Below are 143,337 nucleotides of genomic sequence, written 5' to 3' on the forward strand. Positions count from 1 at the left end.
TTCTCCCCAGACTTCCCCTACCACCCTTTTCCCAGAGCCATAGTCATCAGCCAGCTTTGCTGCTAGGTCACATCTTCCTCAGACGTGCAATTCATTGTGCAGGAAGAGCAAGTAAGCCCCGTGTGTGCAGCCAAATAGTTTGTCATCTCTTTTCAAATCATTTTCTATCTTCTGCTGCCACTGTGTGCTGTATTGGCAAGTGCAAAGCATTCATTCATGTTATGCCAATAAACATGTCAGCAGATTTGAGAAAGTGAGTTTGTTTCTGCTCTGCCAAAGCCAACCAATGCATGCCTGTGTTCTCCTTTCAACACAGAAATGTGGTTTGCTGGGATGTACCAACAGTTACTGAGCAGGATTTTGGTCCCCATTCAGATTCTCTCTATTTTTGGATCTAGAATTTAATGGTAACATTCGGTTAGCTTTGAATGTCTGGCTGATTTTAGCTAAGAAATTTCTTATGTTATCTGTTAGAAATAGACTGTTTATTTCTCATGACTATCCCCCAAACAACATATAAGTGTTTTGCAATACTTATATTGTAGAATTTATTGTGTATCAAAGTCTTTGAGATCTACAGCGTGTCTAGCAGTCAACACAAAACAGCTTTTATATCTGTATCTTACCCTTCATAGCTAATTCAGAATAAAAACTGCAGCTCTCTATATTGCACCACTTAGAAACTGAGTACCCTTCTCCTGCCCTCCCCTGCCAGCACAAACTGCCTGCATGAACCAGAACTGTCATCACTGCAGTGAGAGCAAGGGATGGTCTCTCCCCAGCCATGTACTGGAAATGATCATCTAACAGCCCTACTCCTCCCACCTTGCACCAGCCCAAATCAGATCAGAATCACACACTCCCAATATAATACCCAGACAAAGACATCTTCTGTTTTGTTCTGTAGTAAGATATACCCAAGGGACTAATTAGGAATGATTTGGCAGCCCTGTTTGCCTTCAGATACCTTGTTACAGCAGTTGCATGAGTTTATTTGTTTCGTCTAATCGAAGGAAGGAAGTTGGGTAGCAGCCAGGTCTGCCAGAAGTGATTTCAGTCCCTGTAGCACCCATGGTAGAAAACAATGCACAAGCTGCAGGGCTTTCTGTATTGCCTTGACTCTGATGCAAAGCACCTCTCGTGGCTTGCAAATGGTGTCTGGGACCCATGGAGCTACAGCTTATGGCGTAGGAACTGCTAGGCAGAGCTCAGGCCTTTGCCACAAGGAAGATGAAATCTAATCGATCAGGTGGTGCTCAGAGTCACCCTCAGAGTTCCACAGTCTGCAGTTCCATGAATAGTTAGGCTTGAAAGAAGGTAACGTGGCATGAATGATAAGGAAACTGCATGAGCAGAGATGCACAATATGAAATGCTTCACTAGTGTGGAAGCTTTGTTTAAAGCCAGTAAGTTTTTCCCTAAACAGAAAGACTGGAAAGGTTGAAATGTCAAATTCCTGTGGGAAAGAAACTCTTAACTTTCGTGACTCTGCCCTTTATCTCTGTGCAAACTGCAGCACAGTCTCTCACCACCATGCAGAGCTCTGGTTTCCCAACACACGTGGATCATCATGTTTGAGGTTTCAGGAGGCAGAGTCATTTGGGCCTGCTGCTCTGCCTCGTGATCAACACAGAAGAAAGCAGGCTCAGTGTAGTTCTCCGGACAGCATGTTCTTTCTGAAGTCCATGTCCTGAACAAGCTCATTAAGGACGATTTCACATCAAACGAAGGCAACTAGTCACTTGGAATTAGACAGTGTGCTCCCTTCCCCCATGCTACTTGCTTCTGGGCAAGACCAAATAAATACCATTGCTTTAATTCAGACCAGCAGCTTCTCCAGGGAGGCAGCTCCATCTTTGTACAGCCTCTTGAAGATTTTGGCCATGCCATGTGTATCTCCATTAAATGTACGGTTTTAGATGCTGTATTAACTACACTTACCATTTTTCTGTTGTTGCAAAATACAGAATAATTTTTACCTGACATATTCTACAGAAGCTGAGTACAAAAAGGTTAACCTCCTGTGACAAATACTCCTAACCAGAGAATTATGCCAACATCCTCATCGATTCTCTGATAGAACAGTTTGATGGACTTCAATGATCAGAACTGAGTCGCTCAGAATATTTTCTTTAGAGAAATCAGTGCATCTCACAGCAACACCTACCAACACTAGTGTCCTGAGCTTTCTGACCTCCATCTCCTCCAAGATCTGCATCTGCCATCCAGCAACGCCCAGTTACCTGGTGAGAAAGGTACACCAGGTCAGGCCTTGGAAGCAAAGAGCTGGAATTAAATGGGTTTAAGGAATTCAGGAGAATAAATAAAAAAGCCCAGAGGCTAAATGTTAAGCTGATCGGGGCCAGTTGAAGCTGATTTATAACAACCACTACCAATTTCCAAATAAATAGCAATTCTTAGTGGATTTGTCCCATTACTTGGCTAAACAGTGAATAATTGGATCTAGTCCAAATATTGATCCAGAAAATGACTTGCTTCTATTGAGTAAGCACAAACATGTTTTTCTGGGAGGCCATAACTGAATTATCCTGTTACTTTTCTTACAAAACCCTTTTCCCGAGTCTTGGCTGGCATTTGCTCTTAAAAAGGCAACTAAAGTAATTATTCTAAACAATAGACTTGCTAAACATCATCTTAGCATAGGAGTTTGAGCTTCAAATTTTGTCACTGAACTTTCTTGCCAAGCCAGGCTTACAGTCCTTTGCAAAACTGTCACTTCTAGGTTTTTGTTTTTCTTTATTTCCACTTGTGAATACGAAATCCTTCCATTTATCCGCACAGGAAAGTGCAAGCTTCTCCTTAGCTGGTAAAAATCTCTTTTCTGTGGGTAATGGTAATTTTTAATTCTGACACCAGGAAACATCATTATTAGCTGTAAAGCACTGCTCAATCCAAGCTTTTGCGGAACAGAGGAGCTCTGACATGAGATAACACTTTCCTCTCCAGTAGGCTGTGCCTCAAAGGCCACACAGATGAGCAGCAGAATCCATGATGTCTGAACTGCCTTTTGTACCAATTCCCAGTCCTCTGTCTGCAGCTCTAAAGAAGTCACCAACCAGTGCTGGCATTTCTCCTTGCTTTGCTGCTGACAAGCCTGACCCTGTTGTCCTGGATAACATACCTACACATTGCTGTAAGCTTGTGTCACTTCACCAAACACATGAATATATAAGAATAGCTTCACTTGGGGATTAAAGCCCTGATTGCCATGGGAGAAGTCTTGCTTAGGAGCACATAAGGTCAGGCTTCCTGCTGTGGGTGGGAAAGTGGTGGCAGGTAGACTCTGTTGGATGGGCAGGAATGGAGTAAGGGCAGAGCTGCAAAGACCAAGCCAGCTCAGCTGGCACCTGGGCTCTCAGAGCAGTATAACCAGTTAAGTTTAGACACAACAGCTTTGCTCTGGAATTAGTTTTAGATGTTTCAAAGGCCAAGACAGGTCTCCAGGAGATATTCCTTGTGTTTTATTTGGTTTTATACATATGAGATTTTTTAGAGAACAGAACAGTCTCATCAAAGGGTTTTTAATGAAACCTTTCAGCCATAACATCCCAAAACTGCAGGAAATGCTGGAATGGTAAATAAGAAATATTTTCATAAAAGCAGGCTATATGTTCTGCTCTCCCTCTGTCATTGTCTGCGGCTGGCAGACCTCATCTACAAGGTTTCTTAAATAGTGCACTTCTGTGATACTTTGCTGTTTGACAAGTACTGCCAAAGATCTGTAAGCAGAGACGAAAGCCTAAGAGTATGTGCCCAGGCTATCACAGCCCCAACAGCATGTCCTCACTGGGGCTGGGTGCCTGTGATTCCTAGGACAACACCAGCTTCTACAGGAGCATAACATCACAGAAGGCAATAACACGATAACAGAGCTATCCTCGGAAACTGGAAACACCCGCATCTTTTTCCTGGGATGACCAGACAACACGAAGCTGTGCTAAAGGACTTTTCCTGATGCTTTTCAACAAATTGGGACTTTTTAAGCCCAGAGTCAGAATGGATACAAGTCATCTCCATGCACATACCTCTTTGCTGCTATACAGAGATAGAAAACTGCAACTCTACTCCATGGCATGCTGTTGCTCTGCCCCGAGAGAGCTACACAAGCACACCTACAGCCACACCACTGACCTGGAAAGGAGCAGAGAACTGGGGAAGGAACTAGAAAAGGAGAGTAGCTGGTAGCCTGTTCTGCTTTATAATGAGGTGCTGGGGATGCAAATGAGGAGCAGGTTTTATAAACTGATAGCCACAGGCACTGGTTTAGTAACAACCAGCTCTTTGTAGCTACTCCTGCTTTGTGCTATAGCTGCTTGCAATAAGTAGCTGAGTGGGAAGCTCAGCTAAGGACTGTTGTTAAAGCTCTGGAGTTTTTCTCCCATCTGGACCAAGAGCTAACTGGAAAGCTGGGGGAGGCTGAGGAATGGCTGATGAACAGAGCTGATGGAAGGGCTCTGTCCTGTGTTTCACATGGAAAGCATGGTGGGTAGGTCAGAAATGCTCCTGCAGGTCTCTATGTTGCCTTGGCTTTGATGCAAAATGCCTCTCCTGGCTTGCAAATGGCATCTGGGAGAGGTTCAGCTCTATATAGAAAATAAAAGAACTGCTTTCAAAGAGGAAATGTGCAAATTAAAGCTGTAACTGGATTGGCTGTGAGTATAACTTGCCTTTAGATTATTTACGTCCCCTGTGCTTAGTCTTGATCATACTCATTACAGCAAATACAGCCCGGGACTGTTTAAACTCAGAGCCAGAACACTTGAACGACAGCCTTTGGGCAGCGGGGTCTTGTGGCTGCTGTGAGCAGGTTGGTAGGGAGGTGTCAGGAGAGTGACTGTGGCTTTGGACTTGCTTCTGAATCACACATGCTATTTCAGGATGATCACAGGACAACAAAAATACACAAAGAAGTCACACTTCTGCTTTTGTATTTTTTTATTATTTTTAACACACCCTTGCCTGATGTGTTGTCCTGCCTCTTAATGTCTCTGCCTTCTTGTAAGTGGAGGATCCACAGAGACCTTCTGACCACTGGTGATACTGCCTGACACTGTCACCCAGAGAACAGATGGGATGATGCTCTGATTTGCAGGTGCACAAGATGCCGGGCCCAGCCATAGAGCAGATACCTGCCCCTTCTTCCTCCAGAGCAGCTCCTGTGTGCCCTCATGGGTGTCTCTGCAGCCAAGAACTATGGAGAAGCAGTTGATCTGGTTTGGCGCCTCTCCTTAGGGCTGCTCTAAGCAACAATGGGAAGATAATCCATGTGTCTGACCCATCCTGAGTAAGGTGGACTCCCATTTGGGGAGCTGCAAGTGTTTATGGGCACGTGTCCTTTATTCATCCATTGCAAATGTAAATACTTGGACACATTTTGCATCTTCTTGAGATACTGCAGATCTGCTGGGTTACAGCAAGTAACTGTGTGTGCCTTTAGCCCTCAGCAAACTTGAGTTAAAACTCATTACGGTGCTTTTCCTGACTGCTGATCCTTGAACGTTCATAGCTCACTACTGAGTCATTTCATGGCTACATTGCCATGATCAGCACTTTGGTTTCTGTTTGTTTAGGAGCCTGTTGGGAGGTCAGTGAGCACTGCAGTGTGCTCACCACCTCCCAGGGCAAACTCCTTACCTGCTTTAAATAAAGTGACATTTGGATTGAGTAGCTCATTTCATTTTGTGGGGAAGCAGTTTTCACAGTAAACAAAGAGGAGAGAGAATAGATTCAGACTTCATTTATGTGAAGATATGGAAACTATAGATTACTATTCTGCTATCTCATTGCTTGAAATTACAGACTTCAAGGGTTTTTTACATAACAGATTCAAATGTTGGCTCCTGAGTCCATACTTAGGCACTTGCTCAAGTTTTAAGAGTACCAAATACCCAGAATCTCCAATTGAGGTCAGACAGGATGTTTCTGGTGTGAAGAGAGGACCAAGATGCTCAGTCTTTTTTTATAAACAGACTAACTATAGAAGAGGATTCTGACTTTTCGCTGGTTAATCTTTGTAGCTATAGTCTGGAAGCAGCTTCCTCCTTTGAGCTGACCTTGGAAAATGTGTTAGGAGTATTTTCTGCTTTCCATATGAGGAAATGTTATTTTCATCTTAGACTCCTTTTTCCTTTTTTAAAAAGAACAAAAAAAAAAAAATCATGTAGCAACAAACTGCAAACTACAAACTTTATTTCATATTTTAAAACCAAAATATAAGTCTTTAGATCTTCTTTTTCGGAGTGGAGACATTTTAGTCCCGTATCCAGCTAGTTCTGTGTTTAACTTTTATAATTTGGTTAGTATAAGACTGTGTAATGCATAACAGTAATATTGTCTTTGTGCCTTTACCATCACACATACCAAGACCGTAAGTGTTAAAATACTACTGCATTTTTGCAGGAATAGTCACTCAGTGCTCTGGGAAGATATCTCCAGGATCGATCTAAGCAGTGGAAACAAGCTGGCTTGCAAAGAGGCCAGTGCCATACCTGGCTCTTGGAGCCTGAACTGCCACATCAGCATCACTTACTATGGCAAGTCCTCGAGGAAGCTGATGCTGTGGAGGAAAAACAGTGACATGAGGGTCTTGCTGAGTCTGAGGCTCAGGGCGATGGGTCCCAGGATGCCCATGTCTGTGACACCTAGAAGGATATACTCTGGGCCACATCCAGACCAGTGAGATGAGCCACCTTCAGGCAGGGGAACATGTGGGATCATGGCTAATACTGCCTGGCACTGACCGACAGCTCTGCTTGTGGATATCCCCAAGTGGGGAGGAGGGAGGAACCAAGAGCTCCCCATGCCACATCCCAGCCCAGATGCTCCATGGGCTCCTGTACCCTTCTGTTGGTGCTGGGCTAAAGTGAGACCGTGTACCCTGGCCCCCTCCTCCTGGTCCCACAAATGCCACAGTGAGGCCTGAACTAGCTCCAAGACCAGCCAGATGGCAGATTGCTGTCTTGTTTTCTTTGTAGCACCATCATCCCACATGCTTCTTCAGAAGGTCTTATAGTTACTGCCTGAAGTCAATATAAGACACAGTTTTAAAGAGCTGGATTCAGCAAAGAAGAGTCATATTAACAAGATCTAAGGTAGCCACCAAATGTTTGTCTTAGCCAATTCATTCCTAGCCTGTGCTGTATCTTTGTCAAGACAGAGCAGATCCAGCAAAGAATACCACCACAAACAAGTATGTATTAGCAGAGGGATTTTCCAGAGAATGTGGGTTGGAAAAGAAGCTCAGAGCTGTATAGCAAAAGCGCAGTCCAACGTTACTAGAGATGCTGAATCATTTTGCAATAGGATGTGAACAATTTTCCTTCTGCTTGTATCATTTCATCCCAGAATTGCTGTGTCAGTATCACACAGTTATTTGGCTCCAGGTCTTAGGAACTGTGAATATGAAGAAAAATTCAGCTAACACAACCATCTCGGAAAAGTTTGTGGAATAAACACTCTCTCTAGACTTTTATGACTTGCTCCAATCCCAAATGCTGTCCAGAGTTGCTACAAAAGTTCTGGGATGTTCTGATGAACACAATGAGTTGTTCCTACTTTCAGACTTGGCACATTTTACCTAGGTGTAGTTACTACCTGCATAGACTCATGCTATCAACCTGCCTGTGATGGCCTGGCTCCTGAGAAGTCCTTGCTCACAGTATTTAGAGAAAACTCTATCATCACTGCTGCTGAATCCAGATAAGCCCTGGACTTCTCCCTTGCTCTTTGAGGCATGTGAAGAAAAGTCTCATTGACGTTAATAATAATAATAATAAATCATGCAAGTCTTATTGCTGTTAAAAGGAGGATGCTGAATGGATGAGAATTTCCTGAGCCAAATAGATGGCATCACTCACATCTGGGAATGCTACACATGGATATATTCCAAGCAAAAGGAAAGGATACAGGATGACATCCCCTGGAAGACATTAATGTGGGCTATACTGCCTGTCACTGTTGATTTTGCTGCAGAATATTTGTACAAGGCCAACAGCCACTCTTTCTGCTGCTATTAATGCGATGGAAAAATTTACCTTCTTTCTGAATTGTCTTAATGATTACTTAGCTTCATGACTAGCTATTTGCATCTTAATGTCAATTTTCCCATTTTAGGTCAATTTTAAAAGTGTGTGTTCCTGAAAATTCATTCTCATGTAGGCAGGCTGTGATCAAGTCACCCTTCTTTCTTCTCCTGGGTAAATAGACTCCTGATAAATAAACTCGGCTCCATGCTCTCATGCTGAAGGTATGTTTCTAGATTGCAAGTAATTTTTGTGGCTCTCCCTTGAATGTCTTCCAAGCATTGAGCATCGTGGAATATATTTACATCAGAATGGGAGGTGCTGGATTTTGTTTGCCTGTTTCTCCCGCTTCCGCTCCCTCAGATTTGTAGAGCAAACTTCTGCTTCATATGCACAAGGAACAATCCTGCATGGATCTCAAGTTCAAGTTACCATGAATTAATTTGTGTGAGAAAAGCTGTCTGAGCATGATCTGAGTCACTTATATGCCTAGCAGGGAGCCATTTTGTTTTCTAGGGAGTTTCCACTGAAAAAGGGGAAAAGCATTTTAAAGGAGGACCTGAGGCTGACAATGAGGTTTCAAATTGTACCAGCACAAGGTCTTGGTTTGCAGCAGTCTAGACAGTGGCCACCACATCTTGCAAGGGTGGCTGGAAAGCACTGTGCCCTCAAACCAGAGCAAGCCACCAGCAGTCAACAATCTGACCTTTTTTTTTGTCTTGTTACCCAAGGAAATATTTCGGAACAATGAAATTTATCCAGGTCTAACAAATCACCTGCTTTAAGCACCGTTTGTCATCTCCTCTGTCATTTGCCTGCTTCAGTAATAACCTGTTCTCAATTATGCATGTGATAGAGCTGGTCAGACAGCCACGAAACATCAGTGATGGGGTAAGCTCAGCTGCATGGGACTCATGGCCATGGGCAGGGAGTGACTGCCCCAAGCTGAATGGGGCTGATGACTCAGTGTCCTCTGTTACTTCATTCCCAGATTTCAGAAATTAAAAATGCTGATTAAGTATTTTGTTAGTCTCCTTGTATTGCCTTTTTACATCGCTGCCTATTATAGGGAGACGGAAAGGCTAAACTGAAGGGGAGACACTTCTGGTCATTTCCAGCAGCCCATGTTCATGAGGCGAAGTGAAACTAGTCAAGAGGTTTTCAAGTTTTCAGGAAAAGGCACTGAGGCAAAAAAAATCTTAGCTACTTGACAGGATATTTTAAAGCTTTTCACTCATTACTGAGAAGATGACTATACTGGCATCTGCAGGATTAGTTAATACTGATCTTCCATCACTTTTAAATCTCATTTCATTTTACTTTTTAGCAAAAATCCATAGAAATTACTTGCAGTAGTAGTATGGTACCTTCACTATAGCTTTTCTGTAGTAATTCTCCATTTTTGAGGATACTTCAGCTTGTTTTTAGGATAAATTCCAGTATCATAACATTACTTTCTTTGCACTCTCGGGGTCATGGAGTTAGAACTTCAGGTATTCAGCAGCCCAATTTCAACCCTCATCAGGCTTGTTCACAGAGTAAATGAGAAAAGGAGAATTTTCTTCAGACAAAGTCTGCATGGAGGCAGGAAACTGTTAGTGCGCAGCTGCCCACTGCAGAGCTATGAGTGACTGTAAATTCAAAGCTCACATTTATCTTGCTGCAGAATGGAGTTGCACAGCAATGATTTTTTTCCCTACTTGCATATGTCAAGATGAGATATGCCCATGAAAACTTGATGCTCAAGCCTAATTTGTGCTAGACCTGAGTTTATGGGTAAAACATAATGTCCAGCAGGATTTACATCGGCATAGCAGAATTAGGAAGGTAGCAAGCCCATCAGTAGCACATGCAAGCAATGGTAAGTAATCCCTTGCAGCTCTTCCTCTCTCTCTGCCCTAAACTTTTTTTCCCATGGAAGAAGGGAAGTGTGCAAAGATATTAAAGTCCTTCTGCGAGGTTACAAACAGTGTGATTACAAAAATGTGGTAAGAATAGGAAAAACTGGAACACTGTCATTGCATTAAGCTAAACCAAGATAGAAAGTTTGTATTGCAAAGAGCACTTCTCATAATGCGTCTTTTTTTCCCAATAGCATAACACATTTTGTTCTCAGACTATCAGTTAGAGAAGCATCCTTGATGCTTTCTAGTTGTTTCCAGGGATACAGGTGGATCTAGCAGCCACTGCAGGCTGTATTGTCTTTATCTCCTGGAGCATGGCACCCTCCTTGGTGAGAAATGCTCTTTACAGTATTCCAGCCACTAAGACTTATGGCATCTCCATAAAAGAAATTGATGGATGATGTTGTGATATATACTGGTAATGTTTCCCTGGTGTAAACTGGTGCTGCTTCGTTGCCTCAAGAAAAGTTTTTCTCTTTTACAGCAGATGAATACTTGTACTTTTATACTACAAAGAGCTTCCAGACCCAATGACATGGTTAAGTTTTGCACAACCAGCACTGCATCTCATCTTAAAAATTAAAAAATGTCATAGTAGATGGGTAAGCTGCTAGAAAAATGTGATACTTGAAGAAAATACAGTTGATTTGGTAACAGATTAAGACTATCTAAACTTGTGGTAGGTCTTACTTCTGGCTACAGAGAACTATCATGAATATTACACAAGGAGTCTAGGAAGTTTGGCATTTTCATTTGACTCAAATCTCTCCTACAGCATAAATTGATGGTGTGTGAGCAATTGGCCTGACCTATTGCTGCAAAATTTTCACTTGAGATGATATGTTCATCGAAGTGCGTCACCTTGTCTTGTCCCATTTGTGCAAACATTCATGCATGTGGGGCTTTGCTAGCATTAATGTTCATGGTGGCTGTTGCTCTGACAAATCAGGGCACTTGTGAGACAGAAGGGACAATGGTTATTAGAGGTCTTCCAGTATAAATGGGATCAGACTGCTCCACGTTTACTCCCTGCCTGGCTGCTTCCTTCTCTTCTCTCCCAGAAACCTCTTACCCAGAGACAGCACAGTCCAACCAAACAGCAGCTCACAAACAACTAACCATCTCCAGTATGCACAGGCTTTTTACTGAACAGCTACCAACAACAAATATGTCAATAAAAAAGAACACGTTCATTTGTGGATAACTCACAGGCAGAGAAAAGCTGGCCTTATGTGGCCTGGTAAATTGTTTGCAATGAATAATTCAACCAGTCAAAGTGCATTTGTTAATAAAAGAGAATGGGAAAGGTGATGTGCTAGCGGCAGCAATGTGTTGTCAAGCCAAGGTGAAAATGAAAGCAAGAAGCAGGACACTTTGCTGCCTTCCCCCTCTCTCCTGCAGTAATACACAAGAAAGTATAGACCCTTTGAAAGCCTAAAAGAGCTTTGCACTCTGGCAGGAAACTCCAGAAATAAAAGAGAGGGCACCATGTCATATCGTTCCTTCCTCGGGATCCTGGAGCGTGCATAAATACATCATTTCTGTTATTGCACATTTCCACTGAGATGGTCCCCAAAGGCTTGGTGGGACTGGCTCACATCGCATGAGGGGCTGAGCAGCCCCTGCAGCCGCTGCGGCTAAGGGTGACTAGTGAACACGACAGCTGTGCACACCAGTAACTGGTGAGACCTGCCCTCTCTGCAGCTGTCAAGTTTGAGCCCAGCAGCAGGATTATGCAAACACTCACTGATTTCAAACATGCTCCAGAGAAATTTAGGAGCAGCTGGTGATTAAGAGGGTGGAATTATCACAACAGGTTTCTCACTACCCTGCATGATGTTATCAGCTGGACGCAGCATGCTGCCCACCAGCTGAATCAGCCAAGGCTGTCATTAGCACCAGTGATGCCGTGTGTTTTCAACCCAGTCCTGGTCAAGGTGCTGCGTCCACTTGGAAATGAATATTAGCAAAACTGGCTGCAGGACAGCATGCCTGGGCTGTGAAGAAAGCAGTGTGGAGAGCCAACAGTTTCACAGAAAACCTTCCAGGCTTTTCTTTCTCGTCTTTTCAACTTTCACTTGAGCTGTAATATTTAGGATAATCAGATAATTCAGAGGACGTTTCAGATAAGTCAGACGGGACATTTCTGTGTGCATGTTACATGTAAGTCTCAAAAAATGTGAAAATAATCTTTGTGTATTCAATGTGCTGCACTGTCACCTTCCTTGTGACAATGTGCTTCTGCCGTCATGGCTCTTGGTGCTGAGGGTGGTGGCAGCTGGGCTGGGGGGAATTTTAGGACTATGTAACTGAGGAATGCTGCTATTTTCGTCACACTTTGGGCCATATGCATTGAGAAGGAGGATTTTGCTACACACAACTCTGCAATGGAGAGCGTGATCCAGAGCAGACCTTGGTATGGGACAGGAGTTCAGGCAGAGCTCTCTCCATAGCTGATGGCTACATGTTTTCTCTAGTTGAGCCTCAGTCTTCTTATCTGTTCCTTGAGCACAAGGGATATTAATCTTGCTGGTTATCTGTTCCTTGAGCACAAGGGATATTAATCTTGCTGGTAAAGTGTTTGAGATCCACTGGGGAAATACCCTTGATAAAATGAGAGGTTGTTATTACAACTTTTTAAATTCCTCTGTGGCTGTTTTCAAACCCTGCTTTGCAACGTAGTGGAAAAAATATTTATTAATGCCTTTTCTTCTCTTGGCTGCCCTGCCACAGCCCTGGGTCCTTGCTTTAATACTCTCCCTGTCATGCTTCATTCTCCTTTTGTAACCCACCATCACAGTGCACTGATACTTATATACTCCATGGTCCACCTAACCATGTGGATGTCTTAATTTTTCCTAGATAATTCTTGCTCCAGGGGCCACTAGAACAAAATATCACTTGGGAGAAGACCTGTTCTCCAGTTTTCATTCTGATACCTGGCAATGGCTGGAGTGGTTCTGTTCACCTCCCCCAGGGTAGAAAATCCTTTGCTGTGTTTCTTGCTACCAGCATTCCCAAATGCTACACCCATTCTCATGGCTGATGGTGCATTTCAGCACATGCAATCTCAGCTGGGTGGTAATGTTGACTGCTGACTGTTTTGGGCAGAGGATGCATATATGTCTGTCCGATGAGTAATGCACTGAGTGCATAGTGGGCTGTGTTAATTCCTTATTTTATGAGGGCTGGCAGTACTTGCTGACTTCCTCTGCTGCGGAGATGAGAGTAGAAGCACCATGCCTCCTCATCAGAGCTGGCCTCTGACTATTGCTGCTGTTTGTTATTCACACACCAGAGACCAAGACTAACAGTGGTTATTATATATGTTATTCAAGGGAAGCAGACAGAAACTGCATTAAACAGAGTGTGGTGAAACAGTTCAACAAAGGGCAGCTTTCCTCAAATGCTTCTTAAGCATCTTAGTGCACTGACAGGATGCCTAAAATGCTTCTGAATTTACCGTATGTATTTATTTCTTATGGGAGCCAGTCTTTTTCCTTGGAGGGCACAGGGAATGAAAGCATTTAAAAGCAACAAAAGGAGGCCAGTTCATTTGGTGACGGAACGCAGGTTGCTGTTGTGGGAGCCAGAAATAATAAAACCACTTTTGAAACAGAATCACAGTCAGAGGCAAGGAAAGGGACATCAGCCTTGCGTGCTACATGAGGCTGTCAATTTAACTGCCTCCAGGAGATGGGCAGCAGATCCTGGCTCATGCCTCGCCAGAGTCAGTGTCTCCAGCCCCATTTCAGATCATCCCTGACCTTGCTGCACAGGGGATGGTACTCAGCCTGGAGGACTGTCTTGCTCAGCTCCCTCCACCCGTAGCATCCCATTTCCCTAGCTGCCTTTCTGCACTGCTGGTGCTCCTTGCAGACAGATGGGGGTCAAGGTCATCTGCCAGAGTAAGATTTCAAACCTTGTTATGGTGCACTTGTTCTCAGTCAGGATTTATGTACCTAGCATGCTCATTGCTTGGCCTCTGCTTTCTCTAACACTGTTAAAATTAAGGGACCTGTGAGGATGACAGCAAAGAAGAGAGCATTCAGCATCTATTATACCAGCTAAAGGAGAAAGCTATGGCAGGACAGCATATTCCCTCCAGACCTGCAAAATATCATCTCCCTATTTGCCTTTGAGACAGCCCAGTGAAGCAGACTTCTTCCCAGAGCATCAAAACTCACTGTCCCAAACTTGCAGTTCAGGAGAAACTGCTGGCCTGAGCCTCTTGCCTAAGCTAAGCCTGAGGACAAGGCTAGTGCGAAGACATTGATTTGCATCAGGAATTGGCAGAGACAGCACAGCACTGCGACATCCAGCACCCCAACATCCAGCACTTCCCCCCAGCCTCGTGTCAGTGGGGGGAGAAGGGTGGCACTGGCTCACTGCTGGTGTCCCACCGGTAAGTCTGTCACTGCCTGCAGGGCAAGTACACGGTGTTCTCCTGCTCCCAACAGCACCTCTGCTCTGCTATTTCCTTCAGTTAACCCCAAGGCAATTTCCCAGCTGGAAGCAGCTCCCTCGCATCCAGCCCCACCAACAGTTAGCACCTCATGCTGTTCCTGATTTTTCCTCTGAACTTTCCCAGCTTTGTAACCTATAAAATCTGAAAAGGTTGCTTTTCGCAGAGATGCCTTCCTTCTTGCTGGTCCCCTTCCCACATCCATGAGCCAAGGCAGACAGAGCACGGTTTGTCAGAGCTGCATGGTACTCAAGTGCTTATGAGCTGGGTGGAAAAAATGTTGAGCTGTGGGAAGCAATGATCTTTCAATAACCACTGAAAAGTGTATAGTCAGACATTTAAGGGCAGCCCTGGCAGAAAAACAAAGAGAAATTCTGGGTGAACTAATCCAAAAACAACAAAAGAAATTTTCCTTTGCCCCTCCTGGGTCAGAGCACTGCCTTTCCATAACATCAGCCTGTTTCGTTGTCTCCTCACATGCATCCCGTCTACTCCTGCCCAAAAAGTGTTCAGAAAGGAAAACAGCTCTGCTGGGACAACATTAATTTACAGATTTTTCTGTACTGCAATGTGAGAGGACAAAGAAGGGGGGGAAAAAAGTGATGAAATGGCACACAGCAAGGGGTAGGTCAGCCCACGAAGGCAGCTGAGAAGCAGCAGAAGCAGTGCTGTGTGTGTTGCCTGCAGGCAGCTCTTCACTAGATCTGTTCTGAAAGGAACAACGGGAGCAGCAGTGACAGCGTGCGCAGAGATACACAGCAGGGCTGGGACAGGGATGGTCTCTTCTTCCTCACCTCGAACACCTCTGGGCTGCGGAGGGGGGATCTACAATGCAAAGGGGAAATGGCTGTTCAGGGAATGGGGGAAGGAAAGGCATGTGGGCAACCACTGTCAAGCTTAGTTTAGTTACTCAGTTGAGCTTAGTTTAGTAACTCGTAATCATAACAACATCACAAATAACACAGGGCATCGCTTCATGAACAGCTTGGCTTGTGCTTCTAGCCTAGATTGGACAGGATTTGGTCTCCTAAATATACATGTCTGGCAAGGAAAGAAAGCTCACCTCCTGCCATCCTTTCACAGATGCATGAAAATGAGGTTCCTATTTGCTTTTAGGGTTTAAAAGGTTTTTCAAAGCAATTCCCCAGAGGGCTGTGATGACTCCACCCTCAAGTATGGCTCAACACCTGGGCTCTGAGCCTGCATCTTCAGGCCAGGGCTGTCACCACGTGGTTCCTATTGCACCCCATGAGCATTTCCAGGCAAACTCTGCCTCACTTGGAAAGTTCCTGCCTGCCTGGAGGTTATTATTTGTAACAGTGCTGACTGCTGCAGAGCGCTGGATGTGAAAGGCAATGCCCTGGGGAGTATCTTTCCTCCTGGCCAGACAGCTGCTTTCTGGGCCAGGCTGCACCCAGACATTGCCACATCTCCTACACGCCGAGGGAGCAACCTAGGGAGACACCTGGCCATACCTGCATGGAAATGCCCCATTCCTCCTCCTTTTAGGTGTCTTAGGAAGGCAGCAGGCAGAGCTGCTCTTAGGCAACAGCTCATATAGCGACAGAATTTGGGGGGCAGTGCTGACTCCCCGCTTTAGCAGGTCTTCTTCAGCTCGCCGCCTGTAGTGGGCAGGATAGAAGGACACATTAAGACCTCAGCTCATCCCTCACTCACCCAACAAAGAACAAGAAAAAAAATTTGCTGCTTAAACAGATGAAATTCGTTAGATTTGTAGGATTAGCGACATTCTGGATTTTTATCAAAATCTTTTGATGTTTGGCCAAATGAACATGGTTGTGTTGGAGCAAATATGAAGATTTAGAGAAAATAGACTGACATTTTTAGCATCCTTTGCAATTACCTTTCTGATTTTTGAAAACTATTGACCACTTTAATAATTAAAAAAAAAAAAAAGGCAAAGAATAATTATGTATGAAAAAATAAGTTTCCTGGAATATTTTGAATCACTGTGGAAGACGAGTTTCTAGTTTCAAGAGTTTTGGAAGAGACAAACTCCTTTGCTCTTCACAGCAGCAGGTGCAGCTTGTGGCTGGGGAGATGTAGCTGGAGCAGGATTTGTCCTTCAGGGCAGCCGGCAGCACGGCGGAGCTCCACAGCCTAGCCTGCATGGAGCTGCATGCCTCAACAGCAGATCCACAACCAATTAATAATTGTTTCTGCATTAGTCTATGATGGCTGTTGTAATGATTTCATTGTACATTTCTGCCCTTTTGCAGGCAGCAAAGCTGACGTTTATAAATGCAAACTTCTGTTAGAGAAAGGATGGTGTTGCCCAGTGTCTCTGCATGTTTATCTGCTCCTGCCCCTTCCCCAGCATCTTTCATGGTCGTTATTTCCGCTTGTTATCTCCTTGTGCCATTCGTCAGTAGGGAAGGACGCTGGTTTTCCTTGCTGGGTGGGACCAGACATGGGTATGCGCTCCTGTGAACCCCTTCCCCGAAAGTCTTGGCTTCTCATGACAGCCCTCAGGGCATGTATCTTACTAAATAGTACAAAACCAGTCAGCACACAACTCTAATAACACACTGCTCTTTCTTCAGAAGTATTCAAGACCTGGACTAGTTTGGGAGGAAAAGATCCTCCTGTGAACCACCTCCCAAAAACCTGCTCCTTTGAATAACTTCCCAAAATAGCCACATGGCTCCAGGAAAATCTGCAGAAATCCAAATTAGAGAGCCTTTGCTCCGCAGTCAAGACTTCAAACATTGCCATTTAGCAACCTTCTGAAATACAGTATTTCAGTGTCTATCGCTCTTTGCACAACAGCAGTAATACGAAGAAATCTCACAAGCACAGCTGGTCTAAATAACCATGTGTGTGAAATATAAACAGACTTCTTGGGTCTGGTACATCCATCCTGCTGCTCTGGATGATTTCTAAACACAGAACACAGTGAGCATCAATTGACAACTCATAAACTATTGAAAAGGGATGCTGAGCTATTTCTGTATCCTGAGAGTGTGCACTGTCTGAAGAAAATGGGAAGGAATAGTTTTAGTTTTGAGCTTAGCTTCAGTGAAAGGATGTAGACAGCTAAGTACATTTAAAAATACCTTGGCCTGTAGTTTTTCCTTTTCTGGAATCCGTATTAACTGCAACTTAACCATGTATTAATGTAAACATACAAACAGACCAAGCCCAGAAATGCTTAGTGAATTCTTTCTTAAGGGGTAGAAAAAGGAAACAATCTATAGCTCTGAGTTTGGGAGAGAGTTACCTCTCTGCTGTCTTTTCACCCCTCCGTGGATCCACTTTCCTGTGCAATGGCTGTAGATGGCTGTGGGGCTGGCAGACGGCTGTGGTGCAGCAAGCTGCATGCCTCAGGCTGTGCGTGCTGCAGGCCTTGGACTTCTGCGTGACCCATATGCATAACCAAAAAAAATGAGGGCATTGCACCCAGGGGATCAGCCCTGAGCCATTTCTGACAGGAGTTAATATATGGCACGAGATCTGCTGAAGGACAGGGGATAACAGGCTCATTTGTCAGCCTGTCCAAAGCAGTTGTCTTCTGGATATATTTCAGCATCTCAAATATTTTGCAAGCTGCTATCTCATGCAACTAAATTTTTGCAGACACCACCGTGGTGGCTTCACTCTGGGTAAAGACGCCATAGTATGCTTCATTACTGTCACACTGTAAGCTTGGTACTGCTGCACATGCTGAAATCCTGGGAAGGGCCTCTGTGACTTGTCTTGGTGATGCTGTTGACACCAAAGCCAAAAGCTATACGTGGCTGGTTAAAGAGATGAGCTAAATGAAGTGTTTAGTTCATTTCTTTCTTTCTTGGAACAGAGAGGGAAATACATATATACTATAACCTTATATATTAGTGAACATTTTTCATTATTTATGTCTCTCTTCTCCAAAATGGCTCTTTGCTAGTTCAGATGATAATTATTTGATTCTTAAAAACATGACAGCAGGCAGAGACATGTTCAATATCCATAAAAATAATAATGTTGATCTGTATAATATGCACAAAAATTCTAAGGATTTTGTCCACATAAGTAAAAGCAATATTAGGTATCCATTGATATACTGAAATCACCAGATCTACTGATAAATTGGACACTATAGTTAGGAAATTAGGTATCTTTTTTTAGCAACATAGAATCTATCAAGAAATAAAAGAGGCTGTGGAAGTCCTTGATAAGGGAGAAATCCTTGTTGCAGTGGTGAAGTCCTAGTAACAACATCATCTGCTTCCAGATACCAGATCAGCAAAACCAAGGAGAATATTGGAACAGCACTTAATGATACTTTTCTATGTAAGAATTCAAAAAGACAGCACAGTGGAAAAATACACATTTCCTTGAGACGTGCCAAAAGAGCGCTGTGAAAATTCCTGGTGTGACTGCACATGGTGCCAAGCACACGGTGCGGGTACTTGCCTCCAGTGCAGAGAGTTGTGGGGCACGAGCCAGGGTATCTTTGATGATCAAATTGTCAGGAGGAGATTTCTTCATTCAAAGTGAGATTTCAGTGACTTTTTTTGCAGCTTTTTGCCTCTCACCGGACTATTCCTGCCAGCTAACTTGTCTATTTGGATGTTTGTGGAAGGTGAATCATAACAAATGAATCACAGATGCAGCTGAAACAGGATGCTGCCTAGTCTTCATTCTGGCAGCTCATTTTAGGAAAACGCCACTAATTCCCTGCCATTGACATCCAAAATCCTACAGAGAAATCAGGCCTTTGCTTCTCAGACATATGTGTTTGATTTTTCTGGCTATGCTGGGTAATGGGGGGGTTATTATTTAAATGGTACCAGTAATTACAGTGCAAAAAAAAAAGAAAAAGAGAGAGATCATCATGACTGCTGTGATACCTTCAGCCTCAGCAGCCTGAAAGTCACGTGGTATTTCTGCAGAACATCAGGCAAAGCAGTGCTGCTTGGCCACCAGCTTTCTCTGTAGTGCTGTGGGAGACTTTTGCAGGGTTAAAGAGGAGAAGGCAGTGCTCAGGGGCTCTCATCCCCCTGCCTCTAGCACTGCTTACTCCCAAAACTAAGCCAGAGGGTGTTTATTGGGTATGAGCCAGATGCCAGGCTCAAGGGCTGATGAACTCTGGCACCCACTGCTATTTGCAGTTGGGTGATTATGTGTTCGTAACAAATATGCAATCACTTCAGCACAGTCAGGAACCTGTTTCATCACATGTGCACTAGGGCACAGGTACAGGCTTGAGCTGCCTCGGTCTTCTTAAGTTCTTTAATGATTTTCTTGTCTGCTGGATAGCCCCTGAGCTGCTGCCTGTGAGTAGTTCACACATCTCCCCTTCACAAAATGAATGCACAAAGGCATTCAGGGAGAACACAAATTACTCATGATTTCAACAACAAATCCAGCTGAAAAATATGTTTGTTTCAACACCTTTTATTTTCCCCTTTTTTTCACCTTAGGACCTCTGTAACTATCTGAATTTCCAATGGAAATTTTTTTAATGCATTTTTTTCCATTACAAATGACCTTAAGTATAAGGAGAGTTAAATATAGGGTTAGGAAGCACGGCAATGTTCAGATTGAACTAAGTGCTTTTTATTGCTCAAGATTAAATATTTTTCTCCTCCCCATCCTGCTAACCCAGACCTGTTCTCTTTTTGGTTTGTTTTGACCCCTGAGCTGACAAACATCTTGCTCCTGTGTCTTCCCAAGGGTAGCTGTAACACCAGTGCAGGAGGTGCACCTTATAGTACATTTCATGTTTCTCCCCCCGCATTCTCATTTGCCTTGAACTCTTCAAATTTGAAGCCTTCATCTCTGCTTTCCAGGACATTTTCTCCTCTGCCAGCTGAGAAAAGGCATGTTCAACACTGCGACAAGGCAGCCACGCTGCACCCTGTGGGTGAAGGCTGCAGCAGAGCAGGCTCACGGTGCTGCAGAAAACTCCTGTGCCTCTGAGTGCCACATCAAGGTTTCTCTTATGAGAAAGGAAGGATGCTGACACTTTCCCTTGGTGGATTTTTTTATTTGTGAAAGAGCCGAGCTGACCTCAACAGGTCCTATTGCACATCCCACTTTCATCTGAACCAAAGCCATGGACCAGCATTACCCTTCATACCATTCTTGGGAGTACTCTAGTGGCAGATGGGGACACAATCCTCTTTCAATCGTGAGTTTTATAATGTCTGTTCATCTGCTCTGTCAGAGCAACCTCCACCGTCAGCCTGACTGGGTGGGCACCAGAGAAAGCATCCCCATCCCTATCCCCATCCTCCCACACAGAAGGGCAGCATGGGAGCAGCTCCAGCTCTCACTCCGAGATGAGCAGGTGGCTGCCTTGCCATACCGACAGTGCCTGGCTGCACTGGTGGCTGTCCCTTGCCACACTGCAGGTCAACTGTCACTGCTGAAATCATCCTTGCTTTGCGAGACATGAGGATTCAGAGGATTTTGAGCTTGGAAATACATTTCAGAGATGCATGTGGCACAGTAAGATTTGTGGTTTGTGGTTCCTTTGTTTTCTGCACTTTGTTTCACATGGGTTCCCAATACTGTTCACTGTAGGATGGGTATTTATCACACCCTTAAAGCCTGTCTCCAACTCATCAGGGACCGACACTTTATCTAGACTAGCAGTTTGATGTGTGGAAGTTTCTACATCTGCATCGGTGGCTTGTCTAATTCACCTTCTTGATCCACCAGCATGGAATATAGCCATCCCTGATCCTCCTGCCAACACCTGCTTAGGGTACAGAAATGTCATAGGAGAGAGTCCTCACTGACGAAATCATAAACATGGGCAGTTTTATGGGAAAGCTGTTGTATTATATGTGCTGCAGATAACTGCGCTGCTAGGAGAGAGATAGCACAGACAACAAAATGCAAACAATGAGTGTTTGCCCAGCAGCTTGTGGACTCGCAGCAGGCTGCCAGAGGAAGTGGGGAGAGGCTCATATCAACTACTTCATGGTCAAGGCCAGAGAAGCAGTAAAGGAGAACTCGGGGAAGATCTGATAGCCAGAACCCCATTGGGTACATCTGCATTTGTGGTCCCATAGAGACAATTGCAGCCCTCTGGTTCCAATCACACTGCTAAAACAGGCCATGGATCAATTATGTGTGCCTTCTGCCCCTGCCTGTTTTCTTCCACACTGAGCATTTTAGAAAGAAAAGGGAAGAGAAAGCAGATGCAGGTGCAAGTGGGAGTGTGGAACATCCCCAGCTGAATCATGCTGTTCCTACAGCAAGTGAAGAAATACAACGCTTTGGCATGTTTGCCACTGAATAAATTATACTTTTAATAATAATAATAAGGCTGAAAACCAGTTTTGCACACATGTTGATGAACAAGAGTGCTGAGAGGAGCTGCCTTCCGTGCAACAGGTGATTCCATAAGACGTCCTGGCTGCCCACACCACAGGCAGCTGCCTACACCCAGGGCTTGACCTGCCCAGGCAGTTGTTTTAGCAGTTGTGTCAGCAGTTGTGTCTTCCTAATCCCCCTGCCATGTGTTAGTGCCCCCTTGGCATGCTCAGCGCTACCAGCAATGGCTGCAGCTCTGCTTGGCTGGAGCAGCTGGGAATGCGGGGAAGGATGGCCTCCAAGAAGTCTATTTTCATGCTGATAAAGATCAAAGTTTTTTTCTCCAGGATTTCACGGCAGTTTCCGGCTGGGGAGGAGGGCTTGCTTGGGATCTGAGTGATCTGTCCCAGGGTAAAGGCAGCTGCCACACCGATAAGGCAGGGCTGCATGTGACGTCAAGGGCAAATCACAAAGGGCAGTTTGGGACAGAGGGACTGCTAGCCCCCGGTGAATCTCTGTCCAGAAGGAAAAGCTGTCACTAAAGGTCATTCGGATCACAGCATACGTGTCACCCAAGGGCTTGTCTGTAGAAAACATGGGTTTGCATTGCCATGGGCTTTCCCAACCCATGAGGCTCCTGTATCCCTTGGTGGTATCACTACTGCCTCCTTAATCACCGCTCCGAGAAATCCTGTGTGTAGACCAGCACCCCAACATGTTAGATGGCACATGGGCGCTGGACATGATCTTCTTTATCCCAAAGCTTCTAAATACTCTGAATAAAGAGTGAAAGGTGGCAGACAGATACACAGACCAGTGTATTCAAGGAGGTGTCACTGTGGAGGAGGGTGGAAACTTTTAAAAACCATGCAAAATATTGCAAGCATTAACAAAACAACTTGGACTGTGCCAAGGGGTATATCCAGCTCACAGGCCTGAAGGATTCAGGAACTGGGTGACATTAGCCAGGGTGGGACTTGGCAGGGGAAGCTTTAAGAATCCTGTTTTGCTCACTCAGAGATTATCATCATGATGAGAAGATGCCAGGGTTTCAAGCTGAGATTTAAACCTGAGGAGCTATGCATGCACCAGAAAGAGGGATGTATGAGGAAAAACCTTCCTCCCAGCTGGGGATATAAAACCATTACAGGCCTATTTGCATTGCAGGGCAAAGGGTTTATTTGGTATATGTTACACACAGCTCATCTTCCAGCTTCCAGTTTTGTGAGGCTGGTCCCCAGTGGGGAAATTAGATTATTTTTCCCAGTTACAGGATGGGAAATAAGAGTTTGGCTGGTGAAACAGAACAGGAAAAGAATCAGTTATAGCTGAAGTGAAAATAAATGAATTTTGTGTTGACTTGAGCACCTTCAACACTTGCAGCCTCTTTAAATGTTTAACCTCACATTCAAAATGAAGTGTCAGGTCATGTTGCTTTAAAATATTGCACTTGAATCTGTTAGAAATTGTATTGCCTAAGATTTGGGGGCAATTTGCTGAGTTTGACCTGACTCCACACACTTTCTATCACTCACCAGAGCTGACCTTTTAAGGGAAGTTTACTAGCCACTGCTTACACCCAGCTTTTATGAGAAGGGCTGGTCTGATGCTGTTTGTGGCTAAGCAGGAGCCCAGAGGCAACTGCAGAGCAGTGCAGGAGGGTGCACCAGGACCCATGGGGCTGTGAAACAGAACCACAACTCTACACCTGTATTGGGTTTGCGTGGCACGGTTTTGGTAGTGGGGGGTGGCTACAGGGGTGGCTTCTCTGAGGAGCTGCTAGAAGTATCCCCTATGTCCAATAAGGCCAATGTCAGACAGCTCCAAGATGGACCCACCACTGGCCAAAGCTGAGCCAATCAGCGATGGTGGTAGCACCTCTGTGATAACATATTTGAGAAGGGGGGAAAAAGCCCCTGTGCAAGTGCAGCTGGAGAGAGGAGTGAGAAAAACAACTCTGCAGACACCAAGATCAATGAAGAAGGAGGGGAAAGAGGTGCTTCAGGTGCTGGAGCACAGATTCCCCTATGGCCTGTAGTGAAGATCATAGTGAGGCAGGCTGTGCCCCTGCAGCCTGTGGAGGTTAATGGTGGAGCAGATATCCACCTGCAGTCAGTGGAGGACCCCACAGTGGAGCAGGTGGATGCCCAAAGAAGGCTGTGACACTGTAGGAAGCCCAGGCTAGAGCAGGCTCCTGGCAGTACCTGTGGACCCATGGAGAGAGGATCCCAGGCTGGAGCAGGTTTGCTGGCAGGATTTGTGACCCCGTGGGGAACCCACATTGGAGCAGTCTGTTCCTGAAGGATTGCACACCATGGGACCCACGCTGAAGCAGTTCATGAAGAAGGACTCATATTGGAGCAGTTCGTGCAGGACTGTCTCCTGTGGGAGAGACCCCACTCTGGAGCAGGGGAAGAGTGTGAGGAGTCTTCCCCCTGAGGAGGAAGGCGTGGCAGAGACAGTGTGTGGTGAACTGACCCCAACCCCCATTCCCCACCTCCCTGTGCCGCTCAGAGTGAGAAGGGAGAGAAAATCAGGAGAGAAGTTGAGCCCGGGAAGAAGGGAGGGGTGAGGGGAAAGTGCTTTAAGATTTAGTTTTTATTTCTCATTACTCTATTCTGATTTGATTAGCAATAAACTAATTTCCACAAGTTGAGGCTGTTTTGCCCATAATGGTAAATGCTGAGTGATCTCCCTGCCCTTATCTTGACCCACAAACCTTTCGTTATATTTCCTCTGCCCTGTCCAGCTGAGCAGGAGGAGTGATAGAGTGGCTTTGGTGGGCACCTGACATCCAGTCAGGGTCAACCCACCACAACACCTCAGCTCAGAAGAGTCAGCATCCCTTTTTGCAGCAAGTAAATATGACCAGGACCTCTGGGCTCACAGCAGCTACGCTCAACATGAGGCCTCAGTGGTGGAAAAACAAATCAGGAATGTATAGCTGTGAGCTTGGGGAAGGGGAGCAGGGATACCTCTGCCAGCATGGGATATCACATCCAATACTGGCAGAGTGTGTCCAGATCAGCAGGATGGTGGGGATCCAGTCTCACCAGGGAGCTCATCAGGACCTTTCACACTGTGTGATTTCCAACTCTTTATAAAACAGCTCTTTCAACATAATCTTTAGACAATTGCATTAATAAAGAGATGAAACCCGCAGTGAACACAGATGTAAATAAGGCCAGATTTTCCAAACTGCCTTCATGACTAGCTGGCTTGACAAATCCATCAGATGATATTGTAGTCATCACTATTGCAGAAAGTGTGTTTCAAAAGATAAAGCAAGTATTAGCTACTTAGCAAATATGTGACAGGGAGAGCTACCTCAGATTTTCTTCCAGTACCAATTTGATGGACCATAAGCATATAATGATTGGAAAAGCCTCTTTTCGCAAATCAGGAGGGAATATTTAGTGGCTGAAAGATATTTTTATGTGTTAATGACTTTGGCAGTGCTTCATTCTCGAATTTCTTATGAGATATATGTGTGAACACAAAACTAAGTCAATTGTAAAAATATTTGGGGCAAAATCAAACCTAAGGCCAAATGTTGCTCATCCTATTTCTAGAAGTGTGTTTTATTCATGACTTTCACGGTTGAAGTTGGTCCAGATAGAAACAACAAAAATATGAAAAGTGGACACAGATAATGCTAAACCAGCAGCAAAAAGTATAGGAAGAGATCAAAACTCTTCACACTGCCAAATTTAAACATCAGATGAGATGAGATCTCTGCGGGACTGATATGTGTTACTCTGTCCTTCAGAGGAGCTTCTTATTCCATCTGGGGCATTTGGTACTGGTAGCTCTTAACGCTGTGTTTTGTCTCCATCTGTAGCACAGGAGATGCTGAAGTCAGGAAAGCTGTAACCACAGACACCACCAGGCCAAGCCAGCTCTGGTGCCTGGAGGCAGACAGCTGGGTTGCACGCTGGTGAGCACACGGCCACCTCTTCTGCAAGTGTGGCCCTTGGAAATGTCTTGGACCATCCAACCCTTGTCAAAAAGCTGGTGTCTAAAGAAATGCAGCTTTGGGCACTTCCATTGGAGTGGCTGCAGGGGCAAGAACACAGAAGAGGAGCAGAGACCCAGCCCTTAAACCTTGGAGTGATAAAATGCCAGGGGCAGATAGAATCATACAATCATAGAGTCATAGAATCATTCAGGTCGGAAAAGACCTTTGAGATCGTTGAGTCCAACCACCAACCCTACTCTACCAAGTACACCCCTAAACCATATCTCCAAGCATCACATCTAAATGACCTTTAAACACGTTACGGGATGATGACTCAACCCCCTCCCTGGGCAGCCTGTTCCAATGTCTGACAACTCTTTCAGTAAAATTTTTTTTCCTAATGTCTAGCCTAAACCTACCCTGGTGCAGCTTGAGTCCGTTTCCTCTTGTTCTATCATTAATTACCTGTGAGAAGAGACCAGCACCTGCCTCTCTACAATGTTCTCTCAGGTAGTTGTAGAAAACAATAAGGTCTCCCCTCAGCCTCCTTTTCTTGAGACTAAATAGCCCCAGTTCCCTCAGCTGCTCTTCATAAGACTTATTCTCTAGGCCTTTCACAGGCTTTGTTGCCCTTCTCTGCACTCTCTCCAGCATCTCAATGACTTTCTTGTATTGAGGTGCCAGATACTTTGGGGAATATCCTTGGCCTGGCGAGGTTGAGAGCAGGGGCCCACAGTGCCCTTCTGAGAACCAGTTTGCCCTTTCTGTATAGGTCAGTATGGCCAGGGCCTGGTTATCTCAGGTATCCTCCACAAGCCAGAGCTGAGGACCTCTCGCTGGTATGATCTACCATCCTTAAAAGACCTTAAGTCCTTGCTGCAGAAGCAGGAGGATGTGGAGTGCCCTTGCTTGAGGACAACACAGCCTGTTTTCTAATTCTGCCTCTGCCTAGCCCACTAGAGAACCTTTTTTTTTTTTTTTTTTTTTTTTTTTTCCACAAGAGTATTCTTTTCTTCTGTTTTTAAGCCATGTTGCAGCTATGAATACCCTTCCAACACACACGTCCCTATCAGCTCTAACAAAGAAAGCAAGATAGGCTTCTGGGAGGAATTCCTTTCTGGAGCTGATGCTGAGAAACACTTTTTATGAGCTGTTTACTATCCTTTTCCAGTAAACAACTATTTTAATGGAGCATGTTGGTCAAAACCTGCAGATTGTTGTCGGGCTGGGATGTGAAATGCCAGGACAGCATCCAGTTAAAAGTTGCTGTGATGAAAGTTATGTGAGACGAGGTTTCTTCTCACCCATCTTAATTAACGCAAATGTTTTTCAGTGTCAGTGAAAGCAAATATCCATGCAAAACCCCATTTTTTTGTGAAGTATTGACTGTCCAAATGAATTTTTAACTTTATGCGGCTTCTTCATTACTGAGCACTCTCCTCTCAGCCAGGACAAGGTACAATCCTGCTCTGGCCAAAGAATTGTTTTTGGGAAACAGGAGCTTTCCGTGAACTCCTTGCACAGACTGTCCCAAGGCTACAGAGTCCTTGGGGGCATTGTTGACGTACTGGCTGCAGGACTGGGTTTGCTCTCAGAGCTGGCAACTGCTCTTAGAGAAAGATTTTACTTTTTCTAATGTGGTTGTTATCACAGTAGAGCTGTTAGTTTTTCCTCATCTCCTCCTGCCTAGGAAATGTTAAACATTAGCTACAGACTACTGGCTGAAGAGGAGGCACATGGAAAAGACTTTCTGCACTACTGGAAATAAGTGTGGTAATGATTCCAGAATGCAGACCAGAGGGGAAATGAGCTTGGTTCTTGCCATGTGAAGGCCAATCATTTTACAACAAGTAAATGTGGTTTTGTTGTTCGTTTTGAAGAAAATATTCCTTGTTTTTAAAATGAAGCTTGCAGGAGTGTTGATGCCGATGAGTCATCATTCCAAACGAGGTCTTTGGTGGGTTACCAACCTGCAGCCCAACGCAAATGATTTCAGCAGCTGACAGCTGCATACTGCAAGGACCCAGCTACCTACTAACCTTGCCTAGAGTCAGGCACCAAGAGAAAAATTAATTTTAACACAGGATCCATGCTCCTGTGCCAGGGGGAATGGAGTTGAGCACCACTTATGGGGCTGCAGATGAGGCTAACCCCATTGCACCTACATCCTGTGGCTGTTCCATGCACTGTAGCTGCACCCTGCATGCTGCTTGGGGTCCTGCACAGATGGGAAAGGAGAGAAATCCCAGAGTGGCTGACACTAAGAGGTGCTTTCCTGCAACAAACAGGAACAGCAATGGCAGCAGATAAGGCTGGAAGGGCCCTTGAGAGGGTAGCTAGTCTGTCCCATGCCCCACAGCAGGATGACCTGAATCTGAACCACCCTAAACTGATTTTTGTTTCCCTGTCTCTGCAGTTCCTCATGTTTTTCTTATCCATCACAAGCAGTTTCTCTGCTCTCTGCCCCTTCCCGCACATCAGTTACCACAAAAGTCACATTATTTTCAGCCAGTTCTCTCTTTCCTGCTGTGACCATAGCAATAAAGCTTAGGGAATGCAAAGCACTGATATGTAAATGTTGGCTGCTGTGCCAGCACCAGCTGATGCACCCAACCTGTGCTGGGGAGGCTGGCACCCAGAGCCTCCTGGTTTTGATACAGCAAGATCAGACCTGCCCCAGCAGCACTTGGTTACCTGGAAATGCAATTCAGCCCAGGAGGGCAAGGCAGCTTCCTTAGGTCTGCAGATCTGCCTTGCTGCAATGCCAGCCTGTAAGGTCAGTGTGCCTGGCCTGATCTCTGCTCTGCAGGACACGGGAGGAGGCAACAAAGCCTTGCAGTTACTAGGCCTGTAAGAAAAACTGCTCCACTCAGTTTGTCCCGGCCACTGCACTGGATTTCATGCATGCTGGGCCCAACTGGATCTACACAGAGTATTTAGTTTGGCAGGTGTGGTGCAGCCTGGCCTCAGAGCTGGGAACAGTCACCCCCAACCACAGCCTGGCTGCATAACTGCAAAGCAACTTCTGTACTGGGCATGGTGCAAAGGAGCTGAGTGTGTGTCACAGATATACTTCAGCACATGATCCTGCTGTCTTTTATATATAGTGTAGTGCCTGTGCAATCACACATGTGGTTGGAGAGAGAGATATGCATTTAAGGATAACCCATTTTTCCCCCTTGGTAAATATCCTTATCCAAAAGCAGCTTGTGAGAATTCTATGAGTCTTAGCTTGTTCTGCAATTTTCCTGCTTTACACGGTCACTAATAGTTTCCTTTTTATTAACACTGGCACATATCCACGCTGTCTCCCAAGCCCTGGGCTTGCAGAAATGTAGACACCCCTGCTCTGCTTCCGCTCACCATGGATTTTGGAGACTGTGGGATAGCTGAGTTTTGTAGGAGCCGGGGAAACTTTGTGCTAGCGTGGGTAAAATGGAGGAGGAAGCAAAAGGCAGAGGGGCAAAAAAAAAAAAAGAAAAGCAAGAAGGAAGTTCAAAGAAAATGAGAACAAAATATTCACAAATGTATTAAAGACTAGAAAGACAAAGAAGTCCAAATTAGGTACTAGCAAATGGGGAAATACTAGGAAAATTGGAAATAGCATCCTTGAGCAGCAAGAACACTTCCTCAGTTATCAAGCACAGCCTCCCGCTGTCCTCCTGTAGAAGATGAATATTATTCATTAGCTGCTATACTGTCTCCGCATACTTCATTTTAACTTGATTTGAGCCAAAAGAAGGTGGAGTGGAGAGGAAGAGGAAAGCAAGTCCACCACTAGCAAGCCTGACTGTCATAAAGGCCAGCACTGTGCAGACAAGAGTCCTCCTTGGAGGCCCTGTACTTTTTCCTGTTGATCCCATCCCAAGTTTTCTATACTATGCAGAATTGCCTGCATCAGCAGCTTTATTGTTTCCTGCCTCCAGTCTTGTCCGAACACATATCCATCCAATCCTTGCTTGCCAAACCATCAGGCTTTTCCCCCTTCGAACCCTTCCTAAAAAATCATTCCAGGGTAAAGTTGTCCAGCTCTGAGTGGATTGTCAGGATTTAATAATAAGAAGCTGCATGCAGATTGTCAAGCTGCAGTAATAACCAGGTTACTGTGTGCCAAATTGTCAACTTAGATAAATGACCAAAATGACTGACTGTCAGCTGCATGGACAGTGACTGTACTTTCCACAGTTTCCAGCTAACTCTGCTTGGTTCTTCTGCCTGAAACTACCTATGTCTAACCTTCTGCATCTTGCGCTCTCTGGAAACACAATTTTCTTTGGAGACAGTTGTTTGTACCTTAGCTAGGAGAAAGGGAGTGACGGATTCAGTAGTTTTGAGAGTCTGGTCTTGATGGGTTCATAAATTCAGTAAAGAGAAGAGATAAAAGCACCTTCTCATTGCTGTGCTGCTTTTTTTTTTTGTTGTTGGTCCACAATGATGGAGGGAAGTTCGCCCTGCTGACATGAACTGTAAATAATGTCTCCAGTCACCCACTTTCCTGCATGCTTCAAAGGTCAATGAGTCCTCTGGAAGCTTGTCCCATAAAAAAAACATGGTTACAAGTTGTGCAAAGATATAACATGGGTTGCCACTGATGAGTTGGAAGTGCAGAGCTCTCCTTGTGCTGCATGGGCAATCACTGGAAAACTTCCCTTGAAAGAACACAGCTTTTAAACAGATAAAACATATACAGGCAGCATGAAACCCTGGGCAAAACACAAGCTTGCCTTAGAGCAGAATAAACAGGAGGCACTGGTGGTTTCACAACAAAGTCCAGAGTCCCATGAGGTGATGTGTTATCTGGCAGTCAGGACAGTGAGACGGAAGGCACCTGGCAGGCAGCTTGCCTACAGCCTGGCAGGCTCATAACTTTGGTGGGTAATCTACATTCACGTGAGGAGTCTCACAGACTTCTTTAGAGTTTGAATACGGATTCCTTGCGAGGGCCAACCTTGCTGGATGAACTTACTGATATTTATTTCCCAAAAGTTGTTTTTAAATAAAGAAGTGCGCAGAATTATTTGAACAAATGGTTCTAGCAGGAGGTAGATTTAGTTTTCTGTAGTTCAAAATATTATGCAGATTTCCATCTGCTTTCTTGCAATGGAAAAAAAAAAATAGTTCCAGCTTATTAATCTATTCATAGTGCCACTCAATTGTTCCCCTTGGTTGATGACAAGTGTTTTTGACGTTAATATCCTGATTCTTAGATTCTGTTAATGTTGTGGGTAAGTATTTGCAGAAAGCAAAACAAAAGTCTAGTTGAGAACAGATGCCCTAATTCTGGTGGATGAACTTTACACCCACTCCTTCAAAGCCCATTCCTTTAAAGGCCACTTCCAAACCAGTAAGCTTACCACTCCCCTGATATGTTTTGCAGTTTCTCCGTCTCTTTGGCGTACCACGCATCAGAGACACAAGTTTTTAATTACCCCATCAGGCTTCCTCCCCTTCTTCCTGATTGTTACCACCCCTCACTTACAGTCTATGATGATCTTGATCTTAAAGCAGCTAGCTTATACATGAGTTATTAGGCATACCTTGCAAAGATGCATGCCATACGGTGTTTCACAGCAGCTCTTAGGTCTGTGTTGTTTCTTGTGTACCCTTTCCAAAAGGCATCCCATCCTCTTTAACAGGCAGTTGGCTTTTTTTTTGTTAGTGATGTTGGCAGGAGCTCTCAATCAGAAATTAGCTAGATTTGCCACTGAGAAGACAAGCATTGTTTATCCTCGTAGTCCCTCTTTAACTTTATTTCATCTGAGCATTGCATCAGTAAGACACTTCCACAGGTAAGTGACCGTAATTATATGCTAAAAGCACATACTATTGAATAACTCAGCCAAGAGCAAAGATGTAACTTTTACACAATGGAAAAGGATACAGGAGATGTATCGCTAAACTGCCTGCATTTAAACAGACATAACTAAAATTCATTTTACTTCTGTAAGCACAGAGTCACACTAACATCCATCCAGCAGTGACAAAGTCTGTTAAGGGCTGGTCCAGCTTCCACTGAAGACAGTGCCAAAGTCATACTAGAGGCAGGGTCAGCCCTTTCTCTGTCTGGTGATGATTATTACCATAAACTGCATTTATGGAAGTTTATATCCTTCCAGTTAGAAATGTTCAACACGAAAATCCAGCAGGCAGTCTGTCCATTGTGGATGTATAGCCAGGGCATTTTCTGATACCTGTTAAATTCACCATATTCTGCTGCAGAAGACAATTAATGAAGCACTGTTTAAACTCATCTTCAAAAAGTATGGCCTATTTCCTTCCTCCTAGGTTCCTATACACTAGTAGTTTGTCAGCATCTTATAAGTGCGTATTTTCTACAAAAATATTTCACTACAACTTTATGTGAAAGTCGTATTAAATAAAACTACTCATGTCATAAGCCAGGTTGGGAATACCTGCTGCCTATCTGGCCCTAATCTCTCTGTTCACGCATGCCATTTTGCAGAAAGTCCCTCTGTGTAAACAGTGCTTTTTGTCATTTTCTAAATAACAATCTTTTTGAAAGGGCTTTAAAAATGTCCCAAAAATAATTTCACACATTGGCCAACACTGATGTTCCAGATCCATGCTGTGTATTTAAAATCTCCATGGGATTTTTTATAAGTGCACTGGTTCTCCCCTATGACCTTTGCCAAAATTTCACCTTTCCTCCCCCAGCTACATCACCTGTGGATACAGCGAAATAAGAATCCAACTGCGTGCTGTCAGGTGCTCTTGAAAAAGTTTGCTCGCTGTTTCACAAAGCAGTAATTGCTGAGCCTTGTGTTTATTTTTTGTGAGGAAGAGAAACTAATATATGTGTTAATGAGTGTTTTTAACCATAACTAATCGCCTAAGAATGTGCAGTTGTGTGTCTTTGCAAAGAAGCCATTCGCTAGTTATGTGTAAATGAATCTCCACATTACATTGAGTATGCAATGGAAATCGTAAAACTGAGCTTGATGAGTGTATCAGGGTACTAAGCGGTGGTTGTAGCTGAATTAATGAATTTGTCTACTATAGCTAACTTTCTTTGTGCATGAAGACATGTGGAAATCCTAATAAAGAGGCAACTGGTAAATGTTCAATATATTTAATACGTTGCTCCCTCATTTGGAGAACAAAGAGTTGCCTGTTTCAAACTACTGGTTTGGACAAAAGCAGGGCACAGAAATGTGTAATCTGCATTTTCTGAATAGTCAAAATTTACAAAGATGATTTCATGTCTCCAGCTCTTTTATGTTGGCATACTAGCAAAATCCAACCAAAAAAAACTAAAGTGATTTGTTTTGTTGCTAAAATTTGCAACCAGAATCAGAAATATTCACAGTTCTGTTGTGTTTGTAATGCAATGTGAAACACTGGCCTAATCTGAACACAGGACTACCACTGTAGAGCGTAAAATTGAACTAATTTTCAAATCAGTATAAAATTACTACTCCTACCTGCTGAGAGCTAGTCTAATAAACTGATGAATATGTAAGACTTTCTGAAATCCAATGAGAAATCCAACCGCACAAAAAGAATAAAAGGACGAAGGGAAGAGAGTCTAATTCTTCTCAGGAAGCTGCTCCTGCTAGTGTGATGAGGAAACTCCCACTGTGAACCATGTCACTTCCATCATGTGAGACCACTCTATGAGACCTTGTCATTTGGTAGCTTTGGAAAACTGACTGCAAATTGCTTTTTCCTGACGGTTTTGACAGTGAAATGTGTTTTGGTTTATTCTGTAATGATTGGACTGACAGTCTTTATGTAAATAATTCATACGAAGACTCATAATGTGTGACTGTGCAATTCAGATCCAGAAATGTACACCTGTAACATTGGCAACATAGAGAAATAAATAATTACTGGATTTCACTGGGCAGTTGAGTTAAATATGCCCCACATTTATTTAGTTTTTAAAGAGAAGAGAAAGAATGATCTAGTTATCTATTGACAGTTAGGTAACTGTCACTTTTCTGCAAGTTTAATTTTTCTGACAGTAGTGGAAAATAGTTAAACACACAAAAAAGGGACATGTACTATCACTTTATACAAGAGCTAGCACTTTGCATTAATATTCATGTTTTATGTCTGAATTTATTACTTTGTGCTGCTCTTACCTCCAGGCACGGGAATGGCTCATCTTTCTGACCTGAAAAGGATCTTGTGTGGCTGTATGCATATTTGCTTTTTCTTCTGAAACCAGAAGATGGTATTAATACCTGAACCCATGTTTTCTCCTGGTCTGGGTGGAGGTGGCAGTGTCAGTCTGCTGGGGAGCATGATGTTCCTCATTCGGGGAAATGGCTTCCCCCTTTTCTGTCCCAGCTCTGCAGTGCAGCTCTGGTCTCCTGGCTCCCTCTGTCCATTCATCTCCCTCCTGCCACAGCAGGATTTTTGCTTTTTCTTTCTCAGTTCAAAGCCTCTTTTGAATTAACTTCTGTTCTTCACCACTTCTATGCAAAAGCATCCCTAAGGCCTTTGGTTTCCTGAGCCCTTCTAGCAATTTTCGGTGTGAATGTCTGTGTGTCAAATCTAGAAATTAGGACAGTTATGAGGCCACCTATCCGAAATGGGACAGCTGGAGGCTGGGTGGGGAAAGGCCATGACAGAGCACAGAGTACAAGGTGCAAGGGCCCAGGAACCCGCACCACACCTGCCCCCTTGGGAGCCAGGCTCTGGGCCAGTCCCTGTCTCCTCCGTGTGGGGAGCTCCTTGCCCGGTGTTCCCACTAGCACCAGCTTCCCCCCCCCCCCACCCAGTGGGATTGCTCCTGGAGAGACAAAGGGAGATTGCAAGGGGAGCCCAAAGCTCCTCTGTCTGTGTAGCAGAGCTGAGGGAGCCAGAGGTGCCCATGCATGGGAGAAAGGATGCAGTCTTGCATGGAAGGAGGGATACAAGCACACGAGGAGGCAGGGATGCTTGTAAGGAAGACGGGATGTCTGCTTGGAGCAGAGTTGCATACAGAAGAACGAGGGATGCTTGCAGGACAGGAGAAATGCGTGCCCGGGAGGTGGGATGCACGCAGGGCAGGGGGTGGGATACATGCAGGACACGAGGGATGCAGGCAGGGCAATGCAGGGGCAAGGCAGGGGAAAGGCGGGGCAGGGCAGGGCAGGGCAGCCCGGCGGCGGCGGCGGGGACTGGGGCGCTCCCTGGCTGGGGCCGCAGCTCCTCCCCGCCCTGAGTGACTCTGCGGCCGCCTAATCGCCGCGCCGGGACGCCGTGATGTGCAGGCGCACGGCCCAATCCGGCCGGGGCGGCGGGGCTGGGGCGCGCCGAGCGCGGGCAGCGGGGCTTGGGCACGGCACGGCTCGGCGCGACGGCTCGGCACGGCACACGGGCGGTGAGTGCTCCCGGGAGCTCTTCCAGCGCGGCTCCAGCCTGGGGAAAGTTTCCGGCGCCCTCCCAAAGCGCCCCGGCCCGGGCGGAGCGCCCCGGCGGCGGCGGTGGGGGGAGGCACCGACCGGCCCCAGCGGCTCCGTGGGGCCCGGCCCGGCCCTCGCTGCCTCCCGGCTCCGCTCCCGGCCAGGCGTGTCCCCGCGTCACCGCCCCGAGGGTGTACCGGGACAATGGGGCGGCGGGACCGGCGCGGAGCCGGGGCGGGCGCGGAACCCAGTGCACATCGGTGCCCGCCAAGGACGCGGAGTACGTGTCCGCTGGGCGCGCTCCTGCCGTCCGTTCCAGCCTCCCTGCGGTGATGAAAAGGCACTTGTCTAATTCATTCCTCCGGGAAACTTCACCCCCGGGCTGGGCCGGAGCGTGCCCGGCGCGGGAGGAGCGCTTCGGCGTGGCCGCTGTTAGCGGGTTCGGTGCGGCCGTGCTGTGAGCTCCGGCGCTGGAAGGGAGAGGGGCGCGCAGCGAGAGCCCCGGGCGCTGCAAACTTCAGGCTTTGTGCGAGCTGGTAGAAGCAGAGGCCGACTGCAGGGGAGGGGAGGTTCTGCTTCCCGCTGCGGGCTCCCGCAGAGCAGTACTGAAAAGGGGATTGGGCTTGCATTTAGCTTTTATCTTTTGTGCAGGATAGTGTTCCCAAAAGCAGAAAAAAAAAAAAAAAAGTGAGAAAATTTGAGCCGACCTCTCATCTAATTGAAGCGGGGTGAAATAAAATGAATTAGTGGGAGAACTGTGTGGGTTTATTTTTATACACGTCTAATTTGGACTGGGAGAGGAAGTGTCACCCTGCTCCGCCGAACAATGGCTTCTTGTTGGGAGCCTGCGAAGGGAAGGAGAAGAGCAGGGAATTTTTCAAGAGGTGAAGCTTTAGACTTTCCTTTGCATAGGAAAGGCTGGGGCACGCTGGCACTGGCTGTGAGTGTAATGGACAGCATCAAGTCCCACTGCTCACAGAGGTGACAAACTCTGCAGGCACGACTGTTCTCCAGTTGTAAGTTTTTCTCTAAGTGGAAGTAGCGGTGAGACATGTGGATGGGAATCTAACCTCCAGTTAATGCTTCCTTGGAACAGGCTACATGTGTCTGCTCTGTAATAGCATCCATACCTTCAAGCAAGGCATCACTTGAACTCATTTATTTCTTTTCAGGAGAGCTGTTGGTGTAGCTCCGAGCAAATGCCATTGAATCAGCCTCCGAGGTTGTTATTGCTGTTACACAATCCCAGTGGAATGCGTGTGCACACGAGAGCTGGGCTTCCTGTTTTTGGTCAGTCTGTAGAAGAAACTATAAAAATAATAGATATCTCAGATAAATTGCTTTTGCATGAGAACTTGGAGCCATTGTTCAACCAGTAACACTTGTGACTTCTCCAGTGAGCCTGGTAACCTGAGAAGAAAAACCCCGTAATGCTGGGAGACTTGCTTAGAGTAACTTTAAAGACAACAGCTGGAACCTGGATATAAAGAGGGAGTAGTTAGAGTTCAACACGTGTTAGTGTGTGCATAATGATATATAGAAATCCAATCTGTTTTGAAAAGAAGTCTTGTGCAAAGAGAAGCTGCTGGTAGTTTGTCAGTGGAGAGCAGTGTTTCAGGGAGGGGGGGATTAGTTGACACAAGGCGAATCCCCTGGATGCAATACTCTGCAGCTGATTTCTGCCCCGGGGGTGTTTGATGGCCTTCTGTGGGGTGTGTGCAAGCAGAAAAATTGAATTCCAGACTTGCTGATTTGCATGTGAGTAACCCTTAAAAAAGGAAAAAAAAGAAGTGTGTTATAAAATAATTTGCTAAGAGAAATCTTTTTGAAACACTGCTGTTATCACAGCCTGTTAATCTTGCCGAAAGTTTAACAATTTGAGGATGTTGCTTGGTTGTAACCAAGCTCCTATGAAGGAATTCTCTGCTTGTGAAAGATGAATTACTCATTCTTTGTCTGGGTTAAGAGATCATAATGTGATTATTAAACTCAGTTATTCAGTGCTAGATATAAAGAATTATGCTTAACCAGGGTCTTTGTTCTCTTATCAAAGCTAATCTGACCAAGTTTCCCGTTCTATAAAGTAGGCAAACATCTCCCCAGATTAAAGAATGCCCCAAACTCCCGAAACCTATTTACTAGTTTTGGCTAGATTAGCTTCACACTGGGGAGCGCTTTGGGGACTGATGACTTCATTAGGTATTCGACTGATGGATGGTCGGTTTCGGGATAAATGCAGAGGGACTCGTTCCCCTGGGGCTCTCTTACTGACTTCTCTGCTCTGGGTTTCAATTGTTGTGAGATTAAGGTGGTAAGTGAAGGAATTGCAGCCTTGTTAAATAATTTAGGTTTGCTGCTGAATCCACCCATGCGAGATCTTCTAGTAACTCTTTCCTGTGTTTACTTAGCTCTCTAGTGCAGCAACTTAACGGGCTTTGGAGAAGTGGAAATACAGAAGTTCTGGCTTGAAGGAAGCAGATGATAATGCTACTCAATGATTCATTGAAAAAGATGTTAGGGACAGTACTTCAGTAATTTTGCTCAAGCAGCTGCCAGTGATCTAAGTGATCCAAGTGCCTTGTGAATAGCTTTATAGGTAAACTTCATCTTAGAAGTACTATCTGTGTCTTTTGTGTAAAACTGCAAGTGTTCCTTGGAGCATCAGTGCAGGAGTTGTGTTTTTGCTGATTTGTATGGTGTAGTGCATCGGGAGAAGAGAAATGCTTTTCTTTTTACACAATTGGCAGTGAGTTTAGGGAGGATGTGCTCATCATCTTTCTGTATAGATATTTTAGTCCACTTTCTTATCAAAGTAGATGGTAGTGATCAGTAGTAAGTACCCTTGATTACTTAGGAGAGCTTCATTTAGCACTTGGGGTTGTCTTGGTGGTGATATTTCAGGTGGTAGTAGTTTATTTGATGATGTCCAAGTGTACCGTAACTGTGTTCTTGGTAGCCTGTTTTACATAGCATTAAATGATATGTGGCAAAACACAAAGAGGCTGTGTTTTTGGCAAAACCAAAGACCCAATGAGTTCTGCTATATAGCATATTTTTCAGTTGGTTTTTTTTTTTAATTACATTCTGTTTCCTTCTTAAAATGTTGAGTGCTGTGGACCAACATCCTCTGCAGACATTTGTCCCTCTTTAGATACAGGCCCGTTAACTTGATTTTCTTGCAAGTGAACTGCCTGTCGCAGAGGAAGTCATGGTGAAGCAGTGTCTGGTCTGTTTGCATTATTCCACTGTGGGTTTCGTGTAGATCCAGTCGTGCCTTGCAAAGCACAACCCCAGCTCACTGATGGTGTTTGAGGGGGGCTTTTGACCTGCCATGTTGGGAGGGAGGTTAATACTGCGCAGAGACATGGTGATGCTTCTGATCGAGATGAGAGTCAGAAAGCAAATGTGGGGAAGGAAGGGCATGATGCTACTGGCTACTGTGTAGCATTCCAGTTTGCAGGGAGTTGGACAGGTGACATTTATGCGGCTACAACTTGGTTTGTATGTGTGCCACAGAGTAGCAACAAACAGCAAAAGAAACACGGTTTAAGTTGGTGTTTTGTTCAGGCTTTGAATATTATCTTTGCCTCTGTGTATGTTGTAACAGTAATTCACCATAGAAAAGCAGATTCTCCTCTCTCAGGGCCAGCTGTTTAAACACATGACTGACAAGCTATTAACCTGCATGGTTCAATAACAGATACTGATTTTTAACTTACTGGTTACTACTGCGAAGTTGCTTACCATATTGGGAATAGCCACAATATGATGCGTTAATATTTATTAACTAATTACTGATCTTTGCATACTTAGCACTTTTTGAACTAAGTACTATCATGTATTAAGTATTCTGTGTATCTTTTTGACCATCGAGCTCATGGAGTAACTAAAGTTGCTAATTATATCAAAAAAGCCAAACATGCATCCAGAAACTTCTACCACTAGATCTGTGTGAAAGGTAAAGCTAAATACTGAATTTAAAAAGTTTATCAAATAATGCATACGCAGAGCAAAACATTCCTGAATACCTTTTCATTTCAAGTATGTTGCAAAAGTGAGACAGGCTTTCTTTATGAGGGTGTTGCAAAGTTGTATTAAATCTGTATATGTTGGGTTACTCTAATGAAAGTCACAATATCACCTTTTTCTTCCCTATCCCTGATCCCCAAACCCTTTGATAGGCATCTGTTGACATCTTTTCACATACATTCCTGTTGGGACTTTGGGACTTGGAATATTGCACAAGCAGCAGTGGCTGTGTTTGTGGTGAGTAGGTCTTGGCTGAGCTCTGCCTGCAGCACTACTGATGGCAGAGGTGCATGGAAGAACTGTTTCCCCTCTGACCATCCCAGACCATTGCTCAGGCTCTAACACAGAATCGGCTTCCCTACTTGCACTGTTAAAGCCCTTTTCCAACCCAGAGGTACCTGCTACTCTTCTGCTGTAGATGAGTTAGATGGGAAGGGTGAGAGGTGTGATCTCATGTTTGAAGGCAGTTGAGTGATGGTCTAAGGTCTGGGCTCTGGGTGGTGTTGGCTGGGAGACATGATGCTAACTGGCCATTGTGGAGATCCTCTGAGCAGCAGCAGCTCATCTGACAGTGACTATGGGGCTGTAATCACTTTTAGCTGTGTGACTACTGCCCATGAATGTGCTGCTGTGGTGTACTCTACTCCACACACTCAGATTTGGGTGTTCGTATGGGTGTACTCTCTCTCTCAGATCTAATTGAAGAGCTTGCCTGAGTGGCATTGCTACACTGTGCCATCAGCTCGGAGACAGGAAATCCCAGCTCTCAGAAATCCTCCTGCCCTGTCTCACTGTGTTGCAGCCCCCAGCCCACCCAGTCTCCCTTGGCAATCACACCAGCACACCTCCTGGGGTGGGTGTGCTGCAGCACTGAGTAGATGCTGTCTGTAGGGGATGATGGATGCCCACCCTTTTAATTGATGATTAAAGAGATTATGGGACTCATAAGAGTTTGTGGCAGCAAAGCCCAACCCTGGGCAGCAGGTGCTGTGCTTGAGATTTCAGGTATTTGATGTGACCCTGTGTGATAAGGTGTTGGTGATCTGCCAGCCATGTAAAGAACAACCTGTCTTCTCATACCAGCTGAGCAAGGAAATGTTATTAATCCATGGTGGTGGAAGATAGAAGTCTCCACTTAAAAGGGCTGGACAGTGGGTGGGAGGAGAGGACATGCCCATCTGCCCTCTGCTAATACTGCCCTATTTGATCTGCAGGCAGTGACATTGGAGGTAATTGAGCTCTTCCTAATTGTGAGCATGTCTGTCATCAGTGCTGCTAACAGGCAGCTGCCCTGACAGCAGGACTGCCTTCTTGGCCCGGTCTACCCCCTTCTGGCAGGTCTGTTCCCATCAGGGGGGTGTGGACCTCCCTGGACAGGGTGTTGAGCTGTGGTGGCCAGCACTGTGTATGGCCAGTGCACTCAGTGACTGTGGCATCTGCTGGTGTCCTGGGAATCAGTAATCTGTTGGCTTTTTTGGTAGTAGATTAAAAATGCCAAGAGTGAAAAGCAAGTTCTGTCTGGCCTGCTTGGAAGTATTATGTCGTGTGTCCTCCTCTGACAGCTAGTGTTTCATGTCTGGGTTTTGTGGGTTAATGCTTGGGCTACTCAAAGCTAGTTTTGTCACTGGATTTGTGAGTGGTGTGATGATGAAGAGATAGCCTCCGTGTCCCCAGCAGAGTTGCTATCTGCAGAGACAGAGCTATCAAGGGCCATTTTTCCCCTTTTGCTTGTTTTGCTGGTTGATTCCTGCTAGTTTATCTCCACCTTTCAGCAGCTGTGAGACATGAGTGCAACTGCTGCTTGTGGAAATGCAGCATCCCTGGCAGGTGGGCTGCTTTCCTTGGGTCCCGTTCCTTGTGTCCACCTGTGCTGATTGATCTGTACTCACCCAACACCCTGTGCTGCGTGGTGATGTGCATGTTCTTGGGGGTGAATTGGCTTCTGCAACATCCAGACTGTCCCTGTGGGGCACGGCGGCACTGACATTTGGGAATCGGTATGGAAGAAATAAAATAATTATTGGTTTGACATGAGGATGTGGGTAGCAGGACAACTGTCTGAAATGGGAAGCTCCTGTTAGGACTGCTGCCGATTGCTTATGTCAATCCATATGGGCCATATGCTTCTAACCAGTCTCTTTGTCTCATTTCCTTCTCTGAAATGCTTACAGCTGTTTTTCCTGCCTCTTCAGTAGGTTTTTTGTTCCTGTAAAAAGAGTGACAGCTCACAGATGCTGCTGAGAGTGCCCACTGCCTAGCTGGGAAGTGAGACTATTACTGTGATCTTCAAGAGAAGATAAGGTCTAGTGTCTCTGCAGGAGGTCTAATTTCTCATGTTTTGAAGTAATCTTTTTAGGTTTTTTTTCTTTTTAAAGCCGAGAATAGTTTGCTGTCTCATTCACTGTTTCCCCATCACATACTGCCCTTAGTGATGGAAGTGAGAGCAGGTAGTTGGTGCTGTGACTTATGGGTGGAACAAGGAAGGAAGAAGTGATGTTGGCCGTGAACTTATTATCTAGTGTTCAGAGGCATTCAGCATCCAGTCTTGCTGCTATGCCTATAAAATTTGTGTTGAACTTCATGGTATTGCTTAGGTGTTTGCTTTTTTCCCTAAGAAGTCCATCACCGAAATCATAGCAGTTCATGAAATCATGAGGTTCATCGTTGCTGGTCCTACACTTAGTCCAGTGTGCCATCTCTTCTGTTCTGCCCTTTCTGCATTCTGCCAGGAGAAGTAATTGCAGACTCCTGTAGTGGGGTTAATAATCCAGCCCTGGTCAGGTGAAGAAGGAGCTCTAGAGGTGCTGGTGCCTATGTGGATGTCTTACAGTTTACAGGTAGATGGATGTTAAAGGGGCATCTGAAGACAGATGCTATATGTACCCTTTTTTAGAGAAATGACATGTGTACTGCAAGGAAGATAGGGTTAATATAGAGAAGTAAATGGCTGTATTGAGTTGGCTTGAACGACAAGTTGAGACAGTGCCTGTAACAAATAAAACCTAGTGGTATGTTTATGTAGGAAGTCTGTGGGAACTTGGGTCCATTTAGGTGCTGAGAGCATACAAAACATCTCTGCTCTTAGTGGGTTGGTTGCTTGTTGGCCATAAACCTTAAATAAGCAAAACTTATCTTATTTACCAATGCTCAGGTCACTTTGGTGTCTCTGCTTTGTCTTTTTTGCAGTCCCAATATCACAAAACAAGATGTCCCAACAGCTGTGGTATTGGTGTCTGAAATAGGAAACCTTCTTGTATAGGATCCCAGTGGTATGTCCATAGCTGGTGACCATTTTTCTGCCTCATCCTCCCAAGGGTCTCACTACTGTGCAAGGAGCTACAGGTTGGCTCTTCCTCCTGTACAAAATATACCAGGGCTGTATGCTTAGCCCATGTTATAAATGGTACTTTATAAATTGCTGTAGGAAATGGAAAATAAAATAATTTTGTATTCTTTTAGAGCTCTGTTCTTCAGACCAAAATACACAGGATAAGTCTGGCCCTTCCCTCCATTCACTTTTCATAGCCTCCTTTGTTTTTAATTTATATATCTTTTTATTCTAAATTCCTCCCATCCCCAAAATAGAACAGACATCAGCCTGCAAGCAAAGGTTGCCAGACATTGGTCTTGTGGATTGTAGTGGCTTTTTGGCCTGGTTGGAGACTGAGCCCCACCCTATGTAGGCTTGGATTAAAAATAGCCTTTCTTTTTAGTAGGCTGAAAACTGTACACAACATGTTCACGTCTTGGTTTCTGGGGCGCTGGCAGCCATGGGAAGGCCTTCAGCTACAAAATACCTCAGAAAATCAGTTTGCTGCTAATTCATCCGAAAGTGCTGAGGTGACTGGTGTCAGGGAGGTGTAGAGACAAGTGTCTGACTGCCAGCCATGTAGTTATTGTAGATAATGAGTAAAGTTTTAGCCATGCTTCTTGCAGGACCATTGCAGAACCCAAACCATTCTATGATTCTATGATTTTGGGGCTGCACTAGGCTATTAGGCTGACAGTTTAAGTATGTCCCAGCTCAAGTGCTGTGGGGAAGTACGAGGGCCAGGGGACTGCTTCTGTCCCACAGCCTCCAGCTCAGTCCTGTCTGTCCAGACCTGAGCTACAAACTCCTCCCTCTTCTTATAAAACAGAATAAAACATTAAGGGCAAGAGGTTGACCAGTATCTGGGGTGGTGATCTCATTCTTCCACTGCCTATTGGAAAAGCCAAGCCTCAAAACAGGCTGAATAACATCAGAAGTGCTGCTGTCCTGTGTTCCTAATATCAGGTGCTGAACAAGGCTGTGGTTTGGGGAGATGCTGTGTTTTGCAGGAGGTGTCAGTGACTGCTGGTGCACCTGTAGCGTGCAGTAGGTAATCCTGCCCCTGGCCTGGGTCCTGTTAGTGCAGCTCCTGCCAGAGTTTTGTTTGCTAGAACTGTTTCTGTTGCCTTGGCTCCAGATGATGGGGAGATTGTCTTGCTAGGGAAAAAACCCCAAATTAATTTCAGAACTCTAGGGACATCCGTTTGGATTCCTACTGGAATTGTGTCTCATGAGGTGGCGGGAAATGAAGCTTAAGAAAAATCCCCTTTGTTCTCCCTCACTTTTTTTTTCCCTGAAGATCGACATATGAAAAGTATTTTGAAATTAGAAGGAAAATAGGAAGGCATGTGATTCTCCACTCAATTTATATATATGGGACTGATTTTTTTCCAATATGTTAGGGCTTAAATTAGGGCTCTCCAGAGCTCAATGCACAAGGTGTTTAAAATGCAGGTTGAAGACATGGGGTAACAGAAGCTTATACCCTCTCTGGATTAGATGGAAGGTGATGTGCAGTGGGTTGTTACTGAAACAAGATTGCATTGCCACCTGTGTGCTATTTAAATCATCTTCCCTGCCTGTTGTGTTGGAACCTGAAAACTATAGCTAAAGTCCCATTTTTCTATATGCTCTTTCCCTCAAAGTATCTTTGCAGCTTGGCATTGCAGGGGCTGACTGGGCGAATGAGGTGTGATCCTGCTTCTGCATGCTGGAAGTACCACCTTACACTCTGCATTTTTAGTGCCAGAAGTAGTGGTTATGAGTGATGAAGATGAGTGGATTTGCTTCACAAGAGCATCCCACCTCTGATAGACCCATTAGCTTCCAACAGAAACTGGAGTCTGGCGCACTTTGGGTTACCATATTCATAGCGAAGTGTGTGTCTCTTCCTAAATTTGATCAGGTTTTAGTTTTTTTAGTGTTTGTATTGGTCTTTGCCCCAGCGATGTTGCTAGTGTATGTGGTAATGTCCCAGCCCTGGCCACAGAAGCCCATGGGGTCAGGACTTCTGCTTAATGGGCTGTGCTCAAAATAACAGGGGAGGGGGATGGCTGATCCGCTTCTCCTACTGTCTCTGAGTGTTACGAGGTAGAAGAGTGTCTTGCTCTACTTTCACAAACAGTAGGACTGAACTTGTGCCTTTGACTCTGCCCTGATGGGAAGCACTGGGATGGCGGATGAGGTCCCATGTGTTTTCACAGTCTGTGTCTCTGTTTTTCCAGGAGAGCTCAGTGCAGCTCCTCCCAGCAGGCAAAACTGCTGGGAGAGCACCAAAGTTCTCAGTGTGTCCAGAACAGCACTAACCAAATGGAAACTTAAATTCAATCTATCCATCCCTGTAATGGGCATTCATATTTTGTGAAGCAGTGCTTCAGCTCAGTCGCTTGCTAAACAACATCTGAAAGATCATAAATCCTGGGTCCTTGTTTACGCTGCCATTGCAATCTTCTGCTCCTTCCTGCTAATCAGCTGGGAAGGGTCTGTGGAGTGTTGTTTGGGTTTGGAGCAGGGCTGTGGTTTTCAGATTCCAGGATGCTGAGTCTCATCCCAGGGACAGCCTTGGATGCTCTCCTGCCTTGGAGCCTCTGCAGCGGGACACTAATGAGCAGGCTGATACTCCAGCCTGTTACTGTTTTCCTTGGGTTAAAACAGTGTTTGCCTTCTGCTGTAACTGCTGAGCAGCTGCAGTGCTGTGGTGGTATATACATGTATATATATATATATATTCCGCTATAAATCCTGTAGTCAAACATTTCCTTGACCCAGCATAGAATAAGGTGCTTCTCTCCAGCTGGTCACAGAAATAAAGGAAGTGAGTTCCAAAACAATACTGCAATTAAGCTGCTTCTTCCTGAATTCTGCACAAAATGTTTTGCTTTCAAGAATGGATTGTGAGGACTTTATTTTAGGGAATACATAAGGTGTTGTAGGAGCATGTAAAGTTATCCTGTTATGATCGGTATTGTGCAGACAAGCAGGGAGAAGGTTGGCCCCTGCTTTTAAGAACTGTTTCTGAGATAGCAACACTTTGAAGGAGGTCAATAGCAAAAACATTTACAAATGCCTTCATGTTTCTCAGTGCTTCTGGAAGTAATAAGCAAGTTTCTGAATCCTCACTTAGGTAGAATTCACCTTTCCATAAGGAGAGAGGGGAAACACAGCATTCTGAAAACTGAAAATATTTTGGATAAGTGGCCTTAGTGTCTGACCTAAACTTTAGCCTGTTCCTTTCTGCACTGTTTGGCCGAGGTTGGGACTAAGCTTTCCTTAGGGACACAGATGGGAGGTTCCAGTGCAATCCTGCTCCTGCTCTTCTGTTGCCCACCCCTTTGTAACGTTCTTGTTGATCTAATTTCCAGCTGGGCTCTTGCCACTGTTTTATATAAACCAAATGCTCAAGCAAAGGCAGCATAATCAGACTTATTGTTGAAAACTTGAAAAACTTACATTGCTTCTGCCCAGCTAAGAAGCTCCTGGAAGTTACTGTAGGACTCTTGGATGGATGGTTATGGCAGCACCTAGCCTACTTTAGTTAGATGCATGGCTAATGGCAAGATCTTTTATGCCTCCCTCCATGGCTCCCCCTTCTGAAAGGGCTATATATCCTTTTTCTGGGTTATATAGGGTTGTTTTAGTTGTTCCCTTTGTTCCCTGTCTTCTGCAGGTCTGTATAAAGAGGTCCTGGAAAGCCATTAAATGGAGTAAAATTCTGCCCTGTACTAATGGCCTTGAAACCCCCTGTTATGCAAGAGCCTTTACAACCAGGACCAGTCAATAATTCACTCTAGCAATTAAGGCTTTGTGCATTGGGTTGATATCAACTTGGCACATAGAAAGGTATTGCACTTTTTTAGTGCATTGCCCTTCCACATGTAACACTCGTAGCTAACATTCTTGATCAGCTTTTGGACCTCTTTGGTGTAATCCATGTTGTACCTTGTGGTGTTATTGCTCCCAGCTATACATCTTCCCCTCCTACCTGAGCTGCAAAGTTGCTTTGTGCCTTCTATCCAAAAGCATACTTTGCTTAGTCTTGGCTTTATGCAGGATCTGTAGATGTAACTTTTTGGTTTTGATTTGGAGGGATGAGGGTTTTTTTAAAAATACTAATTCATAAAGCATTAAACTCAGCAGCAGCAACAGACTTGAGAGTATAAGAAATCTGTAGTCAAAGCAGCGACTGGCTTCACAGCATAGAGATCAGTCTGCTACTAGTAGCTGTTTTTTGCAGACCAGAAAATGTAAGACAGCTTACTAATTAACTGTGTAATGAGCTGTATGGCGAATATTGCACTCCAGGGACCTGAAGGTTATGGGTGACAACTTGCAGTGCATGTGTGACTGGTAATCCAGCTCTACCTCACCTTTCTGCACATGTGAAAAGAGAGCCCCTGAAGTCAACCTCTCCAGCAGGTCCATCCTACAGAAGATTTTCTGTTGGGGTCTGAGACAAAAAGAGCAGCTAGGGGAGAAGCCAACAAATGCAGGCACAAGCTAAATGCCAGGAAAAGCTTCAAGGTCCCTTGAAATAAGACTCTGGAATAGTTCAACACAGCTGAATTTGTAGGCTCATTTCCACAACGTGATGAGTCACGTGCCAAAATTTTCTACCTCCAGCATCTGGCAGGATGACCACATGAGATACCAATGATTCCTTAAAGATCCTCTTAGGCTGGGCTGGAGGTATGGGCTGCTGCCTGGTTTGGTCTGTGACTCTACCAGGCTTGCCTTGACTCTCCAGCAACGAAACCTTTCTGATACTGGGAGGTCACCCACAGATGAGTTGTGTGGGATTGAAGAGCCACCCAGTGGCAGTCTCCCACAGCCTCCCCACTAGCCAGGAGTGGTTTGCAGCAGACTGGTCTGGACAGTGGTCAACAGCTGGCTAAATGTCCGTTTGCTGGTCAGAGCAGGCTGTGACTGCAGTGGTATAACTTCTTCTTATGTATAGGTGGAAGATATTAAGCAGTCCCTGACCTCTAGTTCTGCATAATTGCCAGTCTTGCTACAGTCCACAATTTTTTTTTTTTTTTTTTTTTTTGAGCGACATCCTTTTTGCTGTTGTAATCTTATTTTGAAGATTACACCAATTTTATTAGTAATCTAATAGGCTGCTTCTGTAGGTAAGTCACTGGTGGTGTTTGGCATTAGAGATAGTTCTTGTTTGCTGTTGACTTTTTAAATCAAAATGAGGTACAGTGCTTGGCTTTGGTAACAGTATTTATGTTATAGTATTTGGAAAGTGAGTCTTCTCAGGGGAAAAGTGTGGCTCAAGCAGCTGAAGACTTTGCAAAGCTGTTGCTGCTGCTTAGGCTGCAGAATATTTATCATTGACAGAAAGTGAAAAGGCTTATGGTGGACTTGTATGAAAATAGGAACCTCTTGTGAACAAAGCTGTACTCCTGTCATCTGTATTGTGGTACAATCTGCAGTTAAGATTTTGGTGTTTCTTAAAACTTTCTTTTTCTGCATGTTGGAAGACTTTAGTACAAAGAACTACATTCCTATTAAATTGCAGCTTTTGCAAATTAATCTGAAATTTATTCCATGAGGATGCAGTCCACATGAATGCTTTATACTTCTCAGTTGTAAATGTGTCTAAACTGGATGTTGCCAGAAAATGGATCATAACATCTTCCCTGTTAAGAAATCTTGGGCAAACAGTCCCTTGTGTTCTGCAATAGTGCAATTCTAGTATAAAACTATTTCCTTGAGTAGTGACTTAAGGTGGACAGTCATCTAGAGTATCCTCTCCAGGTGAGCAGAGGATTGCCTAAGCCATGTCAAGGACTAGCTTGGGTGATGGACAGACCTGGCAGCTGAGGTGAAAAATGGAAAAGAGCATGTTTTTCCAGGAAGACCCTCCTACCAGACCTCGTACCACCCTTTCTCCGGTGGCCTGGTCTGTAGTATGGCTGAGCTGGTCTAACTGGGGTGCTGTGCAAGGGTGATCCCTCTCTGCTCTGCCCTTCCTTCCCTGTCCGTTTTGACCCCACAGCGTGCTGGGATGGGGGGGCTGAAATGCTGAGGAGGAGGAGAGGGACAGGGTGGCCTGTGGATGGCAACCTGCAGTGATGTCTGTCCTACTTGGGTGCAGTTTTACTGTGTGTCCAGGTCAGCTTCTCTTCGCATGCTTCCATCTTCATCAGCCTTCACCTCATGCCATTGTAATCATCCAAAGAAAAGTGGTTTTTTGGGGATGTGATAGGTGCAAGGTGTGCTTCACGATCAGTTAGGTGGAGCTGCAAAACTGGCTTAAAAATATTCTCTGCTCCAAGTTCCTTCCAGCGGCCTCTGTTTTGGCTCAAAGAAGATGTCACAGAAAGGATGGGAAAGTGCCTCAGAACTGGTGGTGCCCTTCTCGGGCCTGAGACCTGCCTGTGGGATGGACCAGAGCAAACCCCAATGGTGCCGCAAACCCCTGCAGTGTTTCCAGTGCTGGCTTCTGCCCTGGGAAGTGCAGCAAATCTGGCAACTGCTTTTCCAGTGAAAGTGTAGAAAGGGTTCCCAGGTCATCTTTAGTTTCCCTTTTCAAAAAAACCCACCCAACCCTGGACTCCCCATTGCCCATGATCTCAAGGGAATAACTTGTTCATTTTTTCTCCACGTATCCCCTCTCCACACCCACCTTTTGTGTCTTTTGAATTTAATAAAGTGGGTGACTCAGTACTAAATATAAAGCCTGCTTCCGGCATCATCTGCCTGTGGCTCATTTCCTGGAGCTGACATCAGTGGAGCCTCTGATTTCCTTATGAAATAGCGAGACATGAGATATCCTTTGCACAGTGTTCTGGGCATACTTGCTGACTTCTTTGGTGACTGCATGGCTCCCTGCTCTAAGCTGTGAATAGCTTGTCAGTTAATTACTAAGCTGAGTGCTGTTGGAGCACAGGGTAAATTGGGCGAGTCTTCAGATCTGTTTTGCACTGCAAAATTGTACTAGAGTTTGCAAGCATTTTTTTAAATAAAGACTAAATTTCAGTCCCTACTGCATATGCAAGGTTTTTATTAAATAAGCATGAGCCTGACTAATGTCTTGGTGTCTTCCTGATGACAGGATTGCTGAAAGAGCAGCTCAGAAACCTTTAGGGGGGAAGTCTAGCAAAGACTGATCTTTTTTCTTTAAAAAGGCTGGTAAATTGAGAAGTTACTCAAATTTTTGCTCCTCAGTTGTCAAATCCTTCCATAGCTGTTTACATTGATGGGATGTACTCTGCACTTGGTCGCAACTGAAGGTGAAGGCAAGAAGTGCATAAAACCTTAATTTGTATGAAAAAGTACAGGGGAGAGTGCTTCTATCTATCTGTGCATACTTTCATTAAAATCCTCATCTTTAAAAGAGAATGTGGACAGAACTAGAGGAGGGGAGCATCTGGCACATGGTAAATGATCACTGATCCCAGTCCAAAATGGGATGGTGGCTGGCCACTTGGCTTTGCTCTCCAAGGCCCTGTCTCATAAAGTGTAGTGTTTTCTTTCTGAACGAGTAGCCTATTTAGGTTACCTCGTTTCTCTTCCGGCTAGTTACTCTTTTGGCTTGTGAAAATGCTTGATATGCAGCACCAGAGCAGGCAGGGCCAGGCAAAGGCAGGAGGCTGAGCTACATTTGCTGCTCCTTTGTCCACTGAGGTCTGCTGATGGTCTGCTGGATCTGGGATCTCCTGGGGCTGGAGTGGCCCAGCCTTCTGGCCATAGGGGTTTCTCTAGCATGAGGGTGCTGGAGGGGGACAACCTGCCCCACACCCCCTTGGCTGGATGACAGTGGAGCTGGCTATATCCCAGCAAATAGGTTTTTTTAGCCAGGAGATAGAGGTGCCTGCAGGCAAAACCCTTCCCAAAAATCACTAGGGCTGATGTAGCATGCCCAGGGACATGTGCATCATCATGGGTTTCGTTAGTTGTCTTGTACAGCTTCCAATATTAGCATCGTGTGTCTTGGCATTACTACTTAGGGGTGGAAAAGACTGCTCCTGGAGTGGGCAGGAAAGCCTGGTGTCCAAGAAGCAGGTGGTTGTCCTCTCCTGGGCAGTGGGACTCACTGGGGTGAGCACTGGGACTGCATAGCCCACTGTAGCCAAAGGCCAGCACATTGGATGTGCTTCTTTCCTCCCCAGAGCTTTGCCAGAGGGCCTTGAGGGCTAGTGGTGAGAGGAGCAGGACAAAGTGTCTCCTGGATTTACCCTCTCTGCTCCGTTGTCACCTGGAAGGCAGTGGCTGCCACTCCCACAGCTGTCATTGAGTAACCTCTGGAGGGCAAACCCGTATTAGTGGCCTCCCAGTGAAACTTGGCAGCTGGAGCTGGGGAGGATGTGCATCCTTGCGCAACAATGTGCAGGAGGGATCCTGTTGGTGCCGCAAGTCGTCCTTGTGAGTAAACCTCCATCCCAGTGCTCCATACAGGGGAGCAGATATGTTGCCTGAGCAGAGTAACTTCTGAACGCCTCGGACATCTTGTGCTTCCTTAAAAGGCTTTCTTAAAGAGGGAGGAAGAAGAAAATACGTCGGTATGCTGGCTTGACCGTAAAACTTTGTCTTTTGGAAGAATGTGGGGAGTGGTGTGTGACCAGCTGTGCTCGAGGAAGTGGGCTGGGAGTGTCCGGGGAGCTGCATGTTCGCTGCCTGCTGTCACCACACCCCAACACGGCAAGTCTTGGGGCATGACGCAGAGATGGGTGGTGCTGGCACTGCCGAAGTGCTATTTTAGGTTTGAGTGTAATTGCAGGTTGGACCAACAGGACTGGATTTGGAATATTCAGAGAGCAGAGTGCTCTTAAAGCTGTGGAAAACCTGGCTATGGCTGATCCTTTGCAAACGTGGAAGATAGGTATTTCATGTGCACTGTGTGTGTATCAGTTAAACTCCTTTTGGTGGAGCCACTGAGGATCTTTGCTGACTGGCGACAGTGGGTAGCAACAGCAATGCCCTTTCCCTTCCTGGTTGATGGAATGGTAATAACCATTTTCCAGGTAGGAAAAAAGAAAAGTGAGTAAGTGAAGGTTTGAAGACCCATGGGCTGGTGTCTTTTAGGTGTCTGCCTCTGCAGTGTGAATCTGCCACTTGCACACCTGCAGGTGATGCTTTTCTATCCCAGCAACACAGATGCCAGAGACAAGGAAAGGAGGTTTTTTTTCTTTTCCTGCCCAAAAGCAGACATTGCTCTTGTGACAGCTCTGCCATTGATAGAAGTCATCACAACCTAGTTTGAGAGCTGGGCTTTGGCATGGTCTCCTCAGGACCTGTCAAGCCCCAAAGCCTCAGCATTTCCTAAACCTTACAGGATGTATTTCTACTGTGCAATGTGCTCACACATAGGGTGAAAAGTGGAGGGACTGAACTTCCTGGAATAAGTTTCTTCAATTTTGTTGCATGTTTGGCCTAAGACTTCATGGGCTGGATGCAGTTGCTGGTTTGGATCAGAGCAACCAGATGGGCTCCTTGCACCCAGGGGCTGATGTGATGCTGAAGCTGATTGCTGATGCAAGTCAGAGCAGAGTCAAAGTTGCTGTCCCCTAAACCTAGTCTGATGTGCAGGCAACTTGATCTTAGTGGAGTGCAAAAGTATTTTTCAAGCCAAATTCTTTCCTTTCAAGTTGCAGCTGCAGTTCTGGGCATAAAACCCTCTCTTTTGGTTTCCATTATATTTACCATCCTGAGGAAGCTGGCAGGTTGTGAGTTTGGGGTTGGTTTTTTTGTTTTGTTTTGGGTTTTTTTTTTATACCTCTTGCAGCTTTAGAGCTGGAAGCTAAATTTTCAGGTGATACCCAAGAAACGGGACCAGGTGATGACTCACTTTCCTGGCTGATGTAATTTTTAAAAAGAAACAAACCAATGACCCTACTGGTCTGGTATTTTTAATTTTTAGAACAGTCACAGGTTCTTCAAATTCTTCACTAATTCAAGTATTGTGTTTATTGGTAAGTGACATCCTTTCCTTTTAGCTATGAGAGGACTCAAACATTATGGACTTAAGAGGAATAGAAATTTCTGAAATACATGATTATAGTTTGGAAATCCCACTTAACCTTTTTGGTGATTGATTCTGCTCCTGTGCATTGCATCAGCCACAACATAGTACGTGATGTTTCTGTTGTTTGTGTTGTCTTGGTTGGTAGCAGATGTCTGTCTGTGTTTCGTCTAGAGCAGACAGGGATTAATTGTTGAGGTAATGCAATATATTACAATATGGATCAGCTCTGAACTCTGTAGGTACCAACTATTCAGACTTTTTTTTGAGGAACTGTGGGGTGAAATAGCAGGCAGCATCCTCCTTCAGTGCAGACCGAGGCCAAATAGGTCTGGATCCTCATGGTTCTGTTTGTGAGCTTGGGGTGGTTTTAAAGACACCCATAAAATAAGTACATAAACCAAAATACAAGGTCCATGTTACTGTTTGGCTGGACAAGCCAAGAGCTAGCAAAGCCAAATGAATTTCACGTAAAACATTAAATGTAAAAGAGTTCTCTTTTCTTTTTAAATTTAAAAAAAAAGTTTGCTTACCTAAACGCTTTATATTCTACTGCCTCCTATTCCCAAGTGCCAAGCAATAAAGGAACAAAAGCTAGTTTTTGGGGGAGGATATCCCCATCCCTGCTCCGTTTGTTTGTGATGCTTCGAGACTCTTGTCCCTTTGCCTTTCTAAAGCATCCTTTTGCAACATGACTGCATCCCTTCTGTGGCTCTCAGGAAGCGACCTCCCATTTGCTGGGCGGGGATGGTGGGAGGAATGCTGGCTGTCCAGATCCGTGCTGTGGGCGTGGGAGACGCTTCAGCGCTCGGGCCGGGTAGGGATCATTCGCCTTCCCTGGGAAAGGAGGAGAGGTAAGGGTGCCTGCTCAGCATTCTGGCTGGTTGCATGGGTGCAAGCACATGCCAGAGTGCCCTGCAACGACTTGTTTTGCTTTTGTTTGCTCGGCAAAATGTCTAGTGATTCCTAATGCTGTAGTAGATAAAGGAAAGTTGCTGTAGGTAGAAAGATTAATTTCAGGGTTTAATGTGTTAAATTTGGGATTTATCTATGCACCTAACTGAGCAGTGCATGCAAACAGAGCAGCAGCAAGTGCTGCGACTGAGTTTGCATCACTGTGTATTTAATTTTTCAAGTGAGGACTCAGGGTGTGCCTTCCCAGAACTCTCGTTCTGGGGCACATTTTGCCTCATCTCAGTCTGCAGCAGGCTTTTAAAAAGCAGAACTGCTTAAGCTTGCATGTTAGAAGTGTTAAATATTTAAACCTTTGCCTTGCAGAAACTCTTGAGTACCTTTGGTAAATGGCTGTAGGCTGTTGTGGCAGCCTAATGTTTTGGGGTCTTTTGCCTAGAGAGACTGGGCACTGTGTGCTGCTTTGCCATTCTGGTGGGAATGGCATATGGCATGTGGCATCACAGCCTGGTGGGGGTTCATTTCCAAACTGAGGAGTTTATCTTGCTTGCTATGTTTTTTGGTGAAGGCTGGCTATACCTGATGCTGGAAGCCAGTAGAGACCCTCTGCAAACACTTTAGCAGTCGCTACTGGCTAAACCACTTATACACCAAGTACTTGTAAGTATTGGACTGAAATGCTGATTTATTTTTTTTTTTGGTGCTGAAAAAGTTAGGCTTAACATGTCTGAAAACCTCTAAAACACATCTACCATAGCTTCCTCATGTCCTGATTTTGTTTATACTGAGTGTGTTGCTCTGATGTTTTGCTTAGTTATATTTTACCTTGCATTTATTCTGCATAACATCTGGCTCTAAAGAATGATTTCCACAGCTGGAGGACTCTCACACCCTCCTGAAATTTGGAATAGCAATGAGGTTGTGTGCTGTTTATAGTGCATACATCTCTCTAACCGCTACATCTGTCCTAGGGGTATCGGGCACTGGCTGACCTGCTAAACCGAGGGAAGAGGAGGAGGCAAAGCAACTTGAAGGGACCCAACCAAGAAGTTAGTACTTGGCTCCAAGAATGCTGGATGCATCTTGGAGATCCTGCCTGGCCTCCAAACCTGCTAATTAGGGTGCATTTTGCAGAGATCATTAACACTTGTCAAAAATCCAAGAGTCATGGAGTAGATCTTGCCTGATCCTGGACTGGCAACTGCTCCCTTTGCTCCTTATGACTCCACCCCATATTAGGTTAAATTATAGAGAAGTGTGGGGAATACCCTGCTGTCAGAGTAAATGTGATTTCACTGTCATGGCAGCCTCCTGGGAGGCAGACAGCAGCTCTCCTACTTTTCTAGCTGTTTCACATTAATCTTTGAGATTAATGTTTCTGCTTTTATTAGGGGTAGGTAGGGTCTGTACCATCTTCTCTAGAGAAAATTAGTGTTGAATTTACAGGGTTTTTTCTACTTCCAAAAGCCACTAGGACAGTTATGCAGTGACGCTGATTTATTGCAGTTCAGTGTTGCTTTCTTGCTCTGAATCAAATTATTTTGACTTCTTTCCCTTTTTCCCAAGTACTTTCTAAATAAGATTACGTGCAGCAGCGAAAGGATGGAAAAAGTTTTTTCTTCTTTTATTAGTACCTCTTTATAGTAAGAGATCAGTTACTGAATTTCCTGAGGTTTAAGAGACTTCTGAAACATAATTCTAATGCTTAGAATATGGTTTATAGTTTCTAGTGTTTTGTTTCTTATTTAAGAAAACATTCATTGACACACTTCCCTGAATGTTTATCATCTGGGCAGCAGTTGCGTGGCTGCTGGGATTTCAGCCCTGGCCGTGCCATTTCAGGACAGCTCTGTTTACCTTCAAACTGATAAAACAGTCTGCAAAATCGCTGAACCACAGCTGTACCTTCTAAAAGGTTGCACAAAACCCACCCTCCCAAAATGAATTGCTGAAACTCCCTATTGTCCAGCTCAACAGGGATCGGCATCGTCATGCTGGGTGTTTGGCTTGCAGGAGCTTGTTTGCTGGCATTGAATAAGCAGTGACTGTACTGGGATTTAATTTAGGGATCAGGTTCATTCCCTCACCTGAGTGGGAGGGAAGTTTAACAGACTGAGTAATGCTTCTTGCTTTATCATAACATATTGAATATCAGTCCCTTTACCTGCCAAGCAAAGGCGCTACCTGAGAGCAGAGGCTGGAGGTGCTGGGGGGATGGAGATAGGTCTGAGCTGCATGGCCTCAACTACTTTCAGCCTTTGAAGGGTTTTATCCAGCTACTGGGGGCCAGGGCATAGGCCAAGGTCTGCAGCTCACCCTCGTAGGGACTGGGCTCCTTTTGGGCTGAATATTGGGAAATAGAGACACATGCTTGAAGCATGTTGAGGGTAACCTGCAAGTCTCAGCAAACAGGTCTCAGTCGCTTCTGGGGAAGGAAATTCACACTGATTCAGCTTTGTGATATCCTCATCCCTCCTTGCTTATGCAGGTGGGGAATCCATTGTCTTTCCCACTATTGCTCTGAGAGTCCCTTTGTAAAATGAGGGGTGCCTTATGCTGAGTTTTGTGATGGACGGTAAGAGGTGGGTCCTTTCTTGAAGTTCATTTATGGTTAAGATACAAAATAAGCAGAAGGAAGTGTTTCATACTGCTTTTTATTTGGGGGACTACGCAAGAATAAGAATTACTATCAGCATAAGAATTTCCTGAAAGGCTAGCATGACTTTTCTGTGCCTGAGCCAGGAATTTAAATTAAGTCTTCTGAGTCTCAGTCCATTAGCTGACATCTGACCCCACGGGCCCCTCCCTCCACCCCCTTTACCTTCTTGCACTTAGGTTTAAATTATCTCTGAATGTTATTTGGTTTTGCAAGTTCCAGGCAGGATGAGTGTTGAGCTCTTCCTTTCCTGAACGGCCTTGAAAAGATTACCTGTCTTATGGTGTACTATTTAGTTAATGGGGAATATTGCTGTTCTGTTTCCACTGATGTGAACAAACTATTGAAATTCAAAAGTGAGTTAAACCAATCTAGTTATGATCTCAAATGTGCTCTAATTCTGGAATAGTTGCTTTGCTAAAACCAGAGGTGTGACAAAATGCAACGTTTAGGAGAAGTATTTAGCAGAGAGGCTTTTAAGGACTGATTCATTGGTACCTTGAGCAGTATTTTATCTGGTTTCTACTGTGCCCTGCAGATTATAAGTACTCTGTAGAAAACATGTAATAGAGTTGGAGCAGCGGGGTGGTTGGTACACCGTAGCTGCGAGTCTGCAGCGTGATGGGTGTGCGTGACTGCAGCTGCAAGGTCTAGCAGGCAGCTGCTCTCCTCCCTGAAAGTCAGCACTGCCCCTGCTTTGACCATCCATCCAATCCACTTGGCCCTGATCTTCCACATCAGGAGCCTTCAGAGAAGCGTATAGGTCTGCAGAAAGCTTTCTGTGCTTCTCCCTTCCATTCCAGTTTTACTTTTCTGTCAGTTCAGCCTCCTTGTAGTAAATGATGGGTCATGAGAGTAAGCAAGCACCCATCTACTCCAGGATTGCATGTCACCCTTAATGTGCATCAGAGGCAGCTCTGGCTCATAGTCTTTCAGGGCTGGACGGGGATGTGTTGGGAGGGGAACTGAGAACTGGGGAAGCGCCTTTTTTTTTTTTTTTTCCCCTCTCCCATATGCAGCTGGAGTGGATGCATTTGTGTTACTCTGACTTGTGCTCCCCTCCAGCCTTTGGGCAGTTGGATATCATGTGGCTGAGCATCCTCAGGTGTTTGCTGTCTTTCTGTTTTCTGTATCTGTGAGACAGTGGGATTTGTGTACTCAAATCCGTACAAATTGCTGTGTCGTATTCCCAGCTTTCAGTATTCTGGATGTTGCTGTGAAGGATGTGGCTTTCCTGCGCTTTTAGCAAGGGGCTAATTCCTATATGATGTTGTGAGTGGCTTTGCTGATTTTGGATTTTCTGTGGGTACCAGCTACAGCTCAGTTCTGGGTCAGGGTGGTGAACATGCTGACTGTTATCTGTGCCTGGCTGCACACCAAGAAGCCTCCTTGTCTGTGCAGGGGAGTAGGAGGCCTGGGAATTGGCTGGTGGGTCAGCAGTTGTTCTTAATAAGGCTTTAAGATGATTAAAGCTAGTCAATCTGGTTCTGTCTTGAAGGGAGAGTCGACACCTTGACCAGCATGCAAAAAGTGAAGGATCAGTTTGTCCAGACTGTCCATGGATGTTGGGGCAGTGGTTACAGTCTAAGCAGAAAGCATAGGAAAACTGGTTTGCTGTGGTTGTTACCATACTGTTGGAGTGACCCTGCCCCTGTAGAGCCTGGATCCCTGCTGGACATCTCTCCAAGCACTGCTCAGAAAAATCTCTGGCATTGTTCTACCCAGGTCTAGCTAGGAGAAATTGGGTTTTTAACCTGGACCTGCTGGAGGAAGTGTTTGTCCAGAGGTGGATACCCCAAGAGAGACATGCCTGCAAATGCAGAGAGAGCCGCTGGCAAGCCAAATGCAGTGACTAACTCCAGCATGTGTCTTTGCTCCTGATGGATTTAACAGATTTTTTTCCCTGCAAAAGTTGTGAGTTGTGTAACAACAGGAGCAAAGTCTCACAGTCTGCTCTCAGGTGAAAATAAGCATGCTAGAGAGCTTGTCTCTCCCAGCACGACAGTTTCAGGGCTTTGAAAGGATATAAAGCAAAGCCCCCTAATGGGACTTTTGCTGTTTTAGGGATGCTTCAAAAACAGCAGCTGGAGGTAATTTTTATATGGGATTGGGAAGAAGTAAGACTGAAGGTGCCTGAGCAGTGGGAATCGCTATCTGTGGTCCTGTGTCCTTTCTCTGTGATGCAGCAAGTGGCTGTGTAACAACTGGTGTGCTACATAACCAGCATGGACGAGTCAACGTGTGTACTGGATGTACTGTATGTAAAGGCAGTGGCTTGAGCAAGCTGGAGAACTGCAAGGTGGGAGGTAGTCAATTCAAACATCAAGACAAGCTTATAGAAATTCATTATTAAAACTAAATTTCTGTGTAATTGGTCCTTGGCCTGTTGAGGTGAGTTGTTTGGTGCTGTGTATGGACGAGGAAAGCTGGATTAACAATGAAGTAAATTTGGATTTGGGTGATTGCTTTGCTGGCATTGCAGCCTGGTGCTAACAGTTAAAGCATTGCAGACCTTGAGAGCAGAGATGTAGTTTTGTTGGTGTTGAGAGCCTGATGTGCATGAGGCTAGGAAAGCTTGGCTGAAGGGAAGAGCCATGTATGGAGAGATGCAGCTACTCAGCAGAGTCTGGCACCGCAAAGAAATACCTGCTCAGAGTTTTGCATGCCCTTTTCCTCCTGTGGCATGGGAAACGGCTAACTGAGTCAATAGGAAGACCTCCATGTTTTGCATGCATGAGCACAGTGTTCATGAAGAGCGCAATAGCAAAGTAATTTCTGTGGAACAGTGGTTTGTAGCAGCGTCACGCTGTTGGTAAAGTGTTAGACAGTGCAGCAGTGCAGTCTCTGTGGATGGGCTAGCATCTCCTAAGCACTGCTCTTATCAGGATGACACCTGTCGTCATGTGGAAAGATGAAAGTGTGGCAAAGGTCTGGTTTCAGCCTGTGCCTCTGACCAGTGACTGTCTGAAAGGTGATTGCCAAATAAAAGTTTATGCGCTTCCAGAAGCCTGGTGTTTGCTAATAATCACACATAACGAGTGGGTGTTGTCTTGGATGAATTTGATGAACAAAACATTGTTTGAAACACACAAACTGATTATGAGCAGGAGAGGATGGCTTGCATGATAGGTTTTCATTTACAGGCCGTCAGTCCCTAAACTTTCCTGTCTCCCCCAAAGCAGCGGTAAGTATTTATCTTGGAGGACCCATCAGACCAAGTCTGTGCACCGCAAGCTTTTGTTTCCTCCTATTGCTGTCAAGTTTGAAGATGTTGTCTGTAAAACCCCAAAGGCTTTGCTTGGACTGGACCAGAAAAAGGAACCAGCAGAGCTGCTGGGTGTGCCTGACGATGGGGTACGGGGTGGTATGTGTGCCCTCTCCTGCCTGTAAGCATTTCCAAATGCAGCATGAGCCTAGAGCTGGCCAGTATTTGTAGATGAGGGTTCCTGACACTGCAGGACATCTCTGCATCATCTCAAGGGATGCAAAGAAAACTCAGGCTTTCAGCCCTTACAGTGACTCCTTTCCCTCACTGCTTTGCCCTGAGCAGAGTGGCCGCCTTGGGCTGGCTCAGCAGCTCAGAAGCTTGCACAGCTATGCCGAGATGTGCATGATACTGCTGGCCCTGTGGAGGGGGTCTGTGTGGCAGTGGGGGAGAGGCCCTTCCAGCAGAGGACTAGAAAGGACTTTGTGGTGACCAAGATTCACACATCTTGCAAAAGGAGCTGGGGTGGGGGTGAATGGGGCAGAGGAAGCAGGGGAGTGCGGATGGCCACCCCATTCTCTGATGTGGCTCTTGGCAGGGCTCAGCTCTACCTGCGAAACAGGGAGTAAGAGGAGGATGGAGTGAGCCACAGGAAGCATGGGGGCCAGATCCTACATCAGCTGAATTGCCAGGATTCCCTCCAAATTAGCAAGATGACTGCATCAGTGCTGTGTGCTGCAAGCCCAGGGGCTCTGGCACTTGCCGTGGGTTGCAGGGGGGACCAAGGGCCTGGCTGTCCTACTCGTTATTCCTAAAGCAAGACTGATATGTACTGCGTTAGTGGTCAGAGGTATACAGGTTTTGAAGTATTTTTAATTAGCTAATGCTGACTGACTTGCCTTCTCATGTCTGGAGCCTTTGTCATGAAAAGGAAGCAAAACCACAGGTTCCTCTGAAAAGGGGAATACATATGGGGTGAGTCAGTGCTCCAGACTAGGCCTAGCTTGCTCTTTTTTTTTTTTTTTTGATCAGATGGAAAAAGGACCTATTAATACCTTTTTGTTGACACTTTAACGTTTCTCTGCATTTGCCCATTTGAGTAAACAAATTGATGCTGTTAATCAGTCAGTTGTAGAGATATTAAAACAGGGTGGGTCTGGGAGGGACGGAGTGGATTGGTTTTCAAATTAACACGGAGCTGCTAAGAAAGCAAATTCTTCCATTTGGATCAGCAGCAAATGCCAGCTCTGTTTCTGTTGGAAGTGTTCAAGTGGCTGTTGGGCAGTATTTGGTTGCTGTGTACTTTCAAAATTGAATTAATCCTCCAGCTTTCAAGGAGACGTGCAGATGCCTGAATGCTCCTTTCCTCTTTTCTCTCCCCTGCCCCCATTTTCCACTGATCCTCCATGCAGGATGCAGCTCCCAGGGCTTCCCCTCTTGGGGAAGAGCCTTGGGGACTTTTTGTATGGGCTGGAGTGATTTTTAAGTCAATGTCTGAGCAGTTAATCCACCCAAATGTCCTGGTTAGCTTCTGGCACTTGTGCTGGAAGTGCTGAGCACCACATTGGAGGCAACCCTCCAGTGACAGTCCCTACTGCAATGGCATGTCTCCAGGTGGCTTACAGCTGTTAAAACATACAGGCTGGGGCAGCTTTATTTGACCTCCCCGTGTTGCAGTTCTGTCTGGAAAGCAAATAAACTAACCCCGATTCAGTGACTGCAGTGTATTTAGAAGCTATAAAACATATTTGCACAGAAACTTTATACAGCCCCTCTCTGGAAAGGGAGTTGATATTTGAAAGCCTGAGATGAACTTAAAGCAGCTCTGATCTGCAGCACAAAGTGAAGTCTTCAGAGGACAAAGACAGGCTTGCACTGTCTGCCAGCCGCCCTCTTCTGTGAAGCCGCTTCTGTGCATCTGTATGTTACGGAGATGCCTTTGATTTTCTTTGGTGGGGTGAGAGATGAAGGCAGGAGTGAAACGGATCTGGAGCAGGAATTGCTTCCTTATACACTGTTTATGTGTGCATTGACTGATAGACAGTCTGTCACCAGGGTGTAAAATTGGTGTAGGATCACTAGCTCAGTTCTGTCTCCTTTATTCCCCTTGTTCTCTCTTCCTCCCTCTAAAATGGGTCTTTAAATGTAAGTTTGGCTCTCTCTGTCATTGCATGCCCTGGCAGAGCCTTTGCTCGTGGTAGAAGTGAATGTCACGTGGTGAGGCGTGAGCAGCATGGTGCTGCATCCCCGCAGGGCTTCAAGTGAGGCAGCTGATGTGTGATCCCTATGCCAGTGTGATAAAAGGGCTTTTTATGTCCGTGAAGACAAAGCCTCTTGTTTAAAAATGCAACTGAATGAAAAACACAATTCTGAGTGCCCTAGACTCAGCTATTAAAAACAAACAAATGAAAAAAAAAAATCCCTCACACAACAAAAAACTGAAAAGCTCCCCTGCCCCCCAGCCCAGTGTGCCAATATTGGTGTAATACCTCTCCATTGCAAAAAAACCTCTGTAAAATTGCTTTGGGAGCTTAACAGTCCCTGTCAGCTTGTAATTTTGTGGCCCACTAACCTTTTAACATACTGTTTGTTATATCATAACATACTTTCCCATTCCCAGACAGCTATAACAAGGTCAGGTGTCTGCTTTTTCTCTGTTAGTTCAAATTCTCCCTCTCTCCTCTCAAGTAGAGAAACAGAGAAGGAAGAAGCAATATGAAAACTGAGAGGTAAACCTGTTTTGTAGACTTACTGAGGTGAACAGCATAGGGGCTACAAGGGAAAATTTTCTTTAAGTGAAGACCCACACAAACAACTGCAGAGTGTGGTATTTCCCTGATAAAGTCAAACACAGCAGCTTTTTTAAAAGCTCTTGGGTTATGGTGGTGTTCGCTGCTTGTTTTGCTGTTAAAGATAGCAGCAAATTAAATTCCAATGAAGTGGTTAGATAATGATGCTTTTGGAAATCCCTTTTTAAGGGAAATCCTCGTGGTTTGAAAATGAATTGGTGCAAATGACGATTAGGAAGAAGGCAGAACTTGTGTAGGTGAGTTGGCTGAATTTTTAGTCTCATTAGCTCAGCCTCTCCTGCCTGGCAGCTCATGCCAGCTGCCTGCATAGCCAAAACTGTCTCCGTTCCCAATAGTGTTCCCCAAGTGTTTCTGCCAGTTGTGAAATCCACCTCCTGTAGCCTGCACCAAGCTTGCTCAGAGCTGACTTTCTTGCGGAGCAACTCCTTTATCCCCTGGAAATAACAGCCAGGTTTTGGTGGCACTGAGGCTCAGGCTGCTGGGGCACCTGTGGGAGTGCTGCAGGGAAGGGGCTGTTTCAGGAATGGGTGTAGGTCTCAGACTGGCAGAGTGGGCATCCAGTAAGATGGGCAGCACTGCACACAGCATTCCTGCATCTTGCAAAGACTGGCATGGTAGCATTTCCTTGGTCAACTAGCCTAACTTGTAATCTGTGAGACAGTATAAAAAATTTACTATGGTGCTTTTTCTTTTTCTTCTCTGTCCGTCTGATGCAGCTTTGCTGCAACTCCTCCCCCTGCCCCATTCTTGCGGTATGAGTCCAATGATGAAGCTGTCCGTCTTGCTGTTGGTGGCCTTTACTGACTGTTAAACATCTTGTCATGTCCACTGGTAGCTCTGCAGATGCTGGGAGGTGGGGTCTGATGTGCTTTCCTTCATGTCTCTGCAGTGATGCAACTTCTTGTTGACTTTCTCTGCTGCTAGCACCTGTCTGAGCTGCTTTCCCAGGCTGCCACGCCTGCCCATCGCTCTCATCTCGAACAACGTTGTTCTTTCCAGTCTGAGTGAAGCGTTACAGAAAATGAATATTTACAGCTACAGGTGAACTTGTGATCTTAAGCTAACAACTGCTTGTGAAGGCAGCTGGGAGCCTCAGACAAAATGACGTGCTAATCAGAGCACAGGCCTTCGTGAAACTAAGCCTCTTGTTGCTTGAGCAGTGCGCCAGCCCATTCAGGATCCTGCCTTCTGACAGTCTGTAAACCTGGATTCACCCCTCATGCTTTGCTTGCAGAGGAGGAAGCAGCTGTGTCTGTTCCCATAGGCAGAGGAGGAACCTTTTATTTCTCCTCTTACAGTGACTGTAGGTAACAAAGTGGGAGCTGGAAAATCTTGGGGTGAAAGTCTCATTTGAAGTTGCACTGAACCTGCCCAGATTCCCATTTTTAAAGACCCTGAACTAGAGTTAGCATGTGTGCTAGAACGTGCTTATCAGTGCCTACCTTTTTGTTCATGCGCAGGGGTTGGCGTCTTTGCATTGTTCCATCAGTCAGTGTCTCTTGTGGTCATATTGGCCCTGGTGCCAACAGGGCATCTGATGCTGCTGTCACAAATGTCATGGGAAGGGGATGGAGCACCTGCTCAGTGCTTGGAAAGGAGCGTTATAGCAGATGGGTGTAGGAACTGTATGCTTCACCCTCTCTGTTTCTTAAACACCAAACAGATTTGATCAAAGCAGCGTTTCAGCATACTCGGGGTTTGAGCGTGGCTGATGCCTGCTGTTCTCACTTGCTTGAAGTGTTCCTGACATGCCTTGCTCAGAAGGGTTGAGGGGTCAGTAGCAGTGCAAACAGCCTGTTGCTTGCATGGTTTATTGAGAGGCTGGCTCTGGGAAAACAGGCAGGTGTTTATTCAATCAGTTTTCTTGTAGAAAAGACTATTTCCTTTCTGCAAACAGTATCAGGTATACTACTTGGTGCAAAAAGAGCTTTTTCGGATAATGTTCAGAATCTTTGTTATTTGGTTTTGGTAGCTGTGTGCTCTTGGGACAGGCAGGCAGAGCATTCAATATCTCTTGCATTAATTTTTTAACTGGATTCTGATTTTGTTCAAAGTTGTGGAAAACTGCTGGAGATTTGAGCTTTTCTGACCTACAGAATGCACTGGTAGCAAGTACCTTAATGTGTGTGGAACAGCATAGCCCATAAAATAAATACACAGAGCTAAATATTAACAAGACTAATGGGATTTTTGACTTGTTAAGGAGTGCATTTCCCATCTTCTGAGTTTCACACATCTGTTTTCTTAGTGGAAAGATAAATGTGGCTTTGACAACTGTAGTGACCTTGGTACTTGGTGTTCAAAATTGCATGCATTTGAATGAAGCCTGGTTTCACACAATGTGCTTTTTCTGTCTTTAGGTACTCCCTAAATTAATGAAATGGCCAACACCACGCAAATCTCTAAAGATGAGCTGGAGGAACTCAAGGAGGCCTTTGCCAAAGTTGGTAAGTCACAATGAAGAGGGCACCTTGCTCCTGTCTGCTGTACATTTGAAATGCATTTATCCCACCCCTGTGAGGAGCGGTGCCAGCAGGATGTGGGCAGTCTGCTACTCTCATGATCTTCTCCATGCCAAGGAGCCCTTGGCAGCTTTATTGCTTCTGGCTTGTCACTTCTAGCCAAGGAGCACAAAGGAAGGGACGTGGACAGTCTGGCTGTCAGTGAGCGCTGCCCTGTTGCTCCAGGGTGGGCTTTGTCAGTTCCTGATGACAGAATAAATATCCAAACAGTTATTGTGTTACTTTGGCCCAGGCAGCACTTCAGGGCTTGCATGGTGCTTGGTTCTGATGATGTTGGTTTTGGCAGATTGGCTGAACTGTGCAGATGGTAAATGTAGGTGCTACATTTCTGGCTTGTGCAGGTGCATTTGAGGCACTGCATTTAGTGAGCTTGTAGGCAAAACCTAATTAGTGTCTGTTTACCTGGCCATTATGGAGCAACTTGTGGTGGTAATAAAATGCTTTGTGGCTGCAGTGCACGTGCATTGTCCTCTGGTGGCTCTGTTTCTGCTCTGGTTCTCACCTCCATAAAAGCCTATGATGCTCGAGGGGTTGCACAGCCCAAGCTGCTCTGCCTGCCTTCCACCTTTTCTTCTGCACTGGCATTGCAGAAGCCTCTGGCAGGCTGCTTCAGGAAGCTGAAACAGGCATAAAACTGACATAATGGAGAAAATTGTTTTCTCCTGGTTTAGTTTCCTGATACGGCTTAGTGGCGGATCAGAAAAACGCCAGGGAGGGGTGGGATGGGAGCTGGACCGCAGCAGTGTCTGAGGTCAGCATATGCAGCTGGGGAGCCGCAGCTGGGACTGGCACTAGCTGGGAAGTTGCACAAGTGATCGGAGCCAGTGTTAAGTTTTCCTAACTGGGCATCGGCATCACTTGAGCAGTGGTTATAGATACAAATCAGTAGTTGCCTCACATCTGATTGGGTAAATTGCCCCCTAGAGCAGGGTGGCTCTTAAAACTCTCACTTGCTCTAAGTTTGCAATCTGCAGAGAGAAATATGAATTTCAAAGGCAACTGGTTCTCACAGAGCAGTATTCCCTGTTGGGACTTGAAGCAAGTTGCATTTTAGGCAGTTCCCTCTCCTGTCTTACTCTTCCTGAGACTTTTCCAGCAGGTGGAAGTGAGCTGCTGCAGAAGGAGATGAGTAGCCATCATGCTTCTCACTGCCTAATGTGCCTCTTGAGTGCAAACCTTAATAAGGCTGGGATGCAGGCAACCCATTCTGTCCTTGGATAAACTTAAAAACATTATTAACCTGGTGGGAATGTGGTGGCTTTTTGTTGTTAGCATAGGGGGAAATTATTGAGAGTAGGTTGGCTTTCTGCCTTTGCACTGGAAATGTAGAGAAACCCAAGTCAAATCGGGGTTTGTTTTAGGAAACCAGCTCACCTTGCTCAGGAGGTGGGTCACTGTTTGGTTTTAAATTCTAAAAGCAGTGTCAAAACGTAGGTATTATTGAGAAATGTGATAATTAGCCTGGACATACCCACAAGTGAGATGGAATCTGTTAGTCGTTTTCAGTTGCCTTCTGTTTTGTGTGCTTTAGGCATGGTACAGCCTGCAAGCATTGCTGTGGGACTCACTTGTCAGGAGTGTCTTTAATGCTCTCATTCCTTTTGTTCTTGCCTAAATGAGCCATATTTGCCCTGGGATATAGAATTGGTCACTAACTGGGTGACTGACTTTCACTGGGAACTTCTAATGCCATGTCTAGTGAATGTGAAGAAAAGTTGGACTAAGGCTGCTATTTAAAATGAAGTCTTTCTTTCATCTCTCAGGTACCTGGAAGTCTTCGAACGCAGCTGAGAAGCATGGTTATAGCAAAGCTCAGCTGGTTGGCTTCTAGGATGTCATAAAGGAGATGTGGGGAGGAGGAAGTGTCTCATGGGGTGGTTTCTGCTCACCAAGATGTGCCCCGCTCCAGTGCATGGCGGCGTGGACTTCCTGGAGACCTGCTTTAACTCTGGCATGGGGCAAGTTGCCACTCTAGATGTGTAGGTTAATGAGACTTAAAAGGTGTGTGATTGACCAGCTTTTCTGTATGCAGCTGGACCAGATCGAGACATTTGGTGATGCTGGAAGGCAGTGTACTCTGTCACCGCTTGCCTTCCATGCCACTTGAAGGTATCCTCTCTCTCCCATGCAGTTGGTGTGCTGTTCTCTGATGGCCAGCAAAAGGCAAGAGGCCCAAAGACTGCTTACTGCTTACTAGAAGCAGTCCATGGGTGAGAAACCATGGTTTAAAGTTAGCACTAAAGTCAGCTACTGCTCAGACAAGCAGCTTCCAGCGTTCTATAACCAGGTATTTGTATTGGAAGTGATCCAAGTGGTAAACAGCAGTTGGGAAAAAAAGATTTTAACATCTAAAAAAAGTAATTGAGTGGGGTATAAGAACTGTCTAGGCTTTGAATGACCTGCAGGTTACTGGGAGAAGAGCAAGTTGCTTCAAATCTCAGCTGATCTCTGAATTTGTTCTGTGGAACAGGTTTGTGTATGTATGTACTTGGCCAAACAGTGGCCCTTCATAGGGGAGGCATGTCACAGCAAAATCTGCAAACTTGCTCTGTTTGTCTTCCTTCCCCTGCTTCCAGTATCAGAGATAAGCATCTTTTCTGGAAACACTAAGTACTTAAAAATTGTAACTCTGCTGAACGCTTTGTTCACTGCTGCAAGGTGGTAAAACAATGCTCTGAAATGTTAGCTTAAGGCAAATAAGGATCTGTGATCCTGCTAGAGTGTGTCCTACTGAGCATATATCCTTAAAAGGAAATGTGCGGGTTACGTTACCCTCTTGCATCCTGTTATTTAAGCTATTTTAAGTACTTGTCGGGAGGAAGCTGAGCCAGAGCTTGAAGCAGCTTTGGGGTTTTGTTTTATTGCAGCTTTGCTGCGCCACATGCATATGGGCAGAAGATGATGGCGTACATCACTGCGGTGACCTTTCCCAGGTTTAGTACACTGGCACGCATGCATCTTTCAGTAGAAATAGGAAACTTCAGATGTGCTTAGTTTCCTTTCCACCAGGCAGATTATAATGAATCCAGGCTGTAGGTTGTCTGTTAAAACAATTTCACTTTCTTCCATTAGTAATTCTGGGCTGTACGCCGAAGGGTTTCATTTGGGATAGCTTCTATTTTGACAGCCCCTTCAGCTGTTGAATACCACTTCAGGTTTTGTTAGAAAGGGATTTTAGACCACCTTCCGTCTGAAGTTTGGCCCTGCTGCAGGACATCCAGCAAGGCACCATATGGTGCGCCTGCAGTAATGCTGGAAATAATTATGAAACTTGCTGGTGCTGCAAAGGTGACTACTGTTGTGGGTTTTTTTAAATGCTGCTATTTTGTACATTTGACTGTGATGCCAGAGGAGGGACAGAGACAGTGGGAAAGGAAGCAGCTGCGCTGTGGGATAGGGGTCTCAGGCCTGTTTGTCATGTTTACAGGGCTAAAGGCTTTTTGACATGCTAATGTTGAATGGGTCCATATTCCACCACAGAGTCAATCACTAGTTAAGCTTACTCAACTCTGCTACCAAGCCAAGACCATGGGCTAGCGCATCTGCAGGCTTTAACACTTAAATCTGCCCTTCTGTGGTCAAGAAGGTAAAACTTGAAATGAGAGTGTCTTTACTACAAAACCAGTAACTTGGTGTGGGGTTTTGCAGTTGAACTAACAGACCTGTCTTGCTCATAAATCCCACTTCCAAAGTGTTTGGGACATAGATGCCAGACTGATTTGCTATGTCTATATAGTTAACTGGCAATTAATTTTTTTCACAGGATACTATGTAAGAGTAACTTTTACAGGTGGGTATTTGGGAGGATGTTTAGAGTTGGAAGAACTGGGCTCCTGAGACCCAAGGGTTTTGAGTGAGTTAAGGTGCATTATTCAATAATGTGCACACTTGGTTATGTGTTGTCTGTCTGAGCCCAATGCAGGTGCTGGGAGCCCCTGGTGCGCAGCCCCTACTGATGGGCAGCATCTTTCCTGGTGCCATGCTCCTGAGTCTCATGTGCTCATATATGAGTGTGCATTTCAGATGTCTCTTTGTGCAGCAGGGCTGCTAATTTTTTATTTATCTTTTTTTAGTGAGCAGAGGTAAATCTTCTTCGAACTAGACACACCCAGAAGACTGGGAGGATGCTGCTTTGCAGGAGTGAACGAAACCCTCAAAATGGGTAGATGTTGACCCAGACTGCAGTAAATTCCTGATGTCTGCCTTTAAGCCACATTTGATGCTTTTGGGCTGAGATTGAGGTCTGCTGAGCAGGACCAGACAGTGGCCTGGGCTAACTCCTCAGTTGCATTTCAATCAATGTTTTTTAGTTACGGTTTCTGTTCTGCAAGCAAACCAATGTAAATGTAAGGCTGGGGGTTAATTCCTTGAACTAGACTGTACCCTTAAAAGACATGCAGGGCTTCCTTCGTATGTAGAACTGAGGTCTAAATGGGTTTAAGCATCCTTTAACCTGTGCATCCCTGCAGTGTAGTAGAGATGGGGACTTTAGAGCTTGGCTCCTTGCTGTCTCACTCTACAGGCATCAACCTCATGTAATACCACATATTGGGTTTTCCCCTTTCACTTCTGAATAGGTTCAGATGTGGCACATGCAAGCCTGGTTCAGAAACGCTTCTGAATGCTTGAGCTAGACATGTCAACCTTTACCAAATCTGAATCAAAATCACACCTGTAATGCTCTCAAGGATACAATATGTATTTTGAAGTCTTATTTTTCTCTGTCCATTGCCTGCTAACGTTCGGGTAGAAGTAAAACTTAGGTTTTTTAGGTGGTGGATTGATTGGAAGAAGTGATGAACAGGTGTTTCTGGATTTACCCGCTTGATTTGGCAGAATGGCAAAGGATTGTGATCAGTTCAGTTAAGCACAGGCTAAAGCAATGGGTGTTTGCTGTAGGCATGCTGAGGGTGAAAGCAAAGGGTTTTTTTGGGTCCATAGGCCCTGGAGATCAGCAGATCCCTTCTTGTCTGACTTTCTTCACTGGCTGTGAGGCAGGGAAAAGATGCATATTGTGGAGTTAGCAATAAGAAAACTGTAACAGAAGAAGCTGTGATTTATCTAGAAGGGAAATAGTTTGCTGATGACATCTTGGGCAGGACTGTTTAATAAAGCTTGCCTTTGTAGGCTTACATGTTTTCTGGAATAAAATTCTAAAATTGAAGGCCAGATAGCAGCCTGTCACTGTCATTAAACATTGGCCCAAACCACTTTATTTCATCAGCATTATAGTAAACACTGATGGTTTATAAAAGTAGTTTAATGTAGTTACTAATCCACTGGAATTAATGGTCGTCTTTAGTTTGAGACCTAGGGACTGGGGTGTAGGAGGGAGTACAGGTTTGCTCTGTGTGACTTCGGATGTTTGCCACTAAGCATTTGAATTTCACTTTCTTGCTAACCTATAAAAGAATTTTAAAATCCCATATGGATCTGGAAAATGAGGAAGGTTGGAGTGGTGGTGCAGACATGCTGCTTGCTGGAACAGTGCTGTGAAATAAAACCTAAAAACTACCACTGACACCTCATTAAAAGTAAATTGGCATCTAAAATTTGCTTAAAATACCCCCCCCCCCCCCCCCCAAACTTCAGAGCTATCCTGATTGTTTTCATTTATTCTTGGAAGTAGCCTCCTGATTTTTTTTTTATTACTGACGCCCATGGCTGTGGTGTGAGATTCCCTCTTGAATAAAACCAAGTACTGGGGCTGGCTCGGCTCTTCCATCGTGCAGCCTGGGGAGCCTGCAGCAGCCTGCAGTCTGGGAGGGTGTTTGGGCAGTAGCAGCTGTTGCTTGAGTGGAATTTAACTCTATGGCCCTAGGGAGAGGCTGCTGCCTAATAAATAGAAGAGTCCTCCCGTGTGGGATATGGGCAGAATGGTGGCTAGGTGAAGCCAAGCAGGACCATGTGCCTTGCAGCATGGTGTGGTTTTGGCAGCCAGTGGTGGCAAGCTGCACTTGACAGTGCACATGACATTGCCAGGAGCTCTGGAGGTAGAGGAGAAGGTATTGCAGCTTCTTAAATGCAGTGACAGCTCTTAGACAGCCTTAAAGGTCTCAGCTGATGTCTTCAGTACTGGCACTGTGTCAACTTTGCAGAGCCTGTGGTTGAATGACAATTGTAGGAAACTGCCAAATCTCCACCTCTTCAGCCCATCCGAGTATTCCCCACCAGCAGCAGTAATGCAGGGTTGGTATCTCCCCACAGTTCCAGTCCTGGGGAGGAGATGACAGCCCAGGCAGTGAATTAGGTTCCCTGGGCTGTTTGTGCCGCTCGCCTACAGCAAAGGGATTTTAACATCACTACTGAGCTGATAACAGCACAACACGCCCTGAATCCCTGTCTCTCTGAACATCCTTGAGGGTCATGCTTATGTCTTGGGCTGTGAATCTGGGCCATCCAACTGCTTCAAATGCTCTGGCTGCTTGTGGACCTGACTGCTGAAGCCTGAGTACCAGCCATGCTGTGAACCACACTGCTCATCTCGGTTAGCCTGAGCGAGGCAGGCACCTAACCTGTGCCTGTCCATGGTGGCAGCAAAACCTCACTTGCCTGAAGAAAGGCTAGGGCTGCTGGATTTGCCCTGTGCAATCAATAGATGGGATGACGTCCCCAAAGGGGTTGGGATCTGTTGATTTGAAAAGCTCCAGATTCATGCTAGATTCTAATTTTCTTTCTTCCCAAATCTGCTAGGCGATAACATCTCATTAAGCATGCAGTGCTTTGGTGGCTTGGTGATTGACTGTCAAAGGAAACGTCCTTAGAGAGCATTCTTGGGCAGCCTTAAAATATATGGCTGCAATTTTCTGTCAGTGACAAATGGATAACATCATTATCAACATGATAAAAAAAAATGTAAATGCAGAGCTGACTTAGTGTTTTTAGTTCAGAAAGTAAGAAGTGCTATGTTTCATTACTGTGTATTTTTAACACTCAAAGCCAGCTGCAGTTAGATGTAAAAAGAAACGCTCTGGAGATCATTTTTGAAAATGTAGATGCTCTGCTGTGAAACTTTTACACCAGACTTGGTTATGTGTGCCAAGAGCGATCTTGGTGAGCTCTGCTTCAAAGCTGCTGTTGCCCAAAGCCAGAGAGATCTCATGACTTGCACTGGGACCCTCTCCGAGGATGTGCTGTGTGTATTTACTGTGTGCTTGTGATTCCTGGTGTATTCTTGGTGGTGTCCGTTGAATAGTGTACTACTTGGGCTTGATATTTTTAGTGTGGGCGTCCTGCTGTGTGTCTGTGTCCTGCATGGATCTTGCTTTCAGCAAAGATGAATGCTTTGTGCAATGTGGCTCCACAACAGGTATGCTGTGGCAGGCTATGCTAGGAGATTCCTCCTTACCTCCATGTCTTGTAGATGTTGCAGGTTGCTCTCCATAAAGCACTTTTGAGTGTGGGGGCTGTGTTTCTGCCTTGTTGTCTGGGCCTGGCCCTGTTGGGGTACTGGGATGTTTCTAAAACCTTCTCCTGTACCATCTCTTCCTCAGACCTCAACAGCAATGGGTTCATCTGCGACTATGAGTTGCACGAGCTCTTCAAGGAAGCCAACCTGCCTCTCCCTGGATACAAAGTGAGAGAGATCATCCAGAAGCTCATGATCGACAGCGACAAGAATAAAGATGGGAAGATTAGTTTTGAAGAGTTTGTCTATGTAAGTGGCATGTCTTAATTTCCAGCAGCCTGGGGGAGCCATTTTAGACAAAGCTAAGGAAGGGAGTAGAAGAGGTTGAACCTGGCTTCTCAACCACTCTACCCTAATCCTAGTTTTCTTTCTACAAACTGACCACTTTTGAGGACTTGCCACGTAAAAATAAGTTCTTTGTACAGATTTCTGCCAGCCTGTAGATTTGGACAGAGTGGAAATATGTTGGGTTTTTTTAAGCAAAAATCAAAAAGAATCTACATGCTTTTGCTATATGAAAACTTCGTTGGAGGCCAAAAGACCATTTCCACATGAGGTGACAACTGGCAAACAGACTTTCAGTTCTCCAAGCTTACAGTATTGACTGGAAGCTACTCAGTTTTTCCAGGCACATAGATGAATGCTTGTTTTCCCAGTGAAGCAGTATAATTTCCTTTCTCAGTTTAATGGGACTACAAGTATTTGCTAAAGACTTGAGAGTGCATTTCAAGACACACTTGGAGATTAGTCCTAGATGCTGATCTAGGAAAATTCCGATCCCTATGTTACCTTAAAAGGGAAGAACAGGAGTAAGGAGGTAGGAGAAGCTGGAAGATGGGTCTAACCTTCAGCCTTTTTCTGTAGAAATAGGTCAGAATTTTGCATTTTTTTTTTTTTATTTTTACAAAGGCACCACACTTCTGAGATACTGGTTCAATATTCATCCCTTTATCCTTTTTGTCTTCTGATGACTGAATGCTGAAAGAGTAATAAAAGTATGTGCAGTACATTGAGGGACCTGTTTACATGTCAAATATTTTTCTTTGTATTTCATAATTTATCTTCACCTTCTGTTCCTTAATTGTTTTCAGACCCTCTGAACTTTTGAGTTCGGAGTCAACTAGTAAGTTGGAGTTTGTTTGCAGTTTGTGAACACTTGCATGCTGGGTGCATGTTTGAGCTGGTCCATAACTCTAACTTTGCACTTTAGGAAGGAAGAAATAAATCTCTTCTGTCACATTTTGGTCATACCGATGATTGAGTAAACATGAAATATCTTATGGGCAACTAAGCTGTACAGTAGAAACGATGGTTAGTTGCAGGATTTTTACAAACAGAACTGTTGCTGTTTCCTAACTTTGAGCACTTTTGGTGGGATTTATGGTACAAAGGATGACATAAACTGATTTGAGGTTGGGGCCAAGTGACTTAGTGGTACCTCAGCATTAAAGCACATATTTTCAAAGAAGGTATGGAGTACTAGTAAATAGTCCAGCAAATTTTAAAATAAATAAATCTTTATAATTTTAAAATAAATAAATTCATATCAATATCCTTATGTTTTAAACCAACCAACCAGAAGACCCAAAATTTTTGGGCTTTTGAGTCTTCAGTCAGCTCTACCTGATCACTAGGGTGAGCAAAACCTCTGTGTGCCATCAGGAGATGGTTTAACTGCACTACATCATCATCTTAACTTGCCACTTTCCCTGTGTTTACGGGAAGGGGAAGGTAAGGCCTGACAGCCAACAGGCTAGCCCTGCAGTGACACCTCTGCAGCCAGGTAGGCAAGTCCCCTCCTGTCTTTTTAACAGAAATACTTTGTTGTTCTGCTTTACAGTGCTGTTTCATTGCCTTTTTCTGGGTAGTGTTTAGAGAACCTGCATACATTTCACGTGTGTTTTCAGTGTGGTTGAAACTAATTTGGTTAAGTTTTGAAGGACCATTTCAAGCCATTGAATAAATTTTTTTTCTAATAGTTGCTCAATTCTGTAGGACCTCGGGGCCCCTGATAGTAACATACAGCCTGCACAAATGGCACACGTAATCTTTCTATGCTAAAGCATCTCTTCTGCCTTCAAATGTGAGGGTGTTTTGTCAGTTAACCCAAGCCTGCTGTTGGGGGAGAGGGAATCCTTACCTGGAGTGCTTGTTGTTACACACTATTGAAGGTTTGACTGTTATACGCTAAGGAGAATTGTTTCTTGGGTTGTGGACAGAGTCTTTTGTGTGAACTAAAGTCACAGTCACACGAGCATCTGGCTTATGCAGAAAGGTTAAAATTGCACAACAGCTTTCTCAACTTTGGTCCTGCAGAAACTGCTGCATGTGTACCTGCTCTCGGACTGCAAAGGTTTCATGTTTTTTTTCTTGTAGTCTCTTGAAATCTACTTGAAAAGGTAAATGTATGTGAGGTGCTTAATGCTTCTGTTTCAATAAGCACTTGCAATATGTGTTTGACAAAGTGGGATGACACTCTGCCCATTCTCCATGTTAAATTTGATACTGCTACACCCTTGCTGAGCCCTTCACGTTTGCTGATGTTACTACAAAGTTTGCTTTAAAGCAGAGAACAGCTGCTTCTGTGGTCCTTTCATTTTATGAAGACAAGTTTTTCTTGTCTAACAGAGCACTTTAAATTGTAGATTTTCCAAGAGGTGAAGAGCAGTGATATTGCTAAAACATTCAGAAAAGCAATTAACAGGAAGGAAGGAATCTGTGCGATTGGGGGGACCTCGGAGCTCTCCAGCGAGGGGACGCAGCACTCCTACTCAGGTATCACTTTCAGCTCCTCTCTTGGGTGAGCGGAGGCCGTATGCCAAAACCGGTAGATTTCTACTGCTCTGCTATGTTCTTTAATAGCTGAATGATCTCACGTCCAGGTGAGAGTAGGATAGAATTAGAGGATAATGCAAGATTAGCAGTATGTAAATTAGAAGCGTGCTTATTTGTTTTGTTAACTGTGCTTGCTGTTGAAGTTCTTGTGTCACGCTTGAATGTAATAAAGTTGTTGAGTAATGAGTAAATGACCAGAATACTCTGGTAATTGGAAGTGGAAGTCATATTTCTTTAAACTTTTTGTGACTAATAAAATAGCGTGGTAATGATAGTGGGGCTTTTATTTCCCTGGGCTATTGTACACTGATTCTTTTGGGAAGATCTTCTCTATGTTGTGAAAAAGCCTGTATTAAATTTGCAATTGGTTATCTTAGAGGAAGAAAAATATGCCTTTGTAAACTGGATAAACAAAGCCCTGGAAAATGATCCTGACTGTAGGCACGTTATTCCAATGAACCCAAATACAGATGACCTGTTCAAAGCTGTGGGAGATGGGATTGTGCTATGGTAAGTCGTGATGGCTCCTGAATTAAAACAAACAAACAAAAAACCCCACCTCCCAAAACTGTAGTTAGGGGAATTTTCATCCTATTCTAGGCTGGTTTTGTGACTAGTGTGTTTGTATAATGTTTTGCATGTATAAAGAGGGGCTCAGTCACCCAGGCGCTCATTGTCATTGCATGATGCTTCAGCTTTGATGCCAGCTTCACAAGCTGATATTTTTGTCTAGTGTTTTTGTTTGGACTTGAGACCGAGTTTGCTGAAGGGAAGAAGGTCCCTTGTGGGATCAGAAGTTGTCCTGGTGCAAACTCAGCCTGATCCTAAGTAGCTTGGAGGAGGGCAGATGTGTTAAGTGGCCCATTTTCTGGGATGTTTAGGCAGATGGTAACCTCTGTAGGAATGTTAGTGACTTTATGAATTAACTCAAAAAAATGGATTTTCTGGGAATCCTCTTGTTGCTTTTGGTAATAGCTGTACTAAGTTAGTAAAGTAACTTATTTTCACAGAAGGCATCTGGAGCTGCTAAACACCAGTTGCCTTCTGTGTATGGAGTTTCTTTTGGTTTTGTGGATTTATTTATTTTTTTTTTAAATGTAAGTGGATTAATATAGTTGAGAACTGGATAAGCCTGGAATTTCAGTAACTCTGTATCAATACAAAAAGGATGTTTAGTGGGCTTCCTATTGCCTTTAATCTCTCTCTTTTTTTTTTTTCCCTTTAGCTTGTTATATTTTTTTTTTTATTTCCCCAGTTTCAAGTAATTCAGGTCTTCAGGCAAAGACTGAACTGAGTAGGAAGTAGTTCATAATATAAAGTAAAAACTTGCCATGTTTTCTGTTGACTAAAAATTCGTTGCACTCACATGCCCCCCACTGACCTCTCAAAGTGTTTGCACTTTTTTGGGGCAGCTTTTTCTTGCCAGCTGTAGTACACCTTCACAATAGGAGGAAGCGCGTTGTACTAGAATCCACTAGAAGTAGATGTCAACAGAGCAATGAGTCTTTGCTGGTTCAGTGACTGTGCTGTGAATAATTCATGTGCTTTTTTTGCTCCAGCAGCTGAGCTCAGTAGTGACCAGTAACATGTTTAAAGTTTCAGGCTTAGCTATTAGTTACAAATACAAATTCTCGGTAACATAAATATTAACTTCTGATTTACTCAACCTTGATTTAAAAAAAACCCAAACAAACAACAAAACAAAACAGGCAAAAGGAAATGTACTGTGGTGCATTGAGTTTTGTTGAGATTAAATACTAAATGTTGTTCAAATATTATTGGTTTTCTTCCTACCAGCAAAATGATCAATCTTTCTGTTCCGGATACGATTGATGAAAGAGCAATTAACAAGAAGAAACTCACACCATTTATAATTCAGGTACAATACATTTCTGTGTTTTGCTGAAATTCATATTCAGACAGAATTATCTATAGATAGATAGATAAAACATCATGGTGGCTCGAGGCATTATTGTGGAACTCTGGAAAGGAGTAAGTTTTATAATTTATGTTTGTTTATTAAAGGCAGTTTTGTACTGCACATAATCGACAGTGCTGTGGGTACAGTTTAAAAGACAAAAATGCTGACTTAATGACTAAATGGGTAAATTGGCTGAAATGGTGTGTGCACCTGCTATTGCTGTGGTGATTACATACAGTGCTGTCTCTTTAAAACAATATGGTTACTGTTGTTGGCTATCTATGAATCGTTCCGTAGTACAACAGGTTGTTTTTTGCGAGGATGCCTGGGCATGCATGTGTGTATAACTTAACACTTATTCTTGTTGGTGCTGCTAGATGCGACTAACTCAGAGGCTGAAACTAAATACCAGAGGCTGAAATTAAACTCTGGTGCCTAGTTTAGTTCTTATTGATTCAGCCTGCTGCCACCACAGCTCCATTAAAACTTCAGCCGGAGAGCGACCGGGAGTGTTTCCTCTGAGCTGCTGCTGTTGGAGCAAGGACAAGGGGGAAATCTGCCCTACTGGTGCTGGATGAAAGGCAGAGGAGAATCTCCCTTGGCTTTCTCTCACTCAGCTGTGCTGTTCACAGGAGAATCTGAACCTGGCGTTGAATTCTGCATCTGCCATCGGATGTCATGTTGTCAATATTGGCGCAGAGGACTTAAGGGAAGGGAAACCCCACCTGGTCCTTGGGCTTCTCTGGCAGATTATTAAGATTGGCTTGTTCGCCGACATCGAGCTCAGCAGAAATGAAGGTAAATGAAACTATGAAGTGGTTACTTCTAATGCATGAACACTGCCTTGCTTGCGCTGTCATCTCCTGCTTCCCTCCCCTCCTGTCTGCTGAAAGGCGGGTAACTTGCCTTTGGGTTCGTCAGGACACGGGCCAAGCTGAGTGCTTTCCAGCCTGTTTATAGCTGTGAAGTAGGTTCAGGCGAGTGGGTTGTGCCATCCTGTGTCAGCCTTGGAGAACTGACTGAACACAAGTCTGTAAGTCAAGGTGTGCCTCGGCTCAAACCTTGTGGTGAGAATGAGCATGTTGCTTTGTGATGCCTCGGGCTGGGCAGGTTCTCCTGGTGTGCTTCAGCTGTAGGCAAATAACGGTGTTGGGAGGTGACAAAAGCTGCTTGCCTCTTTTTAGGACAACTGCATGTCTTCCTCCACATGAAAAAAAAAAAAAAAGGAGAATGTGTTTGCAATGACTTGGGTCTACTAAAATCCTCCTTGCTAATGTCAGTGATTCAGCTGAGCTCTCAATTTGTTCTTGGCAGTGGGAGAGTAGTGCTGCAGCTCTCCCCTTGTGCTCACTTGGTCCTGCACGACAGCCTCCAAAATTTAAACATTTCAGATTATTCAAAGAACTTTATTATTCCTGCATGGGCTCTCAGATGGATCCACCTCCAGGTGGATGGAGGGGCTTCAGTGTCTTATTTAAACTTCCTAATCGTGAAGTGGTAACGTTGTTTGGCTTGGCTTGAAAATTCATGGCAAGGGAAGTGCTGGCCAGCTGAAAGGGTGCTTATCTTGGCTTTTTTTAACAGCTGTGTATGAAACTGTTGGGAAGCAATTTTTTATTGAGATAGTACATTTACATTTAGCTTACTGTCATCAGCTTAAAAGACTGCACATAAAATCCAGATAATTTTGCTTTACAAGAAAATGGAAAATATTTTTTTACACACAGTTTTCTAGGTCATTCATGCTCTTGTCTGTGTAACAACAAACTTAGGAAAACTCCACTAATACACAGATTATTTTGGCTTAATCAGTAGTTGGTATTGACCCCTCCCCTTCTCTCCCTGAAATGTTGCTGCAGCTCTAATTCTGGCATGCAGGTTTGCCTCCTGAAAACTCCTTCCTTCCCTTCACAACCATTTTTCTTCTAGCACTGGCTGCCTTACTTCGTGATGGTGAAAATCTGGAGGACCTTATGAAACTATCCCCAGAAGAGCTGCTCCTAAGATGGGCCAACTTCCACTTGGAAAACGCAGGCTGGCACAAAATTAATAACTTCAGCTCAGATATCAAGGTACCAAGAGCTCTCCTGGCCTGCATGTGCCTGGGAAAAGGCTGGGAGCCAGCCAGGGCCATGTTTGCGTGTGTAAATGAAGCCTTTCATCTGCAGACAGGACTTTTCTTAAACTTAATGCACTGAGCAGGCTTAATAGGGGTTTAATGGATCTTGTATTTAAGGTACTGCAGTGCTGTTCTGTCTTGCCATGAAGTTGAGTCCAGTATTGAACTGTCTTGAGTGTTTCCTTCAGTGCTAGTGGGATCCTGCTGTAAAGCTGTTTCATGTTTTAATTGAGTAGGAAACTAGTATTATTCATGAGATTTCAAATGTTCTTTCCATCTAATTTCAAATGTTCTAATCCATCTTTTTTTGATGCAAATAATTTTTCAAGGGCATGCGGCTCACGCAAACACAGTGAGATGCTTAACTGCATCCCTGGAGAGCGTGACTTTCACACACTCTTGGCAGGTGATAGCATTTCATCCAAAATGTCATGGGCTGGAGAGAGGAAGGGAAACAAGACCCCTTATTCTCTACACTGGGCTGAGTAGAAATGGGAGTGGAGAGTCTTACAGCTATTTTTGGATGTGAGGGGATGGCGCTGTTCTCTCAGCACTAGTGAGAAATGGAGGGTGGTGATTCCTGGTTGATGTGGGGTTTTGGACACTGGTCTCAGCCAGTTTCTGGAGTTTAGTCACATGGCCAGCGGTTTCAAGGAGGAGAAAGAAGACTGAAGTGGATTGCAGCTTAAAGGACTGTTAGGGTAGAAAAAAAAAATCGATAATTGAAGTGCATGGGGAACCCAAAGCTCCCCTGTGTGTGTGTACGCGTGCACACGCACGTCATCACTCTTATTTCCAACTTCAAAATTACTTGCAACTTTGCTGATAGCTGTTGGCTTGTCTGGTGCAACACAGAGGCTGCCAGGATATGCTGAGGTCCTTCTTAGTACTGAGGACTAAAAGGACTTGTAGTTGATAAATGATTACTGCAGCTATTTGCTCATCCTAGTTTGTGACCATCCCTGGCCTCTCTCCTTTAAGCTACTCTAGCTAATGGACAGGCACAGGAGAAGACATTCAGTCTTCTTGTTAATCGGCTTTTTGCCTGGACTTTGTCTTTGCTGAGCCGTTTTCATCATTGCAGTAGCAGTAGGAATGGCTACCTTGTTTAGGGGTTAGGGCTGCCTTGGGGCATCTGGCTGTGGGGACCATGAAAGTGAGCAGCATGGGGTCACTGCCTCCTCCAGCCATTGGAGAGGAGGCTGTGACACCAGAGCTTGCAGCAGAGGCAGCTTTCGAACAGTTAAACCCCATAACTTTCCTCTTAAATATTTCTAACCTTTTCCCTTTCTGTTTCCTTTTCTGCTGCCTGGATTTCTGCCACTATGCTCTGTCTTAAGCTTACAGATTTTGGTCATTCGGTAAAGGTACATAAGCCAATTATGCACAGTAACTTGTTAAAGGTGAACCTGAAATGAATTGTTATGGTGTATTCACTGCTGTGTGGGAGACCTGAATTTTCTTTTTCATCCATTTCAGGATTCAAGAGCTTATTTCCACCTCCTCAATCAAATTGCACCTAAAGGGCAGAAAGAAGGAGAACCTCAGATCGATATTAACATGTCGGGTTTCAATGTAAGTATCAGGCTGTCGTGTCCTTATGCTGTACAGTCGTGAACTACCTGTACCCTGTAATTGCCCCATGACATCTAGGTAACCTGGTATCTTAATTTCTAAAGTGTGTAAAGTATCAGTGGGCAGGGCATGTGTGCACCTTGGATATGTGCTAAATAAGTGGTTGTTGCAGGCCTGATCACTACCTGCTGATTAACATATATGATTGAGAAATCATTTTGTGGTTTTGCTCCATTTGAGAGCATGCAGACTTCTGCTTTTGAACCACCAAGTTCAAAAAGCATGAAAGTTGGAAAGCATATAAACTTGGAAAGCATCATTCCAGGAAAAATATCAAGACAAACTAGGACAATTACATACACAGCAGCAGCGATTAGCGTGCATGCTTCATTCCTTCGATTAGTGACTGATGCCTAATGAAGACAGGTGAAGTTGTGATACTGCCTCAGGTAGCAGTCAGGACTTTCCCATCTGCTTTGTAGCCTGATCTGTTCCATGACAGCTCTTATCCATTGCATCCCTGGCAGGAAAAGGACGACTTGCGGAGAGCAGAGTACATGCTTCAGCAGGCAGATCGGCTTGGCTGCCGGCAGTTTGTCACACCAGCTGATGTGGTCAGTGGCAATCCCAAACTGAACCTGGCCTTTGTTGCCAACCTGTTCAACAAGTATCCGGCACTTACCAAGCCTGAAAACCAGGACATCGACTGGACCCTACTGGAAGGTGATGGCCATATCGGTCACAAAATTAGCAGGAGGGAAATATCTAAAGTAAACACTGTGTCACAAGAGGCTGTGCCCAGTGGAGGTATTTCCATTGATGTAAGACCTATGATTTGAGGCTTCAGTGCTGCAGTGGTTGTACTCATTTGGGGCAGATGAGAAGGGTACTTCACAGCCTGTTCAGCTGCTCTGACCCTGATGTGGAGCCTAACCTGTAGGAGAACTGCCAGCAGCCTGTTGGTCCCCATGCCAGGGCTGTGAAGTTGGTTTTGCTATTTCCTGCTATGGGCAGGAGCCCCTGAGTAATGCAGCGAGATATTCGTGGGAGTACTGATTGTTGGCAGAACTGAGATTAGGGCTTTGGCTGCCTGGCTCCCAGGCAGTAGTTGGCTAACGTCCGTGTGGAAGACCTTCCTGCTGCTCTTTCTTGTAGAAAGGGCAAAAGGCTTGCTCTTCTGAGGCCTGGAGAAATCAAAGTGATATCCAAAATTAGGTATCAGGGCAACCCTCTTCCTTTGAAAAAAAATTATAGTAGAAAAAAATACCCTTTTTCTGCTCGAAAACTTAATCAATGAGCTTTGCTGCTCAAAGCTCCTTACCTTGCAAATTGGAAAACCCTGCACAGCTTTGATCTTGTCGTAGTTGCATGAACCTGCTTTCTCTCATGTAGGAGAGACGCGTGAGGAACGGACCTTCCGCAACTGGATGAACTCCCTTGGTGTGAACCCCCATGTGAATCACCTCTATGGGTAAGTGTTAGGCTCTTGGGAGAGACCCAACTAGTTCAGGCTAGAGATCAGGCTAGAGATGGGGATTGGAACTAGATGATCTTTGAGGTCCCTTCCAACACAAACCATTCTGTAATTCTATGTGCCCACACCAGAATCCTGTTGCCCACAGTGCCAAGCAAAGCGTTTGAGAAAGGGTGATGGTAGGGAGTGGGAGGTGCTTAGAGCAACTGGAACTAAATTCCCTGTCACCTGATTTTAAGGCTTAATCAAGACATCATAGTTAGGAGGCGAGATACTCTCTGGGTCCCTGTCGTCAGTGGAGAGAGATGGCTACCTTTGGATTTTATGTAGCAAAATCTTTCCCTGGATCTGTTGCTGATTACCATGCTAAAACCTGCCTTAGCTCAGCAGCTAGCTGTTGTTAAGCATGGAGCGTTTCTCCTGCCCCGAAAAATTACAAAATGTTTTGAATTTTTTTCTTTTCAGGGTTGTTGAAATTGTAACAACCTGTAAGGAGTAGTAATTATTCATGATGTGACAAACTCAGAGAGCATTTAAGTCTTGAAACATTAGGCTTAATCAATGTTTTCCGCTTTAGCGATCTCCAAGATGCACTGGTAATACTACAATTATATGAAAAGATCAAAGTTCCTGTTGACTGGAATAAGGTTAACAAGCCTCCATACCCTAAGCTTGGAGCAAATATGAAAAAGGTAAGCATTTCAAGACTTTAAAAGAAGCCTTGGACACTAAAAATTCCTGCTTGAGGCTTCCAGTCAAGTGAGTGTTATTTATGAGTGATTTTTCTGTTTAAACTCTTTTTCTGTATAGCTAGAAAACTGTAACTATGCTGTAGACTTGGGAAAACATCCAGCTAAATTCTCCTTGGTTGGCATCGGAGGACAGGATCTGAATGATGGAAACCCAACGCTGACACTAGCCTTAGTCTGGCAGTTGATGAGAAGGTAGGACGCATCTCAAACATGTACAACTTGTGAACGGAGTACAGACTTTGGGAATTTTTTTGCAACGAGAGCACTGCAGCACTGGAACAGGTCGCCCAGAAAGGTTGTACAACCTCTGTCCTTGGGGGGGCGAGGTTCAGAGACACAGGTGGACAAAACTGTGGCAGAGCTGATCCTGCTGCACATGGGAAGCTTGAGCAGAGACCTTCAGAGAACCCGCTGATGGATCTGTGCACATCCTCCTGACCAGGGTCACTGCTCTCTCCTGCTCAAGAAACCATAAGCAGGAACATTTACACAACTTTTATGTTCTAATTTTTAATTGGAAATGGAGAGAGAAACATTCCAGGGCTGCTTTATAACCCCCTTCTGCATTGGAATGGTGGGACGGAGAAAATAACAGATGAAGTTGATTGTCTTTTTTTCTTGTGTATTTCTGTAGAACTCTAAGATGGTGCAAATATATATCTGCAAAATAGCTGCATGGTAGCTCTTTATTTGGCATTAGAGATCGGAATGCTAACTTATGAATTAATCCACAACTTTTAGGTAATGTATTACCCCTATGGAGCAAATGGTCAATGGTAAAACAGTTTAACAAGTGTCCTGAGCCCAGCCAATTTTGTGAGATCATATTAAAGGACTTGAAAGGCTAGGAAGACTACATGCCTTAACAGAAATCACACTTCAGATAAGATGATTCTTCCTTTTTGCTGAAGGAGTTTAAAAAAGAATAAAGCAGAGCTGAGTCTATGTGAAGACTTTCCAAGCTGCCATGGGCTCACATTTCATCCTGGCTGCATGCTTGCCAGGGCTTTGCTTGGGCTTTCTGCCTAAACTTGTTCTCTCTGCTGGTTCTCAGGTATACGCTGAATGTCCTGGAGGACCTGGGTGATGGTCAAAAAGCTAATGATGACATTATAGTAAGCTGGGTAAACCAGACCCTGAAAGAAGCTGGCAAGTCCACCTCCATCCAAAACTTCAAGGTACAGGTTCCCCTCTTGCATCCAAAAGGAGAGGGGTGACCAAACATATTTCCTTGGCTGGAGGAACAGCAGGGCATCTTAGAAAGGGATTTAAATGGGACAGGATTCAGTCTGTGTTGGGAACAAAGTGGCTGTGAGCTACCAGAGAGGAGACTCTTTGACTGCCCATGGTGGGGAGTAGCAGTGGGGCAAGAGAGCTGATGGGGTGGCTGAGGAGGGGAGGCTGGTTGGGCTCTGGGGAGTAAGTGGCAGTTTGGGTTTCCCTGTGGTCCAGCTGGGAATAATCACTAACACTGCTGCTTATTTCAAAGCTTCTTTAAAGCTTGTTTTGTTGCATGTTGCAGAGAAGCTGAATTGAGGTGAGAGGTATGCTTTAAGGATTAGACATTCATCTTTATTTGTCCCTGTATTGTCTAGGACAAAACTATCAGCACGAGCTTGGCGGTTGTGGATTTAATTGATGCTATTCAGCCTGGTTGTATCAACTATGACCTTGTAAAGACTGGTCAGCTATCGGAAGATGATAAACAAAATAATGCTAAGTAAGTTTGCTATCTCAAAAGGTGTTTTGCATTGAAAGAGTGCACCTTCTATGTGCTAGCCTTAAGCTGCAGTGTCTTTACCACAGTTTATTACTGTGGGTTTCAATCCTTTTTAACACTGTACCTTTTACACCATACCAGAGGGACCTTGACAGGCTGGGGAGGTGGGCCTGTGACTGCAGTGACTGTTCTGCAGTGGCAGAATGATAGCAAAGTTTATTGCAGATAATAGTCTTACTTGATTGTTCTTAAAGAGCAAACAAAAGGGGAAATGTAAATGTTACCTGATTAATCCTTGGTTATATGTGCTATCTAGTAGCCCTAAAAATATTCATTACAATTTTTTTAACTGTTGGTAAAGTAGACTTGACATTCAAACGTCAATCTGCACATTTAAGACACTTTCCTCTGCTGTGGAAAAGGAATACAGCAAAATATTAAAAAAGAAAAAAAAAGTGCAAGAGAAACAGATATGGTGTGACTGTACTGTTGCACATCTTGAACATTAATAAAGAGGATAATAGGTGAAATTGTGTTGGATAGGGCAGGAGCTGGCTTGTTTATTGGTAGTAGTCTCAGTGCTGACCCACTCATCTTTCCATGGTGAATAGGTATGCTGTGTCCATGGCAAGAAGAATCGGTGCCAGAGTTTATGCTCTTCCAGAAGATCTTGTGGAGGTGAAACCGAAGATGGTCATGACCGTGTTTGCCTGCTTGATGGGCAGAGGAATGAAGCGAGTATAAAAGGCTTGATCCATGTAAAGGAAGAAAAAAAAAAAAAATGAAACGCAGCAAAAACCCAACCTGCCACCCTGGGTGCATGACTAGCGGATCAGCTGTGACCATGTTGAAATGCTGTTGGCCTAGGAACAGTTGTAGTTCAAAGGACTTTGTTTTGCTTTACAGGACAAACTCGTATCAAAATTCTCAGGGAGAGGAGTTTTAACCAACAGACATGCTCTTTTCCCAAAGGAAAGTTTAACTTAACAAGAGCTCACAGAAATGCATTCATAACAGACCCGCATCATGCAATACTGCTCTGGAGCTGTTTTCATTCCATTATTTCTCAGATACCTGGTGCGTTGTTTGTTTGGTTTTTTTTTTTTACCCCCTGAGGGCTGTAAGGTGGTTGGTATGAGTTCTAATGGAAACAAATCTAATTTCTGTCTGCAATCCAGTTTAATTTCTGTCATACAGTCCAAGCGTATTCTAGGCTTGACCACTTCCTTAACTTTGCAAATAAAGCTACAGTACAAGTTGGGACCTGCAGGCCAGCTTGTAATGCTAAATGAGAAATCTGTAGTTAGGAAGATGGATCTTCCTCTAATATTCTCTGTACACGGTGCTTTTTTTATACATCTAGCTATTTTGATTACTTTGCAAATAAAGCATGGCAGCTTTTTCTCTTGCTGCTTACAAAAATGGGGGGTTTTGTTATTTTGTTTTGTTTTGGTTTTTTTTAAAGTTATACTATATATGAGAATACCACCATCCTTGGACCTCTCATGGTAACATGATATCGTGTTGCTGATGGCACAGTTACACCTGCGAATGGAAATGAATGCATTTTTGTATGCATCTTGGTTCAGTTCTGTGCACCTAGAAAATAATTTTTACAAAAATCTGCATGAAAACTATAACTTTTTTATTTAAAGTGCTGTTGGATATAAAACCATACTACATTGTGGGGAGGTTTTGTGCAGGGAAGAAGCTAATGTTATAAACAGCAGGGTTCAATAAAGTGAACAGCAAATGTTCTGGAACATGAAACTATTTTTACAGATAAAAGGAAGCAGTCGCCAAAGAAGGAAGATGCTGTATCCATAGGATTTGATATTATCTTGCTTTGGCAAGCTGTTTGCTATATTTTGAGATCATATTGCTATTCCAAGCTATTTGAAGTGATGTAATATGGTGGCAAAGCATTAGTTGAAATAAAAACGTTTAAATACACGCTTCTCCCCTTATTTGCACTCACCCAGCATGGCAGCCTCTCCTCAGTTGCTTTTAGCTTTGTTTTGGTTGATATTTTTGTTTTGTGCCAGGTCCATTGATCTGTAAGATACCTAGAATTGGGGTGTTCTTGAGGAGCTCTTGTTTTTTTAAAATGGGCACTGGCAGTGTAGTTATTCTTAACCCATGTTGAGAGGCTTGGCCTTTATGGTAGCTTCTGTAAAACCTTGAAATCTTGCTGTGTGCCCAAAGATGGTGTCTGTGAGGGTAGGAGAAGAGCCCTGTTAGGGCAAAACCCAGGAGGAAGAAAAGTTGTTCGCAGTGACAGGGACATGCCATCCGGTCTCATTTCCAGAAACCACAGGCCTAGGGCTGTAGTGGCAGCTGACACAAATCTGGCATGGTTTGAGCCTTGGGGTGCTGTGGTGGGAGAGGGGATGCTGAGCAGCTGCTGGCTGTTGGGGGAGATTTGCCTATTGCTGTGTCCAGCAAGGCTGGAACAGCGCTGTGGGAGATGGAGGGACATGGTGATCCCAGTTCCTTCACTTGTGCAACCCGTGGGTGAGAGCCTGGCATCTGGTGAGCTCTGCCAGAACAGTGGCCTGATAGCGCAGAAGTCCCTGGAACCACCAGTGGCTTTGCTGAAAATCAAGAACAATTTGTGTGAGACTGGTGTCATGTAAACAAAATTCTGTGACCTTAACTAAGTAAACCTGGTCGGGGTTGTCCCCCTCCTGGCCTGTCTGGAATGATTTTTATTTTTTTTTCAGTGCTGAAAACAGGTAGGTGTGTTTTGTGCAAGAGGTGTGTTGCAGCTTGTCTGCTGATGGAATGGGGATGAGTCTGTGGATTAACTCAGGTTACAGGTTGGTGCCTGGCCTTCTCTTTGAGCACCATCTTGGGCAAACAAAGGTGGCACAGCTGTAGGCTTAAGCCACTTGAAAACTCCCACAAGCCAAATGCTTGGGAGGAGTGTGGGAACCCAACTACCTGATAAGCTATTCCACATCCCATGCTCCAAACCATCCTATGATGTGAAGGTGCTGGTGCGAAGGAGCTCTGTTCTAATGCTGTGTTGTCAATGCTACTGTATATGGTTGTGTTCTTGCTTTTCTTTCTAAAGCAAGGAGGAAAAAAAAACCCCAAGCACAAAACCCCCAACTGCTGGAGAAGCAAATCCTGCTGGAAAGCAATTTCTGTTGAAGCAGATGTCAAATAGATCACCTGGAGCCCAGGGTAAGACTCAAGTAGCTTCCCATTGTTGCCCTCTTCGGGTTTTTCAGGTAATTAAGTGTAGTCGTATTAGCAAGATTATTGGGACCCACAAGGCTCTGCGGTGGCGGGGGGGGGGGGGGGGGGGGGCGGTGGGTGTCCGTGTGGACTGGGCAGGTTCCCGGTGGGGGGCGGTGGGTGTCCGTGTGGACTGGGCGAGTCCCCCGTGGCGCAGGCGATGCACGGCCACGGCTCCGGCGGCAGAAGCTCGCACCCCGGGGGAGCTCTCGGCGGCCCGACGCGCGGGTCCCCCGCGCAGCAGCAGGCGGCGAGGGTGCCTCCAACCTCGGAGCGACAGAGAGGAGCCTGGGCCTGGGGTGCCACCCAGGGGCAAGCGCTGGGTACTGCAGCCCGCTCTCCCCGGCCGAGAGCGGTGCCCCCGGGGCGGGGCGGGCCTGCGGGGTGACCTGCTCGGGGTCAGGAGGACAAGAGAGCGCCGGGGCGGTTTGCAGTGCGGAGGACGGGGCATCACTAACGCCTGGAAACGTGGAGGGCCGTGGTGCTTTGGCAATGGCCAGTTTGGGACAGGAGAGTGGGGAGATGCAGCTTCTTGGAGAAACCTTTGGTTCTAGCGCCTGCAAGACTATCTATTTTCCTTGCTTGGTTTGAAAGTGGTGGTTGGGTGAGATGCTGCCTTCCTTCTCAGCCCCCCTTCTCTGGTCAGAAATCTTCTTGTGCCCCTCCTGCAGCTGCCATATGGCATCTTTCCTCATCTTTAATGGCCAGATGCAAATCTGCTATTAGGCACAGGTCCTTCAAAGCATGTTGAGAGGCTAGTGCTGCTGCGAGCCCAGTAGGGAACGCTCCATTAAAAGCAAAGGAGGAACAAGTTTATTTGAATCAGTAGCTCCTTCCATATTGTTATGCCTCATGTGGGCTTCAGGCATGAAAGTTTGTATGTGAGCTAGTTGAGTAATAGGGACTTAATTTTTCTATGTGTAGAAGATGAAAACAGGGAAGGTGAAAGGGAGGAATTTGGCAAGGAGCTGGAGAGGGTCTTGTGCACTTGAGAGGAAACATGCAGGAGTCCTGCCTGCTGCAGGGGCCAGGGCATGGGATGTGGTGATACCAGCTGGGAGCTCTTACTGCTCAGAGAATGCTGGGAGTGTCAGCAAACCCTGTCGGTGGTTTATTGCACAAAGCCTCATGTACAGCCAGCTGGGAACTTTTCCTTGGTACAATTTTTTTCATAAGAAAATAAGTAAACAAACTTCCCACAGGAAATCTCATATGTTTTCACTGAAGGTGGAGCAATATACCGTAAGTAGAGTCACATCCATCCCGCTACAACAGTGGTCTAGCGATTTATAGCACTGGCTGGAGCTACGGTATAATTAAGGTCAAAATTCTTAGACTTCGGATGTGACCATGTGCATCTGTCTTTTCTTGCCTCTTTTGCCTTCTGGTGCCAGGCTAAAGGAGGAAAAGTTGATACTCTGACAATTACTGAATGGGAAAGCATCTTCTTCTTGTGCTGGATGTATTTAATGGGCTAAATCAAAGAAAAGTTCTGGGTCAAAGCAGAGATCTCACAGTGAAGGTCCAGTGCAGGGCAGGCAGGATAAACCCCAATGCTTTCTCAAAAGAAGCAAGCAAGCTTTCAGAATAGTTTCTGTTTTATAAAACACTCCTAAAAGTTTCCGACAGGAGCCAGAGATGCTAGCTTTAACACATTTTTTTGTTCCTGCAATTCTTTTTGCTCTTTTCAATTGCTTGGTTTCTGTTTATTCATTTACATGCTTTTGCTTCCAAGGATTTCTAGCTGTGTCAGCTTTGTTCATGATGAAATATATTTATTTTTTTAAACAGTTGAGCTTGCTGCTGCCTTCGTGAGTATGCATTGTCCTTAATCTCAAGGATCTCCTTCAAATGTCTTTCCAAGCCCAGACTGCATCTTCAGGGTCTGTGGTTTTTAATGAAGTTTTTCTTGTATTCCTTGCAAGTTTCATTTTTTGTGGATAAAAAATGTAGCCACATGTTCTTCCCGAGCATGCTGTGTACAACTTTTTAAGTATTTCTATTGCAGCTTCATCGTAGCACAGAAGCAATTTATTTGGGCTCCCATTCAGTGTTTAAACAGGTGGTGGCATAAAAGTGGAAGGAATATTTTCTGCAAGTATCCAGAGGAGACAAGGCTCTCCTTCATATAAACTTTTCACCAGTTTATATTTTTCGATGGAAAAAGTCTAATTTTGCAGGGACTTTAAAAAAGTTGCTGGGGTGGGTTTTGCTTGCCTGTTTTTTACTTCTGTCTTTTTCTATTGTAGACAGATTTCAGAGAGGAATGCAAAAGCAAGAAACAAACTGGAGATTTTTTTTCTGCTGCTTCCCAAACTATGTGAAGTTGAGGAAAGTGAGGATGGTGCTGAATGCACAAACAAAATGGTGAAACATCACAACGAAAATGTAAGCAAAAATGTATTGACCGTTGAATACTTTGCACAAATCTAATCACAAATCTGACAATCAGGAAACTGCAACGTGTATGGTTTTGGTGTGCAGCCCCAGTTTGCCCCTTCACTGGTGCAACAGCAAAGGCTGGTCTTACTCTGCACTCCATGGCAGGTTTCCCTTGTCAAAATGTGCTGGTTTTTGTGTTTTCAGCACTATGCAAAGGTTTATTTCTCTCTTACCTCTAACCAGCTTGGGATAATTCCTCTAAGGAGGGGGCAAATGTGGTGTGTCTGCCACATATTCTGTTGTTTCCTTCTGTGACCGCTCAGTAAACGTTGGGCATGTCTTGTGGCAATTATTTGTACAGTGATAATTGCTGAAAATTTGGTCGTCTCTGCAATGTTACCTAGGCGTTCTTGCTTTTAGAAGTCAGGTGAGAAATCGCTGAAAGCACCTTGGAGAAAAAGCCAAAGAGCTGTAAAGAACAGCATGCCTTAGACCTGGCTGTGCTGCCACCAGCCCACATGGCTGATATCAAGGGCAGAGCAAGGGTAGCGGGGGCTCTTCTCACTGTGGCTTTAGGAATTAGTAAATTCCTGAAGTTTCCCAAAGGTGGAAAGCAAAGAGACACTGAGGCACAAATGCTGTCTCTGCAGATTGTGTCTTCTGTGGACCAGTAGCCAAAGCCAAGAGAAGACCGTGCTAAGTCTGCAGGACAGATCTCCACAGGCAGACTTACTCACTGTACTTGTGGTGCAATTTAATCTCTGCAGGAAGTCCAGATCTGCCAAGTGTAAACGGCCAGGATTGACTGTGCCTGGTGCCTGACGGATGGGATTTGCTATTGCTACTGCTGTGAGTACCAGGCACCTTGGTTGAGAACAGGTTCTGGAGATTGTGGGGCTGCTCCTGTGACCTATTGGGGCGGGGGAAGGGCTTCCTGCAGCTTCCTGCAGAGCAGAAGGGTTCCCCTCTCAAGGGGCTCTGTGCCAGGCAGGGATTTACCCTGGCAAGGTGTGCTGTCTGGCACCAGGAACAGGTTGCAAATCAATAATCTTGCAAAGGAAAAAGCATCCAAAAAACCCTGGTATTTCTGGATGTGACTACATCAGTGGACAAGGGAAGAGCTATGGATGTCATCTGTCTGGACTTTTGTAAGGCCTTTGACATGGTCCACCACAACATCCTTCTCTCTAAATTGGAGAGAAATGGATTTGACGGGTGGACTGTTCAGCGGGTGACGAATTGGTTGGGTGATCACATTCAAAGGATAGTGGTCAACATCTCGATGTCCAGATGGAGATCAGTGACAGGAGGTATCCCTCAGGGGTCTGTACTGGGACCAGTGCTGTTTAGTATCTTCATCAAATGATATAGATGGTGAGATTGAGCGCACACTCAGCAACTTTGCAGATAACACAAAGCTAAGCTGGTCCAGAGGACAGCCACAAAAATGATCAGAGGGATGGAACACCTCTCCATGAGGACAGGCTGAGAGAGTTGGGGTTGTTCAGCCTAGAGAAGAGAAGGCTGCATGGAGACCTTATAGCAGCCTTTCAATACTTAAAGGGGGCCTATAGGAAAGGTGGGGACAAACTTTTTAGTGTGGCCTGTTGTGGCAGGACAAAGGGTAATGTTTTTAAACTAAAACAGGATAGATTTATACTAGATATAAGGAAGAAATCTTTTACGTTGAGGGTGGTGAAACACTGGAGCAGGTTGCCCAGGGAGGTGGTGGAAGCCCCATCCCTGGAAACATTCAAGATCAGGTTGAACGGAGCTTTAAGCAACCTGATCTAGTTGAAGATATCCCTGCTTATTGCAGGGGGGTTGGACTAGATGACCTTTAAAGGTCTTTTCAACCTAAACTATTCTATGATTCTGTACCAGCTTGAGGAAGGCCGTGCCTTTGAACCTGTGCTGCTGAAGCTTACATGACTTCTCTTCATTGGTGTGCCACCATGGGATGCTTATTTGCCAATTTAACAGAACTGAGTGGGGTGTTTGAAGTGGCTGTGCAGGAGATGGTGAGTGAGGAGTACAGGGAAGGTGAGGATGGAGACAACACTGTGATCAGTGGTCAATCACTGAAGAGAAAGGGGTGTAGTTTAACCTTGGCTTTTATACTGTAAATGAAGTTCATCCCTGGCCATGTGGCTGCTCATGGCTCTGATGCAGCACAGGGATGTCATGAGAGCTTTCTAGTGGAGCGTCACATAGTCTGCAGCAGTATTTGGGCTGTTTGTAATATACCTGCAGAAATGGAAAATTCCCTTTGGGCGGATGGAGAAGGCTCATCTATGTGAGGGAGGAAAGAAAGGATAATAACACTGTGATGGAGATATGATGATGACCCATCAGTGTCTCCCAGCAGCTGAAGGGAGATGGCTCAGGGGTATGGCACTGGTGTGATGCCGTGCCAGAGCTCATCGACAAAATGCAGGGAGACATAACTCATACAGTTGTGTCTCCCTGCATTTTGTCAATGAGCTCTGGAATGGGTCATCATGATGCCACCATCACAGTGGTATTGACTTTTCTCCCTGTGACAAATGAGCCCTTTGCAGGGGTAAATGCAGAGCTGCATTAGCTGAGGCTCAGTACTGTGAGGAGCAGCTGAGCAATAAAATGTTTTACTTGGTGACATTTCTGCCTGCTTCTCCAGCACTGTCTTATATTCTAATAGCAAAGTACCTCGTGTGCTAGCTGTGGGAAGCTACTGCATGTTCACAGGGATGCTGATGGACTGTGCCTTTTCTAGGGACTCCAGATGTGCTGGAACACGTGCAATTTATTCCTACTTCAGCAGTACTCTCAATATCCTCAGTGTGGGCTGAGTGCAGGAAGGCAGCCCTTCCCCAAGAGATCACACATGGCTGTGGCCCATTGGGAAACGGGGAAGACAGAGGCTGTGGTGGGACCATACTTCCTGGCCCTGTGTCACCCAGCACAAGCCCCAGCCAGCCGTGAGCTTGCTAATGTGAGGTTCTTCTCTGCATGTGAGCATTTACATTGCGTTTTCATATTTGCATTTCAGATTTGAGCATTGCCCATGAATGAAAGCATTTATTCATATATAATAAAATCCCTCTATTTCCGTATGAAGCCCACCTGTAATGAAAACCATTGTTCACAAACAAATAGCAAGAAAATAAATAAGTGGCCTCCACTTTGTAATTTAAACATTGTCAAATTGTGGCCATGGAGGTGTCCCATCCCCTCGCAAAATACCACGTGTGGCAGACAAGTGCCAGCAAGATGACCTTGCTGGGGAGAGCAGTGGGCCTGGGAGCCATGCTGGTACCAGCCACATTGCATTTGTCTTCACTTGCCAGCTCAGGTGGCACCATGCAGTTCATCAAGTCCCCTGGACGGGAGACATCGAGCGCTGTCGTGTTGTGAGGGCCCAGGAAGGCACAATGCAGCCCTTCAATTGCTCCCCTGCGTGTTGCAGTCCACCGCAAGAACCAAAGCATCTTGCAGTCGCATTTCCACGGGTTGTGGGATAAAAACACGTACTTCAGTTTTGGCAGTTCAGCGAACAAACGGATGGGGAGGGAGCTGAGGTTGTTCTTGCTCAGGTGAAGGAAGTGCAGCTTGTTTAAGTAAGAGAAAGCAGAGTCTGAGATCAAGGAGATCTGATTGTTGTTCAGGTACAAGTTTCTCAAGTTCAGCAGATGTCTGAAGGTGCAGTCGACAGCAGTGATTCTGTTGGCTTCAAGGTGCATGGTCTTGAGCTGGATCAACCCGTTGAAAAGCTGATTAGGCAAATCAGCAATGAAGTTGTGTCCTAAATTTAACATGCCCAATCTGAGAAGCTTTGTAAAAGCGCCATTTTGAATGATCCATATGCGATTCTTTCTGAGATTCAGATCATACAGGGTTTCCAGGTCCTTCAGGGAATCTCTGCCGATGGCTTCTATGTGGTTGCCCTCCAGGGACAGCCTTGTGAGGCTGGAGAGGTTCCTAAAGGCTTGTGGGACATACCGCATGTTATTGGAGGCTAAATCGAGTCTTTCTAAAGAAGGCAGATGTGAAAATAAAAGTGGGTGGATTTCAAAGATATTGCAGTGGGACAAATCCAGGCTGATGAGGTTTAATAGTCCTCTAAAAGTGTTTGCGTGCAGGTAGGTGAGGCGTGAGTTCCTGCTGAGGTGCAGCTCTCGCAGCTGACTGAGAGCGTGGAAGGTCCCTGGGGACAGGAAAGTCAGATTGTTTCCGTCTAGCCAGAGGCTGTGGAGGTAAGTCAGGTTTCTGAAGGTGTTGGTGGTCAGAATCCGCAAATAATTATTGGAGAGGTTTAGAGAGATGGTGGATGCTGCTATTTCTCCAGGGAGGGCTCTCAGTCCAGCTCTGTTACAGTGGATAATCTCTCCAGGTGCACATTTGCACATGCTTGGGCATGAATCGGAGATATTAAGACTCAGCCCAGCCGTTGCTGCACAAGTAAATATAAATATACCAAGAAAGAACATGACCAGCCACAAGTCAGCCACCACATCTAATACCTGATGGATAGTAGAGAAGGAGGCAAGAAAAAGAGCATGTACCTTTTGGATAGGTGAACCGCCAGCACTGCAGGGTCAGTTGGGCTGTGCTTTTGGTGCACAGTGAAAACAAATTAGCAGGTTCTTCCTGCTGCAGACCAATGGGGATCAAGTCTTTAGGCAGATAAAAGCCGATTAAGTGCCGACCTGCTGTGAAGAGCATTACTGAGAGTCAGGGAGATTGCTCAGCTGAGCATCACGCTCTGACAGTGGTTTTCCCCACCTCCTGCCCTCTACAAACAGCAGCAGGTAACAGACTTCCCTTGGGATCTGTCTGGGAGAGGCTCCTCCTCCTGGGTTGATCACCATTCTCAGGAGCTACTTGGTAGTTTGCTCAAAACCCCTCTGTTTTGGCAGGGTATTTTTGTGTTTTTCTCCAGTTAGGGCTTCAGCAAAGGCAGCTGAGAGCAGCTCTGCCCATCCGGATGCGAGATGAGGGGTGCTTACATTGGTGTGGCTGCACGTGCTGGCAGATGCCCTGGGCTTGGGCCATGATCCAGACGTCAAGGAAAGCGGAGCTGTGACTGAGCCCTGAGCATAGCCCTGTCGATGGCTGTGACTCCTCTGCAGTAAAACAGGAGTCTGTCAGGAGCTGTGCAAGCCTCATGCTCCCTGCCAGTTGGAGGTGTGCGGGGGGATGGTGTGTCCTGGTGGACCCTCTTCTCAGGATAATCCCTGAGCCATCTATGAGTCATAAAAGATGTTCCCCTTGGGCAAAACACAGAGCACCCCAAGGGCACACTGCACTTCCCAGGGTGCTGCCTGTCTCCAGGTCTGAAAATGCTGCTGAGTAGCTGGAGTTGGGCTTGGGTCCCTAAAAACCCCTGTCTTCGGGCCCCTCCCTGGTTTTTATCCTATATCCAGGCTGAAAGGAAAAGTGCAATCAGGGGGCTGATTTATGCACCCAGCAGCCAGGGATCAGCCTTCTGCAGGCTTATTATTTTGCTTACAATGCCAAAAGGACTAGACCTGGGCCTTGCAGCTGATGTGTCAGCAGGGCAACCGGTGACACAATTGCTGTTTTTTGTTTTTTTTTTTTAAACTCTCAATTTTTGTTTTCTCCCTCACTTCTCTACTGGAGTTCTCATGGTTTTGATGTGTTTGAAGCACCTTCTCTCAGCTTCCTTCCTTCAGGCACATTTTCTTGTTCTTAATTTCTTGGTGTCTCAGCTTTTTTTCTTTTTCATGTGTGTTCTTTCTCTCCCCTGCTCTGCCAGCTCTGTACAGACAGTGGCTAACTTGCAAATCCAGACAAATTTGCAGATGCATCATTTTCTCGGCAGAAGCAGATAGGTTTCCTATGCTGTTAAATCACTGTGTTTGGCTTCAGCTCGTTCTGTTTTCTTCATTTTTTTGAGCAACAACCCCCCAAAGAACAGCTTCTCCCTGGAAGCTTGGCTGGGATGGCCACATTGTGTAATGGAGACCATCTTTCAGCTGTAAACAACACCATTTATTTAGTTAGACAGGCTTTGCCTCAGAGTTATTAGGGGACAAAAGCTGATTTTCACCCTGAGAGCAGCAGTGACGGCACCTTGCCAAAGGGCTTGTCCTGGGAGCCCTGGAGGAAGGTAGATATGTGCGCTGCTCATCCCATCCAGTATTTGGGGCCGTGCCACAGATTTTAGTGGGTGAATCTTTGTTTTCTGTATTCCTGGCTCAGCTAGGACTGCTCCTTCAAGAACATCACTTTGGAGGGGTGTCCTGTTGCTGGGATCTCCATGGCTTCTCTTGCCTCCTGCTGCAGCACAGCTATGAATGTCTGTTGCTCCATGACTTTGCCTTTGCTTTCCTGTGAAGGAGACAGGTTTCTACTGGTCTCTGTGCAGGATTCTGCTAGGAATGGTCTCACTTCTAGCTGAAGTTTTGTAGCTCAGGCTGAAGAATATAGATTGCTTGCTCTGGTGTCCTTTTTATTCTACACAGGCTTTATTTCTGGTTGTAATTTCAGCAGTGTTGCCATGTTCTAGCCCTTATTTAAGCCCCATGGGCTCTAATCCTCCTTGGTTTCATATTGGAAATTTTCAGAGACCAAAAGCATGCAGCTCTTAGAGCTCATCATTGCCAGATATTGCTTAAGAGGACTAAAATATAGTGGTGCAACAGGACCTCCTTTCTTCAGAGACTGTAGTCCCAAGGAAGTCCATAAGTATCAAAATGACCAGATTTTTACACCTTGTTGTGAGTTTGGCAATTCCAGCTGCTCCCTGTAACGATTCCATGATGCATGGGGGGTGGCAGCTGCCTTGCCAAGAATTTGACTGTGACTGCTGCCTGAGCCACACTTGCTGATGACAGCTCTGGTTGCAACTGCCCTTGGGGTGGAAGCAGTGCAGCGGTGTGCCATCGCTCAACACCATGGAGAGCTAGACCTTGGCTGGGGGCTGAGTATTGATCCATGATGATGATGATCGCAGGCGTATCCTGTGTGCTGCTGTGACCAGTGCTCCTTTGCAAGAAGTGCTTGGCATTACCTGTCCAGCTTCAGCTTCCTGAGCATCATCGCTGCAGTCAGCAGTAGCCAGCGTCACTACCACATTGGATGCTGCAGAGACGATGTAAAGACATGGTCCTTGAGAAGAACAGCTGCATGATTTTTCTCTCTGGCTACGTTTTTAACAAATGCTTTCCCACTGTGGTCCATTCAATTACAAACATTGAGCTCTTGGGTTGTCATTTCCAGGCTCACCTCTTTGTGCTCTGCATGCAGGGATTTTGGTTGTCTCACTTCATCTGCTAGGAGGGTTTTCTGGAGTGCATCGTGTCTTGGCTGAGGTGGAATCCTTCCGGCTTTAATGGAAAAGCTGATCCACTGCAGATCTTCTATTAAAATATATTCCACCCACTGCATGACCGTAATTGTGTTTTGTCTATTCTTCAGTCACTGATTTATCTGGCAGTTGGGATTTATAGCCCAGCACACCCACTTCAGAAATTGTTTATAGCTGATGTCAAGAGCCTTGCCTGATACTGTAGATTTTAAGGAGGTGTGTTGTCTACAGGATTGAAGTTTAATACAAGCAGTCCAAACATCTACTTTGGGATGGTCTTGCTAGTCTAATGAGTTAAAGGAGCAAGGTTTGCTTTCTTTAAACTTTCTGGTGGGCAAAGGTGGGGTGAGCAGAATAACTTAATAGCTTTGTGGATTAAAAGAAGGATTAAATAAATTGGAATACCCAAATGTCAGGAATATTCTGGCTTCCCCAAAGCATTGTCTAGCTGGTGAACTCTCTTTCATGTGTATCTCAGTATTTTTGGTACATAAGAGAAATTCCTGACAAAAACATATAAAAAGTGGGAAATGATGCTTGCATCATAGCTCAAAACAGCAAAGAAAGGAAGATTTTTTGTTTCTAAAGAATCTGTGGGAAGAGACACCCTGGGTACTATGTACCTTTATAGAACTGGCCATGGAGTCCTAGCCCTTCCTAAAAAATCACTTTGAGACCCTAAGAAGAAATGCGAAGTATAGTCCCAAATCCTTTAAGTGCTGGGCTATATACAGATATATTAATACTAATAAAGCAGAATTTAGACAAGGAGGGAGGTCTCTCCTACGAGCTGTGAGCATTGATGTCTTGAATTCTGCTGCTCATCAGAGCAACAGGTCTGGGAGAAGTAAACAGAAGAAAATTACCTGTGATGAAAAATTGTTCTTTATGAAAGCTGAATGTGGGTTCCTGTTGTGATCTGGCTGAGCAGGTCTCAATTGCTGAAATGCTGTGCTTTGGCCATAACAGTATCAGTGGGATTTAGGCTCTGTGCCCTTTGTGAGCAAGCCCTGGTGCCTGGTGGTTTATCTTTGTCTGGGGCCACGGCTCAGAGCTGTGCAGTGCTCGGGAATGGATCTCTGGCCAAGTCTTGCTGCCTTCGGCAAGGCCAGACATGCTGCAGTGCTCCCCTCTGAGAGCAGGCAGCAGTGCCAGGGCGCATGTGCACTCACTGCCTTTAATAGCAATGGGTGCAGCATGTTTTCAAAGCCACTTATGTGCTTGTTTTCTTTACTACTTTTAGTAACTTGTAAAATGCTTATGGCCAATTATTTGAACAAACAATGTCATGGAGGATAATCTCAGTCTTGGCAGTGCTATCAGCTGGACAAACATCTCATAATAGAAATGCTTTGGAAAAGTTTTCTGTGTGCTGGAGGTGGAAAGCGTGTCCCTCTTCCCTTCAGCCTCTGCCACACTCTAGACACTGAACTGCTTCAAAAACTGACTTCGTCCAGCATGGAAAGCCCATGGAACGGGACCAGAGCGCTCTGATACCATACTCTGATGGGTCCTGGCTGGGTGGCCCTTGTGTTCACCACTGTGCTGCTGCAAAGTGTAAAAGCAGAGCTTTCCTCAGGTCTGCTCAGTGCTTCTGTGTGAAATCAAGGCTCCAGGAGGGGAATGGAAACATTGACCAAGGTCTTCCCTTTAAAAAATGCTGGTAGCTCTCCCTCTTGGCCAAAACACTGGATTTACAGACACCCACTGCCAGAACTGATCATGCTTCAGAGGTAGGTGAGACACTGTTAAGACCCAGCATGCTAAGGCAAGAACCACGAATGCTGGGTGCAAGCAGGACTCACAGTCTTGACCATCAGTTTTCAACTGGTCGCTGCTCACAACTGCTCTCCTCCCTAAGGCCCCAAAAAGGATGCAAGAAAGCAGCCTTCTCTGCAGGAGTGCTCTGGGGCTGGGAAAGGGCAAGGTGGATGCTCCACTCTTACTTGCAAGACCAAGCAATTAATCCCTAAAGAAACCCTTAAACAAACAAATGCGGGAAGGAGGAATGCATATAAAATTTTATGGAGTGCTGGGGGAACCCAGCTGCAGGCTGGTGAGTGTGTGCAAAAGGTCTGTGTTCAGCATCAGCCACCTGGCACAACGGAAATGATTGCTCCCTAGGTGGTGTGTGGGTGCTGGATGCCCAGCTCCGGCTGCCAGCCCCAGGACCAAGGAGTCAGGACATCCTGCTGTAAATCAGCACCAAAGGAGTCAGAGCCATGCTGACCTATGTTGGGTTGTGCATCCTGGGGAGCACATTTATGACAGATTTTTTTTCCCCTCCTGCTTGCTCCAAAAGGAACAAATCAAGACCATGAACACAGTCTGCACCTGCATCCCACATTGCTTTGAGGATTTGGCACACTAGCGAGGTTCAAACTCAAGAGCTGTCTCTGACAGTCTGCTGGTACAGTCAGATACACTGCCTGTTTGAAATATTCCGTCCCTGACAGAAGCACTTCTCTGCAAAATCCAAGGCCTAGGACTTGGAGTGCATGAATCCTTCTTAGGTTTTTTTGCACAATTGATCAGAAGTTGCTATTTGAATTGTGTGTGTGTGTGGTTTTGTGGGTTTGGGTTTTTTTGGGGTTTGTTTGAGGTTTTTTTTAAACACTTCTAGTGACCTCTTTATGTGCATGGGCTTGAAGATAGAAAGCTGCATGTGAACACGCAACAAAATTTCTTGCTTCTCTTGAATTGTTGGGTTTTTTTCATGGTACAAAATGTGCATAAGATCCTTCCCCAAACACATGTCCCAGGAACCACCAGCTCCTCACCATTTAACAACAAACAGGTCTTCTTGTGGTGAAACCTCCCAGCTTTTGTAACTTTGCAGCTAGATGAACAGTAAACAGGCTGAAGACTCTGCCCCTATGCTGAACAGCATGCTGGGCTCTGATGCAGCAGATCCATGTGCTGGATTTACTGGTCTGGCTGTGGAAGCTGGACAAACATGTCCTGCAAGCTCAGCTGCAGTACTACATGGCACAAGATTGGCTTGTGCATGGACAGCTTGGGCACCTGTATCAGGTGTACCTTCAATTTCACAACCATTCAAGGAAGAAAGAAATAGTGGGGGAAACAGAAGAGGGATGGGGTTTGTACATTGTCTGAATGGAGCTTTAGAGTGAGAACTTGGGATCTGATAAGAAATTGGATGCATTGAGCACTGGTGGGGATAAGAATGTGAGCAGGATTTGTCAAAGTGCAGCCAGAGGTGTGACTCCCATTGCACCAGGTACATCAGGCCCATCTCTTGTCTACTAAGAGGTATGAACCCCGCATAAAGTTTCAATTTTGGAGGTAGAAAAGAATAGACACAGTTAGTATCTGTGAGGATCAAAAGTGCATCTGGAAAGGAAAACTTTGTATTCAAATCTAAACAATTTGTGGTTGTTATCTTTGCAAAACAAACATTCTCATGCATTTGACTTTTTCCCCTGCTTACAAAACATGCTGGATGTTTTATGAAGGATGGAGCAAGATCTTTCACTGGTGGTTGTGTGCAGTACAACTAGCAGCAAGAGTTTCTGGCTGAGAGTGTCCTGTCACATACTGTTAGTAAAAAATTGAACTAATATGAGTCAGAGTGAGTGCTGACATCTCAGGACACCTACCTAAGAGCTAGCAGTCGTCCAGACCTGAGGCAGGGTATGTAGAGGGGGGAGTTGGTGCATTTCTTCTCCTTTGCAGCAGGACATGTGACCTCTGCACTTGCACATCCCATGTGCTCCTACTGTCCTGCTTGGCAGATGTTTGGTTTGAAGAAAGGCCAGAGTTCTTGCAGCGTGTCTCTAGGAGGTGCATGGTCTGTTTAATTCCTCTTGAACAAAACATCCAGTCTCCTGGTAGTGGATGCAGTATGTGGGAACTGAGTGAAAATCTTCATCTTAAAGCTTTTTGGTTAAGCCTTGACTTTTTCAGCCCCCTAAGCTATTATGGATGTTACAGTCTCCTTTATAAATTTTATTTTTAGTTGAGTAATGCAGATTTCAGTGGTTCCAGGGGGTCTGCCCTCCTCCTCTGCCTTTGCCATGACAACCTCAAATGAGGGTGGGGTGGAATGAGTGGGAAAAGAAACAGGAAGAGACACCCCAAAATCAAGCTAAACATTTATGTAATGAGTGAGTGTGTGCATTGGGGAGGTTCATATATATATATCTTGAGATAACGTGGATGTGCTGACATGTATGTTGTCTAACCCTGGCTGTGACACACAGTGCTTGAGCCTTTGGGACAGATGACGTCTCCCATCCTGTGCAGTGATTTGGTGTCACCCTCCCTCAAGATATCTGGGATGTTTGGATCTGTCTCTTTGTTATCTACCTTCGGCATGTCATTTCATTGGGCTATTTCAGCTTTCTTTCCTTTCCAGTTTGCCCCAAGCACAGGCACTGTGTGTGCTTGCAGCCTGACAGTCCTGATCACTGACTGCTTTGTCGTTGTGTCTGTGAAGCAGTAAATCAGCTGCACTGTGATAAATAGAAACTCTGCATGGGATTCCCTTTCTTTAAATAACCCAGTCTCCTTTTGCACAGAAAATGCCAAGAGACGGACTCTTAATATGTGGCAGATAAAGCCAAAAGCTGCCAAGGACTCCTCTCCCTGCTTTGAGAAGTAGTGCTGTCCTCCAGGAGATGAATATAAGTCTGTTGATGAGCTTTTCTAGCACGCCGCAGCTCTTTCTGGGTCAAAGACACAGCTGGGCAGAAAGGTAAATTTGTTCTCCACTGCTTGGTCAGCCCTTGGTTCCTCTGAAGATGCTTGTAAAAGGCTGTTTTCCTTGTTTCATCTCTCTTCTGGGTCACCTTCATGTAAGCAGACCTGGTTATAGAGCCGGTGATGCCTGTTGCCTCTGGTGTGCTGCACAGTCCCAGAGCGAGGGTAGGCACCAGAGTTCCCCCAAGCCACCATGCTGCAAGGCTGTGCCAGTGTTCAGAGAATGGGATAAGCTTGGGTCCAGCCCCAGCTGGTGATGGACAGCCAGCCAGCAGCACCTGGCTGGGACAAAGGGACCGGTCACTGGCAGGGACTTCTGTGGTCGCTTCCTCTCTGGCACGTGCAGCCTTGCCTGGGGAGCATAGCACGCATGTCCCCAGTAGATGGGCTGCTGCTGCTGTATAGGAGATCACACTCAGGGTACCAGGGAAAAATGTTTAAGGCTTACGGATGCTCACTTTGCCCCAGTGCTTATTCTCCAGGAGCCCCCTTGGAGCTCCTTCAACGGAGAGGAGGCTGGGGCCAGGCAGAGCATGTGACACGAGGAAGAAGCAGATGTAAAAACTCAGTTTTGTGTGAATGGGAAGTCAGCATGAGCACACAGCCTTGATGATCTGCTCATTTTGGTCGTGTGCTACCCCAGTGCAGCCTCAGAGCCAAGCCTGCTCTCTGCCACGTGGATTTGTCCTGCTGCCCTCCTTGGTTTGAGCAGTGCGCATGTCTTTGCAAGGACTTAGGCAATGACTTTCCTGTTCTGCTATTCAGGAGACAGAATCAGCCCCCTTACACAGGCAATTCTGGTGTGAATGCTGTGGTGTCCCTCTGCTTTCTGTCTCTGTGTGTTCACATTATGATCAGCTCTGCCAGGACTAACAGCCTATTCCATTCTCAGATGTGTTAGCGAGTGCTGGGACTCCATAGAATGCGTGGGAATCCCCCTGCCCTCAGAGATTCAGGGATCCTTGCATGGAGGCTCACACATGTTGCATGTACACCTGGGGGGCAGAAGGATGTTGCATGTGGGTGTATCCTCCTGGCCCAAGAGCTGCAGTTGAAAACTGCAGAGATATTTGTGTGAATTTCCTTTTTCTTTCTTGCTTGCTGGCTTCCTTTTTTTTTTTTTTTTTTGGGTTGTCTTGTTCCTCTCTTCTGATTTACTGAATGTGCTCACGTGGCCTTGGAGAGGGGGGTTCTCAAACCGTTTTTGCTTTCAAAAGGAAAAGAAGCTGGCAGGCGTTCATATTTCAGTTCTTGAGTTATGTAGGTTAAAGTCTCCCAGTGGGAACACGGAAGATATGAGAGAGCAGATCACTGGTGGTGATACTTGCTAGAAAGAAAACTGAAAAAAGGAGCACGTAATTCTAGAGCTACATCCAGACAAATGTGAGGTTTGAGAGGTATGTTTTCTGTCTGCTGTTAGAACCTAATTTCCATTTATTTGATTCAATTTGTGATAAAACGCCTCATTGTGTCTTAAGTAATAGTAGGAATTGCTAGTTTAGAAGCAGATTCTAAGTCACCAGTTGTTCATGTGCAGAGGGGGGAGCGTGTTTGTCAATGAAGCCTTGTTCTCAGTAATATAGCTAAAATTAATCATGATGTGGTCTATCTATTAAGAATAAGTCCGATACGTAAAGCTTTGTGACTAGTTCTGAGATTTCAGCTTCTGTAGGTTAAAGTGAGGGGTTCAGGACATAAGAGTTATGGGCAAAATGGGTTCCAGACCCTGTCCTGAATCTTTGTCGTCCCCAAACAAAAAGCTCTCCTCTAGTTTAAGACCTGTTTGATTACAGAATGTGGGCTTATGATCCAGTATTTGGGACTTTAAATAATGTCACTCTGCAGAAATGTGCATTAATATTCTCCTATTGAATCTTCACTGTTGAGACAATATAATTAAATTTTTGTCAGTATATTCAAAGTGGCATATTGTGTATTTTGCATTGAGCAAATGATAAGCTACAGTACATTAAACTGCTAATACAGGAAAATTCTTTTAAAATAATCCGTTGCCTTCTGTTAAATGAGAGATCATTACCCAACCCTGGTGTCTTGTCTTGGTCAAAATTTCTGTTGTTTTTAGGACCTCTTGAGAATTCTTTAAGGCCTAACTGGTTCCATTGGGACTTAATTAAAAATGAATTGTCTCTTTCTATTATGTAAAATAAAATATTTGGGTATGATATCTTCTTTACCGACTATAAAGTCTTACAACTTGAAAAATGCCTTGCTTGGATTGCAGACACGAGCTGATGCATGGGAACAAAGACAGACTTGTCAATTAACTCTCCTACTTTAGCTATTTTGTAGCTACTGAAACACAGTCCTGATCTTTCTAAATGAATGGCAAATACTACCATTAAATCCAATGCCTGCAAGTACTGAGTACTTAGCTGTCTATTCCTTATAACTACACTGAAAATATTTCTTTTATTCTTCTGTCTAAAAGCCATCATGAGGGCAGGAGATGCAGATTTGCTTTGAGAAGGACTCTGACAGTAAATGACATTTTGCAAAGACCCTTCAGTGCCTTTGTATCCATCCCTGTGAACTAAAAAAAAAAAAAAAAAAAGTCAAAGCTTTCTTTCCTAGTAGCCTTGTTAAAAGGCTGTTTCACACGTGCGAAGTCCCAGGAGACTCTCAGGTGTGAAGTACTTGATCCCCACTGGGGAGTGCTGCTGCCTTTCTGCACTATTTGAACTTCACAGAGTGCTGGAAATGGTATGAGAAAGCCAAGAAAAGGATCACGAGGCGCTTTGGTGCTGCCTTTGGTCACAGAAATTCCCAAAGTATGTCTAGCTCCTGAGTCGATACTCTTTCTGCTCTGCTGGCCACAGAAAGCACCATCTGTAATCACAGATAAAACCCAGCTGTTCGTTCTCTGGCAGGCTAATTAAAAAGTGCTGTGACCTCCCTAGGGCTAGTTGTGTCCTGTCAGTGGGATGAAGAAAAGGAGTCCAGCAGGGTTGCCTGGTATTTCAGCACTCAGCTTACTGGCATAATTTTAAATGGCTTTTATTGTATTGTGATTGTGTGATTCCAGAGCTAAGATGGATGCAGAGTGCATGTCTAACACATGGTTTCTGATCTGCAGGTGAGCGATGTGCTAGAAAAGTGCTGCTAGCACATTAATTTCCTGCAGAACCTCCCTTTCCACCAGCATCAACATGCAGAGCAACTACTCCCTGGTCATCACCACCAGAGAAACTCTCCAAGTACTCTATACAGCACGGACGAACTCATCGGCCACATTGCGCTCGCCCCCTCCCTGCCCACTTACCTCTTCAGATTATCAGTTTTCACTAATTCCTGCACTCTTCTCTGTGGTTTTTGTTCTGGGGTTGGTCGGCAACAGCACGGTGGTTGTGGTGCTTTGTCGTCACAGTGGCCTCAAAACAGTCGCTAATATCTATATTTTCAACCTGGCCATGGCGGATTTGCTGTGCCTCGCCACCCTTCCCTTCTGGGCTACCTACTATGCGCACGGGTACAACTGGCTCTTTGGGTCTCTCATGTGCAAAATCTCCAGTTCTGTCTTGTGCTTGAACATGTTTGCAAGTATATTTTTCATTACGTGCATGAGTGTGGACCGGTACCATGCTATTGTCCACCCTATTCGCTCTCAGAGAAGAACGCCACAACAAGCTTATTTTATAGCGTTGGTTGTGTGGGGCCTTGCCTGTTCATCCTCCCTCCCAACTTTTTATTTCCGTGACACTAACTACATTGAAAGCTTGGGGGTCAATGCTTGCATTATGGCCTTTCCTCAGGAGAATTATGCAAAATGGTCTGTGGCAACAGCCTTCGTGAAAAATGCACTTGGCTTCTTCATCCCCTTGACAGTGATCACCACATGCTACATCTGGATCAGGAGTCACTTGCTCAAAGCACAGGAGTTTGGGAAAAACAAACAGAAGAGGGACAAAGTCCTAAAGCTGGTGGCTGCTGTTGTTGCAGCCTTCTTAATTTCCTGGCTCCCATTCCACATTTTAACGTTTTTGGATGCCTTGACTCATATGAACATCATTAACAACTGTGACGTGACAAGGTTCATTGATACAGTGCTGCCATTTGGCATCTGCATGGCATTCGCCAACAGCTGCATCAACCCTTTGCTGTACTGCTTTATTGGGAACCAGTTCCAGGAGAAGCTCCATCGTTTGTTTAAGCGACGAGTTTTTCAGTTCAACAGCCATCAAGAGAGCTCTTCTTTGAGGAAAGGGAGCTGCTTCAAAGATGCTGAAACCCCCATGAGCAGGGAAGGGGGGCCTGAGTCCTTGCTGTAGGTACTGGGGCATGATGTGGGGCAATGTCAGTGCAGCTGGCTGTCCCTGTAGTGGTGACACTCTTCTCTCCTGTTCCCTTTGCTTTGTGACCTTTCATTCACCAGCTGTTTGAAGGAGAATCTGTTTTTCTCGTACATGGGGATTTATTCTTCCTTTCTGCAACGAGCACTCAAGTTTTAGATAGAGGGAAGATTCTGGCAAATAAATATATTGATGGCATTTTAAATATCAGCTTGTGTGTGGCTGAGATCAGGCGAGTGTTTAGTGTAACGCAAAAAGACAAAATATACCAAAGGACAATCCTGTGATAGCTACAATTGCATTGGTGCTGCGTATTATACCCTAAGCTGGTTTTCTAAAAGACATTCTCACTAGAGAACATGTAAATAAAGCAGTGCAGATGCTTCTGTACCCATCTGTAAGAAAATATCTTTACCTTTATTTTATATATTTTTTTAATTATTATTTTTTTAAATACATGGCTAGAGATGTTGTATGTAAAATTAAATGTACCTCCTGCTTGCTTAGGCCTGGGATCCTGAGAACAGGGGGAGACATGATTCTGTGAACTGCTGGAGGAAGGAGAGTATTCTTGGGGGAAAGAACAACCACATACATGTTTTCATACCTTTCTCATAGCAGGTAACAGGTTCACAGGCCAGATGGTCCTTTGCTTTGATTCAGTATGGTCACTTTTGATAGTAATGCCCCGTGAACTGAACATGTTATGTCCCACTGCTGATTGGGCATGTGGAGTCCCACATGCTGTCCAGCAACCTTTGGTGAAAGGACTTGCTGATCATCTAGACTTTTTGCATTTTAAATGTTGATTACTACTGTAATTTCGGGGTACTGTGTACAGAAAGTGTGGCTCTGTCTTGGCACCCAGAAGCAAAACCATGGTGTGACTCCTAAGACTTACCCGTATCTCACTATGGGAATTTATTAATTTGTAAATAAAAGAAAGACGGGGGGGGGGGGGGGGGGGAAGTATTTGGCAAATACTGATTGTATTTTGGGGTCGCTTTTGACAATTATTTGAATTTTTCTTTTGCTGAAGAGATGCTTGTCCTTTTGGATTCTTCAGAAAGGATCACATTTGGTAGGCTTAATCTGAAAGAGGGACCTATTAGCACCTTGCTCAATTGACAGCAGTTTGTCCCCAGGCTGGGTGACCCAGGGTGACCAATAGTTTCAGGGAATTCTCTCTGGCAAGTTATTATTGAGGCTTGTGTTAGCAGTTTTGGGTCCATGGGTCAGAAATTATACCTGCCAGCTCAGTAAGCAGGAGTCTGGCCTCCCTGGAAGTCCCAACACTGGCTGGTGCCTGGAAGCCCTGGGAACCTGGTGCAGGAGCTGTATTTCACTGTTAGGGTGGTGGTAAGTTTCTTCACTGGTGCTCCTGGAAATGGGATTATGCAAGAAATGTGCTAGTCTCAGAGTGATGCGAGATGGCAAGTTTGTGCAGAACTTGGCAAAACAGGGGCTTGACCACAAATAACCCCTTCTTCTTGTCCTGGTCTGATGTTCTGTAAGGGGTTATGTAGGTGGAGAGATGCTTGTCCCACAAAGTGGAAGATCCACTAATGTGTCTCCCCTGGAATGTTTTTGTCGAAAATGTTCCGAGGAGCTAATAGTGTCTGGGGTGTTGGATATTTCTGGAAGGACAAACTGTTAATTGCTCAGCAAGGAGCACAACACCACAGACATGCTACAGCAAAACAAATCTTCATACTAAGGAAATTGCCAGGTCTTCAAAGTGGCAGGCTCAGAGGAGTAAGAAGAGGTTGTGGAAGCTTTTTACCTTTTTACCTTTGCTGCAATACAGGTCAGTAATGAACACAACTGTGCCCTTAATTGTCATCTTCATAGTCTCAAAACAAAAGCTAAACTACACCACCTGGCCCCAGTGCTACCTATGCTTCAGCTGTACCCATCCTCAGTGTAAGCACAGACTGCACATTTTCTACACATCAGTTTGGACCTGCTCAGAAAGAACAGTTTTTAACAAGTATCATGCCTTCTGCCTGGTGTGCAGACCTACAGATAGGAAAATACTATGAGAATCTGAAATCCAGCTCCAGTTGCCTTTACACCTAGTAAGAGGCTAGAGAAAATGAGGACAAAGCTTTCCGAGGAGAGAGCACTGAAGCAGCATCTCCCACTGCTGCAGCTGGAGGGCAGGGATTAATGACCGCTTGCTGGGGCTGAGGCAGCTGCACTCAATGTTACTCTCCTAGAAACAGGGAAACTAAACAAGAGTATTAAATGGGAAGCAAAACTGAGAGGGAAGGAAAATTCCTTCTTTCAAAATGCATTTTCAAAAGAAGTCTACCCTGAAGGGCCTATACTGCAAGAGCGACAAACAAAAAGCGACCCTCTGAGCTTGGCAGTGTGACATCTCTGTTTGCCAGATCTGCCTTGTACCTCTAATAAATAGGTCGTGGATTTGAGTAGCATGGTTAAACAAACATCCAAAAAACTCTGTCTGGAGAGGAACGTGAGATGGAAGTGGGGGAGGTGCTGTATCAAGGGTTTTGCTTTATTTTTAGAGCATATTGAATAATATTGAGCTCTATGAATTTCCTTCATCATGCTCAAGTTTCTCATGGGATTTTTCAGGGATTTTTGATGAAAATGTGGGGCTTTTCACAGTTTCAGTGTGTTGTGTTTATTTTTTTAGGATTTTCCACAAAAGATTGTGGACAGAAATTTAATTTGTTTTGGTTTTTTTTTCTTTTCTCCTTGCAAATTTAGAAGCTACTTTTTTTCCTTCCAAGAGAACATTTTACAGATGTTTACAAACGATTCTAATAGTTGTGCAGTGCTACAGCCTCTCTCTGTCAGACCCCAATTCCCCCTCCTACCCTGGTCCTTTGCAAGCCCTGTGTTCCCTTAGGCACTCCTAGAAAATGCAGACAGCCTGTCCAAGGCCAGAGACCTGCAGCCCTTTGGCAAGTGTGCAGCCCTGGGAGCCACGCTCAGGCCAGCCTTGTCATCCCTCAGTCGCCTGTGCCTGCCCTGAGATTATGCCCTAGAGCGATGCACGCAGTTTCGGTAGGGACATTGGGAGTGTGTGCGGTTGCCTCAGTGTCTTGCTCACTCTGCCAGTACAGCGAGAGGAATTTATGAACAACAGCTGGATTTTGCCTGGGGCTGCACCCACTCTGCCCTGCCATGGTGCGGTCAATGTCAGTGGAGAGGAAAGCCCACTGTGGAAGGGGTACACTGTGATCTACCAGGTGGAAATGCTGATGGGTTTGCAGTCAAAGCTGAAAGTGGTAGTAGGATTTCTGTGGAGAGGAGAATGTCCTGGGCCTGTCCAGTGGATCTTTGCGCAAAGGAAGGGATGGTTTCCTACAGGGGTCAGTCAGTCTGTCGTATTTGCACAGTAAATCCTGTTTGCAGCTTCCTTTTCTAGCTGTAGTTGATTACTCTCAGCTTAAATGAATTGCAGAGAGTCTCAGTCCAAATTGAACATCCTGTGTGTGTCCCTGAGGTGACTTGAGTATGGAACTTCAACATATGAAGCAGAGAAAGTTACTGGCATTTATTAGCATAAGCTAGTGCTGGGTGGTGAGCTAAATGCTTTGTTTATGTAAGATATAAGAAATGTTTGGTACAGCATGTTCTCCCTGAGAAGTCAACACAGCCTGAGCATGTGCTGGCACCCACTCAGCACACTTGTCCTGTTCCTCAGGCCAGATTTTGGGCAGGAATATCATCTTGCCACCCTGCAGCCGACTACCACAACTTGGCTGTACTTCACAACACATCCCCTTGTCCTTGCTGAAGGGCGAGGAGGTGCCATGGAGCAAGTGAACTGCTTGTGTTTCCCCATGAAAATGAGGACTTTTAGATACTGTACTTGAGTGGTCCTGGCAGGAATGCAGGAAACCTGAAGCATGGGGAATGAGGTGGTTTGGCAGCCTTTCCTCCATGCTGGCAGACTTGCTGCTCTCGTCTCAAATCTCCTTCCATTGGAGGAAAATGGCTGTTGTTGTTGGGAAGGGCTGCTACTTTCAGCAAGGTCCTGGGATGTGCCTTCCTCATGTCTGCCTGCTGAGGGTTCTGGCTGGGTGCAACAGAGAGGGGCTTGTTGCTCTGGCCCATAGGGTCTGCTAGGAAGGGTTTGTGAGTCTCCAGTCTAATAGAAGCAGCCCAGAGATGCTGTCTTCAAGATCACATATCCTCCAGTCTGGGTACAGTGGTCAGCCAATTGCCTTGATATTTGGCAGAGCATCCAGTGAGGTACCTGTCTGAAAGCCAATACTCCCCCCTGTTTGCTAGTTTTCATTAGAATCAAAAGAGGAAAGAAAAGAAACAAAAAACCAAATGAACGTGGAATAAAAAATGAGATTTGTTTATGGAAAGCAGCAGGTTTGTGTGTGTTTAAAGGGGAATAATGCCTAACCCTGTGGAATACCCAGGTGCCAGCAGCAAGCCTGTGTGCATTCACCTTGCCTAATAAGATTTTGGCAGACCTTCTCCCACACTGGCTTTTCCACATCTGTAATCACCACTTTGCAGTATTGTGGTGGCCTCAGCTTTGCTGCCTCTGGGAAACAGGGCTATGGGGTACTGGGCCTGTGTTTCAACGCAGGCACACCTGCTACCATGGGCAGCAAGGATGAGAACCAGAGGAGCTTATACCTCTTCTGCACAGGAAGCCCAGAAGGACCTTGCCGCAGCACTCCTGTCCTTGATAACCCATAGGATAGCCATCCATCCACCCATGCCTCCCTCTCTCTCTCTGTGCCCGAGCTGTAATCCTGCCCACTTCAAATATTAGCCCTTACATCTGTCAAAAAACAGGGATGGTGGTGTAACTCCTTCAGCTTCCAAAACCAGCTTTTTCAGCTGTGCTGTCTGTCTGTCACTAGAGTGATATGGGGCAAGAAGACAGCAGGCGATTGTACAGGCTTGGCTAAAAAGTTCTGGACCTTGGACTTGGAGTGGAGAGCCCAGGGACAGGGAGGAAGCCAGCCTCTCTCATTGCCTCTTCCAAATGTTTGCTTTCCACTTCCTCTTCCACTGACACAGACTCTGAATTTGACACTATAAGCTCTGGATAGAACTCTGTTAATCCCCAAAACATTTCACAGGGACAAAGCAGAGTAATGTGGAAGTGGATGAGGGTCATGACATCAATTTCCCTGCTGTGAGATACATCTGAACTTACCCCATCTCCCCTGCTGACAACCAGTATCTCCTCAGATTAAACAAAAGTAAGTTTGTGAAGCTCTGCTCCATTCCTGTAAGACAAGCAGTTTTAAAGGAAGCCAGGATCCAGTGGGAGGTTTGGCTTTAAGAACTGTAAATTTGAATATTTTATTGGTTTTACAGCAAATAAGAAAATCAACAATACCCAACACAATGAACTACGACAGTCCAAATGTGACTTCTCCAACATAACTGCCAAGTCAACATGACAGACAGCTAAAATTAAACAGAGGATGAGACTGTCTCTAGAAATCTGACTTACCTTGTGACAAATGTAAGAAGCCTTTCCAGCAGGAAGAAAAATGGTATAATTATTAAATGAGTTTAGACAGAGATTTATTGGATATATAAGATACAATTGCTGTTGAATGATGTGTGTGAGAGCTTGCAGATACTTAATGCAATGAAGTGGAAAGATGTCACATTCATACAATATATCCACAAGGAAGCAGAAGGAGCACATTATTATTGCTGTTTAAACTTTGGTTTAACAGTGTCTTCACATTCCCTAGGGATGGCTCTGAGGTTGGTCTGAAGCTATTGGCCCACACATAATGCAGCTCATTCATTGTGGAGGAAGTAAATGCAGGTAGAAGTGTTTGCTGTGCTGGAAGCATGGGGCTGAACTCTGAAATAACTTCCCTGTACCCTAAACTTGCCCCTTTGTGCTTTGCTGCAAGATGGCATGTGGGCAGCTGGCATGTGGGCCCTGAGGCTAGGCAGTGGGGAGCCCTCAGCCACAACCATCCCTGCCCCAGGCACGCCGGGGTGCCCTGCTAGCCAGGGTGCAGTGCTGTACTTAATGCACAGCCTCCTTCAAAAAGCACAGCAAAACATCTGCATTAAGCGTTAGGACTGCATCCAAACATGTGGCTCTTTTGCAATGACAGGAAAGTGAAAATTACGGCGAATACAGCATGTGCTAGGCACGCAGCTGTGTCATGACAGAGTAGAAAAAAATGTAGCAGCTACCACTGTCTCTGAAGAAAATGAAGCACTTCATCTGTAGCCTTAAAATCTGTTGCTTCCCAAAATCTTTGATGAGAAGATGTTTATGTGGCATACAACTGTTTAGGGTCTTCACTTTCAGGGGAACACAGTAGGTTTTCTTTTCAGATGCTAACCAGCCTTACTCTGTATTGTTTGACTTGCGCTGCTAAGTGCTTTAAGGAGTTTTACACGTGATGAAATAGATTTCACGCTTATGACGCTCACACTGCTAGCATCTTACCCAGCAAACCCCTTCACTGACCACAGTGAGGCTTGTTCCAAAGTAAGGACAGTGCAATTTGGCTCTATATACAAATTTCTACAGTTGTGAATCCCTTTTTATCATGAAGTGCTGAATGTCCTTGTTTTACTGTATTAATCGTCTTCTTTTAGAAGAGTACAGTGAGCAGAATTTGTTCTTCAAAGTGCTCGTGCTTCTTTGGAAGAGGATTCCTCCATGTACAATTCAGTATGCAGGAAATAGGTTTGATAAAGGTCTACTTAAGAATGTACTTTCAGACCCAGATAGTCTTTGTAATGTAAGCAACATGGTTAATAGTAAAAAGATTTGTTTTTCTTTCAAATCTGTGGTAATAGACTACTGCAGCTTGGAACATGTGGGCTTTTATTAGGTAAATGATACAACCCAACGGAGTTGTTTTCAAGGACAAGTCTAGGAAAAAATAGTTTAGAGTACAATACTAAATGTGCTATATTAACTGGGGAGAGTCCCGTGGACATCACTGGTTCAGCCTGGGATCTGGCAGTCTTTCATCTGGTTTTATTTTGATCTTCATCCTCTGCTGGAATGCAAAGAGATCTTTCTTTTGTCCGTTGGAGCACCCAAAAAAGAAATTACCCAGAAGGGCCAGGAATGTTTATTCCTTCAGCATGGATCTGAACTACAGGACAACTAGCTGTTTTTCTAGCTGCTAGCTACTTTTCTGCTGAGGTTTGATACTTTGCAGGTAACTCACTCTAGGATGAACTGGGAACACAAACAGGTAACCAAAACAAATAGATAGGAAGTTTTTAATGTTGGGCTACCCTGTAGCTAATTCAGCTGCAAGAGTACCCAGAGCAGACTTTATGCTGAAGGCAGGATCAGATTTTATCCATACCCAAGCTGGGTGGGAAATTATGTTGTTGTCGATTGCTAAGACAGCACTTGGGTTAAGCAAGACTGTTCTAAGGCATACCACTGAAAAAAAAAAAAATCTGCCATTTGAAAAAATGTCAGAGGTTCATGTGGAACGAACAGGGTGAATTCAGCCTGAGGGTCTGTTGAAAGCCTCTGAGTAATTACTGAGGAATGTTCACAGGTTTTCCTTGGGTCGCAGAGCAGGTGACAGTGCTGAGGACTTGTTCTGATGCATTGGGACACTGGTAACACATGGCCCAGTGAAGCAAGCTAGATGCGGTTGGAGACACATGAAGAATTAAGAGGTTGTTCCTGGAGCTCCCTCCTACTGTGGATCCTGTCATAAATCTTTGCTGTGTTCATGTTGCCACCTGTGCCTGTCCTATACTCTTCATCATAACATTACTGCAGGTATGCATGTTACACCAGCTGAAAATATAACAGTAAATGTGGTAACATTTAACATCCTCTCTGAACAGCTCATATAAAGTAGCATAATGCTGGCAGTTAACATCTACAGCTGTCACTGAACATTTCCTTTGCCCTTGCTGCCTTTGTGTCTCCAAGCTCTTTATAGACCCAATATTTAATGAGAGCACGTAGAGGAAATCTGTCTTCACCTTCATTGGGGTCTTAAACCCTCCCTTATCACTGGTTGGAGAAGAAAAATACTCCAAAGAAGCAGTGGAGCTAAGTCAGAGGTACAGCAGCACAGTGAGGCAAATCGAGAGCTATGCGTTCTCCTTCATGTGGTGACCAAAAGAAATCACCAACCACTTTCCTCTTCACAGGGGTGTCCATATGATTCCCCAGAGAAACAGCCTTGTGCTGGCTCTTCATTTAGTCGCTCTCTAAGCTCGAGTCTTTGTTCTGTACCTGGCATGAAGCATTTACCAGCTCTGTAAACAAATTCACCCCACTTCTACTGATGGAGGAAGTTGCAGTTCAGCCACACCATGGCAAAACATGCTTTATTTCCTCGTATGATCTCACATAACAGTACATACTGCTCTAAAGGCTGAATGTGCTTGCAGGCATTTTTTTAGCACAAAGCTTATCCTGTAGAAGCTCAATGACTTTGCAATAAAGTGATTGTGCTTTCTGTGGTTGGGAAACACTGAAAGACAAATTAAGAATCCCTGTCCTAAAGCTATTTTACCAGAGTGCTCTCTTGCTCTAGGCAATGCCTCATTTCCTCATTAGCCTCTTCAAGAAAATGCTCCAATTAAACTGTTATGTGCTGGTGTCTGTATTAGATATTTTAACATCCTTGAAAGTCTCTTAAATGCTCTGTGATTCATCACATTTTCTGCTTTTGCAGCCCACTTGGCAGCAAGAGGACACACTACTGGAGTGCATGAGCTTCGTTCAAAGGAGGAAGCAAGGCTCTGATTGTTTTTTTTTGGATTTTACCTGGGAAAACCTGAGCAGAGTAGAGAAGAGTAACTATTCTATTTTCACATCCTCTTACCTTCTGCATTTGAGTTGGCCGAAGGGATATTGTGGGGTTTTTTTCGGGAATAAAATACTATGTGTACCTCCTTTGGAAGTTGCTGTGTGGATAAAACATTGTTTAAGGCTCAGGCTTCAAGCCAAGTTACAGATACTCTGTTCTGTATTCTGAGTTATACTGAATGCATTCCAGCCAGGAAACAATGAGCTGTTTTGCAGTATTAATCTTAAAGCCCTACTGAACAAAGTTCTGTAGATTTGCTTAATGATTTTTTTTTAACTTTTGGTTAAGTTCTTATAATGACATATCAGACCTTCTCTGAAAGAAGAAAGAGGCCACCTAGTGCCAAATTATAGGCTGCTGCAGAAAACCATTTGCTTGGAAGGTATGAAAACATAATTTTGGTGTAACAATAATACTATTTGTGTCATTAAAAAAAAAAAAAAAGGAGAGTTAGACACTGAAAATCAGATTGCAATTGGTTGTACTTTTAAAACTTCTGCACGTCTATTTTACAGGTGGATCTACAGCTTATTATAAACAAGGGTGAGATTTGACAGTCTTTAAGTTACTGAAAGTTCAGTGTAGCACTCAGAAGATGAGTTCCAATCTGTTTGGTAACTACACTGTTGTATGTATGAAAATCCCTCTACCCCATGGAATATTATCAAAGCCGAGTGAGAGGTGGAGCGTAATTGAACAAATCTCCATGGAAGGTAACTGGTGGAGCCAGACCAGCTGCTAGAGAACTACAGAAAATCCCTGTGGGCTGCTGTTGTCTGTGAGTGAAGATACCACCGGCACTGCAGGACCTCTGGCTTCCTTTATGGTGAAGAAAAAGTTGCCCCAGCAGTTTGTTTCACATTTTATAAGTCTGAATTGCCTTCTGGCATTGCTCCTCTTTCTACATTGACTTTTAAGGGAGCTTAGAGCTACTGGTATATTTGGAGGAGGGTCTAAACTTATGTTGTTGTCCTCTGGAGACACTTAGCTTTTCAGGCATTGTCTGCACAAGGAAACTGGGCTCCTAGCTGGCTGTACTTAATCTCATTTGGATGACAAGTGTAGATGGCACGAATAGCTCCCCAAGGCATGTATCAAGCATCTGTGTTAAATATTGGTCTTGCATGCTTTAGGTGGTCAGCCAGGCTTCCAGTGACACCCTTGCTTTCAAAGGGAATCTACTGTATAGAAAGTGCAGGGTAATCTGGATACATAAAACATATGTAGGGAAATGCCTGTATCCATCTGGAGTGAGTCTGTCTATATAACATGAAACACTTTCCCTGGGAGAAGAAAGAACACTTTTCCATGTCCCCTTCTGAGCCTTGGTGTTGTCCAAAAAGATGGCTGAAACAATTAAAGTTCTTAAATTTTAGATTTGTTGTATTTTGGTCCTTAGTTTCTCTTGTTAGTCACTGGCAGCTGGAACCTTCTCAAAGTTTCGTACATTCCAAATTAGAACCTAAGTACCTTCTTTGAAGGACCCAGAGATGGAGGTGCCCAAAATCGATGTCTATGTGCACTTGTGCCCATTTTATTGTATTCAAGCAATACCATGAAAATACTTCCTCCCTACAAATATCCACTATGTACTTCAGGACTTCATTTTAGCACTATCTGCAAGCACAGCGAATGCTAGCATGGGACTTCACAAGTCATCATATATGGCCCATTTTACAGTCTCCAGTGGCATTGAATTCCAGCAAAGTCAATTTTATTTTTTATGTAGCTATAGTAAGAGTAGAGTTCTGGTGTACATCTCAAAAAAAATTACACAGAAGTAAAGGGTAAAACAGAAGACAAGGTAGGATTCCATCTAAGATTACACATGAAGAAATGAGCTTTGCTCTGCATTTGAGACATTTAGCTGCAGGCATAAATTGTTTTCCAGATAAGATGAGAATAGCAAAAATAATAATTTTTTTAAAGTTGCATAACTTCAGAGAAAAAAAACTTTAGAGGACTCAATGTGACAAACTCCACAGATATGAATATTACTTTATACGTTAATGAAATATTTAAGATGTTTGGAAAGTGCTTGTGGCAGTTCCGTGTAGAAATTCCAGCCCTTTTACATATTTCAGTGTAAATATCACTATATATTTCAGTATATCTAACTCAGTCTGGAACCTATGTGGGTATTAAATTAATTTCAGAGGAAAGCAATTTGTTTTCTATTTGCTGGAATCTAAGTTAGTAATAACTTAATAGGAACAGAAGTCCTCAGTGCCTGGCTTTAATGCCTCCCCAGTTATTTGGCTCATATGAAGTCTACCACAGGTGTGCTGTGAGATATGTTTTCTGTTCATGAATATGACAATTCAGGCTAGTGTGAGCTTAGGTTTTTCTCTATGCCTGTCTAATATCTGAAATTCCAAGATTTTAAGACAAGACAGTTGTTTATAATTGTCTACTCTTATCTCCTCCACAGGAGCTTGGTGAATTAAAACTCGCGTCAGCAAGGGCTCATGGTTGAACTTAATCATTGGTTTTCTACCTCTTTGGATATATGAATCCTAAAAAAAAATCCTGTGAAAGTGCAAACCCAAAAAAGTACAGCTATTGTTTTATAATTGTCCTTTGTAGACCCTTAGACCCTGCAGGGATCATGGACAAGAGACTGCAAACCACTGAGCTGTGTTTTGCAGCAGATTGGAAAACTATGACGTATCTGACTGAATATGGTTTTAACATTCTGAAAATGAATGTGCATATGCTAAGGTGTATACACACAAACTCACATGCTTTTAAGTCAAAAGGTAGCCTAGGCACTTATGCTGATCCTCTTACATCTATAGAGTAGTGCCTCCACCCATGAGCCATTGATACCATTGTTATTACAAACCAGTTAGGTTAATCATGGAGAAGGAAAACACTCTCTGCATGGAGGTGATCAAAAGCTCTCAGAAAATATTTCAGGTAAATACAACATTCTTTGCTGGTGAAGATCTATCTGGTAGGAAATTTTCTTGGTGGTTCGTTATCTTTGAAGGCAGCAGCAGACTGCATCTTCATGTTCCCTTCCAAAACACAGTCCAGGAATAGTGCACTGTAGTTAGTCTGCAAATGATGTGTTTGAAAGTGTGTTCATTGCAATGAACAATCCCACTTCTGAGGAACTTCTGGGCTGCAACTGAATAGTGGAGTCCTCTTTTCAATATGTACAGTCACAAGCAGCAATTTCCTGTGTCTTTCTATCATATGTTTAATAAAAGCTGTTCCCTCTTCTGTCTCAAGCAAAATGATTACTTGAGTAAATAAATACCACCTGGTAGATTTAGCAGCAGCTCTCTTTCCTTTCAGAGTGCTAACTTCTGCCTGCAGAGTCCTCCAGGGTTTTCTGTCTTGTGCCGTTGAGGAAATGTTCTTAAACCCTTAAGAGACAGAAGAACTGAAGGAATGCTCTGGAGCTTTTCTGATAAGCTTCAAAATTCCCTGGTAGTATTAAAGTCTTAACTTTCCAAACCTGAAGAAATCATACAGACAAAAATTGCACACATGATGAACACATACAAACAAAAATACCATGTTTCAGCCAAGAGGCAACATTCTTCTTAAGGTTTCTTTTAACAAGATACTGCAATATTTTTTGCCGTTTCCCACAAAAACTAAAGGTAATATTGAGAAACCTGATGCTGCCCATTAGTCTTGTTCACTGCAATAATTCCTGATGAAAGAGGGAAGCACACAAAGCTTCATTTGCTTTCCCTTTTCCCTGCTTTGCCTTTGTGTAAGCCTACTGAAGCTGTCAGGTCAGCGTTTCAGAGTTGAACCTGACCGTCCTTTCCCTGAGTAGGGCCGGGGTCAGTCATCCTTATTAGTAAAGATCTCCTCAGTTCTATTTTTCTTTTTTTAAGCTTACCTTTTCTATTCTGAAAATCTCCGACAAAATTTACTTACACATTTTCCTATCTGACTCACAGCTCTTACAGAACTTTAGCAATGCATTCCTCAGAGCTTTGATTTTTTTATCTGATTTTGCTTATCTTTTGTCTCCTGTGCCATGGTTACTTTCCTTCTCCTGACCTTCCTTGGTTTCAGTAGAACTGGTTAAGCTTTATTTTTGTTTTCCTTCTGATAAAAAACATGTTTTGCTGTGATTTTATTGTTTTAATGCAGCAAGTTGCATATGGTCAGACCCAAGAGTTGGCTGTTTAAATTGAGTTTCTTCCAAATTTGTTAACCTTGTCCTCTTCCTTCCCTCAAACCCCATTACACAAATGAGCAGTGTAGTGCTGTGATGCTCCTGACATATGTAACTTACAGAAGTTAGTACAATAATCTTGCCTTGTACTCCATTAAATAAACAAGCACACAGAATCTCCTTCAACTGTCAGATTTTGCTTCTTGTTTACAAAGTGGGAAGCTATGTCTTCTTTCTTTGCTTTAGCTTCTCCCTTCATTTCAGCTTCAGAAGCTGAAGTTTCTTCCTGTTGGGAATACTTGGTAATACCAGTAAAGCAGGTAAGTCTTCTTTTAGAAGAAAGGGTGTGGGTGGGCTGTCAAACACCTTCAACTTCCAGCATCAAGCCCCCTTTCTCCTTCTTCCAACATGTACAAAAAGGGCTTATAACGGAACTTCCTCAGGGAAGAGGATCCACTCCAAAAAACTTGAAATGGGAATTTTCTTACTGTTTAACGAACACATTTCTTTAAACTACTGCACTGAGATAAATCCAAGGAAAACTCTAAATCAACCGTCCAGTAATTATGTATGCACCTAAATTTGTCCCAGGCTTTGTACTGGAGAAGAAGACAGAGAAATATCCCAGTTACTTCTTTAGTTCCTCCTAATTGTCTTTTTGTGTTATTTTTTTTTATCACTGCCTGAAACCTAGTGGTGTTTGTCCAAGATTTTTGACCTAATAGCTTTCTAAGGGTCTGCTCTTTTTTTCATAGCCTTCTAAACTTCTTGTATGAGCATAAAAAGCAATTATTTGTGTAGATATAACTGTGCGAATGTTCCTCTAGGTCCCTGCACAGACTCCACGGAAAAACTAATACCCAATATTATGCCATGAAAAATCTGTGATGTACTTCCTGAAGAACTGGTCAAGTATTTCTTCAGTGTAATCCTCTAAATTTTTTACTGCAGGCCTTAATCCTCTAAACAGGTATTTCTCTAATTCTCAGTGACAAACTTTGGGACACCATCCAACACAGTCAGTGGCAGAGCTTCCTTTTCTTTCTCCCACCAGGCGTCGGGTCAGAGGTTTTACTAATATTTGTATTTTTTAATGGAAGAGAAACTGTTGCTGAGAGCCCCTGAGGAAAAAACAAATAGGCTGCTGTTGTATTTACCTTTGGTGGGAGAGAAGATGGAGGGAGGGAGAGGGACTGGTCAGTGTTTGGTTTTGATCTGGCAGCCAATAGGTCCTGGTTTTATTCCAATTCTTTGGAAGCTTTGCCTCATACAAGCACATAAACCTCCCTTTTGAGCAACAGTTTTGTTCCTCCTCTGGAGCATAACTACCTTGGAAAGGTCCAGGAGGAGCACAGAGTAGCCACAGGGCAAGGGACTGCAAATCCAAAATCTGCCTCAGGCAATTCAGTGGTGAGTTCTGCTCAGAGCAGTTTGAAGGGGATGATGCTCTGCAGTCCATGCCTGGCTGCTGTGCTGTGCTCAGCTGGAAGGTCTCCAACACCAGTTAACGAGAACTGTGCTCACCAGCCCTGGTGCTAGGAAATAAGAGCCCATTCTGATCAGACTGGGTGTGATTCCCAGACTAGCCCCAGATGAGTGGGAACACTTCTTCTCAACTACAGCTATGTGCAAGACAAAGGGTAAAAGTGAGAACTCATGGGCTGAGATAAAGACAGTTTAATAAGTAAAGCAAAAGCCTGGCGTGCAAGCAAAGCAAAACAAGAAATTTATTCACCACTTCCCATCAGCAGGCAAGTGTTCAGCCATCTCCAGGAAAGCAGGGCTCCATCATGCTTGATGGTTACTTGGGAAGAAAAATGCCATCACTTTGAATGTGTTCCCCTGCTTCCTTCTTCTTCTGCCAGCTTTATATACTGAGCATGACATCATACGGTATGGAATATCCCTTTGGTCAGCTGGGGTCAGCTGTCCTGGCTGTGTCTCCTCCTAACTTCTTGTGCACCCCCAGCCTACTTGCTGCTGTGGTGATGTGAGAAGGAGAAACTTGACTTAGTATAAACACTACTTAGCAATGACTAAAAACATCAGTGTGTTATCAACGTTATTCTCACACCAAATCCAAAACACAACAAGATACCAGCTACTAGGAAGAAAATTAACTCTATCGCAGCCGAAACCAGTACAAGTAAAAACACCATTATCTTGAGGTGAAGTCCTCCTCCCCTTCCTCCACCCTTTCAGTGAGGTCACTGTAGCTGAGGAATGTGTTCATGAGTTTTGGGAGAGAGAAAAACACCCCTCTCCCACACCCAAATATAGCCCTTAGAGCCTACACTGTCCTAAGACTTAATAGCATTTCACCTGCTGATATCATGATACTTTAATGAAAGATTAAATAGTATCTTCTATTGCTAGTACTCCTCCCCAGTCTAGTCCAGATCTGCTATTGGCTTCTGAGAGGCTGCCAGAAGTTCAGCTTTGTTGTCTTGAAGGGCTGCAGAGTCCATGGACGTTCCCCTTGCATGTGGCTTTGATGTTTTTACGCCCAGTGTAATCCTTGAGCAGGCATCAGGCAGCAAGCTGGCCGCTGATCAAGTTTTGCTTTCAGTCAGTATTCTGAAAATGCGTGCTAGCATCCCACAGCAGATTGGGTATCTGCTTCCAGTCTGGGCCTGATATTACAAATTACAGGGCAGACTGGCTACTGGGTGAGGGGAGGAGGGAGGTTAAGGAAATGTGGCTTTTGGTCATATGATGGAGAACGTCTGCCTCTTTCCTCACTGCACTCAGATTCTGGAAGGGATGTTAGCAAGGGCTCTGGGCTCTGCCTGTGTTGAGGCACATCAGCTATCATGACTGAGAAGCACACACATCTATACATACAGCTTCTTGGAATAACCACACATAATCTTTAATACTGTACTAATCCTACTGATAAATCCAACAGGTGCAAGGTCTTGAGTTGCTCTGTGCCACAAAATGCTACACAAGGATAATCTTAGGTCAGATACTTAACTTAGTAGTTATCCCAGTTTTATATAGGAGGAAACAGAAAGTTGAAATTGCCCTCTCAAGGTGTGTGTCTGCATTCCAGGCCTATCCCAGCCTCCCACAGGCTCCCTGACAGCTGTGGGTGAGAAAGGAGACGGAAGCTGATCAGCAGTGAATGTGTGTCAGACTCAGGATAGATGTTTGTAGTTTTGAGTTCCTTGTTCCGTCTGGCAATCTATATGATCTCTGCTTTAAAATTTGTAAGAATGCACTATAAGCCATGAGAAAGTGAAACGATGCCAGTAATTCCATTTATCTCACGTGCTTTTAGAATGTAACAAGAAAGGAAAATTTGTCTGTCTAGAAATTCTGAGAAATTTTCTTTGGAATCATCATGAAAAGCTGATTTTTTTTTAGTTTGCTATAATAAAATTATTCTGTTAGATTTTACTTCTGAAAGATCAAAACAACCCGATTAAAATAGTTTTTTTTACTAGATCAAGGCATTTCATAACTTTATCATTGCAGCAATGTTAAAGCCAAGATTTTTAGTTCTATTGGACTGAAAGGAACATTAAAATTTAGTTAATCTCAGTTGAAACAAAATATTTCTGTAGAGAACAGGTATAAAGTCAATTTTGCCAATGACCCATTACACAGCTGTGCCAAGTTACTGCTCTTTTGGAGAATTGTTCTGTGGGTAAATTTCCAGCCTGTTCTAAAAGCAATTGCAAGAATGAGACTGGTGGGCTCCTTCCATCATTCCTAAGTCTCTAAGGCAAATAATTTTTATAGAAATATATAGTTAGGGACATCGTTAATAAGAAGTGCCACAGCTTTTCACAGCGGTGTGGTAAATACAAACACAAAATCATGAAGCAAGTAGGACATTTAGTTCAGAGGATTTAGTTTGGCAATGGCCAATTATTTTTAGAGTAGTTTCTGAATTCACCTTTGAAACTACCATGGGCTTGGCACCACTGAGGGCTGTCTGTGCCCCTTAGGGAAAGGGCAGATGATTGGTTTCTCTGCAGCGCTTGTCCTCTGCCTTGGATCCAGTCATGCGCCTGTAGGACAAGAGCGGCTGTTCAGTATTTCCTGTGGGAACGCTCAGACTGTCTTTTCCTGGAGGTGATGAAATCCTGATCCTGCAGTGCCAGTTCTGTTTGCAGCTTTCTGGTGTGTGCTTTTGTTTGCCATTCCCTGTCCTTTAAGTAATTTCCACTGAATCAGCTCGGGTTATTACTACACTGGGGAATTCCTGTTCTCAAGAGAACGAAAGGTTCTGACCTGACAGTTACACCTAATCTTTTCCCCATTTCTTTCCTGGAACTCCTTACTTTGCTCTCTCACCAATTTTGGCATTCATTCTGTGATTATCTGTGACCTTTAGAAGTATTTCCTTGTCAAAAGCCAAACCAAATTCTCCTTACTGGTTCAGTAGCAGTTTCTTCAGTCAATGCAGCGCTTTAAACAGTGAGTAGTGATTATCTGTTTGGTTTTAAGCTGCTTTCTGCCCATGACTGTGTACAGGGCTTCATACAATATTCTTGATGAAATGTGATTCCCTACCAGATTTCTAATCTAATCAACATATTCTGTGGAGGGACATGGTATTTTACCTACAACAGATTGAAACTCAACCCCAAGCTCTGGGTTGCAGTTAGAGCTTCAGTTCTGAATTTGTCCAGTGGGTCCACTTCTGAACCTGACCTTGTTTCCTAGTTGTTGTTCAGGTAAACTGGCCTTCCTATAACAATTCAACCCTTCAGAGAATAAGGGAGCTTATAACATTTCCTCTATGTGCAGGCCCAAGAACAGCTTTTGAATCCAAAGCTTAACTTTCTTTATAGTCCTGACAGCCATCCTAATGAATCTGGACATATATTGGAGTGCTTTCAAGGTGAAAAGGAAGTGTTGTACATAAGCAATCATAAATTCTGTATTCTGTAAACTTTGGAACACGGAGGGATTTTTTTTTTTTTTTTTTACATGTTATTTATCTCAGAACACTATACAGATAGCCTTTCAGAAGATGTTCAAAGTACAGAAATACTGCTGTATTAATAAGGAGTACAAAATGTCTTCACAACATACTCACAAATCATCACACCATCCTTACACAAAGAGCAAGTACTTAGTGGCAAAATACACTTCAGCCTGAGAGCTGAAATATAGGCAGACTTCTGTAATCAGCCACAAAAAGATCTATATGCATGTAAGACCTAGGCAGAAGCATGGACATTGCATCACAGGAAAGAAGGGTTTTTCATTGGTGTTTTGCACAATATGAGTTTTCACAGACTGTAAATCACTGCTTAATCAAATTGTTCATGGTGTAATGTGAATGCCGAGTCCCATTTCCTAATTGAGCTCCCTGTACCTTCAACGAAAATGAAATATCATTTTGAAGTTTTACTAAATCATAAGAATTTTCATCTGTCTTACAAATAATAAGATTTGCAAATAATATGAAGCAGTACCTTTGCACTAGAACAAGATACTAAAATTGGTTACTCGGAGCGGTTGGAGCCTTTACCCTTTAAGTTGATTGTGCTGCTAGATTCCTGGTCCACAGTGAGCTGTACCTGGCTAATGGGGCTGATCTTCACGTACCTCATGATATGGCCAGGGTCTTCTACCTCAGAGGTTTATTTCTGATGGTGTTGCTGTCAGAGATTGTCCCAGTCAGAAAGCCTAAGATCTTGAGAATCCTATGGAATAAAATTTGGGAAGTATATCATTAATAATGAACTTAATGACTAACCAAGCATGATGGCAATGAAAACTTCCTGATTAAGAATGCTGTAGCAGCTTATACAAGGCATTTCTTTTTGTTTACACATTCTACTCTCAACAGTGTGTGTGCGTCTGTCATCTCATATGATTCTTACAGTGCGTCAAATGATTTTTGTATTGCTTTGACACCACCATTTAAGTTCATGTGATGCTTTCCTTCCTATATGTACATATAGTACAAACAAAAACTGATGTCAGAAGCAGAAATGGAACTTAAAACAATTAAACTCCTGTAACTGATGTTGCTACATTTAGTAAGACAAGATTGAGACGCATACCAACCTTGACCTGAATGGCACAGTGATGGCGATGAAAGATAGTACAAGAATGGGTGCTGCTCCCACATAAGCTGACATTGAACACTGCCAGATGGTCCCACAGCCTTGGTATTTCTGTTGTGAATCTACTCCTGCTGCCGTATTTCTTTAAAGATATTTTTCTTCCTTACAGGAATGCCCTTTGTTTCATCAACTGCAGTGTCACCGTAGAGGTTTCAGAGAATGTAGGAATTGATGTGCATTATATACGCATCAGCATTTTCTAAAAATAGGCAATAAGCACCCAAAACATTTGTGTCCTTTGAAGTCCTTATATCCTTAGATGATAATCAGACTGCAGTTCTTGTTAGAGCAAGTTTTCTTCTGAGAAGTTCAGGATATCTTTGGTTTTGAGTGTAAATTATCTTTTATTGGCTGGTTTAAGAACACAGCAGTAGCTGGGAGTAAGGCACTTTAGCAGTTGTGTAGTACCTTCCTTCTTTAAAGTGCTTTACAACACTAAGTATCTCCTTCCCCTGGATATTTTTCTCCCTCTCCCAATGGAACAACCACTCTGACAATGTCTGCTTTCCCTCAGATGAGTTTTCCTGTGTGGGGCTGTTTCCCAGCATCTGTCTACTTTTACTCAGCATGCCCAGTAAGATCTTGGGGACCAAGACTGTCCCACAGTACACGCAGCACTTGGGCTGTCTCTGACCACCATTACCGTACAAATCAAATAGCAATAAAATAAAATGTTGAAATCCTACCCATACTTTATAGCTGGAGTTATCTAAATGTAAGTCTTCTAATAACCTGCATTAATTAGTGGCAAATACATGGGCAGGGAATAGCATATGTGAAGAACAGGATGGGGAGGCTTTCTGAGGGAGGGATGTCACATGGATAGAGCTATTGCAGGAGATGGTCCTGTGTGTACTTTTCCCCAGGTATTACTTGTCTGCTGCATATGAAAGTGTAAGAAATGAGCCTTGCATTGCTCCAGCAAGGGAAGCGTGACTTGGATCTCTCATCTCAGTGTGTGTATCTGGTACCTAACATTGTTCTGATTTGGATACTTTGGAAGATGATGATTCATATTTCAAAGGTTCTTGCTCCTTGGTTAGTCATGACCTTGTGGTTCCTTTTCCTTCTGGGGATCCTAGTCATGGATTTGTGCTCTGTCTGGCATGAACAGCATTTCACTACCTACTCTGGTTGTCACCATTGTTGTAGGCATTGCAAAAACAGATGCATGGTAAGTTTTTCTCTATACAAATAAAGGGATCTGCAGGAAAACGGATGATTGCTCTGCAGCCAAGATAACAGGGTGTTTTGTGCCAGATGTTAATTATCCTCTACCAGGTGCCAACATCTTAGCACTCTCAGGCAGCAGCTGCTGTCCAGTCCAGCTTGTGGGCATGCAGTGCCAAGGTGTCCAAGTGCAGGCAAACTGTAAACAAGAAATGGTATCTTCAGTGGTGTCTGTATTCCAAAGCATGTGACTTCCAAGATCTTTTGTGTCTAGTATGATTTTGGGCATGTTATTTTTCAATACACAGCCTTTCTCTAGCAGCAGCAGTTAAGCTAATACTGTAGGCCAGTTACTTGAAAAGAAACAGGTTTTAATTGTGGTAAATCCTAGGGCCAGATCAGGCCATAGCAATGGCAGTAAGAGAAGGAGAGACCAAAATGAAAGCGAAAAGTGGTTGAAATGTGCTGGCACTTGCAGGTCTTTAAGGCAGTGCTGCATGGGAAGAGGAGGCTGCTGGAAGGAGTGCAAGGAGAGGTTTCTTTGCAGCTGTAGGACACAACTCCTTGTGTTAATCGGTATGGGAGCTTCCTCTCATCTGAAGAGAAGGAAATTGCAAGAAAGACACATCTGAGCAGTAGGTGAAGTCCCATCTTGCTTAGGTCAACAGAGCATCCTACTCTTAGTGTGTGGTTTCCATAAATGCACAGGATTTTCTAGGTTAGTGGAAAGTTACTGAGTTTGATACTTCTTTATCTTGAATCTTCATAAAATACCAGTCAGACTCTGTTTGAAAAAAGAAATTGCTGTTTCTTACGTCTCTCAGCATGTTCCTGTTGACTCTGGAGGCATTTTACTTCAGGCAGTTGGGAGTTATTACAAGAATATATTGCAGTTTGGAGTTTGAAAGAGAGCTGTAGAAACATAATCAGGTTGTTAAAGATGCTCATAATGTTGCCAAAATTTTATTTTTATAGTGGGATTATCTGCCTAGATTCTTCTGAGCAGAATCCAAACTGAAAAGTGACCGATTTTGAATCCTGCTTTCAGACTTGGAATGCGGATACGAACTTCCAATTATACAAAGTTGAATGTAATTCTCAGCACTGTAATCTCTATTGATCCAAATTTAAACATGATCTTTTGGCCCATTTTTGAAGAAAAATGCAGCAAACAGTGAATACAACTAAGCTGTAGAGAACTAGAAGCAAGTTTGTACTGAAGTTCTAAATACATACGGAATGAGCTGTGAGAGATATATGAGTTTCCACCTTTGTTACTATAACTATGTCCTAGCCCTGGTGAGGTTGTTGCTGAAAGGGATGAAATAATGGCCTTCCACAGTAATTATTGTTGTTATGACACTTCTTCACCTGCAGAGTACCTTTATTGCAGAAAGATTAAAACAGGAGACTGCCTTTGAACAAGGGACTGTAGTGATTTTATGATTTTGAAAATGGCATTAATAATAAATAACTGAAACTGAGTACCAAAAAAAATCTGTTGGATATAAGTAAATATAATTATCTGGAAATCCAGCTGAGAAAAAAAAAGTCAGATCAAGTAAGATACAGACTAACTACGCTAGTTCAATACTTTTGGAGTGGAAGAGTATTAACGAATATGACAGATGAAGATATAATTTAAGACAGGCTACAAATTAGAAGCAGATGCTCATACCAGCTTGCCACAGGATACTAGCAGATAAAAATAGAGTTCTAGTCTAATAAAGGCAAGCTTGGTGCTGTAGCTTTTTTAACTTGTTCATCATTAGAAGGAAACACAAAATTATTTAACATAGGAAATGACCAATGAACAAGAATAGTGAATATGGGCTTGCCTAGATGGCATCCAAGCTAGATAAAGATGTTTTCTGGTGGAAAACATACTCTCAAAAATTCAGCAGAGAATTTAATTTTTTTGTTTTCCACACAGGAGACCTGAAAACAATTTTCACTGCAAATTGAACTAGCATTGCCATTGCTTTTGATTTCTTTTGTCCGCTTGCTTGAATGAGGATTTCTGGCTTAAAAAAATTTCTGAATTTTAATTCAAAGCTGAAGTTTTTCAGTGGGTTTTTTTTTTTTTTTTAAATATGTCCAATAATTTTGCCTTAGGAAAAGAGACTTGGAAATTGTTTAGCTGTCCAAGATCACCAAGAGTACAAAATGGTACAAACCAGTATGGTACAACCCTCTTCACAGCCTCTGTCACTCAGAGCTACAACAAAGGCTTAAACAGAGAAGTGAAGGGCCAAGAACTGCTTCTTGTGTCAAGGGTGGGGACAGAGCCAACCCTCCTGAGTCCCACTTGTGCTTTTAGTGCAAGGGAGATGTATGATAAAAATTTGCAGTTAGCAATACAGCACATTCCTCCTTACTAAGCTTGAGTATTTCCTCTCATTGCAGTGTCAGACTCAATCTTGTTTTCAGCTTTTTGCTTCAAAGGCTGGGCCAGCCCCATGCTGTGTGTGCATGTCTCACAAGGCTCTGCTGGCCTGATCCCCAGACCTTTTCGGTATGACGATATTACCTGCTTTCTTGAACTTACCAGTGGTTGGCCTTTACTCTGCAACTCCTGCAGGTAGGGCTATGCCCTAAACCATTTATGCTGTCTTCCTGCTTGCAACTCTATGGGAGGCGACGGTTTGATAAAGGCTTTGAGTAAAACCCTTTTGGGTAAAACAGAGAAGGGAAGGTTATCTTGGGTTATCTTTGTGTTTAACCTCCAGCCACTTCTATGTAAATAAATTACCTTCCTCAACACGAGGCCAAGTAACTTTAAGGAAAGTTTAAAAAGTAAACCTCACACCTTTAAAACAAACGATCCAGAAAACAAAAATCAGAGCCAAACAATTGATAGTATCTGGGAGTTGCCTCTTTACACAGCTCCATGACAGGTATTAAAGCCTCCTACATTTCCACCTGCCATGGCTTTGCACTAAGATATGTTGTTCTGGAAATCTGTGAGCAGACAAAAGCAAAGTGAGGACACAGCAGGGAGAGTGCTGCATGCATTTAACACCTTCCTGTGGGGTGTTACATGTGTTGATGAGGATGAACAGACAGATATTGCTCGTGGCATAGTGAAACTGACATTTCTAACTAGGCATCCCTGCTCCTCAGTTCCTTCATTTTCCTCAGCAATAGAAATGTTGTCCGAGTATGCATGGATGCAATGAGGAAGGCTAAGGCACACTTGGAATTAAATCTGGCAAGGGATGTCAAAGACAACAAGAAGGGCTTCTTCAAATACATTGGTAGCAAAAGGAAGACTAGGGAAAATGTGAGCCCACTGCTGAATGAGGTGGGTGACCTATGACGGAGGATATGGAGAAGGTGGAGTGACTGAATGCCTTCTTTCTTCAGCCTTTACTGCTCAGGCTGGCGCTCCGGAACCACAGAGCCTGGAGGGAGGGAAGGAGGTCTGGAGAAAGGAAGACTCTTTCCCTTGATCGAGGAGGATTGGGTTAGGGATCTTTTAAGCAAACTAGACACCTACAGATCCGTGGGCCCTGATCAGATGCACCCATGAGTGCTGAGGGAGCTGGCAGAGGTTGCTGCTAGGTCTTTGACAGGTCATGGAGGACAGGAGAGGTGCCTGAGGACTGGAAGAAGCCGGTGTCACTCCAATCTTCAAAAAGGGCAAGGAGGACCCAAGAAACTACAGACCAGTCAGCCTCACCTCCATCCCTGGAAACGTGATGGAACAGCTGATTCTGGCTGTTATCTCTAAGCACGTGGAGGAAAAGAAGATTATCAGGAGTAGTCAACATGGATTCACCAAGGGAAAATCATGCTTGACCAATCTGATAGTCTTCTGTGATGGTATCCACAGCTGGGTGGATGAGGGGGAAGCAGTGAATGTTGTCTACACTGACTTCAGCAAGGCTTTTGATGCTGTCTTCCATCATATCCTCATAGGTAAACTTAGGAAGTGTGGGATAGATGAGTGGACAGCAACATGGTTGAGAAATGGGTGAAGGACAGAACTTAGAGGGTTGTGATCAGTGGCACTGGGCCTACTTGGAGGCCTGTGGCTAGCAGTGTTCCCAAGGGGTCTGGGTCCAGTCTTATTCAACATATTCATCAACGACCTGGATGAAGGGACAGAGTGCACCCTCAGCGAGTTTTCTGACAATACAAAACTGGGAGGAGTGGCTGACACACCAGAGGGCTGTGTTGCCATTCAGTGAGACCTGGACAGGCTGGAGAGCTGGGCAGAGAGGAACCTAATGAGGTTCAATAACGGCAAGTGCAGGGTCCTGCACCCAGGGAGGAATAACCCCATGCACCAATACAGGTTAGGGGCTGAGCTGCTGGAGAGCAGCTCTGCAGAGAAGAACCTGGGAGTTCTGGTAGACAGCAAGTTGACCATGAGCCAGCAATGAGCCCTTGTGGCCATAAAGGCCAATGGTGTCCTGGGGTGCATTAAGAAGAGTGGGGCCAGCAGGTTTCGGGAGGTTCTCCTCCCCGTCTACTCTGCCCTGGTGAGCCCACATCTGGAGTGCTGTGTCCAGTTCTGGGCCTCCCAGTTCAAAAAAGACAGGGAACTACTGGAGAAAGTCCAGCAGAGGGCTACGAAGATGATTAGGGGACTGGAGCATCTTTCTTATGAGTAAAGGCTGAGAGACCTGGGACTCTTTAGCCTGGAGAAGAGAAGGCTGAGAGGGGACCTTATCAGCTCTTATAAATATCTGAAGAGAGGGTGTCAAGAGGATGGGGCCAGACTCTTTTCACTGGTGCCCAGCGACAGGACGAGGGGCAATGGGCACAAGCTGGAACACAGGAAGTTCTACCTGAACATGAGAAAAAGCTGCTTTACTTTGAGGGAGACAGCACTGGAACAGGCAGCCCAGAGAGGTTGTGGAGTCTCCTTCTCTGGAGATATTCAAAACCGACCTGGACGTGGTCCTATGCAACCTGCTGTACGTGAACCTGCTTTAACAGAGGGGTTGGACTAGGTGACTTCCAGAGGTCCCTTCCAACCCCTACCATTCTGTGATTCAGTGGTTTTAACTCACAAAATCTGCAGTGTGTGTGGAGGCGATAGCCATAGCTGGAGGTTGGATAGGAGCACAGAAGGCTGTATTGAGTTTCAGAGAAGAGGCATGGCTGAGCAAGGGCAGGGAGTGCCTTTGGAATGCTGGGTGCCACCATCCTCCTGCCATCTCCTCCAGCCTGACAGCATGAAGCTGGGAGCAGTGTTAAGGCCTGATGTGTCCAAATAAAACTGCAGCTTTGGAGGCTCACAATCACTGATACCGTCTCTCACATTGTCCTTCTGGATAAACTGTTCAGCACACAGCTAGACAAGTCTATAATATATTGGGGGAGCAATTGGGTGATGGGTTGGGCTCAAAGGGTTATAGTAAGTGGGGTTACATCAGGCTGGTGGCCAGTCACTACTGGGGTTCTGCAGAGCTCAATTTTATCAAGAGCTCATTAGTGCTTTTATAAATGATCTGGACGCAAGAATAGAATGTAAGTTTGCTGATGATACTAAACTAGGAGAAGCTATGGACTCCCTCGAGGGTAGAGAGGCCTTGCAGAGAGAGATGGACTAGAGCTGGGTGATCACCAACCATATGAAATTTAACAAGAGCAAGGGCTGGATTCTCCACCTGGGACAGGGTAATCCTGGTTATACACACAAATTGCGGGATAAGAGGCTGGAGAGCAGCCCCGCAGAAAGAGATCTGGGGGTTTGGGTTGATGTCAAGTTGAGTATGAGTCAACAGTGTGCCCTGGAAGCCAAAAGGGCCAACATGTCCTGAGGTGCATCAAGCACAGCATAACTAACCAGTCGAGAGAGGTGATTGTCCCACTCTGCGCTGCACTGATGTGGCCCCACCTCGAGTATTGTGTGTGGGTTTGGGCGCCTCACTATAAGAAGGACATCGAACTATCAGAGTGTGCCCAGACAAGGGTGACAAAGATGGTGAAGGCCTTGAGGGCAAGACGTCTGAGGAATGGCTGAGGTCACTTTGTTTGTTCAGCTTGGAGAAGAGAAGGCTGAGGGGCGATCTCATCACAGTCTACAACTTCCTCAAGAGGGGCAGTAGAGGGAGAGGTGCTGATCTCCTCTCTCTGGTGACCAGTGGCAGGACACGAGGAAACGGAGTGAAAATGTGTCAGGGGAGGTTCATATTGGACCTTATGAAAAGATTCTTCACTGAGAGGGTGATCAGTCACCGGAACAGGCTCCCCAGGGAAGTGGTCACAGCACCAAGCCTGTCAGAGTTCAAGGCATGTCTGGACGATGCTCTTAGTCATATGGTTAGGTTTAGGTAGCCCTGCGAGGAGCCAGGTGTTGGACTTGATGATCCTTATGGGTCCCTTCCAACTTGCGATATTCTATGAGTCTATGATTCCTTCAGTTCAGCATGGACTTGCAGGGGAGCAAGTTTTTAAGTTTTCTTGTGTTCGGGACTTGCTGACAAAGTCAGCAACAACAATTTGTAAAAACAAGGAAAAGACATTAGCCTCCCAATTTGGAACCTAAATGATTTGGCTTAGCTTGTCAATCTTTAAAGTAATTAGCAAAGCTTCATAGGGTCCATTTAGTTGGTTCTATGAAAATATATATATATATATATATTTAAATGTAACCTAACTAGTCTCTGGCAACTTCCATGGGGACCTATTGTGTCCCATTTGGGAAACAAAAGGGATTTTATGTAGCCTTTTGGAATCCAGTTCTCCACCTGGTCTACTGCTTTCTTTGCTCATACAGAAATCTTTCCGTCTGAATGTAACTGCACACAAAAAAGATAAAGTCTGTTAAATCTATTAAACTTTGCAGCTGACAGATGATGGTGTAGTTTAACAAAGAATTAGAACAAGTCTGACATTTCCTTCCCGGTCTAAATAGTCTAATACACAGAATACATACTAGACACAGAAATATTAAATTACTTGAGTTTTTTTAAAAACAGAAACTAAGGAATAGGATTTAATAGGAGAAAATAAAATACTAAGAGAAGTTAATTGATGATATTTCCTCATTTTGAATAAATGCAAGAATTAAATCATCGCATTATCTTTCAAAACTATATACACTCTTTGACCTCTAGCTTAGGCCAACTATCAGTACATTGCTATTTGACGTCTACCTTTCCTCTAAAAAGAGGGAGGGAAAAGTTTATTTAAAAAGAAGGCTTTCTTCACTGAGTGAGACTACCTCTGATTGTATTCAAGTGTTTTGTGATAAAAAGAGCTGAAGTGGGACAGGAAGAATAAAATATATAGGAAAAGGTGTTTTGCTGTGGATAGTTCCACATGGTTTTTAGGCTGTACTGGCATTTTTTCCAGACGCTGACTTTTTTTTCATAGACATAGCCAAACTGCATATGTGGGACTTTGTTCCAATACCAGAATGTCACTATTGAATTAACATCCTTATTCTCAACTACCTCTGAAAAAGCCCCTCACTAGACCAAAGAGGCATCATTCCCAACAGTGAAGGGCTGCCCATGTGCAGGTGCCTCCTTGGCAGAGGGCACGCTTAGCAAGCTCCCTCACAAGGTATTTCAAGTTGGATGCCCAAGAAAGAAGGTCCCAGATTGTTGCTGAGGTTTGAAAACTTAGCCAAAGAGGAGGACTGGTCCCAACATCAGGAAAACCAGCCTGATGTATATCAATACTGTTAACACAGCTTGGTTTCTTCAGCAACAGTAAACACAAATAATCCTTCTATAGAAAATATTTGTTATGGAGCTTCTGGAAGAGGAAGAAGTAAGTATTTATAGAAATGACTTGGAGGTCATCTGAGTGTCTTTGACCGATGCGATTGACACAGGCTCGAAGGCTTATACTCATCTCAGCTTTGCATGTACACAAGCTAAGCCTGGCATCTCATTAGAGGGGTGGGGAAAGGAGATAGTGTTAGTCAAACAAACAAGTTATGCTTGTTATCCTTCTTCCACAATTAAGCTTGAACTTTGTCTCTTTCTCACCATTCTGCTCTGAAATTGGAATTTCTGTTGTGATTACATGTGGCTTAGGTTTTGTTGGTTGTTAGGCTTAGGTATGTTGGTTAAATGGTGTCTGGGTTACATCAGTCAGTCCAAACTGGAAGAAACAGGAGCAGATGCACAAAGAATTCATCAAAGAGAGAAAAGGAAATAGCCAACACACACACAAACATACCTTATCTACTGGGTCTGCAAATTCTTCTTCATTCATGACACAAAATAAGCATGGTCAAAAACCTTAGAGGCTGGCAGATTTCAACAAAGGTGAGAAACTAGACATCGTGGTCTCACAAAAGAGCTTTTGAAAAATATTTAAATCCAAAGAGGATAGATACAGCAGATTGACTCATAGAAAAATAGTTGCAGAGGGACAACTGCATTGTTTGGATGACATCACAGAGCTTTATTATTTCATTATGGTAAGGTTTAATAGTGTCATCACAACATTTGTGTATGCGATGGACCCACCATATCGTCTAGGTATGAGATAGACAGCAGTGACTCAGGAGCCAATAGTTGCTGTGATTCCTTGTTTTAATGGCTGCTGTCAGGTCTTCAGTTTTGCCTGTCATATCAAATGTGATCTCAGCAGAACAGTTGAGGGGTGAAAATGCTGGGGTTCTTTATTTGGTTTGTCTTTTTTTTTTTCTCAGAACAAAAGTATCTTCTATTTTCCTGGCATTAGTCTGGCAAGAATTTGTGTTTCACAGGCCTGAGGAGATGACCTATGTACTGCTTTCTACATGCTGAGCCTATGAAGTGCCATACCATATCCAAACCACATGTCCAGGCTTCAGAATTATTGCTTCTCTATGGTTGTCAAAGCCTTGTTCTAAATTTTTTACATAACTTTAAATGATTTTATGGTGTTACAAGCTTTTAATTGTTCTATTTCACCATGGTTTCTTTCTCTCATCTCCAGCAGGCTTTTGCTTTGGTGTTGTTTTTTTAAGCACTGAAATTTTTTCTGAATTTCTCTTTTTAAGCAATCTCACTTACTACAGATGTTCATTAAAGTAGATCTCAGGACTTTCAGCAGAAATGTTTGTTGTAACAATATTAAAACAGGCCACCTCTGACTGCCTCTCCTCAGTCTGAGATGAGGATAAGCTCTTGGCTTGCTTTTAAAGGAAAACACAGTTTCAGCAGAAGGGCCAGATAAAGCAAGACCTGAGTCCTTGCTTCAGCCTAGATCTCCACCCTCTTCAGTGGCATAACAATATTCCAACTGCAGAGGTTTATTTAATTTCATACGAAAAAAGCAAAAAGCCTGTTCCCCTCATAGGCAGAAGGCTGGACTAGAGCCACCTTCCAGCCTAAGTCGTTCTGTGATTCTAAATAGTGTATTTCTCAGTTCTTGGCAGAACGAATACAAACGCTGAGGTTAAGTTGAAAGAAAAAAAAAAATGGTGATTCCAACTAAATTTTTAAAATGCTTTGAAAAGAAAAGTTAAAAAATGTTATAGCATTTTCCTACCCTTTTTTTAAATGCTCAAGCTTTTTGTTGAACTTGAGACTATTTAGCCCTTCGGAAAACCAGTTCTGATGAATTTGCTATTAAACAAAGACATGTCCCACCTCCTGGGACTTCCTCTCAGACACTTTTCTCATTATAAAACAGGGTAATATGATGTAATCTTCTGCAAATATAGTTTAGCTTGTTTTGTCTCCAATGGGAAACTACTTTCAAACATTAACCAAAGAAACACCTTAGTAAATAAATGTGTTAAAGTGATAAAAACTTTAGATTTACTGGTTCTGCTTTATCACCCTGCTGGGATCAATAGCTTTTCAAATGGCGGGAGAATGTGCCTCTTCTGTTTGGGCTCTCATGTAAACATGAAGCTTAAATTGTCTTCAAAGGTTGCATCCTTGTCCTCCCTGCTCTTTGTCCCTGCCTGTGGTTTCTATGTTCAAAGAAGCTTAATCCAGACTGGAAGAGATGCAGAGAAGGGATGCCAGAGGAACTGAGATGTGACTAGAGGCATTTGGCTTGTTTACCTTAGAAATACCAAAGACTGAGTGGAGATACGATAGATCTCAGAAGACAAGGGCGAAAGAAAAACAGGAGGAAAGAAGGGGAAGGGGGGATAGCAGGAAAGGAGGAAAAGAAAGCTAATTGAGCACAAGTACAGTTGTTAAGAAAAGTACATTTGATCTTCACAAGTGTCAGATTGTGGAACAATGCTCGATCTGGAGTAGCAGGGGAAAAACCTTTACTGGTTAAATTGAGGTTTAATCATTTTGACACGGGAATGGAATAACATTCCATTGGAATACATATTGTGTTGCATGACCAAGATAGATCTGCCCTTCCTCAAACTCCTGCTTTGTGTCTTCTGACACCACAGTGACCCCTTCCTACTAAAGAAGCTGACTAGGATAAACCCTTCTAGATCATCCATGCTAACAAATCTTTACAGAAATATTTACTTTCTTTTTCTGACCCTGTAATAAGAATGCTTGATACCTTATTTTGGTAAAGAAGATCCAAGCATCAAGTTGGTAAATATCCATACTATTTTGGAGCAAAGCCAGCAAGTTAGTCATTTGCAGTCTGTTTTATCATTTTTAACCTTAGCGTGCCTGTGAAAGCCCTGACCTTGTTCAGAGTGCCACGTGGTGATTGTGTTCTTGTGTTTGCAATCTTTATCTTTCTAAGTGAAAGGCCTAAAACACGTGTCTGTGTCGTTAAATATTGTGCTTGAAATATTCGAACTAGTGGAGATATTATCTGGCCTTGATTTAAGCAGATAAGGAAGGACCGGACCTCGATCTTTATATAAACAGCCAGCAGCATAGCAGTAAATCTGTATGCCAGTCTGGCAGATTGAACACTTCTATAGGGTTCCATTTCCTCTGCATCACCCACACCCACTTTATCAGCTAATGCATGCCCATGAAGGAAGCATATTCATTATCAAGTGAGCCAGTGAACCCTGAAAAACCTTAGAAAACAATCAAGATGTACTGGAATGTACAAGAATTTCTTATTGGATTGATGTCACCAATATTCTTTCAGTCTTTGATGGGAGAATGATTCTTTCACAACACCACCAATCTCCGTGTAATCTTGTTGAGGTTAACAAATGAGAACATCTATTTGTCTAGTGTCTCAGTCAGTCACCTCAAACACACCCAGAATAAACCCCAAGTGCACGTCATTTGAATGCAAATGAGAAAACATGATTGTCTTCTCATCAGTTAAGCAACAGGTTAAATGCAGCCCTCATTGTTTGGCTTTATTTTCTACCATGATATTTCCTCCCCCCGACCCTGCTTCAACATTCACTTATCTGGGAAGGAGTTCAGACACAAAACTGTAATTCAGCCTGTAAAGCAACATTATATATGGGCAAAAGCCGAGAAATGGGAGGCACTGAAACGTCTTAAAGGGGAAGCAAGCTACTATCATCCCTTTGTTGGAAGGACTCTCGTCCATGTGTTGCCCCTTCTACCAGCTGCCTAGTTTAGTATCAGTGTCATCTTAATGCTGCACAGACATCTGGAGCCCTTACTCAGTGTCCCAGTAAAGAAAGCAACCGTGACTTACAGCCTAGGAAGATTCAGGTAATGGCTTGTTCTATTTCCATGCATACATACCAGAATAGAAGCAACCAAGTTACATGCTGAACAATTCCTTTTTTCTGGAAATACATTCCAACATCAAAGCTCATTTTCCAGGGAACAAATGAAAAATAACAACAGCAAAAAACCTCTCACTCCAAAGCAGAAAGAAAATTTTCATGTAACTAACAAAGCTCTGCCTTACAGGAGTGTCTCCTATCCACAGAATCTTGTATAAGCAAGACTGTCACGTCTTCCCAAAACTGGATGTTTGCTGGCACCATCAGAAGCACCGCTGGAAACAATGCTTGTAACATTACTATTTGGTTGATATCTACCACTAGAACAGTCTAAATAAAATGCTACCTTGAAACATCTGTAGAATGAAGTGACCTGGGATTGGTTAACGTAAATCTGCAAAGCTACAATCAATAAACATAGAATCTTACAATTTGGACATGAATCATCAATTTTAAAATTAAAATTAACACTCAAACACTATTGTTTCAAATTAATCTAATTTCTCCATACTGCAACGACTCTGGAGTGTTTGTACTAAGTCTCGGAGTATCAGCTCAAACGTGCTTGGAATTGGATGGAATAATGGAAGTTTGCCAGGATGTTTCCCAGGCCTCCTGGCACTGTGCTGTGCAATTGGGAAAATGATCACTTTACGTGATTGTCAGTAGGACAGGAACTGCTTTGATTAAAGCACCTAATCACATCACATGATTAGATTCTTTAATCAAGGCAGGTCATCTCCTTTCGATAGCCTGAAAACATAATGTGTTTTTGCATACCTCAAGCTGCTATAATGACAAATATGCCTATTTATGCTGGCATAGGAGGTACGGCTGCAAAACATGTATCTGGATGTGCAAACAAATACAATTTCTGTGCCCATTTCTTGGTTTTGAAGTAGCTGTTCTGAAAATCCGGTTCTCTACTACAGCTTTTACAACTGTTTGTAAAAAAACCCAGAGAGAATATGAGCCTTTGGTGATAAGAAACTGAACACCGTACAGCCATCATAACTGTATTTTCACTATGAAACGGAGAATTTCTCACAGCTAGTCTACGGATCGGTATTTGTTATCCATCACAGATTATGTGTTAACTTTCCAGGGGCTACTCAGTCCCTGTTTTTCAGTAGTCGCTGCTGCTGTGATGTGTCCCGGTGTTCCCTAACAGGTGCATAAGCGCAGGTTCTTGTGTCTTGCTTCATCGCATGGAAAGGACGTCAGCGCAGTTTCTTACTTTACATTCCTGCACTCTTGTGCAAACTTTACTCCCTTGCTTTCCAGTCAAGGAAAGATTTGTAATGAAGAGCTCGGGAGATTACAGGGTTGCCAGACCAAGATTATGCAAAGAAACTCATGACTGAAGAAAAGTTTGCAAAGCTTCACAATCCATAAGTACCTGGATGAGTGCCATCAGATGCTGGTAATTGCCCCAGCTTGAAGGAAAAAATGTGCCTTCGTAATATTTTTTTTCACTTGAGCATTAAAACCATCTACAGAAAATGCAGGTTCTTTGAGAATAATAAAAAAGCCTCCCAATGTAAAACTCAACACTTTATGGAGAAAATTAAATCTTTTCATGTTTGAGGAAAGTGGAGTGTATTTCTTATCGTCTGGAGTAAAACATTTGTAGAAGTGGGCATCCTTTACACTGCAAAGCAGCTGTAACCTGGTGGAAGAAGGTTGTTAACATTGGGTATACTAATACTTTTAGCAATTCAGCAGAGCAGAAAGCATTCTTGTAAAATGTTCCCAAAATTTAGGAAAGGTAGACATACATTTTTTCCTGCTAATTGTAGCAGAACTATATCTTTCAATCTCTTCTTTTATCTGAAGTAATAAAGACAAAAAGCTTTCTCTGTTCATTGTGCAGTGATGCTTGCTGCGGAGGGAGAAGAGGTAAAACTCTGTTCCATCTGGAGCCCTGATTCTACATAAATCATGGACACTAAAATGCTGAAATGAAATGTAAATGAGTTGAGCTCCTAGGAAAGATGAATTTTTACCCTGCCTAACTAATATCAAAGTGTCTTCTGAGAAATTCCTTTCAGATGTACATCTGCACCGAGACCTCACATCAGGCCTGTACCCAGTCCCTTACCTTTCTGTACTGATATTCCTTGAAATCTGATAGACTTTGGCCCTTCCCCCAAATAAATTACCAGCCCACATCGGCAATTAGGTGGAACTAATCCAAAACTGTAATCCTAGAAGTCTCATGCTGGGGTGCTGTCTAACCCCAACATGTTTAAACACTGTGGGCCCTGAGTTTAGGCATGGGAAGTGTCCTGGTTTGGGCTAAACCAGAACTAATTCTGTTTTAGTGCTTTAACTTTCCAGTTAAGTCTCCTCTAACTAACGGCACTTTCTGAAACAGCAGCATGTTTTTCCAGACAGTGACTGCTCCTAGCAGTGATAAGGCCTGATGTTTATAGTTCGTACCAAGGAATGGGATGCAGAGAGGCCCTTGCTTATACTTGTTCTTATGGCAACCAAGGTCACTGCTAAATCTTGTGCTCCATGTTGGGGTGCCGGGAGTGAAAAGGGTCGCACCTGCAGGGAGGAGCGAACTGGACAGGTGACCCAAACCTGACCAACAGAGTATTCCATCCCATATACGTCATATTCAGTATAAAGCTGAACGATCACGAGGGTCTGTCTCTCTTCTTCGATGGCCAACATCTGAGGAGGACTCTGTCTGTTCTTCTGTCGTCGATCCCGATCTGTGCATCCCTGAATCCAGTGCCTGAGTCCAGCTCCTGCGTCCCGTCCCTGTCTGCTGCAGAATCCAGCCTGAGACTGCCCCAGTGCCAGCTCTGCAGTGTGGTGGTGACGTATTGTCATCAGGGTGGGGGGAGTTGGGTTCGGTATTGGTTTTGTATATATTTGTACATATTGTATATATTTCATTGTCTCCTTATTATTATCTTTTCTTTTATTGCTACTGTTTCATTAAAGCTGTTTTAGTTTTCTTTTCCAAACGGTAAAGTCTCTCTCCCTTGTTCTCTCTCCTTTTCCTTTCTGGAAGGGGAGAGGGGTTGACAGAGAGCATCTGTCATTTGTTAGTGGCTGGCCCAGCTTCAAACCATGACAGGAAGTCAGGCAGCCTGTAAGACCCTGAGGTTCATCAGCATTGGCAGCTATGAGTGGCTTGATTAAAATAAGTGTTTTATCAGAAAAGGCGTCTCTTTGGCTGTTGGGGCAGGTGTTCTGGGAATGTGCTAAGAGGACACACCTCCAAGCAGGTGTTGTCACTGCCACCTTGCTAATGGCATGGCTAGGTGAAGGGGGGAGTTGCCTTTATCTCCCTTTCACCTAGCTAAGGCTATGGCCCTTTCACTGGGCTTTTGGGGCCAGATATGGCAGTTCCTGATACTGCTGGCAAAGAGGAGATATCAGGCTGTGAGGATGGGCTACTCAGGAGAGCCTGAGCCACAAGGAGAGCCTCAGGGGCTGGAAAGGAAAGCTAGGGGAATGGCCAGGTTTGTGGCAATTAGGGTGTGTGTTGTGGGTGTTAGAATAACTTACGGTGTTTGTTGTTAAAGCTTTTTCTGATCAGTTATATATTATCTGGAGGGGGTGGTGGTGGTATCGGGGTCAGCTTTCTTCCCTGTTTGAGGGGAATATAAATGCACTGCCTGGCTTTAGAGGGGAGGAGGTCCTGTGGTGAGAATAAAGGAAATTCTGGGTTCTGGGATTCATGGGATCAAGTCTTTGTGTCCACTACAGTTCATGTGTTTTCTGCTAAACAGGTGCTGCATAAAACGCTTGAGCAAACCTATCTCTGCTCTCCTTTTTGTAAAGAGTTTAAAAAGACCAATTCTTGTTATGAAGGATTTCTAAGCGTAGTGATGGCAAGAGCTGTAGAAAACATACTAGTAGGAATAATGATAATAATAATATCCCTAGCATTCATATTTTTTTGAATGTTTTTTTTTTTTTTTAAATTCTGAAGGTGTTCAGCTAAGTAATTCTTGTTCTAGTGTCCCTGTAATATTGTTTGCTTGGGGGCGTGGAGGAATACTATATTGCACTAGATATTAACGTATGAATTCTGCTTTTTCCTTTTAGACTTCAAATGGTGTTCTTGTAATAGGTGATTTTATGGTGTTATTACTTGATGTGGAGTTGTTTTGCTTACACGAGAAGTTCCACTGACTTGGATTAGCTATTTCTGAGAGTAATTGCTAACCTGCAGGAACAGATATCACACAAAGGAAAGCGTTGATGGAGGTATTTCCCTTCCTAAGATGCTGGGCAGGGCTAACAGCCTGGCTTTTATCCTGTTGTGAAGGAGGACAATCACAAGGATAATTCTCCTACAGATCACATAGCAGGACTGCATGTTAATGTATAAAATTACCTCAGTCAAAGGTGGACTGAGCTGAAAGGTCTTCATTTTGCTGTGTGGTAGTCAATTCCTGCATTTCAAAGCCTTACTGTTAGTCAAAAGCTTCTCAAGAATATGCATTCATGTCATCTTCTGTGAAAAGACATCTGTGTGTAACTAGCAAGAAGGTATAGAAATTAAAAAAAAACCCACCTTCCAGCATCTCTTGGATTTGCTGAACCTCACAAATATTGGCACTTGATACTGGAGGAGAATTTGAAAACTAAACTGTTAATGAGACTGATGAACTCAGTTCAGCATATTTGAAAATTAGTCTTGTACTCATTCCTAGGCTTTATTTTACTCAATTAAAAATGACTCCTTAGTTTCTACTGGCCACGCCTCTGAACTATTTCCTAATAGGTAAGTCATTATATTCCAACACCTATGCACTCCCCGATCATTAAATTTTAATAATCGCACGCTCCCAGGTTTTCATTCTCCCTTACTTTACCTCTTCCCTTTTACTAATTGTATCTGTTGTTACATCTTCCACGATACGATACCTGAGGTTTCGAATTTAAACAGTGTTTCAGTCACTCAAAGACAAGTTGAACATGCTTGGAGCATGCCTCTAGGATGGTCAGGGAGGGGGCAGGTAGAGCGAGACCTGCCTGGTGTGTCTTGGACAGTCTTATATGTTTGGCACCAGTCTACTTTGCCCAGGGAAAGCTGAGATGCTCTGGACCACATGCAGAAGGAGAACTGGGGGAATCAAGATCCCTGGGCCACAAATGCAGTTGTTCACTGTACTTTGGTAACTCTAATGCAAGTCAATATTTTAGCAGAGATTTTTCAGAATTTTTTGCAGCTGGTATGAACACTTAACTTCCATTTAATGCTACTTTGAACACCTCAGTCCTTTTCTGGTTGCTTTACTCCTTATTCTAGATGGAACTCTGTGTTTGACAGGTATCACATATTCCCAGATGGCAACTTTAGTAATATCTGACAAAATGACAATTTCTTGGTGACTGAAGACAGCCAGCACTACAAGGAAGTCTGTGTTATCCTGGAAGG

The 143,337-nt window shown here is 44.3% G+C and overlaps 3 protein-coding genes across 5 annotated transcripts; 2 read left to right on the plus strand and 1 right to left on the minus strand.

The window, feature by feature from the left end:
• The first annotated feature begins 64,257 nt into the window (after positions 1 to 64,257).
• Positions 64,258 to 86,018, plus strand: PLS3 (plastin 3). Of its 3 annotated transcripts, XM_009947540.2 has the most exons (16): positions 64,258 to 64,327; positions 71,896 to 72,059; positions 74,456 to 74,585; positions 75,023 to 75,155; positions 76,443 to 76,524; positions 77,199 to 77,364; positions 78,496 to 78,638; positions 80,026 to 80,052; positions 80,165 to 80,260; positions 80,788 to 80,983; positions 81,653 to 81,731; positions 82,312 to 82,426; positions 82,545 to 82,678; positions 83,541 to 83,664; positions 84,082 to 84,206; positions 84,818 to 86,018. In XM_009947540.2, exons 1-16 carry the CDS (start codon positions 64,261 to 64,263, stop codon positions 84,948 to 84,950), a joined length of 1,914 nt encoding a protein of 637 aa, XP_009945842.1. In that variant the 5' UTR covers positions 64,258 to 64,260; the 3' UTR covers positions 84,951 to 86,018. The 3 variants fall into 3 exon arrangements, with proteins under 3 accessions (XP_009945842.1, XP_009945843.1, XP_086326687.1); XM_009947541.2 differs by lacking the exon at positions 80,026 to 80,052; XM_086470561.1 differs by lacking the exon at positions 80,026 to 80,052 and having other exon boundaries at positions 71,896 to 71,978.
• A 6,995-nt stretch (positions 86,019 to 93,013) lies between these two features.
• LOC104350803 (uncharacterized) lies at positions 93,014 to 94,300 on the minus strand. The gene has a single exon (XM_009956726.2). It carries the CDS (start codon positions 94,298 to 94,300, stop codon positions 93,014 to 93,016), a length of 1,287 nt encoding a protein of 428 aa, XP_009955028.2.
• Positions 94,301 to 105,032: 10,732 nt separating this feature from the next.
• Positions 105,033 to 106,151, plus strand: AGTR2 (angiotensin II receptor type 2). Its single transcript, XM_009956724.2, has one exon. It carries the CDS (start codon positions 105,033 to 105,035, stop codon positions 106,149 to 106,151), a length of 1,119 nt encoding a protein of 372 aa, XP_009955026.2.
• The last annotated feature ends 37,186 nt before the right edge of the window (positions 106,152 to 143,337 follow it).

Source organism: Leptosomus discolor, chromosome 9 (assembly GCF_034619465.1).
Source record: "Leptosomus discolor isolate bLepDis1 chromosome 9, bLepDis1.hap2, whole genome shotgun sequence".
NCBI classification, from domain to species: Eukaryota; Metazoa; Chordata; class Aves; order Leptosomiformes; family Leptosomidae; genus Leptosomus; species Leptosomus discolor.

Bases quoted from the DNA above. Each gene is read 5' to 3' on its own strand.
- PLS3 (XM_009947540.2), top strand. From the start codon at position 64,261: ATGGCCAACACCACGCAAATCTCTAAAGATGAGCTGGAGGAACTCAAG. The intron at 76,525-77,198 runs GTACAATACATT...TGCTGTTCACAG, and splicing joins TCACACCATTTATAATTCAG to GAGAATCTGAACCTGGCGTT. The intron at 83,665-84,081 runs GTACAGGTTCCC...TGTATTGTCTAG, and splicing joins CCTCCATCCAAAACTTCAAG to GACAAAACTATCAGCACGAG.
- LOC104350803 (XM_009956726.2), bottom strand. From the start codon at position 94,300: ATGTTCTTTCTTGGTATATTTATATTTACTTGTGCAGCAACGGCTGGG.
- AGTR2 (XM_009956724.2), top strand. From the start codon at position 105,033: ATGCAGAGCAACTACTCCCTGGTCATCACCACCAGAGAAACTCTCCAA.